Consider the following 144,179-nt stretch of genomic DNA (forward strand, 5'->3'; position numbering starts at 1 on the left):
CATACACACAAATCAAACATACATGCATATACACAGCACACACATATATACATATACACACAAACCAAACATACATGCATACACACAGCACACACATATATACATACACACAAATCAAACATACATGCATACACACAGCACACACATATATACATATACACACAAACCAAACATACATGCATACACACAGCACACACATATATACATACACACAAATCAAACATACATGCATATACACAGCACACACATATATACATAAACACACAAACCAAACATACATGCATACACACAGAACACACATATATACATATACACACAAACCAAACATACATGCACACACACAAACACACCCCTATATCCATATAAATACCACATCACACACACATACACATGCACACACACGACTACACACATACAAATACCAAATCACACACGACTACACACATACATACACTTGCACACATGACTACACACATACAAATACCAAATCACACACACATACACATGCACACACACGACTACACACATACAAATACCAAATCACACACACATACACACGCACACACACGACTACACACATACAAATACCAAATCACACACACATACACACACATGACTACACACATAAAAATACCAAATCACACACACATACACATGCACACACATGACTACACACATACAAATACCAAATCACACACACATACACATGCACACATGACTACACACATACAAATACCAAATCACACACACATGCACACACACAACTTCACACATACCAATACCAAATCACACACATACACATGCACACATTACCACACACATACAAATGCCAAATCACACACAGATACACATGCATTCATGATTCCCCACATACAAATACCAAATCACACACACACAAACACATGCATACATGACTACACACATACAAATTCCAAATCACACACACATACACCTGCACACACATGACTACACACATACAAATACCAAATCACACACACATATACATGTATACATGACTACACACATACAAATACCAAATCACACACACATACACATGCACACACACAACTACACACATACAAATACCAAATCACACACACACATACACATGCACACACACATGACTACACACATACAAATACCAAATCACACACACATACACATGCACACACACAACTACACACATACCAATACCAAATCACACACACATACACATGCACACATGACTACACACATACAAATACCAAATCACACACACATACACATGCACACACACGACTACACACATACAAATACCAAATCACATACACATATACATGCAAACATGACTACACAAATACAAATTCCAAATCACATACACATACACACGCACACACACGACTACACACATACAAATACCAAATCACACACACATACACATGCACACACACAACTACACACATACAAATACCAAATAACACACACATACACATGCACACACACAACTACACACATACCAATACCAAATCACATACACATGCACACATGACCACACACATACAAATACCAAATCACACACAGATACACATACATCCACGACTACACACATACAAATACCAAATCACACACACATACACATGCACACACATGACCACACACATACAAATACCAAATCACACACACATACACATGCATACATGACTACACATATACAAATACCAAATCACACACACATGCACACACACAACTTCACACATACCAATACCAAATCACACACACATACACATGCACACATTACCACACACATACAAATGCCAAATCACACACAGATACACATGCATTCATGATTCCACACATACAAATACCAAATCACACACACATACACATGCATACATGACTACACACATACAAATACCAAATCACACACATATGAGCTACCAGTACACCTGAAAAAGCTTCAATTATAAGTTATGATATATAATTTGGAACATAAAACCCATTTTTCCTTTCATGATCCAGGGAAAACATACAATTTTAAATGATGTTCTAATTTACTTCTATTGTCTAATTTGTTTTGTACTTTTAGTATCCGTTACTGAAAAGCATACCTAGGTAGGCTCATTGGTGGCTGCACATATATGCCTCATTTTATTGGCTCACGGATGTGCATTGCTGTTTTTTCAACAAAGAATACCAAGAAACTGAAGCAAATTAGAAAGTCGTTTAAAATTGTATTCTCTATCTAAATCATGAAAGAAAAAAATTGTGTTTCACGTCCCTTTAATTCACAAGTATGACATCATTCACTAGAAACCAAATCTCATATAAATGAAATAGGGGTTGAAAACCTTTATATTTGTCATCATATTTAAAACAAAATACATTTTTAGTAAGTACCTTATAGCTTGTCTCCTTTTTCTGGAAAACATTCTTTGATTTTATTTAGCTTTTTTATTTGTGTATAGGTTTTTGCTTGATTTTGCCTGTTAAATACTTTTAAAATACTAAACATATTCTGAAAATCAGAGAAGTAAAGATTAAAATATAATTCCCACGGGCTATGGAAGAAGCTTTACTTGTAAACAAACTTCTTTTACGTATTAAATTAAATCAAATGACTTTTTGTGGCTAAGTCATTGTCACTATGTAATATTTATGTTACATTTCTTCATTACTTTTATAGTGTGGGAAACCTTCATGCACAGCACAAGTATAAGAACAATAACAAATGCATTTATAGAGACTTTTCAGCCAAAATTGGAATCCACATGTATGTATCTCACTTTTGAATAGAAATATATATATGTATTAGCAAAAACGCTTTTAATTAAAGCTATAGCTGTTTCAAAAGTGTATTTAAAGGGACACTGAACCCACATTTTTTCTTTCCTGATTCAGATAGAGCATGCAAATTTAAGCAACTTTCTAATTTGCTCCTATTTTCAATTCTTCTTCGTTCTCTTGCTAACTTTATTCGAAAAGAAGGCATCTAAGCTTTTTTTTTTTGGTTACAGAACTCTGGAAAGCACTTTTTATTGGTGGATGAATTTATCCACCAATCAGCAAGGACAACCCAGGTTGTTCACCAAAAATGGGCCGGCATCTAAACTTACATTCTTGCATTTTAAATAAAGATACCAAGAGAAAAAAAAGAAAATTTGATAATAGGAGTAAATAAGAAAGTTGCTTAAAATTTCATGCTCTATCTGAATCATGACAGAAAAAAATTGGGTTCAGTGTCCCTTTAAGTATGCTCCGTGCACCAGCATTTTAAACACAGCACTTGCTTAGAGAACCTAAGGTGCTTGTACCCTTTGGTAATAACATCATACAAGTCCTACTGGCGCTCTGAGCACTGAGAGAATATCTAGCTATGCATCACATGCACGTGCAGAGAAAAATGTTAACCCTAAAACAGTGATAACTTTTACTAGGAACATTTTTGACAACACATGTCTATTGCAAATATGTTTCTATTTAAAGATGTAATTCTTCTATGTCCATTTAAATTTTGACCGGAATGTCCCTTTAAATAGCAATCTACTAAAAGAGCTTATTGTGATTCTTTTAATAAAAAAAAAAATGTGAACATGAGCTCAGGTATTGAAAGATTTTATGTTTTCAATACAGTTTAACATGTTATTTAATTACTCCATGAGTTATTTGTGTTACTATTTTCTAAATGTAGGTGCTTGAAAAAATAGTATTTACTATACTAATACGTGAACAAGAAGTAAGTGATAGGAGGTAAACTGCAGAGAAGGAAAAACTCTGGAGTACTTCTGTTACATTGCAGTATTGTTGGATATCTGTGGCATCGCTTTGAACATTATTTCTAATCTATTAAAGGTATATGAAACCCAAAACATTTATTTTGAGATTCAGACAGAATAAAATTAAAAAAAAAGTTTTCAGTTTAATTCTGTGTATAAATATGCTTTGTTCGAATCGTATTCTTTGTTTAGGAGATACCTACAGAGGTGCCTGGAGCACTACGTGGCAGGATATAGTGTTGTGATCTAGTACTCTTGCAAATGGGTAACATTCTTGAAAAACTGCTGCCATATAGTGCTCCAGACATGTGTATGCTTACGTCCCTGCTTTTCAACAAAAGATACAAAAAGAACGAAGATAAAGTGATAATAGAAGTGCATTCGAAAGTTGTTTCCAATTGCCTGCTCCATCTGAGTTATAAAAGAAAAAAAATGTGGGTCCTTAGAATGCACAGTCATACAAATGACCACCCTGGAATACTAATCCATTTCCCCCCAAAATATCACAACCTAAATCTCACATAAATAATTATGAAGCTGAAATGTAGGGGTCTATTTATCAAGCTCCAAATGGAGTTTGATGCCCAGTGTTTCTGGGGAGCCTTGAGGCTCACCAGAAACACAAGTTATGAAGCAGCGGTCTAAAGACCGCTGCTCCATTACCTGTCCGCCTGCTCTGAGGAGGCGGACAGACATCGTCGCCGGAAATCAACCCGATCCAATACGATTGGGTTGATTGACACACCCTGCTGGCGGCCGATTGGCTGTGAATCTGCAGGGGGCGGCATTGCACCAGCAGTTCCCAAGAAAATGCAATGATAAATGCCGACAGCGTATGCTGTCAGCATTTATCGATGTGCGGCGGACATGGTTCACTATAGCGGATCATGTCCATCCGCACAATGATAAATGGACCCCCATGTGTCAGCTTTATTATTGAGTGTAAATGTTACTAAAGCAATATGAATGTGTAGTGAAAACGCTGTAAAGCACTGCGTATCTGGCACCCAAAATTTGTACCTTACTTTCAGCACTAGCATGGATAATTAATAAATCCTAACCATTCTTAAAGGGACATTAAACTCTAAGGGACAGATTACAAGTGGAGAGGTATTTAACGCTCCCGCTTGAGCATTAACTGCGCTAGAAGTAAGCTTTTTGAGTGCTTAGATTTTATTACAAGGACAGAGACTTCATATTTGCTTATAACTTTTCCTTTACTGCTCAAAAGCATTTAAAAGTATAACATATTAACTGCCATAAATTAAACAAAAAACAGAAAAATAACATCCAATGAAACATGTGAAAAAAAAGTGAAACATGCTGGAAAGATTTTGATGGAGTCACATTTGTGACGGGACATAGTGCTCAGTATCCTTTAATATGTCAAATTGTACGTAAACATTTTTCAATATTAACTGCTGATGACAAGCTAGTTGATACTTTAATAAAAGGCTTGAGGTGTTATTACAGGAAGAGTCCTACTTTTGGCACATACTCTCTTAAGATCTCAATCAAATCCCAGTGGTTCATGGCTTAAATATTTGGGGCATCTACAGAATGCGGACACCAAAAATGCAAACTATGTGAAAGTAATGAAAAACTTTACGAGTACAGTCTCAAAAAAGTGTTATAACATTGGTGCCTGCATGAACTGTACATCTAAATATGTAATCTACTTGATTGTATGTACCCAGTGTAGAATCCAATATGTCGGTTCTCACTTCAAGGGACATTAATACCAGAATTAGAGATCACCTCTCCCTCATTTAATACCAAAAGATCTGCCACACCAATAGTCCAACATTTTGGGCGTTTATCATGAAGGAAACTTAAATAGTTTCACGTGGTGTGCGATAGAAAAGATATTGAGACCTAAAAGAGTAGGTGATATGGATAAATTACTGCCCAAACAAGAGGTTATTTCGGATTTTTACACTGGGTACAAGATTGCCCTCAGCTCTAAATTCCAGGTATGATGTTATGAACCACTGGGAATTATTTTGTAAACAATTTTATACATGATTGACAAATAAGTATCTTGAGTAATATCCATATATCTGTATATGCACTTAATATTTTATATATGTATATGTAGATTTGAAACATGTTATAAGTTTTAGGATATTCATTAACAGTTTGGGACCTAAAATTTAGCCTAATATAGGAAATACTATGGGTATGGGACTAATCTGTAATACAGGGATTTTCAGATTGTTTGATTATATTTATCAATTGTATTTATGCAGTTTATACGCTAGGATGGTTTTTGATATATTATGGAAAATTTACTGATCTCATATTCTGTACTATACTGTATGATCACTGAGCCTATGACTAGACAGCACATATTTGGGACAATATATATCACAAGGATATTGCAGATGGTCAGATTATGTATCAGTTTATCTATGCAGTTTTCACACTAGGATATATCTTTGATATATTTAGGAACCTAGATTGTTCTCATAATCTGAACAGTATCTCTGGTATATATATATATATATATATATATATATATATATATATATATATATATATATATATTCTTAGTTTGATATATCTTAAACAATATACATTTGGTATCATATTAAATTTATTTATTGTGTATATTTACTATTATTTTTCTGTTCCCATATGCACAAGATTTACCTAAATGGCTGTTTAAACTGATGCATAATACTATTAAGGTGTTATATATGGAAGAACACCCTATAATGTGAATTTATTGTGATGCAATTGTAATAGTCTGTATATGCAGTAATGAAATCTGTCTTAATTTAACATGCTGCCGCAATTTTGCGGTAACTTTTGCATTGTATTAAATATATACATATATGTGTTTGCTCCTTTGAGTACTTTCAGATATATCGATAATATTGTTTGGATATTTTTCCCATATGTATCAGAACTATATTGATACTTAATTTCATGTTATTAGATTTTACGTGTCAGAAATAACTTTAGAATAAGTTACATTTGTCTTCTTGTACTCTTGTAGAAAATGTTCAGTTTAGATAGACTGATAATTTATGGAGTACATACAATAAATTTAGTATATTTTTCATACTGATAAGAGGATCCGTTACAAGGAAAAAACAAACAGCCGCAAACATTGCAAATAAAGGCCGACTTTATTGAAAGTCAAGGTGAAGCACAGGTACATACAAGCTCGGGAGGGAGCACAAAGAATGAAACGTCCGACGCGTTTCCTGCCCGGAGGCACTTCGTCAGGGACTTACACACAGTAAAACACTTGGTTCTTTTAAACATGTATTACTTGTTACGTATGCTTACCTGTGTTGCAGCACACCTGTTGTCTTAGGTTAATTACGTCCGGCAGTCTGCACTCCTGGTCTGGTCGTATCCAGCTATTGCGCGCATGCGCCATCGGTAGCTTACAGTCAAATGTACACTCTTAGTATATGGATCTTGTATCCACAAGTGCCGCTGTCAGTCCGTTAGCTGTCTACGACAAGACCACAAAGCATCCGCTAATGGTTGCACATTACAGCAAATACAACAGATAAGACAAATACGTAACAGTTTATTACCAATAGATGTATACATTTTTAATATAGAACATCACTAAATGTAAAAAAATTATATATTTAAATAAAATTTGAACCAAAGAGCTATTCCTTGCCTGACATCTAAGTCTGTTCTCATGTTACTTGATAGTATTTCACAAACCTATTAAATCATGCACTGAGAGGGAAAAGGAGTTCCCGGGATCTAAAACTGAACCATATAATAATTGTATATATATATGTATGGATATTTAGATATCCAAAAATTCCCCTTTTATGAAACCTAACTACGAATTATATATAATTCTACCTAATTATAAGTATATTATTTTATTTTACTTAGTTTCATTTTTATTTTGTTTAACATTTCATCTCATGACCTTCTACTTTGTATTGTAAGTATTTCATCAAAAAAAAGTGGAGTTATTTAGTGTCCTTATTGACTGGTTTAACTCAGTATACCTGTATATGTATATAGTTTATACTGTATTGTATATATTGTTATTCCAATCTTCGCAACCCAAATAATATAAACATAGATATAGATATATGGCCTTTAATTTTAATTTTATCATATCTCTTAAAATTAAGTGAACTACGTGTCTGTGTATGCTGTTGCTTAATATAGTGACTGACTCTGTTTAGAATCTGTTTCATTCTATACCCTTGTTCTTGTGACTAAGTTTGAAATAAAATTAATGAAAATTAATAAAAATTAATAAAGAAATAATGATAACATTTAGTGATCTTGGTGCCTAAAGTGCTGTTAATAATGTAATAATTTAATAATATCTTATTATCATTGTATTCATTATTATTGTGTGTAGTGAACTTCCGTGATTCATAAACACTTACTGTACTAACTATTGCAATTGGTATGTGATTAGTGTGTGATTTAAAACTATAAACTAACAAATACATGTGAATAAATATTGACTTTAACGTGACTAATCCACTCACTAATAAAAATTAAAATCAAGATTAAAGTTGATTGAGATTTCTTTATTAGAATTAATATTATAGTTGGTGACTATCTTGTCTTACTAATGAGGAAATCGTTTGTATGTATTGTATACCTCCTATACATCAATATCCTCTTTAAATAGAAAAAAATCCTCTCCTTATAAGGCTATATATTACTCATTATAAATGTTCTTGGGTTGTATAAATATGCTAACTTCCCTTTCTACAAAGTATGGTTATGGATGTCGTACTCTTAGGAGATTTAAAATTTTGGAGATCCGGAACCAACAGATTGCTATACCAACTTCTGCTGCAATCCCTATCTTAGATGTTGTGTGTGGTGGGTTGTTGGATCACATTTACTATTTCTAAACTACGTTTGTCTGATTACCTTAGTCTACAAAGTATCTGAGATCTGTAATTTTATTTATTCCAAGTGGGACTCCTGTGGATAGATTGAAGATCCAAAAGGCCTTCTTTCCTGTTTAATGCAGCTACCCTGTCACCTCCTTTAACACTTTTGATAGCTGTATCGATACCTTGAAACCCTAACACTGTGCCTATATTAGTATCATTAATCTGTATTCCCATAGTATTAAAGTGTGCCACAAAATGTTTTGCTATCGGAGTTTTCGGAGGGTCTTGTTTAATGGATAACAGGTGTTCTCGGATTCGATCTTTGAGCAGTCTTGTGGTTCTACCCACATATTGTTTGTGGCACAGATTGCATGTAATTAGATAAACCACAAAATTAGAATGACAAGTCATTCTATGTCTAATTTCAAAGGTTTTACCAGTGACAGTAGATTTAAAAGAATCACCTGTGATGACAAAATCACAACTTTTACATGGTATTCTTTTGCACTTAAAGAACCGTAGGAAAGGGAACGCACAAAATCTTAATAGGTCAGAAGGCCCTATTACATTCACCACCAATTATAGCAAGCAGTTTGAGCGAATAAATCGTATTATAAGGAAGTATATACCAGTTTTGGAGAAAGACACTCTCCTCCAAGAGGTGGTAAGGAAACAGGGAATCAGATGTGTCAGTAAAAGAGCTAAGACAATTGGTAACCAATTAACGAGGGATTTCTCAAAGAAACAGGTAACAACATGGCTACCAAGTCAGACTGGGTTCTTTAAGTGCAAAAGAATACCATGTAAAAGTTGTGATTTTGTCATCACAGGTGATTCTTTTAAATCTACTGTCACTGGTAAAACCTTTGAAATTAGACATAGAATGACTTGTCATTCTAATTTTGTGGTTTATCTAATTACATGCAATCTGTGCCACAAACAATATGTGGGTAGAACCACAAGACTGGCTCAAAGATCGAATCCGAGAACACCTGTTATCCATTAAACAAGACCCCTCCGAAAACTCCGATAGCAAAACATTTTGTGGCACACTTTAATACTATGGTAATACAGATTAATGATACTAATATAGGCACAGTGTTAGGGTTTCAAGGTATCGATACAGCTATCAAAAGTGTTAAAGGAGGGTGACAGGGTAGCTGCATTAAACAGGAAAGAGGCCTTTTGGATCTTCAATCTATCCACAGGAGTCCCACTTGGAATAAATAAAATTACAGATCTCAGATACTTTGTAGACTAAGGTAATCAGACAAACGTAGTTTAGAAATAGTAAATGTGATCCAACAACCCACCACACACAACATCTAAGATAGGGATTGCAGCGAATGTTGGTATAGCAATCTGTTGGTTCCGGATCTCCAAAATTTTAAATCCCCTAAGAGTACGACCATCCATAACCATACTTTGTAGAAAGGAAGTTAGCATATTTATACAACCCAAGAACATTTATAATGAGTAATATATAGCCTTATAAGGAGAGGATTTTTTCTATTTAAAGAGGATATGATGTATAGGAGGTATACAATACATACAACGATTTCCTCATTAGTAAGACAAGATAGTCACCAACTATAATATTAATTCTAATAAAGAAATCTCAATCAACTTTAATCTTGATTTTAATTTTTATTAGTGAGTGGATTAGTCACGTTAAAGTCAATATTTATTCACATTTATTTGTTAGTTTATAGTTTTAAATCACACACTAATCACATACCAATTGCAATAGTTAGTTACAGTAAGTGTTTATGAATCACGGAAGTTCACTACACACAATAATAATGAATACAATGATAATAAGATATTATTAAATTATTACATTATTAACAGCACTTTAGGCACTAAGATCACTAAATGTTATCATTATTTCTTTATTAAATTTTATTAATTTTCATTAATTTTATTTCAAACTTAGTCACAAGAACAAGGGTATAGAATGAAGCAGATTCTAAACAGAGTCAGTCACTATATTAAGCAACAGCATACACAGACACGTAGTTCACTTAATTTTAAGAGATATGATAAAATTAAAATTAAAGGCCATATATCTATATCTATGTTTATATTATTTGGGTTGCGAAGATTGGAATAACAATATATACAATACAGTATAAACTAATACATATACAGGTATACTGAGTTAAACCAGTCGAATAAGGACACTAAATAACTCCACTTTTTTTTGATGAAATACTTACAATACAAAGTAGAAGGTCATGAGATGAAATGTTAAACAAAATAAAAATGAAACCTAAGTAAAATAAAATAATATACTTATAATTAGGTAGAATTATATATAATTCGTAGTTAGGTTTCATAAAGGGGAATTTTTGGATATCTAAATATCCATACATATATATACAATTATTATATGGTTCAGTTTTAGATCCCGGGAACTCCTTTTCCCTCTCAGTGCATGATTTAATAGGTTTGTGAAATACTATCAAGTAACATGAGAACAGACTTAGTTGTCAGGCAAGGAATAGCTCTTTGGTTCAAATTTTATTTAAATATATAATTTTTTTACATTTAGTGATGTTCTATATTAAAAATGTATACATCTATTGGTAATAAACTGTTACGTATTTGTCTTATCTGTTGTATTTGCGGTAATATGCAACCATTAGCGGATGCTTTGTGGTCTTGTCGTAGACAGCTAACGGACTGACAGCGGCACTTGTGGATACAAGATCCATATACTAAGAGTGTACATTTGACTGTAAGCTACTGATGGCGCATGTGCGCAATAGCTGGATACGACCAGACCAGGAGTGCAGACTGCCGGACGTAATTAACCTAAGACAACAGGTGTGCTGCAACACAGGTAAGCATACGTAACAGGAAGTAATACATGTTTAAAAGAACCAAGTGTTTTACTGTGTGTAAGTCCCTGACGAAGTGCCTCCGGGCAGGAAACGCGTCGGACGTTTCATTCTTTGTGCTCCCTCCCGAGCTTGTATGTACCTGGGCTTCACCTTGACTTTCAATAAAGTCGGCCTTTATTTGCAATGTTTGCGGCTGTTTGTTTTTTCCTTGTAACGGATCCTCTTATCAGTATTCAAGCTTTTCTCACAAGAGACTGAGGAGTGTCTCTATTTCCGATCACAAGGAGCCTCACCATCCACGGAGAGACATACAACGGACATAAGGTAATTTTCTCACTACCCACGAAGAGATATACAACGGACACCAGGTAATCTTTATATATTTAGATACCGGTTTTTTCACTGTCCATACTATTTATACCTTAAGTCAGGAGTTCAATGTTCTCTATTTAACAGTGGATCATATACGAGCAGATTTACACTTATACTGTTACATTGTTTGGAGTATCACCTGTATCTGAACTATAAATTACCGTACATCCGAGTGCAATGCAATTACAGAGTGTCTGAGTGCGACCAATAAAGTATTAGTATATTTTTCATATGTTAGGCTAAGATACAGATTTAGTCTTAAATCGTAATATATGTATAATCCTTCATAATGGAACATGATTTGTTGCTCTTAAGCTATCTGCGATGGCTATTACTCTCTGTAATGCAAATGTAAATATATATGTATGTCGAATATGACTATGAACTACCTTCACATTGTTAATTATACATACATGAATTGAATGAGAGGTCTCTGACGTAATAGGGGAGTTTAATTTTGATAGGTTACTTACCTTGTGGGGCTGGGTAGGTTTTTTAATCTTAACATATAATGTGCTTTTCAAAGGATTGGGAATGTATAAACTATAGGCTATGATTACGGATTTGTATCCCATATGTGTAAGACCGATAGTGCAATGCTCCAGATGTATGTGTAATGGAGGGTTGCTGCACCTCTATTTTTATCCTAATGAAATAAAGCATTGAAGTTTTATATTATCGTTCAAACATCACCCCTTTCTTTTTATCACTTGGGTATATACCAGCTTATGTCCGGATCTGTTGGGCTGTTGCAATAGGGGATGAGCAGGTGGGTCTGTCATTGTATTGGCTGGAGGGTAGGTCACGTGTAATGTGACACAGAGGAAGATGGAAGGACGCCGACAAACCCTGTTTGGAGATGCTGGAAAATGGGGGCGTTTCTCATGGACTGTGAATTTGGCGGTAAAGCCTGATTTTAACCCAATTTGTATCATTATTCCCCCTCAAAAAATAGCCTACACACAGACAACTTAAAGGGGCACTAAACCCTAAATTTTTCTTTCATGATTCAGATTCAGATAGGAGAATACAATTTTAAACAACATTCCAATTTACTTCCATTATATATTTTGCTTAATTTTTTTAGATATCGTTTGTTGAAGGAATAGCAATGCACATGGTTGAGCCAATCACACGAGGCAATCTATGTGCAGCAACCAATCAGCAGCTACTGAGCCTATCTAGATATGCTTTTCAGCAAAGCATATCAACAAAATAAAACAAATTAGATAATAGAAGTAAATTAGAAAGTTGTTTAAAATTGCCTGCTCTTTCTAAACCACAAAAGAAAAAACGTGGGTTTCATGTCCCTTTAACAGAGACATTACTAATGCATACATTACAGTGTCTAGTGCACCTTTGGATTACTGGGTACTTTTGCATTTTGAACCATATTCTGCTTAGCCAGTCACCAACTTACAAGGTGTCCCAATATTGACTGGTCGTAACACTACAGTACTTTGCCTTTATAGGCTGAATCATTCCTGCTTTTTATCTTCATAATAGAATGAGACTCCCTGGCTTTATATACACAACTCCATTACACTGTCATGAGTACACCTGAGCTTGGGTGGGGTGCTTTAACCAATAGAAGCTGGTCAGTCTCCCTTTTATTGTTAAATACAAAGTTTGGATGTGCACTAATACCCGCTATTTTGTGTAACTACTTGGTCACATAGGCAGCACTCCCAAAGATGTGTATATAAACTTTTTGTAAGGTGTGCTAAACCAAATTTTGTATTTGCATTTAAAAATAAAAGGGAGACTGACCATTAGTTAAAGCACCCTACCCAAGCTGAGGTGTACTCATGACAGCGCAATGGAGTTGTATATATAAAGCCAGGGTGTCTCATTCTATGATGAAAAGAAAAAACAGGAATGATTCAGCCCATAAAGGCAAATGACTATAGTGTTAGGACCAATCAATATTGGGGACACCTTGTAAGTTGGTGAATGGCTAAGCAGAATATGGCCATATTGTGTGACTAAGATTCCAATTTTATTTAAAAGAATAGATGTTTTTGCAGGGCAATTTTTTGCAGCATTTAAAAATGTGTTGTTTATTTGTAAATGTATGTGCGCCATAGTAACCCCCTGTTTTGTGTAACTACTTGGTCACATTGGCAGCACTCCCAAAGATGTGTATATAACTTTTTGTAAGGTGTACTAAAACCAAACTTTGTATTTGTAATTTATATATAAATTTATATATAAATATATATATGTATATATATATATAATATATATACATACATATATTTATATATAAATTTATATATATCACCAAATCAAAGAAGGCACTCTCCGTTTAACAAGCCGTTTAATAGTAAACGTTTTCGGGGTCTCCCCCGTCCTCAGACCACTTCAAGTGGTCTGAGGACGGGGGAGACCCCGAAAACATTTACTATTAAACGCTTGTTAAACGGAGAGTGCCTTCTTTGATTTGGTGATATTTGAGTGTTTGGAAGCGCACCCCGGCAGCTGAATGAGTAAAGTGTGCTGGTTCCCTGCTTATGCTTAAATTTATATATAAATACAAATACTGTATATATATATATATATATATATATATATATATATATATATAAAGCATAGAGACAAAGCGCACTCCTAGGATCCTTATTCAAATACTTTTAATGGTGAACGTTTTCGGACGTGTAACGTCCGTCCTCAGACCAAAAAGATATTACATAGTACTCACCCCAACACCTCTTAAATGTGACAAACAATCAGTGAAAACCGGCCGGACTTGTACGCTCTCCCGAGTAGCTCCGCCCCCAGCGGGTGACGTCATCAGCCCAGGCATCGTGAGTCCGGTCAGTACAAAATATACATAAGTGCACCCTACAAAATAATAAAAAAATAAAACAGAAAATGGGCATTATGTAAACAAACAGAAACACAGTCCTTACACAAAATGCTGTATGTGTAGGAGAAATATGATTGGTTGTGTGAAGTGTCCAATGCGCCACGATCCGGTTTGTCATAGCAACCGTCAATAACAAAACTTGCTAGGCACATGGACAATATGGACAACCATTGTTTGAACCCCAAATACCACGTCAAATACTATATCAAAACCAGAGCAGTTTAATTAGACATAAAGGAAGAAATACAGAAACGAAAAAATGGTAGACGTTACATGTTGTTATAACATATCATCAGCTCTACGTTACAATCAAAGAAAAAGAACAAGAACGCTTTACGATCATGTGACCCAGCAATGGGCCAATCAAAGATAGAACCCAGAGGCTGAGAAATATACACAATTAAGTGTAGTCATAGCAACCATGAATGGTGTCATAACCTTACCACACATATACTATGCTCATACGATATACTAAAAAGAACAGTATAAAGGGATACCATCTGATAGAGGACTCTGAAACAGAACACAGCAGATATATATACTCACGCTAAAACTCAGCGCAGAAAAATAAAGAGCAAATTACAAAAAATTGTACATCTGATGGGCCGTCTCTACTACACAAAAATAGAAGACAAAATCATTAAAAAGGCAGTACCATTTAGAAGAAACAAAAAACAAAAAAACAAAAGAAAACAATTAGTAACTATAATAACAAATGTAGGAGAATATGTATGGATGTCTTACAGCATGCGCATATCATACACACAAAAAGCAAACTGTCAAAATTGACATAAATAAAAAATTATTATAATTATGCAAACACTATAAGACATCTCATCCATGTTGCAACTGCAAAACATTTAATAGCATAACACCAGGACCAGATACACCTAAAGTGGAGATTATACATGGATTATGGCTTCATTATTTGTTTATTTATTTAATTATTTATGGATCGGTGAACTCTCCAAGTTACCAATTAGTGTGTTCCCCTCATAAGGTTATTACGACCTGGACGTAATGAATATAGACAAAAGGAGAGAAAGACTGTTATAGGAAGGCCTGCAATCCAAATGGGTGTTTAAACCTTTGGTTGTCAATGTTTGGTAGATTGTACGTCCATCTTGCTTCCTTTTGCAATAATATTGTGTCGCGGTCGCCTCCCCTGGACAATGGTGGCACATGATCGATTATAGCATAATTCAAATCGGATACCATGTGCTGTAACTGCTTGAAAATGTCTTGGCAACAGGTTGCTCCGAATTGCCTGCTTGTAGTGCAGATCTAATTGCAGATCTGTGGTTTGCCATGCCGGTACATAGGTCATCAACCGTCTTTCCAACGTAATATAGGCCACACCGGGGCCAATGGAGGTAGATAGACTATGTGTGTAGTCGTACACATAAGGCCTATATTTGTGTTTAAATATTTTCTCTTGTAGGGATGTGTGAACGAGGAACCATTAATTAGCCCTCCACAGGTTGTGCAACCCAGGACATCTGTAGACTCCAGGTTTGTTAGTATCCAACCATGTGCACTTTTTATATGCTTGTTGTGGATTAGTCTGGACTAGGTGTCTCTACAAAGATCTTGCCCTTTTGTAGCCTTATTCTTGGTGGAGGTGAATTTCAGAAGGGGCAGCGTATTATCACTGCTAATAATATCCCCAATTTTCTTAATTGCTGATGCCATACCATTCTTTTCACCCGTCTTATGTGGGTGACAAACGTCATCCTATTCTCTTCTTTTCTGGTGTTCTTTGGATGTCATTCAACACCATTTCACATTGTTTCTTGAGTAGTTTGGTCGATATTGTCGGGCTTCAAAACGGGTTTTCATTTCTGATAATTGACCCAGTTTGTTGGTCCTCTTCTGAATTGATCCTGGTCACTCTCTGTAATTGTGACTTGGGGAGGGCCCTTTTCAAGGCTGGTGGGTGACAGCTTGTGAAATGTAACAAAGCGTTACGGGTCCGTCTCTTTGCGGAACAGGGTAGTTTCTAGCTGGTTGTCTCCCTTGTATAACCTTACGTCCAGAAAGTCAATCTGATGTAGATCGAATGACATTTTGAATTGTAAAGCCTCATTAGCTGAATTCAGTTGGATAAGCCAGTCTTCCAGTTGGGCAACACTCCCACTCCAAATCAGAAAGAGGTCATCTATATATCGTTTGAAGACCCTTATGTGTTCATCTCTGAACAGATTCCGTCCCAAGTTCTTCAAAAATGGCCCTAAAGAGGGACCCCATCGCCGTTCCCATTAGTTGAAGATAAAACTTGCTTTTGAACCTGAAGTAGTTCTTACTTAGACAGAAGTCTAACAGATGTAGTAAAAGTTCAGCTGGTGGACCCACATAAGGGTATCTAGCCAACTGTTTGGAAATAGCCTGCATCCCCTGCTGGTGTGGAATCACAGTATATAGCGATTTTACATCCAAAGTAACTAATAGGATCTGTTGGCTGGATATTATCCATGTTCTTCAATAATGATAGTAGAGAGGCTGAGTCTTTTAAATATGATGGGCATATTCGTAACCATGGGTTGTAAGAAGTGGTCCACAAACGTGGCCAAGGGTTGTAAGAGTGAGCCTATTGCTGACTACAAATAGGCCTCCCGGGTTGGTTTTTCTAACCGTTTATGTATCTTTGGGAGGGTATAGATCACAGAAATTCTTGGATGTTTTAACAGTAAGATATACCACTGTTGTTTTGTCCAGTAAGTTCTTTGTATGGACCATATGTAAATATTCATCAATTTGCTTTTTTAAAGAGCATAGTGGGATCCTGTGATAACTGTTTTGTAGGTCTTAACATCCTCCAATTGTGATAAAATTTCTTCTTTATACTTCTCCATAGTTTTTGTATAACTATTGCTCCACCTTTATCTGCTTCACGAATATTAGGTTCTTATCAGTAGTGAGGGGACCTTAGAGCAGGCCCATTCGGGACCTGGAGAGAGGTTGTTAAACGTGTCATTTTGGTGATCATTGACCGACTGTTCCAGTTTCCTTCATACTCAATCTCATATATGTATTGATGGCTTGAGTTTGTGGATTGAGGGAGTATATTTGGACTTCTTCCTAAAGAGGGTAAGGTTCTTCGCAATTCGTATGGAACTTTTCTTTTAACAATAATTTGTCTCTGAAAACATTTGGAGGTCAATGTATAGGTCAAAGAGAATCTGTTTTAGTTGGTGGGAATGAAGGTGAGGCCCTTGTTTAGAACTTGAGTCTCCACAGTAGTTAAATTGTGATCACTAAGGTTGACCACAATATTCTCTTCCATTATCTTGTTGGCATCAGGGGTGGTCTTTTCTTTATATCCGCCTCTCCGATTTTTTGTTCTCTTCCCTGCCAAGTTTTTTGACCTAGTAGTCACACCACTAGGTTGTTCCAATGTCTACTGGTGCTAGGCTATTGCCTCACCTTCCGAACCTGAACCAGAGCCTAACTCTCCACAGTTGTCAGATCTTTGTTGTTTCCGATACCTCTGGCGTCTTGTTCTAGTATTGATGTTGTCTCTGTCGTTCCTGTGCTGGTAACAACCACAAATATACACTTTTGTCATGATAATCATTTGTGACTGCAACCAGTTTTTTGTTTTTAAACTCAATTTAGAATCCCCCTCATATTTCTTTATCTGATTCTCCAATTTTTGTAGCCAATCTTCCGTATTATCAATAGATAATTTTTTGTAGATGTAATTCCTCATATTAGAAATCTCTATCTTAATTGCTGTTAATAATCTACCCACTTCTTGTATGACTAGAAAAATTAAATCCAGGGAACACTTATTTTCAATTTTTGCACCACTTGTTCGCAAAAGATGGGGTTGTTTCTACCAGATCGTAGGTATATTTTTTATTCTTAAACCTCTTGGTATAGTAGACCCCTGCGATGGTATTCTGATAAATACGTGTCATGTAGGTTTAATGTCCTTTTTTGTTTTTGTTTAAATTTGAGTAGATGTGAGTAGATATGTGAGGGCTTTTCAAGTTGTTTGGCTTTCTAGAAAAAGAAGTTGAATCTGATTAAGTTCAGCATCCCTTTCAGAAACTGAAAAGTGCTAGCTCCAGGCATAATGTCCCCTTCAATAACTGCAGGCTGTATCTGGAGGTTTCATCAGTGTCCAACATACTTAATCCAATAGCAGAAAAAACTAAATGTGTGATGTGCAGGAATTTAAAAACAAAAAGACTGAAAAGTCTCTTAGATGGAGTGAGGTTGAATTTCTGCAAAGGCTGGGGTGCAAAGATAATAATGATATAAATTCGAAACAGATTTGCACTCCAACTAACTAGTATTCCAATGCCCTGGGTGCTGCAAAAGAGGCATACAAAGCATAGAGACAAAGCCCACTCCTAGGGATCCTTATTCAAATACTTTTTAATGGTGAAAGTTTTTCGACGTGTAACGTCTGTCCTCAGACCAAAAAGATATGTACAGTAGTACTTACCCCAACACCTCTTAAATGTGACACAACAATCAGTGAAAACCGGCCGGACTTGCACGCTCTCGCCGAGTACTCCCAAAGATACATAAACGGTTAGAAAAACCACCTGGGAGGCCTATTGTGTCAGCAATAGGCTCACTCTTACAACCCTTGAGGCCACGTTGTTTGACCACTTCTTACAGACCCATGGTTACGAATATGCCATCATATTTAAGAAGACTCAGCCTCTCTACCTATACATTATTGAAGAACATGGATAATATCCAGCCAACAGATCTATTAGTTACTTTGGATGTAACATCGCTATATACTGGTGATTCCCACACCAGCAGGGGGGGGGGGGGATGCAGGGCTATTTCCAAACAGATGGCTAGAATACCCTTATGTGGGTCCAGCCAGGCCGAACTTTACTACATCTGTTAGACTTCTGTCTAAGTAAGAACTACTTCAGGGTTCGAAAGCAAGTTTTTAATCTTCAACTAATGGGAACGGCGATGGGGTCCAATGTGGCCCCCCTCATAATCGAACTCCTTTATGGCCATTTTTTGAAGGAACTTGGGACAGATCTGTTTCAGAGATGAACACATAAGGGTCTTCAAACGATATATAGATGACCTCTTTCTAATGTTGGGAGTGGGAGTGTTGCCAACTGGAAGACTGGCTTAATCCAACTGAATTCAGCTAGATGAGGCTTTACAATTCAAAAAGTCATTCGATCTAACATCAGATTGACTTTCTGGACGTAAGGTTATACAAGGGAGACAAGCAAGCTAGAAACTACCCTGGTTCCGCAAAGAGACGGACCGTAACGCTTTGGTTACATTCCACAAGCTGTCACCCACCAGCCTTGAAAAGGGGCCCTCCCCAAGTTCACAATTACAGAGAGTGACCAGGATCAATTCAGAAGAGGACAACAAACTGGGTCAATTAACAGAAATGAAAAACCCGTTTTGAAGCCCGACAATATCCGAGCCAAACTACTCAAGAAACAATGTGAAATGGTGTTGAATGACATCCAAAGAACACCAAGAAAAAGAAGAGAATAGGAATGACGTTTGTTCACCACATATATACGGGTGACAAGAATGGTATGGCATCAGCAATTAAGAAAAATTGGGGATATTATTAGCAGTGATAATACCGTGGCCCCTTCTGAATTCACCTCCACCAAGGAAATAGTCCTTTGAGAGGACCACCTAGTCCAGACTGATCCACAACAAGCATATAAAAAGTGCACATGGTTGGATACTAACAAACCTTGAGATCTACAGATGTCTGGGTTGCACCAACCTGTGGGAGGGCTAAATACTGGGTTCCTCGTTCACACATCCCTACAAGAGGAAAATATTTAAACACAAATATAGGCTTATGTGTACGACTACACACATAGTCTATCTACTCCATTGCCCGTGTGGGCCTATATTACGTTGGAAAGACGGTTGATGACCTACGTACCGGCATGGCAGAACCACAGATCTGCAATTAGATCTGCACTCAAGCAGGGCAATTCGGAGCAACCTTGTTGCCAGACAGTTCCAGCAGTTACAGCACAGGGATTCCGATTTGAAATATACTATAATTGTGATTCATGTGCCACCATTGTCCAGGGGAGGCGACCGCGAACACAGATATTATTGCAGAAGGAAGCAAGATGGACGTACAATCTAGCAAACAATGACACCCAAAGGTTTAAAACACTTATTTGGATTGGGCATGGGCCGTCCTATAGACAGTCTTTCTTCCTTTGTCTATATTCATTACGTCCAGAAGGTAATAACCTTATGAGTGGGGGATACACACATAATTGGTACTTGGGAGAGTTCACCGATCCATAAATAATTAAATAAATAAACAAATAATTGAGAGCCATAATCCATGTATAATCTCCACTTTAGGTGTATCTGGGTCCTGGTGTTATGCTATGAAATGGTTTTGCAGTTGCACATGGACGAGATGTCTTATAGGTGATTGCATAATATATAATAATTTTTATATTTATGTCAATTTTGGACAGTTTGCTTTTTGTGTGTATGATATGCGCAATGCTGTAATGACATCCATACATGTTCTCCTACATTTTGTTATTATAGTTTACTAATTGTTTTTCTTTGTTTTTTTCTTTTTTCTTTTTCTAAATGGGTACTAGCATTTTATGATTTTGTCTTCTATTTTGTGGTAGTAGAGACGGCCCATCAGGATGTACAATTTTTTTGTAATTTGCTCTTTATTTTTCCTGCGCTGAGGTTTTAGGCATGAGTATATATATCTGCTGTGTCTGTTTCAGGAGTCCTCTATCAGATGGTATACCTTATACTGTTTCTTTTTTAGTATATCGTATGAGTATAGTATATGTGTTTAAGGTTATGACACATTCAGTGTTGCTAATGACTAGGCGTTGTGTATATTCTCACTCTGGGTTCTATCCTTGATTGGGCCCTTGCTGGGGTCACATGATCGTTAAGCGTTCTTGCTTCTTTTTCTTGATTGTAACGTAGAGCTGATGATAATGTTATAACACATGTAAGTTCTTACATTTTTCGATTTCTGCATTTCTTCCTTTATGTCTAATTAAACTGCCCTGGTAGATATAGTATTTGTCGTGGTATTTGGGGTTCTATCATTGGTTGTCCTAGTTGTCATGTGCCTAGCAAGTTTTTGTTATTGACGGTGGCTATGACAACCGGGGTCGTGGCGCATTGGACACTCTTCACACAACCAATCAATATTTCTCCTACACATACAGCCTTTTGTAAGGACTGTTTTCTGTTTGTTTTACATAATGCCAATTTTCTGTTTTATTATTTTATTATTTTGTAGGGTGCACTTATGTATATTTTGTACTGACCGGACTCACGTTGCCCGGGCTGATGACCGTCACCCGCTGGGGGCGGAGCTACGTCGGGAGAGAGCGTGCAAGTCCGGCCGGTTTTCACTGATTGTGTTGTCACATTTAAGAGGTGTTGGGGTAAGTACTATGTAATGATCTTTTTGGTCTGATGACAGACGTTACACGTCCCGAAAACATTCACCATTAGAAAGGTATATTTGAATAAGGGATTCCTAAGGAGTGCGCTTTGGTCTCTATGGCTTTGTATGCCTCTTCTGCAGCACCCAGGGCATTGGAATACTAGTTAGCTTGGAGTGCAATCTGTTTCGAATTTATATATAGATATATATATAGAATATATATATATTATATATATATATATATTATATTACAAGTTTATTAATCAAAAAAAATATGTGTAGAAATATGTATTTTATGAATAAATAGAACATATATTCTTTGAGAAGAACATTGGAATATGAAAGAATAATATTTCATGTCGGGGTTAGTGCACTTGGGTTTAAATGTGAATCGGTTTATGAGTGAGTATAGTGTTTTTTTTCCACTTTTTCTTTCCATTGAAAGTCAATGGGAGAATACGTTAATGGGGATCATCATATTGTAACAGTCTTTTTGTATGTGATAGGGTTAGTGCGCAATTGAAAACGTTTTACTTTCAACATGTAATATGCGCGTACCTAGTGTGCCGCAAAAACTTCTACCGCAGTTAACAATCAAGCAGCAAAGTTCAATAACGTTTCACTCGTAATCTGGCACTAACTGCTGTCTGCGGTTTCTGTCTACCCAAGCGAAACCTGTATGTGCATAATATGCGGTCATCATCAATTAAATGGACATGCACCATTGTAAATGGTGGATCACAATGCAGTTCTTTACTTCTTGCTAGCAGTGCGTTTGTTTAATGTGAATGTGACTCAAAGCCCCTTGTGTGCCCTAAGAAAAAAAGCAGTAAAAAATGTTAAGAAAGTGTGTAAATATATTACTGTATTTATGTGGTCATGTAATAAGTAAAATTAGTAATATATTTAATTTGAAATAATTTGTATTGTATTTTGCAGTTATTAACAAACATGACATCACGGTGAAACTGCACAGACAATTCGGAAAGCAAGAACATCTCATATTCATTAGAGCCTATACATAACGTTTACATTCATCTTCATCACTAACTAGTATGTAAGAACCTTAGGCACTGTGAAATCGTGATTATCCACATTCAAAAGATGTAGTCCTTTGCAGGCATGAAAAGTCGTTAACCATTGTGTTATTTCCAGAGATTATATTTAAATCAACAATCTTAACCTTCCGAACCGTCCCACCAATCTTACCCAAACAAAAGAAAAACTTGATACCCTAGATACCCCCTAACCTAACTCCCTTGTAACCCCCCCCCCCACCAGGTATTTCCAATAACTCCCCAAAGAAGTGGGTAATATCTACTCTTGTGTTTCTAAAGTTGCTACTGATGGCTCCTTTATTTAGTCTTTCAAAACATGAGTAATACAATGCTTTAGCTGTCCGATCCTACCCTACTCCCAGTCATCCCCGAAAGTTGTCTAAGCTCCTAAAAGTCCCAACTAGATTCTTTTCAAGTGTCCTTTCCCCATTAATCCAGTATAGCCACACTTTATGAAATTGGTCAGACGACCCATGTGTCCACGCAGCTATTTCCTGACATTAAGTAGGTATCTTTGATTTTGGTCCAGCAACCTCTGTCCAACTAGGCGCCCCGTCTTCCAATACCTGGAAATACAAATTCTCAGACATGTGCAGAGTATTTTAATAAATATGTTGATTGCCGAGTTGAATGGTCTCACCCTGTCATTCAGCAACGCCTGAGAAATTGTTAGTGTGAAATTCTCATTCAATAGACTACCTAGCAATTACTGAAAGTTTTCCTCCAAAGTGGCTGCACGTTTGAGCAGTCCCACCACATATGTCTATATGTCCCCCTCTCCTGACATCCCCTATAGCAATTCCCTTGATGTGGCGGGTTATAATGTGGTGTCCTCAAAGGTGTAAGGTACCATCTGAAGGACACTTTAATGCAGTTTTCCCTCATGTCTGCACTCAGCAATCCCTTACTAGAATTTAGAAAAATTTTCATTCCACACCCTTCTCTCTAGCATCCCTCCAAATCTCTTTCCCATCTCTCCACTAAAAGAGATTTGCACTCACATTTTGCCTCTTGTATCATTAGATATATTTGGGAAATTACATGTTTACCCCTAGATGAGGTCCCACAGAGTCCTTTCTAGTGTTGTAAGTGAGTGGGCATGTCTGTTTCTTGTTTATTTAATGATTGCTGATTAAATCTGCAGATATGAAAAACCAGTGAATTTTATATGGTTGAATTTTTATCCTGACCTGAATGAAAGGTGAGCATTTGTGTTGAATTAAAAAAGTCTGCTTACCCTATATAATCCCTTATTTCCCATTTTCCCAACTGTCTTTCTGAGATCCTGGGGCAAAAAAGTTTAACAGGAAAAAGTAAAGATTGAGGTGATTATAACAAGAAATTTTTTTTGCGCTCTAATGCCAACCACAAATAAATATAGATATTAAACAACTAATAAAAATATATATATATATATAGTAATATTATATATATATATATATAAATATATATATATATATATATATATATATATAAATATACACACACAATCCCAGTGGAATCAGTCTATTGTCAAAAATTGTCCATATGGTCTCAAAAATAGGGATAAAAGGACTTGACCACAGTACCTTGTGTTGGAGGTAGATTAGTTTTTAAAGGTCAAACTTTGCAGCTGGTATTCTGCAATTTTTTCCTTGGAATGCTGTTCCAGACAATTCCTCTGTGAAAAGGATTGAAATTCCAATTGTTGTGCCTTTATAGTGCAGCCTTGTTCAGCCAGCAATTCACCGTCTTGACTCAGAAGTGATAACATAAAAACGAAAAAGAAAAAAACAGGCGCACAAGGCACGATTCAAGTGTAAAAGTTTTAATAACAAAGTAACACACGCACAGTAATAATTGCACTTACTAGATTAAAAATAAAAGTTATGCATATAAACACCACTCCTTGGGTCTGCAGCTCCTGTAACAGTGGCACAGATGGTCTTTCTCCTTACAGCTTTTGTCCAACAGCCTCAGGTAAAGTAATCCGGATCCTTAACCTGAGCGTGTGACCAGCTTCTGTTACACAGGTTGTTCCGCTTACCAAAAAAGAGTGACAGTCTGCAGTGACTGGCCTGACGCGTTTCCCCCGACTTCGGCCGGGCTTTTTCAAAGGCTTAATGTTGTTAAAAATGCGCCCTTTTGTTTTAAAGGCACGGTGACCAATCATAGAAGAGGTGTGAGTTTTGATTAGCCAATGCTAAAAAGGGGTGTGTAAACACCATAAAACTGACATCGCTGTTCGTTGGAAATGCTCAGTTGGATTAACAGCTTGTTGCTAATTGCCTAAAAAAAGTTGCCACAATAAGTATACATGTAACGCTGACAAATTCCATATTACAAAAACTCTGAAGCATTAAAACAATAAAGGTAATTACGTGCTTCCTAATATGATGTTTTTTGGGTGGTGTATATTACATTGTAAATCCTACTTACATTGTCAAACATACAAACATACAGGATATCAATTGATTATTCGTGATTTGATACAGCGAACCTTTAGGAACAGTTCATATTAATTCTCCATATAACAAAAGTTGAAAAAAATAATTCATATTGTGTTCACAAAAAGTATCTACTGCAAATAAAAACCTTTTACAAAGACCAGAAAACATATATATTTTTAAAAAAGTAATGGTTCATGGAAAAAGGTTTTTATGCAATTTTTATTAAAGGTAATTTGATGGAGTTTAGCTAAATGCCCTTTAATATTATAATAAACTATTAATTTATTATGCGTTTCTCATTGTGAGATTTTGATGGTAAACCCTAGTTAAGTGATTGTATTTTTGTTAACTGATAAAAACGTCTGTAGTCACTGGGTTTTGCTGAATGTGTTGAAAACATAAAATGCATGTTCCCTGCAAGAACAGTTTAACTACCGTATTATGCGGGATAGGATAAATATATGAATATTAATTTTGAGTGCTAACTTATTCTACTGAAGACACTAAAAATTTAAAAATATATAGGATTAAAATAAAAATATTAAGATAAAAATTCCAAAGTTAAAAAGATTAACGATACCTGAAAGAACAAAATTCCATCTGTTTGTTAATATTTTGTACAATTATTTTCTTTTTCTTTTTTTTTTTTTTTTTTTGTTTATATTTTAAACAAGCTTTATTTATAAAATTAAATCAGTATACAATGTTACACATCATAATCATCAATAACACAGTCACCAATACAGTACAGTCATCAAAGTATATACAGCTCATGGATCTTCTTTGAAAAGAGAAAAATAACGTCAATAATCTAGGTTAGCGTCATATTAAGATCCGCATATCATATGACTCCTCTAGTTTCCAACTTATTGCAGGATAACATTGTGGTCTTATAAATGTCGGTGTATGACCTATTTTCCATTACTCTACACTTTTTACAAAGCAATAATTTGAATAATACAGTATATCATATATCTACCTGTGAGGTGTTGTTGAAGTTTGCTAAGTATTTCTACATGGTATCTGGGTTGTGAAGTGAGGGTATAGGTTGAATAGTGTCGGCTGTCAGAGAATGTAAATATTCCTCCCAAATAAAGGAGATGTCATGAAATTCCCCTAGTTTGCCCATTTTGATGTAATGATATTGTTCTAGCTTTAAGGGCCACTGTCACTCTGCCTCTCCAAAACTGTAGTGTTGGTAGTGTGTTTTTCTTCCAATTGTAAGGGATATATCTCTTGGCCGTATTTATCATTATCGTCAAAAGTTGAAGTCTGTACATACAACGTATCTTGGGGCGAACATTGAACAGGAGTGTCCATGGTGTATGGGGGGATGGGGGAGCCCCAGGGCTTTTTCCTATTTCTCTTCCTATATCTAGGCCAATATTGCCTTACAATGGGGCATGTCCACCATATATGTGTAAATGTACCTCTGTCCCTACACCCCCTCCAGCATTTTGCATCATAAGTGGGAATCATTTTCTCTAGTTTGTCTGGGGTGTAATGCCATCTGCAAAGTAGTTTTGGTATTCATTTTCAGCGACCTGTAGGGATGAGGTTGAGGAGCTCATTTGCCTGTAAATCATGTCCCATGTTTTAGGTGAAGGGCTTCGTTTAGTTCGGCTTCCCATCTTGTAACATATGTTGGTGGCTGTGTAGTCTGATGCGCTATAAGTAGTTTGTAAGAGATGGATAAGTTACCGCTACTCGGTAATATGGCGTGGGCATATAGACTCAAAGGGTGTCAGGGGCCTAGATATGTTGGCCTTGTGCGGGTGCGTCTGATGGCTGTGTGAAATTTGATGGTATGCCATCCATTGTTTATGATCAAGTCCTAGTATATCTAAGACCTCTTGCTTAGTTTTTAAGCTTACCGTTTTGTAAAACCTTATACCAATGTGTAGTCTGATTTAGCGTTAGCGTGTTTTTGATCGTGGGTGTAAGGTAGGCTAAGGGGCTGGGTATCGTAGGCTAGTGAGTTCAGTGGAGACTGTAGGGATGAAATTGTGATTTATGTGACCTCAAAATCTTATTCCATACCTTGAAAGTTTCCTGAACTGTAATTGGGCATTCTGGCTGGGTAGTACCAGTATTCCTTTGAGTTGCCCGGTGTCCAGCATTGTCCTCCTAAGTGGGGAGTCCCACAAAGTTCAGTTTCTAAAGTTACCCATTCTTTGTGGGCAGCATGTTTTGCACCAGTCCACAATACCTGGACATGTGGACTGCGCACTTTATACAATTGTAGATTAGGTACCCCCAATCCTCCTTGTAATTTATTACGATACAAAGTCTGTGTGGCGACTCTTGGTCGTTTATTGCTCCATATGAAGGAGTTAATAATTTTCTGTAGCTGAAATAGTGATTTGTCTGGGATGGGGACAGGAAGTACTTGAAGGAGGTAAAGGATTTTTGGGAGAATAATCATTTTTATAGAGTTAATTCTGCCTATCCCAAGATAAGGGCTTTTGTTTCCAGGAAGCCAAAATAGATATAACGTGTGTTACAAGAGGGTCAAAATTCAGTGGGATTATTTTATTCAGGTAGGGGGTAATGTATACACCTAAGTATTTGAGTGCTACAGGTTGGTGTCTAAATTGGTGTACCATCAAATGATTTAACTCGTGTTGTGGAGTCCCTACATTAATAAACTCCGATTTGGAGTAATTAATCCTAAAGTAACGACATCTCTCCGAATTCGTGTAAAGTTGCCATGAGTGCGGGTACTGAAGTTTCTAAGTGCGTTAAAGTTAGAATGATATCGTCCGCATATAAGGAGGTTTTGTGTTCTGTGTGATTTACAGTTATGCCTTTGATATCTAGGTTACCTCTGATGTATGTGGCTAACACTTCCATTGCCAATATGAACAGTGTGGGGGACAAGGGGCATCCCTGTCGGGTTCCGTTTTTGATTGCAAATGGTTCAGATATAAAATCATTTAATTTAATTTTGGCCGTAGGGTTATTATATAGTGCAAAAATTTTAGTGAGGAACTCAGTGTTAAAGCCGAATTTTAGGAGTGTATTTTTTAAGAAAGGACCAATTTAGGCGGTCAAATGCTTTTTCGGCATCCATAGATAGGACTACAGCAGGGATATTTTGTTTACTTGCATGTTCTATAAGATTAATGATTTTAGTGGAGTTGTCCCTAGCTTCTCTATTTGGGGTAAATCCTACTTGATTAAGGTGTATTAAGTTTGGAAGTACTTTGTTTAGACGGGTGGCGAGGATTTTGGCATAGAGCTTAACATCCACATTTAGTAAAGAAATGGGGCGAAAATTTGAGGGGGTCGTGGCTGGCTTGACCGGTTTGGGCAAAACCACAACATGTGCTTCTAACATCGAGAGCGGGAATTTAGCCCCTTGACTTATTTCATTAAAGATTGTAACCAAGTGTGGAGCCAAATCTTCCTGAAAAATTTTATAATATTTAGTGGAGAACCCATCTGGGCCCGGGCTCTTTCCATTTTTTAGTGTTTGTATGGCCTTCTTGATCTCTGGTATAGAGAAGGGCAAATTAAGTTGTTCTAGTTGGGCCTCTGTTAGTTTGGGTAAAGGACAGTTTTTAAGGTATCTATCTAATGTATTATTGAAATGGGGTAGATCGTTAGCAGGAGATAAGTTATACAAGTCCGAATAGTAAGAGTGGAACGCCTGAAGAATTTCGGGGGTGGTTGTTAATGTTGATTTGTTTGGGGGTTTTAGTTCATATATGTGCGTTTTAAGTTTCTTTCTTTTTAGGGCCCTTGCTAGATATTTACCGGCTCTATTATTCTCATAATGAAAAAAACTATTTGTTTTATGCACAAGATTGTGGTGTTCTAATTGCAAAAAGTCATCTAGAGCTTGCCTGACTTTCGTTATTTCAGTTAGGATACTAGTGTCCAACGGAGAGTGCTTAGGTAAGTGTTCCAGATCTGAGAGTTTAACAGTAAGGTTATCGTATTCCACCCGTTGGGCATGTCTTAATTGGGCTCTTAATTTAATAAATTCCCCCCTGAGCGAGCATTTATGTGCCTCCCAAACCGCAAATTGGTTAGAAGTTGAAGGAACGTTTATCTGGAAATATTCCTCTATGACTTTGTGTAATTTATCAATGTGGTCTACCTTGTTAAGTAATGTATCATCCAATTTCCATAGAAATGGTACATCTGTATGTTCAGGCCATGTGATATGTAGTGAGACAGCCGAATGGTCTGACCAGGCCGTGGGGGAGATTACACATTTTTTAACCTGTGTGAGACCTTTTTGATTAGTGAGAAAATAATCAATCCTACTGTGTGATTTGTTGGGATGGGAGTAGAACGTATAGTCCCTAGTGTTGGGGTGCTGGAGCCTCCAGATGTCATATAGCTTATGGAGTTTAAGTTGCTTCCAAAAATATGTATGAAATTTCGTCCTACGTGCTAGGCAGGGATTGTTGCTATCTAAATGTGGTTGAAAGTGTAGATTAAAGTCTCCGCCTATATAAAGTGGTCCTGTTGAGATGTCTAGAATACGATTAAACAATTGTACAAAAAAAGGGTTTTGGCTTGCTATTGGGTGCATAAAGATTGACAAATGTAACCGGGCGTCCGTATAGGAGGCCCTTCAGTCCCAGAAATCGACCTTCGTTATCTGATTCTTGTTTGATTAATGTGAAGTGTACACTTCTTTTCATTAAAATGCTCACGCCACATTTTTTGGCAGGGCCTGTGCTGTGAAAATGTTGTGTATAGGTTTGTCCTAGATATTTTGGTATGTTTCCCTTTCTAAAGTGGGTCTCCTGGAGGAAGAGTATATCGGCCTGCCTTTTGGAAATGTCTGAGAGGGCTTTTGATCGTTTGCTTGGGGAGTTGAGACCTTTAGCATTTTGGGAAAAGAGAACTAGGGAGTGTGGCTTGTTAGAGTTGTTACAAGACATTATCTTGCTGTAAGTGCCAGCTAAACTTGTAAGTATTTAAATTTATTAAGCCTATAGTGACTGTACATATGGTGAGAATTTTTTGTCCCAGAGTAACATAGTTTGAATATGTATTAGCTTCATACAAACAATAAAAACAAACAACATATTTGTGCAAAGAAACAGTGTCAACATATTGCATAATAAAGAACTGTAGAATTGTAAAAACAAACAAATCTCTAAGTCTGAAACCAGACATAAAAAGAGATATAACTCTAATGGGACGAAAAACAAACATAAGGTCCTTTATTTTGCAAACATAAAGTTCTTACCCATCCCAAAAATAGGGAAAAGGTTTAAATATTAATGTCCTGGGGCCTATATGAACTTTAGGAAAGAGCCTCGCATTACTTCATGCGATATTAAACAGTTTTTGTTATGAGTAAGTATGCTGGATACGATACCTTTCTCGTCGCAGCTCACCAGTAATCAAAGTCCAGCAAACGTCCATCAGTGAGAGAGCCCGATGAGCGGGCCACACATAAAAGTATCCAGAAACACATATGTTATAGCTCTAGTCCTCCTCTGATTCAGAGGAACGAGTGTCTCTAGATGAGGGTTGCTGTTTTCCGGGTTTTTCTGTCGTTGATGGAGTTTTGTCCGGTCGGGGGACCTTGGTTTGCCATCTTGTAGGGTCAGTGGTTGATCTTTTGTTGACTCTTCTGTGGTCCGTCGTCAGAGGTGTTAAATCCATTGAATGGTCAATGCCTAAATCTTTGCTGAAGTTATGCATGTCCTCAGGTTTGTTACATATCCATCTTTTATTGTCCTGTATGACCATGAGGTGGGTGGGGAAGCCCCATCTATACGGGATTTTCTTGTTGCGAAGTAATGTTGTTAAAGGAGTAAATTCTTTTCGTCTCTGCAACGTTCTCGTTGAGAGATCCTGGTAGAATTGTATAACATTACCCCTGAACCTTACAGGTTGTTGTCGTCGGGATTGATTGAGAAGCATTTCTTTTTCAAGAAAGTTTTTATATCTGATAATAATATCTCTAGGTGGGGCCCTGTCTGGAGGCTTAGGCCGGAGAGCCCTGTGGGCCCGTACCCACAGAATATCCTCTGTGTATGATTTATCCTTGATAGCGGAGAAGAGGGCCTGTAGATATTCTGGGAAGTCTCTAGGTAGAACGGATTCAGGGACTCCTCTTAAGCGCAAATTCTTCCTCCTGCTCCTGTTCTCTAAGTCGTCTATCTTATCCATTAGTGCTTCAATATTTTCCTGTTGTGAAGTAGAGCTATTATCAATACGAATAATGTCTTCCCTGATTTCATCAGTTTCTGCTTCTAGCATTTCAACTCTAGAGCTCATAGTTTGAATTTCTTGCTTGAGTTCTGTGAGTTCTTCTCTAAGGCATGTTCTGAAAATTTCTGAAATTTCCTGCTTGGATGCAAAATGAGATAGGAGTGAAGCAGGGATTGAAGTGGTCTCCTCAGATGTAGGCCCGGGTGTAGGGCTTGGGGGCTGTGTGCTAGGAGGGAGTTTATTTTTACCAGCCAAAGTATTTGTGGGAGAGTGTTCTGTAGCAAAGTATGATGGCATTGTGTGGGTTTTAGTTGCTGGCACTTTGGTGATTTTATCTGACTTGTTTAGTCTCCTGGATGCCATTTAAAAAGATTGCACACTATCCCCTTAAATGTGGTCACTTCTTGTGAGGGATATCCCTGTCTGACAACAGTCGCCCCCCGGTTATTATAAAGTCACTTTTCCTTGTATGTTTAAGGGTGCTTCTACCCACATGTACCTCTTTATCTGTTTAATTAGCAGTTGGATGAGGCAGTATAAGTGCAGCGCTAACAGCGTTATTTTAAAGCCCTGTGGTAATGGCGTTTTACAGGTGCTGTCCTCGTGGGCTAGGCTTGTGTATAAACTCACCCCTGTTCCGGCTTAAAAAACTGTGGCAGCGCTCCTCTATACGCCGGACTCCCCGCTCAGTCAGCTTAAGTTAGCCGCAGCTTTCGTTAGTATTGCGCAGTAATGTGGGCTGCCCGGGGAGCAGTGTGAGTGAACCGGACCTGGTTGCAGCGTCGGTAAGATGGCGCCTGTTGCGTGCGTAGTTTGGGTCTGTGCTGACCACTTTGTCGTTTCTCTTCGTGGCTTTTGAGTCTGGATGATATCCCCAAGCTCAGGGAATACTCCTCTTTCCTGCTGTGGTATATGTGACCAATTTTGGCTATTGTAAGCCGCCCCAGTTAGTGCTTACAGGACCCTATGTACGGAGCTCTGGATTTATGCGGCCATCATGGTTGCTACCAAGCTCCGCCCCCCCTTGTACAATTATTTTCTAATAAAAATCCATATATTTAATAATGGATGAGTACCTAAAAGAGTAATTGATCTCCCAATGCTCAAGTTTGAATGCAAGCATGTAATCTATGAGATTAAAAAAATTCTAATAACAGCAAATCTTTCTTAAAGGAACATAATTTTTCTTAAAGGAACATAATTCCACTTATTATTACTGTGGATAAATGAGTGTAAAATCTAGACCAAAAAAATATTAAAACACTTAAGTGCTGAAATTCATTCAGATACATAAAATTATATTGATGTTTGTAAAAAATGTTTAAAAATTAGTGTTAAGCGATTATTTCTAGATGATTTAAATAAAAGCTGCCACATCTATGTCAATGTTTAATCCTAGAGGCTGTAATGTCTTTAGTTTATAAATCCACCTGGTTTCTAATTTTCTTAGTGTCAAGAGTCTATTGGGTTTTGTAGGAAGCACTTGATCTATTACTTGTACTTTCAGAGCGCTTGGATTGCTCCCATGACATTCTAAAAAGTGTCTCGGAACACTGTGATTCTCCATTTTTTCTTTAATATTGTATAAGTGTTCGTTGGTCCTACGCCTTATTTTCCTTTTTGTACGGCCCACATATAAGAGGCCACACCCACATTCTAGTAGATAGACAACATACATTGAATCACAATTGCTTTTGAAATTAATGGTGTATGTTTCTGTGGACTGACTATTATGGAATGTTGGTGCTCTGTTTATATGTTTGCACATGTTACATCTTGATTTTCCACATTTCATGGTCCCCTTCCAGTTATTTAGCCAGTTATCAACTTTTGGATTGGCATCATTTACTGTGGAAGGTTTGATCTTACTGGGGGCTAGGATGTTTTTTAAACTCTTGCCTTTCTTATATGTGAATGTTGGCTTATCTTCCAGATGTGGACCTAAAACAGGGTCTGATTTAAGAAGTGGCCAGTGTTTCTTGATGATATTTTCAAGTGTTTTTGAGCCTTGGTTGTATGTGGTAACCAATCTTGTAGGATTACTATTACTTGATTGTGCTCCAATCAAAGTATCATGTATCGCGGGTCCCTATTGGTAATGAATTATCAGTAGGTTTATTGTTATGAAAGAAGGAACTTCTATCTCTATCTGCTACTTTCAATTTTGCTTGTTTTAAAACCTCTGGATTATAACCTTTATCTAAAAACTTTTTCTCTAAAATATTGGCTTCTACATCATAATCTGAGGAGTGGGTGCAATTTCTCTTGATTCTTAAATATTGACTTTGTGGAACATTATTGATCCAACTTTTCTTATGAGCACTTCTTGCTTGAATAAAACTATTGCAATCAGTAGTCTTCCTGTAATTTTTGACCGCTATTTTTCCTTGATGATCTTTAAAAAAGGTCAAATCTAAAAACTCTATTTTTTCTTTGGAGCTATTACCTGTAAATGTGAGATTAAAATCGTTTTATTTATATGACTCATAAAATCACTAATTAGCTCTTGCTCTCCCTTCCATAAAATAATAACATCATCTATGTATCTTGCATAAATTAAAATATTACTGTAAAAAGGATTGTTACTCCATATATAATTATTTTCAAAGGCATTAACATATAAGTTTGCATATGAGGGAGCAAATGTAGTGCCCATTGCAGTCCCTCTTTTTTGTACATAAAATTTGTTTAAAAAGTTAAAATAGTTGTTGTGTAGAATAAATGTTATACTTTCTATTAAAAACTCAATGTGGTCGGATGGAAATGACCAATTTTTTAATTCTAACTCCACTTGTCGAATTCCATTAGAATGTGGAATACATGTATAAAGTGACGCAACGTCACATGTTAACCAAATCATGTCTTCCTCCCAAGTTATCCCTTCAAATTTGGTAATTGCTTCTTTGGTATCTTTAATATAAGCTTTAGTGGATTTTACCAAAGGTTGGAGGAAAAAATCCACATATTTTGACAATTTGTCTGTAATTGACCCAATCCCGGAAATGATTGGTCTTCCCGGGGGGTTTAAAAGGTCTTTGTGGACCTTGGGGAGGTGGTATATAATTGGTATATTGGGTTGTGGAGTAAAAATAAATTTGTATTCATCATCATTTAATATTCCTTTTTGTTTTGCCTTATGTAATATTTCATTGAGTTCTTTATTGAAAACTTCTGTTGGATCTTTTGATAAAATTTGATATGTATTTTCATCACCCAAGAGTTTCATAGCCTCTTTGAGGTAATCCTCCCTTCTTTGGATTACTATGCCCCCGCCCTTATCAGCCGGGCGAATGATTATTTCTTTATTGTCTCCTAATTTCTTGAGGGACTTCCTTTCTAAAATACTAAGATTATCATTGTTTTTATTAAGGAATATGTTTTCATTTTTGAAGGATTCTTCAATATCTTTTAGTATTAACTTATTAAATGCCGATAATTGTTCCCCCTGGGCACCTATAGGGTTGAAGCTGGATTTAGCTTTAACATTGAAAGATTTTGGTAATAATCCACATAGAGCAAATAGGAATAGAGCTATTGATTTGTTAGAAACAACTGAGGAAGACAGTATAACTTTAGACAAAGACCCAGAGGAACTGTTTCAAACTTTAGAAAAATTATTATGCCAGGACACAAAAGATTGGCAAGATTTAATACTTCTAGAGAATTACATCAAACATAAGGTAATACCTAGAGGTTTACGTATTTTTAAACAGCCTGCTTTTGATTTAGACGAAGTTGAATTTATAACAGAGTGGGAGACAGCAAGTTTTGAGTGTTCAAATAAATACATAAACATTTTAATTAAATATAGAGAATTAAGACTAAATAAGCTTAAAACAGAAATTGATGAAGTGGTGAATCAGATTCAGCCTTTAAAAATATTGAGAAATGGATAACACGCAATAAAAGCATCCAATACAGAGTGAGTCAATTGGATAGAGAACTACAAATCACTAAACAAAAAAAGCTCAAAAGAGATATTGAAGATTTTAAGAACAATAAAGTATATACATACAAAAAGGACCATAATGTACAAAATTCTGCTAATAAAGTTCCATCTATGGGGTCTGGTAACTTTAACCCAAATCCCAAACCTTTCATATCTTTAGCTTCCTCTAGAGGAGAGCATAAACCTGCAAACACCTAACTTTAGAGAATCCAATACCATTAACAATAAAATGAGAAACCAATATAACCCTAATCAAAATAGGTTTTATAACCAACAACATAAAAGGTCGTTTGACCAACCACCAGTAAGAACATATAATGGTAATAAAGAAAATTATTATCAGAATATGAATTATGATAAAGCCCATGATAACCAGGGTTCAAATTATAATTATCAAAAAAATGAGAATTATTCAAGTCAGCCACCACAATGGAGACGTAGAAATAGTTTTAGGGATAATCACTATACAGGGAATGGCAATAGCAGGCAAGGTTCATTTCACAATAGATTTGATCCTCTCACTGACAATAGTAATTATACAACAACACCCAATTGGGACAGAAATGGTGCAAGACCAAAAGATACACATGGGAAACAACATTTTTTTGGGACAGACCAGGTAAAAAATCACAACCCCCCGCAACAGGAGAGGACAAGACAAAGAAAAAGATCCCTAGAAAAAGAAGAAGGGGAAATAGAGCAGGAAAACTCGTACAGACAAATAGGAAAAATAAGGAAAGAATAACTGAAGCCAAAAAAGATATTTTTAACTTAGCTGAAATTGATTTAGATCAGAACGATATTTCACTACTCCAAAAGGGTCTCAATTTTGCCCCTAAGTCTAAACCCAATAAATTTGAGATGTTTGTAGACATTCATAAGTATGTGAGGAAACTCACTTTAAAAAGATATTTTTTTAAAAATCCAGAGTATAGAGAAAAACCAAACAAAGAATACTTAGAAGCAGGAGATTTAGGGACCCTGAATATCCTAAAAAACCTGGAAAATTTTGAATATATTCCACCTGATTTAGAATCCAATAATAGTCAGTTAGATCTTTTAAACTTTTCTACCCATGAAAATGAACCCATAATTCAACACTCCAACCTCAAAGCTAAATCCAGCTTCAACCCTATAGGTGCCCAGGGGGAACAATTATCGGCATTTAATAAGTTAATACTAAAAGATATTGAAGAATCCTTCAAAAATGAAAACAAATTCCTTAATAAAAACAATGATAATCTTAGTATTTTAGAAAGGAAGTCCCTCAAGAAATTAGGAGACAATAAAGAAATAATCATTCGCCCGGCTGATAAGGGCGGGGGCATAGTAATCCAAAGAAGGGAGGATTACCTCAAAGAGGCTATGAAACTCTTGGGTGATGAAAATACATATCAAATTTTATCAAAAGATCCAACAGAAGTTTTCAATAAAGAACTCAATGAAATATTACATAAGGCAAAACAAAAAGGAATATTAAATGATGATGAATACAAATTTATTTTTACTCCACAACCCAATATACCAATTATATACCACCTCCCCAAGGTCCACAAAGACCTTTTAAACCCCCCGGGAAGACCAATCATTTCCGGGATTGGGTCAATTACAGACAAATTGTCAAAATATGTGGATTTTTTCCTCCAACCTTTGGTAAAATCCACTAAAGCTTATATTAAAGATACCAAAGAAGCAATTACCAAATTTGAAGGGATAACTTGGGAGGAAGACATGATTTGGTTAACATGTGACATTGCGTCACTTTATACATGTATTCCACATTCTAATGGAATTCGACAAGTGGAGTTAGAATTAAAAAATTGGTCATTTCCATCCGACCACATTGAGTTTTTAATAGAAAGTATAACATTTATTCTACACAACAACTATTTTAACTTTTTAAACAAATTTTATGTACAAAAAAGAGGGACTGCAATGGGCACTACATTTGCTCCCTCATATGCAAACTTATATGTTAATGCCTTTGAAAATAATTATATATGGAGTAACAATCCTTTTTACAGTAATATTTTAATTTATGCAAGATACATAGATGATGTTATTATTTTATGGAAGGGAGAGCAAGAGCTAATTAGTGATTTTATGAGTCATATAAATAAAAACGATTTTAATCTCACATTTACAGGTAATAGCTCCAAAGAAAAAATAGAGTTTTTAGATTTGACCTTTTTTAAAGATCATCAAGGAAAAATAGCGGTCAAAAATTACAGGAAGACTACTGATTGCAATAGTTTTATTCAAGCAAGAAGTGCTCATAAGAAAAGTTGGATCAATAATGTTCCACAAAGTCAATATTTAAGAATCAAGAGAAATTGCACCCACTCCTCAGATTATGATGTAGAAGCCAATATTTTAGAGAAAAAGTTTTTAGATAAAGGTTATAATCCAGAGGTTTTAAAACAAGCAAAATTGAAAGTAGCAGATAGAGATAGAAGTTCCTTCTTTCATAATAATAAACCTACTGATAATTCATTACCAATAGGGACCACGATACATGATACTTTGATTGGAGCACAATCAAGTAATAGTAATCCTACAAGATTGGTTACCACATACAACCAAGGCTCAAAAACACTTGAAAATATCATCAAGAAACACTGGCCACTTCTTAAATCAGACCCTGTTTTAGGTCCACATCTGGAAGATAAGCCAACATTCACATATAAGAAAGGCAAGAGTTTAAAAAACATCCTAGCCCCCAGTAAGATCAAACCTTCCACAGTAAATGATGCCAATCCAAAAGTTGATAACTGGCTAAATAACTGGAAGGGGACCATGAAATGTGGAAAATCAAGATGTAACATGTGCAAACATATAAACAGAGCACCAACATTCCATAATAGTCAGTCCACAGAAACATACACCATTAATTTCAAAAGCAATTGTGATTCAATGTATGTTGTCTATCTACTAGAATGTGGGTGTGGCCTCTTATATGTGGGCCGTACAAAAAGGAAAATAAGGCGTAGGACCAACGAACACTTATACAATATTAAAGAAAAAATGGAGAATCACAGTGTTCCGAGACACTTTTTAGAATGTCATGGGAGCAATCCAAGCTCTCTGAAAGTACAAGTAATAGATCAAGTGCTTCCTACAAAACCCAATAGACTCTTGACACTAAGAAAATTAGAAACCAGGTGGATTTATAAACTAAAGACATTACAGCCTCTAGGATTAAACATTGACATAGATGTGGCAGCTTTTATTTAAATCATCTAGAAATAATCGCTTAACACTAATTTTTAAACATTTTTTACAAACATCAATATAATTTTATGTATCTGAATGAATTTCAGCACTTTAGTGTTTAAATATTTTTTTGGTCTAGATTTTCCACTCATTTATCCACAGTAATAATAAGTGGAATTATGTTCCTTTAAGAAAAATTATGTTCCTTTAAGAAAGATTTGCTGTTATTAGAATTTTTTTAATCTCATAGATTACATGCTTGCATTCAAACTTGAGAATTGGGAGATCAATTACTCTTTTAGGTACTCATCCGTTATTAAATATATGGATTTTTATTAGAAAATAATTGTACAAAATATTAACAAACAGATGGAATTTTGTTCTTTCAGGTATCGTTAATCTTTTTAACTTTGGAATTTTTATCTTAATATTTTTATTTTAATCCTATATATTTTTTAAATTTTTAGTGTCTTCAGTAGAATAAGTTAGCACTCAAAATTAATATTCATATATTTATCCTATCCCGCATAATAGGTAGTTAACTGTTCTTGCAGGGAACATGCATTTTATGTTTTCAACACATTCAGCAAAACCCAGTGACTACAGACGTTTTTATCAGTTAACAAAAATACAATCACTTAACTAGGGTTTACCATCAAAATCTCACAATGAGAAACGCATAATAAATTAATAGTTTATTATAATATTAAAGGCATTTAGCTAAACTCCATCAAATTACCTTTAATAAAATTGCATAAAAACCTTTTTCCATGAACCATTACTTTTTTAAAAATATATATGTTTTCTGGTCTTTGTAAAAGGTTTTTATTTGCAGTAGATACTTTTTGTGAACACAATATGAATTATTTTTTCAACTTTTGTTATATGGAGAATTAATATGAACTGTTCCTAAAGGTTCGCTGTATCAAATCACGAATAATCAATTGATATCTGTATGTTTGTATGTTTGACAATGTAAGTAGGAATTACAATGTAATATACACCACACAAAAAACATCATATTAGGAAGCACGTAATTACCTTTATTGTTTTAATGCTTCAGAGTTTTTGTACATATGGAATTTGTCAGCGTTACATGTATACTTATTGTGGCAACTTTTTTAGGCAATTAGCAACAAGCTGTTAATCCAACTGAGCATTTCCAACGAACAGCGATGTCAGTTTTATGGTGTTTACACACCCCTTTTTAGCATTGGCTAATCAAACTCACACCTCTTCTATGATTGGTCACCGTGCCTTTAAAACAAAAGGGCGCATTTTTAACAACATTAAGCCTTTGAAAAAGCCCGGCCGAAGTCGGGGGAAACGCGTCAGGCCAGTCACTGCAGACTGTCACTCTTTTTTGTTAAGCGGAACAACCTGTGTACAGAAGCTGGTCACACGCTCAGGTTAAGGATCCGGATTACCTTTACCTGAGGCTGTTGGACAAAAGCTGTAAGGAGAAAGACCATCTGTGCCACTGTTACAGGAGCTGCAGACCCAAGGAGTGGTGTTTATATGCATACTTTTATTTTTAATCTAGTAAGTGCAATTATTACTGTGCGTGTGTTACTTTGTTATTAAAACTTTTACACTTGAATCGTGCCTTGTGCGCCTGTTTTTTCTTTTTCGTTTTAAAGATTGAGGTGAGCACAACTTCAGTTTTTGGGTTATCCTGTTCCACAGATGAACCGTCTCCAACGTAACTGGAGATCTATATTGTGATTACTTTGTTAGTGCTTTCTGCTCCCAGAATAGATCAGCAGGACTGTCATATCCCACTAATTCTGCCTCTATCTTTGGCCAAGTGATATCTCTTAAGTTTTTTCCCCAAAATGGTAGCCTGGGCTTACCTGGAAGCCTGGTAATACTCCATCAAGTTTGGGACACCCACTCCCCCTACTTTCCTTTGTTGCTTCAATATCTCTGAGGCTATTTTCGCCCTTCTGCCCCCTCTCAAAAAGTGAAGCAGATCCACTTGCATAGCATTTAGATCCATCTTGGGAATCCCTATTGGCAGTGCCTGAAAGAGGTACATCAGTCTAGGTAGAACATTTATTTTTATAGTCGTTAGTCTCCCATACCATGTAAATTTGTTCTTTCTCCATTTGGCTAAGTCCTTCCTAATATTCTAATAAATAGGGATATAATTTAACTTATATAGGTCTAAAAATGTGTTATTTAATTTGATCCCTAGGTATGTTGAATGGCTTTTCACACACGAAAATTCAAAGTTTGTTTCTATAATCTTCCTGGTATGGGGCGGTAGGCATATCCGCAGAGCCTCACATTTGTCCAAGTTAATTTTGTACCCCAATATCTCTGAAAACTCCCTAAGGATGTTATATAGATTAGGTAGAGAAATCAGGGGTTTTGTTTGTGTTAGCAAGAAGTCGTCTACAAACAGCGTTAATTTATTTTCAGACTGTGTTAATTGAATGCCCAATATGTCCCTTGACTGTTTAATAAAAGATGCCCTATACAAATTGCAAACAGCAGCAGCGAGAGCGGACATCCCTGACGGGTACCATTTAAAACATCTATGTGTCTCGACAGGTATTGTGCCGCTCCCACCACTGCCTTTGGCCGGGAAAATATCATTCTGAGCACTTGAATAAAAGCACCCTTAAATCCCATGGCATCCAGCACACGAAACATGTAATTCCAGTCCACCCTGTCAAACGCTTTTTCTTGTCAAGTGACAGGAGTAGAGCTGGTCTTTCAGTCTTTTCTAAATAATCCACTAAAGTCAAAATTTTCCTGACATTATCAGGGGCTTCCCAATCTCTCATGAAGCCTACCTGATCTTGGTGGATCAGGGAGGGCAGAATTATTTTCGTAAAAATTTTAATATCCAGGTTTATTAAGGATATTGGCCTATAATTTTGACATAATTTAGTGTTCTTCCCCCCTTTTGGTATTGTGACTATCTTTGCCTGTAACATCTCTTTAGGTAACTTCCACCCTTCAAGAATACCATTGCAAAAGGTTAACAAATGAGATAATAGCTCTTTTTTTATACAATTTGTAATAGTCCCTTACAGGCCACCCGGCCCCACTGCCTTACCTCCCTTAAGGTCTTTAATTACTGTAAGAATCTCCATAGCCGTAATCGTCAAGTTAAGTTTGGTGAAATCTGTATCCTTTATTTTATTCAAGTTTGCCTTCTCTAGAAATGTATTCGTCCACGGAACAAGACCCCCAAGGTCACCTTTTTCCAATCATACAATTGGTCATAATATTGAGCGAAGCTTTCTGTGATTTCCTGTGGATTAGAGGTAAGTACTCCAGTCTGTTTGTATAATACAGGTATAGAGAAAAACGTATTTCTCTCCCTCAATTTAAAAGCAAGGTATTTATCTGGCTTATTTTCATACACGAGTAATGGGCCTTCAATCTCAGAGCCGCTCTAATAGATGACTTGTTTAGAATTCTAGCTAGTTCCTGTCTTTTGGATGTCTGAGTCTTATATACCCCAGGTAATAAAGTGCGTTGATGGTCCCTTTCAAGCCTTTCCACCTCTCTCTGCAGAGTATTTACTAATTGTGTCAATTGCTTATTGAGTAGAGCTTTCTCTTTGATAAGAAGACCTCTCAGGTAAGGTTTATGCGCAGCCCAAGTTACTAGAGGGTTTCTAATTGAACCTACATTTATTTTCCAGTATTCCTGGATGGCTTTCGTTATTCTCCCATAAATCTCGGGGTCTCTAAGTAATGTAGGTTTATATGTCCATGTTCTATGTCTGGAGAAATGCAAAATCCCTGATAGTTCTAAAATCAACAATGAATGGTCCGACCACACACATGTCTGCATGCTAGCCGCTACTGAGTTGGGAGCCAAGAATTGACTCACAAATATGTAACCTAGAGTGGAGTATGATCTATCTGCTGGCGAATAGTATGTGTAGTTGTGTTGAGAATTACCTACCGCCTCCCAAGAGTCTATGAGATTGTGTGCCCCCAATGAATCTCTAATTGATTTAATTATAACATTATGTCTGTGTTGTTTGGTGGACATTTTGTAGTTCCCTCTGCTATGAAAGAAGTCATTGTGACATTGAAATCTCCTGCGAGAATTACCCTGCTCTGAGACCACTGTGTAAGAAGCTGCAAGATCCTCTGGAAGAAGGCATTTTGTGTCTTGTTAGGGACGTATATGTTACATAGTGTAATTTTCGTATCCTGAATCGTGCCCTGAACTATCACATATCTCCCTTCCTTATCCATAATCCCTTTGTCAGTAACAAAGTCTAAGGACTTATGTAATAAAATTGTCACCCCCCTTTTTTTAGAATCCGTTATAGAATGATAATGTTGGGTAAAATATTGTGACCAATACTTTGGGATTGTCTGAGTCACAAAGTGTGTCTCCTGTAGAAATATAGCATTAGCTTCAGGTATTGTGACATGGCTGTTCTTCTTTTATTATCTGTATTGAGACCCCTGACATTGTGTGGAAATCAATTTCAAGTTATTATCCATTATCCCTTATTTGCCCATCTCTCCCCTTCTCCCCTGCACTATTCTGACCAGGGCCATAACCCCTATAGATAAGAAAATAGTGTTCCTCTGTGTTCCATCACACCTTAATTACACACTTTCCTCCCCCTCTCTCCTGTACCACCAACTCCTTTCTGGAAAAGAATACCTGGTTTAGTAAAAAAAAAACCTTACATAACAGCAATAAACAAAAACAATAACATCTGCTGTCCTATCCGGACCACATAACATGTTTTACATAAGTGCAGTAAAATTAACATAATCTAGAAATTGTACTTTTTATGACATTTGTGTATATTGCTTGCTTCTCATTAACAGGCCCTGATTACAATCCCTATTGGGCCAGTCCCATAGTACCTTATATTAATAGCATAATTTCTGCTGAAATGTCATATATGTTACGGGACACAAGCTTCCTTTTTTGATAACAATTAAGAAACATCTTAACAGTAAGTATCCCTAATATCTTGACTTGTCATCAATGTTCAAGACAGCCTATAGAATAAAAAGAAAAAAATGTCCAACCTATCAACTCAACCTGTAATGAAGAAAAAACATAAACATTGCAATATTATACTCATCTGCTCTCTGGACTAATGGTGAAAAAGTCCATGAATACTCGGCTTGAGTACCCTGTCTCCAGTCGGTCATCCTCAGACCAATTCGAGAATTCACCTCAGTCAATCTGCCTGAAAACTTCCCCTGTCAGTTCAGGTATTTCTCTTCTTCTCTGGTATCCTGGACCACCTCCTCTGAAAAGGTTTTCCCCCTTGGGAGCTATTTTCTGTGAGTGACCCATTTTGAGAAAGTATAGGAGGTTCTAGCTTCATTCTGCGGCACGCTTCTGGAATTTCCTGGGGTTCTTTAATGGAGAAGGGCCTGTTTTACCACATTATATGTAGTGCAAAAGGAAAACCCCAGCTATATGGAACTTTATTTTTCCTCAGGAGCATTGTAAATGGTCAGAGAGTACTTCTCCTCTGCAATGTCCTCAAGCACAAGTCCTGAAAAAATTGGATAACATTACCCTGATGCTTAAATGTGGGCAACCGCCAGGATTTCTTCTTTCTCCTGGAATCTTAATGATGGTTCTTCCCCTTTAGGTTTAGGCCTGAGGGCCCTATGTGCTCTTTCCATCTGAAACTTCTCTTCTCCCACTGCTTCCGTAATACTACGGAAGAGGTGGTGCAGGTATGTGTTCAGCTCCTTGGGGTTTACTGCTTCAGGGACTCCTTTAAGATGCAAGTTGCAGCGACGGGTGTGGTTCTCTAGGTCTTCCAGCTTGTCATATATATCTGCAATATCCTGTTGCTGTGAAGAAACTTGAGTTGTGATGTCACTTAAACCTTCAGCAATAGCATCTCCCCCTTCTTCTAGAGTTTACCCTCGACCCCAGCTCTCCTACTTCATGTTTCAGTTCTGCTAAACTGCTTGTCACAGTATTCTGTAAGGTCTCCATTTTTTTCTAGAAGCTTCTCAAATGTTGCATTGATGTCTTTCTTTGATACCAACTGCTCTAGGTCTGCTTTAGTGATTGGCGTTAAGTCTCCTGTCATAAATTGAGATCCAACAATAGGGTCCTTTTCCTCATCTGATTGATGTGTTTGCTGATCTGGAAGTTTCTCCCCGTTTGCTGATTTGAAAAAAAAGTTAGCAGCAGACTGTTTGTTTACTGGTGCTCCTTTTACATTCTTTTTGGCCGCCATTATTATGTCTCACTGTGTAGGGTTGTGATATTAATGAAAGCAATTGGTTTCTATTTTCTAGGGATGTGGAGAAATAACTAAATGCAAGTCCCCGCCAGATAATGCCCCCTTTCTCTCTTCTTTCCCCAGAAAGCAGTCTGATCAACCACCAATATATAGGCATTTTATCAGTTATATATTTTATGACCCCAGTGCTAGAACATCCTTTAAAGTGTTACCTTGAAATTTTTCATAGACAGGTTATATCATTTTTTTGCAAACTTCTCGTAAAAGTTCAGGACAAATCCTTAAGTCACTCCTACATATCATATCCAGGAATGCATCCTGTACAACAGTTCATCTGGTTACTTTTTTTTTTTTTCAAAAAGTTTTATTAAGTTTTATCCTTATACATACAGTTTTGATTCATGGATGCACGTGTTATACTCAAAATAAAACAAAAATAAAAAGAACATACTAACTTACAATTTTTTAACTTTACAGAAGTCAGCTTTTCAAATTGAAATTAAATAAAAAGAGAAAGATTTTTCACAAATACTCATAACAGTCATCAACCCAGACCATATTACATATCTCTTAATCCCTGCAGCTGTATCTAAACCCAGTGTCCTATACCAGGGCCGGGGAGGGCTGAGCAGGCCGAACTTGTGAGAACCAGGATTTTGTCAGATCCCAGTATAGTTTTATATCCAAAAAGACCTTTCTCTGGGCTTTAAAATAACCATATTCCTCCAGTTGGAGGGTGTTTTCTACGTGTTTCAGCCATTCACTAATTGTAGGTGACACTGGGTTTTTCCATTTGCTGGCCGAATTCAGGGCGAACTGTAACACTCTTTGTCTGAGTTGACACATGTTTTTGGGGAGAGCGTTCAAGAGGACTATCCCAGGGGTCAACTCAAATGCATCGCCTAATAAGTGTTGTAAGAAGGTTTCAATTCCCTGCCATAGGGGTTTTATTATAGGGCAGCTCCACCACATGTGTGACATTGAACCTCTCTGTTTACACCCTCTCCAACAAATGTCGGACGAGAGTGGATATATGCTTTTTAGACGTGAAGGGGTCAAATACCACATAGATAATACCAGCGACGGGTGTGGTTCTCTAGGTCTTCCAGCTTGTCATATATATCTGCAATATCCTGTTGCTGTGAAGAAACTTGAGTTGTGATTTCACTTAAACCTTCAGCAATAGCATCTCCCCCTTCTTCTAGAGTTTACCCTCGACCCCAGCTCTCCTACTTCATGTTTCAGTTCTGCTAAACTGCTTGTCACAGTATTCTGTAAGGTCTCCATTTTTTTCTAGAAGCTTCTCAAATGTTGCATTGATGTCTTTCTTTGATACCAACTGCTCTAGGTCTGCTTTAGTGATTGGCGTTAAGTCTCCTGTCATAAATTGAGATCCAACAATAGGGTCCTTTTCCTCATCTGATTGATGTGTTTGCTGATCTGGAAGTTTCTCCCCGTTTGCTGATTTGAAAAAAAAGTTAGCAGCAGACTGTTTGTTTACTGGTGCTCCTTTTACATTCTTTTTGGCCGCCATTATTATGTCTCACTGTGTAGGGTTGTGATATTAATGAAAGCAATTGGTTTCTATTTTCTAGGGATGTGGAGAAATAACTAAATGCAAGTCCCCGCCAGATAATGCCCCCTTTCTCTCTTCTTTCCCCAGAAAGCAGTCTGATCAACCACCAATATATAGGCATTTTATCAGTTATATATTTTATGACCCCAGTGCTAGAACATCCTTTAAAGTGTTACCTTGAAATTTTTCATAGACAGGTTATATCATTTTTTTGCAAACTTCTCGTAAAAGTTCAGGACAAATCCTTAAGTCACTCCTACATATCATATCCAGGAATGCATCCTGTACAACAGTTCATCTGGTTACTTTTTTTTTTTTTCAAAAAGTTTTATTAAGTTTTATCCTTATACATACAGTTTTGATTCATGGATGCACGTGTTATACTCAAAATAAAACAAAAATAAAAAGAACATACTAACTTACAATTTTTTAACTTTACAGAAGTCAGCTTTTCAAATTGAAATTAAATAAAAAGAGAAAGATTTTTCACAAATACTCATAACAGTCATCAACCCAGACCATATTACATATCTCTTAATCCCTGCAGCTGTATCTAAACCCAGTGTCCTATACCAGGGCCGGGGAGGGCTGAGCAGGCCGAACTTGTGAGAACCAGGATTTTGTCAGATCCCAGTATAGTTTTATATCCAAAAAGACCTTTCTCTGGGCTTTAAAATAACCATATTCCTCCAGTTGGAGGGTGTTTTCTACGTGTTTCAGCCATTCACTAATTGTAGGTGACACTGGGTTTTTCCATTTGCTGGCCGAATTCAGGGCGAACTGTAACACTCTTTGTCTGAGTTGACACATGTTTTTGGGGAGAGCGTTCAAGAGGACTATCCCAGGGGTCAACTCAAATGCATCGCCTAATAAGTGTTGTAAGAAGGTTTCAATTCCCTGCCATAGGGGTTTTATTATAGGGCAGCTCCACCACATGTGTGACATTGAACCTCTCTGTTTACACCCTCTCCAACAAATGTCGGACGAGAGTGGATATATGCTTTTTAGACGTGAAGGGGTCAAATACCACATAGATAATACCTTATAATTGAGCTCTAATATCTTCGTTGATGATGAGGATTTTTTAACCAGAGAGTAAATACGGTTCCATTCCTTATCACTAACTTCAATGTTTAGGTCCTGTTGCCATTTGTATGTATATGTCGGTCGTGTTAAGCTGCTATCTGCCTTTCATCTGTTTACTTTTTCCTCAGCATTATCATCTCTATAATTACTGACATCCACCCTTATTTTAGTAAAGTTGTATGTATTCCATAACAATTAAAACCTGGGACCTCTCCCTCTCTTTCTGAGCCGTGGCTTAAGAGCTGCAAGAGATTGCTATTTTTTGTTTAAATTTTTATTGATCTCCTACTTCTGTTGGTCAGCTTGCTTTATACCGCCTTCTCACCTTATATAAGTATTGCCACTCACCTCCGCCGTTTGCTGTGTGCTGATTTTGCCCTTAGTAGCTCCACGTGGGCTGAAGGTATGGTGGCTAGCTCTCTTCTCTGCAGGCCTCTGCTAATGTCTCCTCCGCAACGGCTCCTGCTTCTCCCCAGAGTACACCGTATATTGCTCAAGTGCTTAGGTAGTTAGATGGTCCGTTTTAGCCTTGGTTCTTGGCTTCACTCATGCCATTATCGCCTATAGTGCTTTCTGACTCCACGGAGCTCTGCTCTTAGGCGTCCATTACTCAGTTCCTCCAGGTTCCGCCCCCTAAAATTGTAATATTTAAAGGGTAACATTGCTATTAATATGTCTATGAATACCCTCTGAAATGTAGAACAAAATTGCTCATTAATCACAAGGGAAAAACGTATTATTCTCACTTCTTAGTGTTACACACTGCCACAAACAATTAAACAATGAATTGCTATGCTGTAAACATCATGATCCACAGTTCACGCTGAGCTCATGAATGACCTTTAGAGGCAGGGAAAGGGGAGGGTGGCAGCCTTCTCATAAGCTGACTGCTTGCTGCAGAAGAAGACATGTAAAGGCAGCTTTTTACAGTAAAGTCAAAATAAAACTTTCATGTTTCAAAGAGAACTTGCAATTTTTAACAACTTTCCAATGTACTTTTATTACTTGATTTGCTTTGTTCATTTGGTATCATTTGTTGAATAGCATACCTAGGTAGGCTCAGGAGTGGTGGCTGCACATATATGCCTCTTTTTTTCCCGGTCACCTGATGTATTCAGTTTGTGCCTAAAAGTGCTTTGCTGCTTCTTCAACAAAGGATACCAAAAGAATGAAGCATAATAATAAAAGTAAGTTGAACTATTGTTTAAAACTGTATGCTCTGTCTGAAAGAGGAAAGAAACATTTCTGAGTTTCTAAAACAGAGTTAAAAAGGCAAAAAGTTGCTTTATAAAATGTTTATTTAAATATGTTTTAATATATATAACTTACTGCTATTTTAAATACTTATATTTACTCATGTGCTGTGCAATATTTTCCTAGTTGCATTTTTAAAAGTTCTTATTTTGGAGATACAATCATGTTGTATTAAGGACTTAATACATACAATCTCTCACATGAAATCAGGCCCTATTGCTAAACAAACAACTTTGTAAACACATTTGAAACACACTTAATGTAAATGATTGTAATTGTAACATAGTCACATGACTGATTCATTAAACAACAAAAAATGGTCTCTTTGTTTATAATGGGTAGTGCCTCAGAGAACTTGCAGACAATTTGACCTACCAGAACACCAGGAGATTTCCCAGTGAGCCGGCTGGGGCTAGACATCTACAAATTAATGTGATGCTTTTGGTGAGGCAATGCAAATGTATCTTGTAAGTTCTATTTCCTATAGCATGTACCATTTTAATAGCCTTCCTTTGAATGGTTTCTAGTGTCTAGTCAAGTTACACTGTGAGACAGAGTGACACATTGTTTTTCTTCTCCGGATCACACTATGCGCTAGATTTAATAACCTCAGGATGGACACAGGAGGACAATGCTGCTCCTATCCGCCCGGTATCACGGCTAGCCGCAGCAATATGCTACCCATATTTATCATTGCAAATCTTGTGAGTGGCCATTCGTGACCGAGCAGGGGCTGTAAATCATCCTGGTCTGAGAAGTCCGGGTGGAATAAGAAATGGCACTTTATAGCTGCCATAGGGCTAGATTATGAGTGGCATGCAATATCGCATCCCTGTTAACGTATTCCACCACAGAAGTCAATGGAGGAAGAAAAGCGGGCTAGATTATGAGTGGCGTGCAATATCGCAGCCCTGTTAACATATTCCACCACAGAAGTCAATGGAGCAAGACACCCTACTCAAGCTCAAACCCGATCACATTTTAAGTGTGCAACAGGAAGTGGCAAAGAGCACCACAGCAGAGCTTTTATATAGCTCCTCCCCTAACTCCTCCCCCCAGTCATTTGACCGAAGGTATAGGAAGAGAAAGGAAAAGCTAAAAGGTGCAGAGGTGACTGAAGTTTTGAAAAAATAAAATAAATCCTGTCTTAAAATGACAGGGAGGGCCGTGGACTCGGCATATCATAAAAGAAATCAATTTATCAGGTAAGCATAAATTTCATTTTTTTTTTTACAAGATATGTCGAGTCCACGGGTTTCATCCTTACTTGTGGGATACCAATACCAAAGCTTTAGGACACGGATGAAAGGGAGGGACAAGACAGGAACCTAAACGGAAGGCACCACTGCTTGAAGAACCTTTCTCCCAAAAATAGCCTCAGAAGAAGCAAAAGTATCAAATTTGTAAAATTTGGAAAAAGTATGAAGGGAGGACCAAGTCGCAGCCTTACAAATCTGTTCAACAGAAGCATCGTTTTTGAAAGCCCATGTGTTTTAGGAGGCTGCTGTCCAGCAGTCTCATATGCCAGGCGGATGATGCTTTTCAGCCAAAAAGAGAGAGAGGTAGCCATAGCTTTTTGACCCCTACGCTTTCCAGAATAAACAACAAAAAAAGAGGATGTTTGTCTGAAATCCTTGGCCGCTTGTAAGTAAAACTTCAAAGCACGGCCAACATCCAAGTTATGTAATAGACGTTCCTTCTTAGAAGAAGGATTAGGACACAAGGAAGGAACAACAATTTCCTAATTAATATTCTTATTTGAAACAACCTTAGGAAGGAATCCAGGTTTAGTACGCAAAACCACTTTATCAGAAAGGAATATAAGATAAGGGGAATCACATTGTAAAGCAGAAAGCTCAGAAACTCTTCGAGCAGAAGAGATAGCAACTAAAAATAAAACCTTCCAAGATAACAGCTTAATATCTATGTAATGGATGGGTTCAAACGGAACCCCTTGAAGAACTTTAAGAACTAAATTCAGACTCCATGGTGGAGCAACAGGTTTAAACATAGGCTTGATTCTGATTAAAGCCTGACAAAAAGACTGAACGTCTGGGACATCCGCCAGACGTTTATGTAATAAAATTGACAAATCAGAAATTTGTCTTTTTAAAGAAAAAGCAGATAATCCCTTCTCCAATCCTTCTTGGAGAAAGGACAAGATCCTAGGAATCCTAATCTTACTCGATGAGTAATCCTTGGATTCACACCAATAAAGATATTTACGCCAGAGTATCAATGACAGAGTATCAATGACCAACTTGGAGAATCCCCGCTTAGATAAGATCAAGCGTTCAATCTCCAGGCAGTCAGATGCAGAGAATTTAGATTTGGATGTTGGAACGGACCTTGAATGAGAAGGTCCTGTCTCAATAGCAGTTTCCACTGTGGCAGAGACGTCATGTCCACTAGATCCGCATACCAAGTCCAGCGTGGCCACGCAATCGCTATTAGAATAACTGAAGCTCTCTCCTGTTTGATTCTTGCAATCACACGAGGCAGGAGAGGAAATAGTGGAAACACATAAGCCAGGTTGAACGACCAAGGTACTGCTAGCGCATCTATCAGTACAGCCTGGGAATCCCTTGACCTGGACCTGTAGCGTGGAAGTTTGGCATTTTGTCAAGATGCCATCAGATCCAATCCCGGTATGCCCCATTGATGAATCAACAATGCAAATACCTCCGGATAGAGTTCCCACTCCCCTGGATGAAAAGTCTGACGACTTAGAAAATCTGCCTCCCAGTTCTCTACTCCCGGGATATAGATTGCTGATAGATGGCAAGAGTGAATCTCTGCCCATCGGATTATCTTTGATACCTCTATCATCGCAAGAGAACTTCTTATTCCCCCCTGATGATTGATATATGCTATAGTCGTGACATTGTCCAACTGGAATCTTATGAACTTGGTCAGTGCCAACTGAGGCCACGCCTGAAGCGAATTGAATATTGCTCTCAGAATATTGATTGGCAACTGAGACTCCGTCAGAGTCCAAGTTCCCTGAGCCTTCAGAGAATTCCAGACTGCACCCCAGCCCAAGAAGCTGGCGTCCGTTGTCACTATTATCCATGATGGTCTGTGAAAGCACATTCCCTGGGACAGGTGATCCTGTGACAACCAACAAAGAAGAGAGTCTCTGGTCTCTTGATCCAGATTTATCTGAGGAGATAAATTCGCATAATCCCCATTCCACTGTCTGAGCATGCACAGTTGCAGTGGCCTGAGATGAAAGCAAGCAAACGGGACGATGTCCATCGCTGCTACCATTAATCTAATGACCTCTATACACTGCACCACTGATGGAGGAGGAATGGACTGAAGAGCTTGGCAAGTATTTAGAATCTTTGATTTTCTGACCTCCGTCAGAAATATTTTCATGTCTACCGAGACTATCAGAGTTCCCAAGAATGGAACTTTTGTTTGTGGAACAAGTGAACTCTTTTCTATATTCACTTTCTAACCGTGAGTTCTTAGAAATGACAACACGATGTCCGTGTTAGATTTGGTCAGATGATAAGTTGACGCCTGAACCAAAATATCGTCCAGATAGGGCGCCACTGCTATGCCCCACAGCCTGAGAACCAATAGAAGGGACCCTTTGTGAAGATTCTTGGAGCTGTGGCCAACCCGAAGGGAAGGGCCACAAACTGATAATGCTTGTCCAGAAAAGGCAAACCTTAGAAAATGATGATGATCCTTTTGGATAGGAATGTGAAGGTACGCATCCTTTAGGTCCAGAGTGGTCATGTATTGACCCTCCTGGATCATTGGTAAGATTGTTCGTATAGTCTCCATCTTGAACGATGGGACCCTGAGAAATTTGTTTAGACACTTCAAATCCAAAATAGGTCTGAAAATTCCCTCTTTTCTGGGAACCACGGAAAGTTTTGAGTAAAACCCCTGTCCCTGTTCCAGTTTTGGAACTGGACAAATTTCTCCCATGGAATAGAGGTCTTTTACACAGTGTAATAATGCCTCTCTTTTTGTCTGGTCTACAGACAAACGTGAAAAATGAAATCTCCCTCTTGGGGGAAAATTTTTGAATTCCAATTGATACCCCTGGGTCACAATTTCTAATGCCCAGGGATCCTGCACATCCCTTGCCCAAGATTGAGCAAAGAGAGAAAGTCTTTCCCCTACTAGATCCGGTCCCGGATCGGGGTCTGCCCCTTCATGCTGTCTTGGTAGCAGCAGCAGGCTTTTTGGCTTGTTGACCCTAATTCCAGGTCTGATTAGGTCTCCAGACAGACTTGGATTGAGCAAAATTTCCTCCCTGCTTATTGGTGGAAGGGGAAGCAGAGGGTACTCCTCGGAAATTTCGAATGGAACGAAAATTATTTTGTATACCCCTCATCCTAAGAGGTTTGTCTTGAGGTAGGGCGTGGCCTTTACCTCCAGTAATGTCAGCAATGATTTCCTTCAATTCAGGGCTGAACAGGGTCTTACCCTTGAAAGGAATAGTTAACAGTTTAGACTTTGATGATACATCAGCAGACCATGATTTTAACCATATCGCTCTGCGCGCCAATATGGCAAAGCCTGCATTTTTTTTTTGCTGCTAATTTAGTAATCTGAAAAACAGCATCTGTGAAAAAAAGAATTAGCTAGTTTGAGAGCTTTAATTCTGTCCAAAATGTCATATAGGGGCGTCTCTACTTTCAGAGACTCCTCAAGGGCGTCAAACCAGAAAGCCGCCGCGGTAGTCACTGGAACAATGCAGGCAGCAGGCTGTACCAAGAAACCCTGGTGAATAAATAATTTCTTTAGAAGACCCTCTTACTTTTTATCCATAGGGTCTTTGAAAGCACAACTGTCCTCAATAGGTATAGTTGTACGCTTAGCTAGAGTAGATATTGCTCCCTCCACCTTAGGGACCGTTTGCCAAGAGTCCTTGATGGTGTCTGATATAGGGAACATTTTCTTAAAATTAGGAGGGGGAGAGAACGGTATGCCTGGTCTATCCCATTCCTTTTTAACAATTTCCGAAATTCTTTTAGGAACCGGAAAAACATCAGTGTAAGTAGGTACTTCTAGATATTTCTCCATCTTACATAATTTTTCTGGGGGAATTGTAATAGGACCTCCCTGAGCAACAGGCAAAGGTGTTCAAGATTAAATTTAAAGGACGTTAAGTCAGTATCTGTCTGAGGTAATACATTCCCTGAATCTGAAAGTTCTCCCTCAGACAATAATTCCCTGACCCCCAATTCAGAGCATTGTGAGGGTACATCGGAAATGGCTACTAAAGCATAAGAGGGTTCAGTATTTACATTAATGCCTGGCCTACTGCGTTTACCTTGCAAAACTGGCAGTTTAGATAATACCTCAGTGAGAGTAGTAGACATAACTGCAGCCATATCTTGCAGAGTAAAAGAACTAGACGCATTAGAAGTACTTGGCGTCACTTGTGTGGGTGTTAAAGGTTGTGACACTTGGGGAGAATTGGATGGCATATCCTGATTCTCTACAGACTGAGAATCATCCTTAGACATACTATAATTTCCTAAAATATGATCTTTACAGTGTAAGGCTCTATCAGTACAAGTGGTACACAATGTAAGTGGGGGTTCCACAATGGCTTCCAAACACATAGAGCAATGAGTTTCCTCAATGTCAGACATGTTAAACAAAGTAGTAATAACTACAACAGTTGAAAACACTTTATTTATTGCAAAGAATTACATTTATAAAAAACAGTTACTGCGCCTTTAAGAAATAAACGCGCACATTTTCTTTCAAAACACACTTAAAAACGTCTATAATCGTTCAAAAGTAAGAATAAATAAGCAGAGTTTCCAAAAAATATTGCATACTGTATGCAAGAAGTAATTTACTCTTTACAGGAACATTCAAGCAAAAATATTATAAATTGCTGAAAAACTACCCCTGCACCTTGCCACAGCTCTGCTGTGGCGTCTACCTGCTCCCAGAAACCTGCCAAACTAATCGACACCAATCCGGATAGTATAGAACACAGATAGGGCCCAACCGGAGTTAATGTCTGCTGTCTCCTTGAAAGTAAACTGCGCAACTGAGGCGCGAAAATAGGCCCCGCCCACAATGGACGTCGCACTAAAAAACTCAACTACCACATGAGAAGCGGTTGATAACAGCCATGTGGTCCCCAAACTAAATATTTACCAAATAAAGTCTCTTTCATGAGCCCTTATCAAAGGTTATATATAAACAAAATCCCAGTGTCAATAAAATGCTGCGTATATAAAGTGCTGCAAAAATGTCTGTTGAAAACACCCAGTAGGACAGTAACTCCCTTTATTCTTACAGGACTACTGCTTACCTTGTTCCCATTATAAGGAACTAATACAGCCAATTCTGACATACAAAGTTTCCTCAGAAAATATAAGGCTGAAACATACCTCAAATGCTGCTTGCTGCATGAGACAGTCCTCCACACTGACGATCTTTCCCATATTACCTTCAGATCTGTGGGAACCATAATGGACCTTAGTAACTGCTGCTAAGATCATCAAATCCAGGGGGAATTCTTCTTCCATATCCTCCCTGAACTAAATAGTACTCACCGGTACCATTTAAAAATAAAAAACTCTAGATTGAAGAAAATAAAACTATCATTTTATCACCACTAACACTTTACCCTTCCTATTACTAGCAGAGGCAAAGAGAATGACTGGGGGGAGGAGTTAGGGTGGGAGCTATATAACAGCTCTGCTGTCATGCTATTTGCCACTTCCTGTTAGCAGGAGGATAATATCCCACAAGTAAGTATGAAACCCGTGGACTCGGCATATCTTGTAAAAGAAATATGGATATTTTACATTCCAATGTTCTTCAAATTGAAGAATATGTTCTATTTATTAATAAATACATATGTCACTATTATCCATGATGGTCTGCGAAAGCACATTCCCTGGGACAGGTGATCCTGTGACAACCACCAAAGAAGAGAGTCTCTGGTCTCTTGATCCAGATTTATCTGAGGAGATAAATTCGCATAATCCCCATTCCACTGTCTGAGCATGCACAGTTGCAGTGGCCTGAGATGAAAGCGAGCAAACGGGACGATGTCCATCGCTGCTACCATTAATCTAATGACCTCTATACACTGCACCACTGATGGAGGAGGAATGGACTGAAGAGCTTGGCAAGTATTTAGAATCTTTGATTTTCTGACCTCCATCAGAAATATTTTCATGTCTACCGAGACTATCAGAGTTCCCAAGAATGGAACTTTTGTTTGTGGAACAAGTGAACTCTTTTCTATATTCACTTTCCAACCGTGAGTTCTTAGAAATGACAACACAATGTCCGTGTGAGATTTGGTCAGATGATAAGTTGACGCCTGAACCAAAATATCGTCCAGATAGGGCGCCACTGCTATGCCCCACAGCCTGAGAACCGATAGAAGGGACCCTTTGTGAAGATTCTTGGAGCTGTGGCCAACCCGAAGGGAAGGGCCACGAACTGATAATGCTTGTCCAGAAAAGGCAAACCTTAGAAAATGATGATGATCCTTTTGGATAGGAATGTGAAGGTACGCATCCTTTAGGTCCAGAGTGGTCATGTATTGACCCTCCTGGATCATTGGTAAGATTGTTCGTATAGTCTCCATCTTGAACGATGGGACCCTGAGAAATTTGTTTAGACACTTCAAATCCAAAATAGGTCTGAAAATTCCCTCTTTTTTGGGAACCACGGAAAGTTTTGAGTAAAACCCCTGTCCCTGTTCCAGTTTTGGAACTGGACAAATTTCTCCCATGGAATAGAGGTCTTTTACACAGTGTAATAATGCCTCTCTTTTTGTCTGGTCTACAGACAAACGTGAAAGATGAAATCTCCCTCTTGGGGGAAAATTTTTGAATTCCAATTGATACCCCTGGGTCACAATTTCTAATGCCCAGGGATCCTGCACATCCCTTGCCCAAGATTGAGCAAAGAGAGAAAGTCTTTCCCCTACTAGATCCGGTCCTGGATCGGGGTCTGCCCCTTCATGCTGTCTTGGTAGCAGCAGCAGGCTTTTTGGCTTGTTGACCCTAATTCCAGGTCTGATTAGGTCTCCAGACAGACTTGGATTGAGCAAAATTTCCTTCCTGCTTATTGGTGGAAGGGGAAGCAGAGGGTACTCCTCAGAAATTTCGAATGGAACGAAAATTATTTTGTTTACCCCTCATCCTAAGAGGTTTGTCTTGAGGTAGGGCGTGGCCTTTACCTCCAGTAATGTCAGCAATGATTTCCTTCAATTCAGGGCCGAACAGGGTCTTACCCTTGAAAGGAATAGTTAACAGTTTAGACTTTGATGATACATCAGCAGACCATGATTTTAACCATAGCGCTCTGCGCGCCAATATGGCAAAGCCTGCATTTTTTTTTTTGCTGCTAATTTAGTAATCTGAAAAACAGCATATGTGAAAAAAGAATTAGCTAGTTTGAGAGCTTTAATTCTGTCCAAAATGTCATATAGGGGCGTCTCTACTTTCAGAGACTCCTCAAGGGCGTCAAACCAGAAAGCCGCTGCAGTAGTCACTGGAACAATGCAGGCAGCAGGCTGTAACAAGAAACCCTGGTGAATAAATAATTTCTTTAGAAGACCCTCTAACTTTTTATCCATAGGGTCTTTGAAAGCACAACTGTCCTCAATAGGTATAGTTGTACGCTTAACTAGAGTAGATATTGCTCCCTCCACCTTAGGGACCGTTTGCCAAGAGTCCTTGATGGTGTCTGATATAGGGAACATTTTCTTAAAATTAGGAGGGGGAGAGAACGGTATGCCTGGTCTATCCCATTCCTTTTTAACAATTTCCGAAATTCTTTTAGGAACCGGAAAAACATCAGTGTATGTAGGTACTTCTAGATATTTCTCCATCTTACATAATTTTTCTGGGGGAATTGTAATAGGACCTCCCTGAGCAACAGGCAAAGGTGTTCAAGATTAAATTTAAAGGACGTTAAGTCAGTATCTGTCTGAGGTAATACATTCCCTGAATCTGAAAGTTCTCCCTCAGACAATAATTCCCTGACCCCCAATTCAGAGCATTGTGAGGGTACATCGGAAATGGCTACTAAAGCATAAGAGGGTTCAGTATTTACATTAATGCCTGGCCTACTGCGTTTACCTTGCAAAACTGGCAGTTTAGATAATACCTCAGTGAGAGTAGTAGACATAACTGCAGCCATATCTTGCAGAGTAAAAGAACTAGACGCATTAGAAGTACTTGGCGTCACTTGTGTGGGTGTTAAAGGTTGTGACACTTGGGGAGAATTGGATGGCATATCCTGATTCTCTAAAGACTGATAATCATCCTTAGACATACTATAATTTCCTAAAATATGATCTTTACAGTGTAAGGCTCTATCAGTACAAGTGGTACACAATGTAAGTGGGGGTTCCACAATGGCTTCCAAACACATAGAGCAATGAGTTTCCTCAATGTCAGACATGTTAAACAAAGTAGTAATAACTACAACAGTTGAAAACACTTTATTTATTGCAAAGAATCACATTTATAAAAAACAGTTACTGCGCCTTTAAGAAATAAACGCGCACATTTTCTTTCAAAACACACTTAAAAATGTCTATAATCGTTCAAAAGTAAGAATAAATAAGCAGAGTTTCCAAAAAATATTGCATACTGTATGCAAGAAGTAATTTACTCTTTACAGGAACATTCAAGCAAAAATATAATAAATTGCTGAAAAACGACCCCTGCACCTTGCCACAGCTCTGCTGTGGCGTCTACCTGCTCCCAGAAACCTCCCAAACTAATCAACACCAATCCGGATAGTATAAAACACAGATAGGGCCCAACCGGAGTTAATGTCTGCTGTCTCCTTGAAAGTAAACTGCGCAACTGAGGCGCGAAAATAGGCCCCGTCCACAATGGACGTCGAACTTAAAAACTCAACTACCACATGAGAAGCGGTTGATAAAAGCCATGTGGTCCCCAAACTAAATATTTACCAAATAAAGTCTCTTTCATGAGCCCTTATCAAAGGTTATATGTAAAACAAAATCCCAGTGTCAATAAAATGCTGCGTATATAAAGTGCTGCAAAAATGTCTGTCGAAAACACCCAGTAGGACAGTAACTCCCTTTACTCTTACAGGACTACTGCTTACCTTGTTCCCATTATAAAGAACTAATACAGCCAATTCTGACATACAAAGTTTCCTCAGAAAATATAAGGCTGAAACATACCTCAAATGCTGCTTGCGGCATGAGACAGTCCTCCACACTGACGATCTTTCCCATATTACCTTCAGATCTGTGGGAACCATAATGGACCTTAGTAACTGCTGCTAAGATCATCAAATCCAGGGGGAATTCTTCTTCCATATCCTCCCTGAACTAAATAGTACTCACCGGTACCATTTAAAAATAAAAAACTCTAGATTGAAGAAAATAAAACTATCATTTTATCACCACTAACACTTTACCCTTCCTATTACTAGCATAGGCAAAGAGAATGACTGGGGGGAGGAGTTAGGGTGGGAGCTATCTAACAGCTCTGCTGTCGTGCTATTTGCCACTTCCTGTTAGCAGGAGGATAATATCCCACAAGTAAGTATGAAACCCGTGGACTCGGCATATCTTGTAAAAGAAATATGGATATTTTACATTCCAATGTTCTTCAAATTGAAGAATATGTTCTATTTATTAATAAATACATATATATATATATATATATATATATATATACAGTGGGGCAAAAAAGTATTTAGTCAGCCACCAATTGTGCAAGTTCTCCCACTTAAGAAGATGAGAGAGGCCTGTAATTTTCTTTATAGGTATACCTCAGCTATGAGAGACAAAATGTGGAAACAAATTCAGACAATCACATTGTCTGATTTGGAAAGAATTTATTTGCATATTATGGTGGAAAAAAAGTGTTTGGTCAACTACAAACAAGTAAGATTTCTGGCTCTCCCAGACCTGTATCTTCTTCTTTAAGAGGCTCCTCTGTCCTCCACTCATTACCTGTATTAATGGCACCTGTTTGAACTTGTTATCACTATAAAAGACACCTGTCCACAACCTCAGTCAGTCACACTCCAAACTCCACTATGGTGAAGACCAAAGAGCTGTCGAAGGACACCAGAAACAAAATTGTAGACCTGCACCAGGCTGGCAAGACTGAATCTGCAATAGGCAAGCAGCTTGGTGTGAAGAAATCAACTGTGGGAGCAATAATTAGAAAATGGAAGACATACAAGACCACTGATAATCTCCCTCGATCTGGGGCTCCACGCAAGATCTCACCCAGTGGTGTCAAAATGATCACAAGAACGGTGAGCAAACATCCCAGAACCCCACGGGGGGACCTAGTGAATGACCTGCAGAGAGCTGGGACCAACGTAACAAAGGCTACCATCAGTAACACACTACGCTGCCAGGGACTCAGATCCTGCAGTGCCAGACGTGTCCTCCTGCTTAAGCCAGTACATGTCCGGGCCTGTCTGAAGTATGCTAGAGAGCATTTGGATGATCCAGAAGCGGATTGGGAGAATGTCATATGGTCAGATGAAACCAAAGAAGAACTGTTTGGTAGAAACACAACTCGTCGTGTTTGGAGGAGAGAGAATGCTGAGTTGCAACCAAAGAACACTATACCTACTGTGAAGCATGGGGGTGGCAACATCATGCTTTGGGGCTGTTTCTCTGCAAAGGGAACAGGACGACTGATCCGTGTACATGAAAGAATGAATGGGGCCATGTATTGTGAGATTTTGAGTGCAAACCTCCTTCCATCAGCAAAGGCATTGAAGATGAAATGTGGCTGGGTCTTTGAGCATGACAATGATCACAAACACACCACCCGGGCAACGAAGAAGTGCATTTCAAGGTCCTGGAGTGGCCTAGCCAGTCTCCAGATCTCAACCCCATAGAAAACCTTTAGAGGGAGTTGAAAGTCCGTGTTGCCCAGCGACAGCCCCAAAACATCACTGCTCTAGAGGAGATCTGCATGCAGGAATGGGCCAACATACCAGCAACAGTGTGTGACAACCTTGTGAAGACTTACAGAAAATGTTTGACCTCTGTCATTGCCAACAAAGGATATATAACAAAGTATTGAGATTAACTTTTTATATTGACCAAATACTTATTTTCCACCATAATATGCAAATAAATTCTTTCCAAATCAGACAATGTGATTGTCTGGATTTGTTTCCACATTTTGTCTCTCATAGTTGAGGTATACCTATGATGAAAATTACAGGCCTCTCTCATCTTCTTAAGTGGGAGAATTTGCACAATTGGTGGCTGACTAAATACTTTTTTGCCCCACTGTATATATATAGAATGCTTTTTGGTAAAATATATATCTATTACTATATATATATATATATATATATATATATATATATATATATATATATATATATATATATATATACAGGGGTTGAAAAACCAAGTCGCCCAGTGGTCCCGGACGAGCTTGAAATTTCTTGGGACGCCTTAGAAAAATGGTCTGCTATTTTCAACTTATATCTCTCATATAAACTTTCATTTTTATAAAGATGTCTGTTTTCTTAAATGTAAAAATGCTTAACATGTTAAAGCAATCCACATCATGTAGAAAGTGCCTTAAAAACAGATGATTCCCCCTATAACTTTTTGCAGGCTAAGTCATGTTGTTTTTTTATATATAGACTGGCAATAAAAATTATGTGCCAGCAAAACATATATAATTTAAGTTTTTTTAATTATTTAAAATAAATAATTCCCTGTAATATTTCAAATAAACTTTAAATTATTGTACAGCTACTCCACTCTGGCTGAATGATAAGCAAGTTAGTCAGGATGAGTGGTATGAGGGTAAAGCAAACTCTCAGCATTTGTGCACACTTTCTAAGAAGTTAAATGGACAACAGAAAATATTTGGTATATTAACCTTTTAACGCTGTTACGATGTTGTATTCCATCCAAATTTTTCTGGGCTTTAACGCCGATGGACGGAATTCAACGTCCTAACCAGGTGGCTTTCCTAAAGTCACTGGTGCTTCCCTGATGGGATCGTGGTCTGGAGGGTGTGCCTAGCATCATAGGGATGCCCTCTGACGCGATCCCATCATTGAAATCTCGTGATGATCATGTGCACAATAGCGAGGTTTTAAATTGTTTACATTGGAACAGTTGTTCTGATGTAGATACTTTACCCCGGCAGAAAAGGGTTAAGGGAATAGTACGCATATCTATTTTTATACAATATAAGCTTCAATTTATTAAAACCTGTTTAAATTTATATGCTGCTGGAACAATTTTAAATTATGATTTTCTTATATTATGTTTCTACTACTTTTTCTAATACTGCCCCAAACAACAATTTTCAAATAACAAATAAAGTCATTGTAGAAGCTGATGCAGTTTACTCCCAGTAGCACTGCACTTCTCAGGTCAATATTCCCAAATGATAGGGTGATAAATAACTGAAAACAAAGTGTCTATAATGTTACATGCAGAATGAACCCCCTAATCTGGTCAGTATAAGACATGCCTTGCCTGAAAAAGATGATGTTTACAAGTTTATCTATAGTAGAGGTGGGTTCTTTAATGTCTTAGTTTTTTTTTTAGCAACCCTAGCTTGTACCCTATCAATGGCTGCAAAGTGGAGATAGCAGAGGGTATCATATTTATTTATTCCTACTTTTCTTATTTATCATTCTCCTTGTCCTGCTGTAGGTTATGTAAAATTCTACCTTACAAAGGTATAGCAGTTAGTGCCTTTAAGAAGTAGGAGTGCTACAGCAATATATGTGTCACCTCCATAGTAACTGCAAAACAATTGTGTGTAAGAGAGTTTGTGTGTGTTAGATAGTGAGAATATGAGAGAGTGGGCAAAAGGATGTGTGTGTGTGAGAAAGTGAGAATATACGTGAGAGAAACTGTGTGACAGAGGGGGGTAGTTATCAAGCCGTCAACCTCAAATACGCTGGAATTCCGCAGCGTATTTGTGGCGAGGCTGATTCGCCTTAGTTATCAAAGGCTAGAGACCGGCAAAAGTAGAATTTTGTGACGTAAGCTTCGATCCGCCGGACTCAGTCCGACACAGATCGATTCTTACGTCACTCCAGATGTTCGGCACTTTTCCGGCCCAGCGTACCTGGTTTTCAATCCGCCGCCCTGGAGGCGGGCGGATCCCATAGGAATCAATGGGAGTCTGACCATAGCGAAAGTTCATGTTCGCTGCAGCCCGACATCCCATTGATTCCTATGGGAGCTGTCTACACCTAACACCCTAACATGTACCCCGAGTCTAAACACCCCTAATCTGTCCCCCCTACACTGCCGCAACTAAATAAAGTTATTACCCCCTAAACCGCCGCTCCCGGAGCCCACCGCAAGCTACTCTATACATAGTAACCCCTAAACCGCCGCTCCCTGACCCCGCCGCAACTATAATATATGTATTAATCCCTAAACAGCCGCTCCCAGACCCCGCCACCACCTACATAATACCTATTAACCCCTATCCTGCCCTCCTATACCGCCGCCCTCTATAATAAAGTTATTAACCCCTATCCTGCTGATCCCGCACCTCGCCGCAACTAAATAAATAGTTTAATCCCTAAACCGCCGCTTCGGGACCCCGCCGCAACCTATATTAAACTTATTAACCCCTAATCTGCCCCCCACTACACCGCCACCACTGTAATAAATGTATTAACCCCTAAACCTAAGTCTAACACTAACCCTAAAACCCCCCCTAACTTAAATATTAATAAAATAAATATAAATAATATTTCTATTATTAACAAAATTAATCCTATTTAAAACTAAATACTTAGCTTTAAAATAAACCCTAAGATAGCTACAATATAAATAATAATTATATAGTAGCTATCTTAGGATTTATTTTTATTTTACAGGCAACTTTCAATTTATTTTAACTAGGTACAATAGCTATTAAATAGTTATTAACTATTTAATAGCTACCTAGCTAAAATAAAGAGACATTTACCTGTAAAATAAAAACTAACCTAAGTTACAATTACACCTAACACTACACTATACTTTAATAAATTATTCTTATTTAAAACTAAATACTTACCTGTAAAATAAACCCTAAGATAGCTACAATGTAATTAATAATTACATTGTAGCTATTTTAGGATTTATATTTATTTTACAGGTAACTTTGTATTTATTTTAGCTAGTTAGAATAGTTATTAAATAGTTATTAACTATTTAATAACTACCTAGCTAAAAGAAATACAAAATTACCTGTAAAATAAATCATAATCTAAGTTACAATTAAACCTAACACTACACTATCATTACATTAATTAAATAAATTAACTACAAATAACTACAATTAAATACAATTACATAAACTAACTAAAGTACAAAAAAATAAAAAAAGCTGTTACAAAAAAAAAAAAAGTTACAAACATTTAAAAAAATATTACAACAATTTTAAGCTAATTACACCTAATCTAAGCCCCCTAATAAAATAACAAAGCCCCCCAAAATAAAAAAAATCCCTACCCTATTCTAAATTAAAAAAGTTCAAAGCTCTTTTACCTTACCAGCCCTTAAAAGGGCCTTTTGCGGGGCATGCCCCAAAGAAAACTGCTCTTTTGCCTGTAAAAGAAAAATACAACCCACCCAACATTAAAACCCACCACCCACATACCCCTAATCTAAACCAAACCCCCCTTAAATAAACCTAACACTACCCCCCTGAAGATCATCCTACCTTGAGTTGTCTTCAGCCAGCCGACCCACCGATGGAGCCGAAGAGGAGATCCGGAGCGGCAGAAGTTATCCTCCAAGGGGCGCTGAAGAAGTCCTCCATCCGATGAAATAATATATATTATACAAATGTATATTAGAAGCGTATAATGGTGTAATACAAGTTTACGTATGACAATGCTGTCAGCATAAGCATTTATTGATGTGCAGCGGACATGATCCGCAATATGCAGCGTATCATGTCCGCTTGCACTATGATAAATATACCCCCTAGTTTTAATTACAGGTTGTATAGCACAATCTGTATCTATGAAATAAAAAGTGAGTTTGGTATTTACTGGGACAATCCTTTAAAACACAATAAAAAGTTGGTTATACTGACAGTAATTGGTTAGACTAGCATATTGCTTGGTCTATTGAAATTATATTGCACAATATCCTCTGTTTAAGTAAACACTACACATATTGCAATTTTTAAGAAAATAATAATAATTTTATTGTACCTTTAAGGGAGGTTTGTTTATAGACAAAAAAGGGTATTTCTATTTTGATATATTTTACTTCTTAGGTGCTTCTTGCATCTGAGCACATAACCCCTTTGTAAAAAAACATGGAAATAAACATATCTTATATGTGTATTGCTGATAACAAAGGAAGTTAATTGCTCAGATTTGATAAAAAAAACGTTACAAAGAGAAAGTTATAGCCATGCTGAGATTGTGACATAGCAGAGAGCACTTACTTAACACTAGCACTAACCTGAAAAATGTGTATATTCCCATGATAAATAAAAATCAGATTAAGCACTATCCCTCAGGTGAAGATGCATTTTACCTCCCTTTCAGTAAATCACACTCCATACCCTGCTGCTTCTCAACCTAAGGTGATAAATGTGACAGCAGTCTGTAGAGAATATATTGCATTGCCATACAAAAAACATGTCATTTTTTCCGAGAGAATCAGAATTACTTGTTAATGTTAAACTCCATTGAGTGCTGAAATGCATTGCAGGGGCATACAAGTCCATAATCAAGACCAGAGACTTAAAGGGACCTGGGAGCTTGTACCCTGAGAGAGCAGTCCCACCTTGCTACACAGCGCAACCCCTTTTCAAGTTGCCCTATCCACAGTAATTAATGTCTGTAGTGAAAGCTCTTTCCCTCCCATACAAATACCAGACAAGGCTCATTTATGTATGTGAAGCAGAGACAAGCCCAGTGCAATATAGCACTGCTTGATATGATAGTTTTGTTACACATTTCAGTATTATTGCATTTAACTTTGCACTTTCTCATTTGTATTTTAATACATTTAGGCCTAGATTATTAGTGGAGAGCAAAATGTATCTTTTGCGCTATTTGCGGTCCACTCAGTAATACCAGTGCATGTAAATGTGTGCTGGTATTACAAGTTAGGCACAATGCGAATGTGACCTTGTATTCGCATTGTCTGGAAGCCTTGTGCTCAGGAGAGCGTGCTTCCATAGGCTCCAATGACCTCTGGTTAATTGCGCTAAGCACAAAGTTTTCAGGAGCATTAACCAGCCACTTGTATTGGCTATTATTTAATGTACTCCCGTAAATGGGCAAATTTTCCCTTTTAAGGGCGCACATTAAAATCACGCTCCTTTTGTAATCTAGCCCTTAACATTTTATCTAGCAGCAATTTTACACGTTCTGATTATGCTTTGAAAGTTTCTGTGTTAATTTAATAATTTAGGATTATACTTTATATATTTTTGAGTATCTTTTACAAATTACATTGCACTTTGTATTTTCTCTATTGTAAACTGACAGTTTCAGAAAGTGGGAGGGACAGGGCAGTTCCCTGGGCTGAAACACCGACGACGTACAGGGTACGTCCTTGGTCATTAAGGACCTTTTTTTGTAGGACGTACCTTGCACGTCGTTGGTCCTTAAGGGGTTAAATAGCAACTGCCTAAGAATGCAAAAGCTATTTTTGCATTCTAAGCACATATTTTATTTTAACACAGCAAACTGCTCTGGTCAATAACGATCTAGGCATTATGCCAGCAGACTAAAAAGATACTATATAGATACTTTTGACTTGTAAAACAGGCACGGTGGAGAACATGCTGCAATATTTTGCTACAATTGTTTCCAATTCATTCTGTGAGCACAACTAAAATAATTAATTGCTAAGCACAAAAGGCTGACATTTTATTTATAACAGGTGGTTTTTGAACATATATCAAACCAATAAGTAAGTATAAGGCTCTCCTGTATTTATTATATACAGTATTTCTCTCCAGTAGTCAAGGTAAATATTAGAGGTGGTTTTGGTTGATATAGGAGTATATAGCAGCTGTTAGTATACAGGTATACCTCACTTTACAGCGCTTCACTTTACAGCGATTCGCTAATACAGCGCTTTGTGGAGCTGAAGTTCAACCTCCAAGAATTTTGAAACAGTGCTATAATCATCATGAGATTTTTAGAAAAGTGAATGGCACCATTTTGTTATGCTTAGTTCACTCTGTTTATAGAATTGCAGTGTAATCTGTGTCTCAGTGCTATAGTCTGGCAAATTTTACTACAGTAATTGTCACAATTTTACAGGTACAGTATTTATTGAATACTTATTGAATACTTGCTGTGCTAGTGTTAAACTAAACATAGCACTATTGCACCCCTAATATATGTTAGTTCAAACATGTTTTCGGGATTTTAAACACTGAAAAGAAAGCTAAAACTGCCTTGTTTCACTTTAAGGCGGTTTTCACTTTACAGTGGGGCTCCGGTCCCTAACCCGCTGTATGAGCGGGGTACACCTGTATTTTAACAGTGGTATGTGTGTTTAACAAATGGTATTAACAAATGGTATTTTAATAAGAGTTATGTATTATATTCTGGTATTTCCAGCCTGCTTGTTAAAATTGTGATTTGTAATGGAAGAAAGGTGTGCTAAAAACTGCACCTTAAAGTGAAGGTAAATTTTGATGAATGAAAGCCTGTTTTTTAAAAATACTATTAAAAACAGGGGCACTTTCATTCATCAAAGTTTAGAAAGCAGCCGTTTTGATTAAAAACTTACCTTTGTTTTTTTCACAGCCGGAGCAGCTTCCCCCACCTGGAGATCCTCTCTTCACACGTCAGCAATGATTGGAGGAAGCTGCTTAGTCATTGATGACGTGTGAAGAGAGGATCTCCAGGTGGGGGAAGCTGCTCTGGCTGTGAAAAAAACAAAGGTAAGTTTTTAATCAAAACGACTGCTTTCTAAACTTTGATGAATGAAAGTACCCCCTTTTTTAATAGTATTTTTTAAAAAACAGGCTTTCATTCATCAAAGTTTACCTTCACTTTATACTTTCCTGACTACCTGTAAATAATGTTCCTTAAGCTGAGCACTCTAGCCCTATAGAAATATTGTTGAATCCAAGCCAGAAATATTTGTAGATAATAGGGCACTATTCTGTCTCTGTAGGTCTGAATTTGTCTGCCTATCTATCTATCTATCTATCTATCATCTATCTATCATCTATCTATCTCTATCTATCTATCTATCTATCTATCTATCATCTGAATATCATATATCTAGAGATATATCTATCTCTGTATGCCAAATATATTCCCCTACCTACCTGCTGCTGATTAGCCCAGTGTTTGCAGAACATAATAGTCACCTGCCTAACCCTAATTGCTGCTGATTAGCCCTGTGTTTGCAGAACATGATAGTCATCTGCTTAACCCTAACTGCTGCTGATTAGCCATGTCTATGCAAAAAATTGGAAGTTATCTACATACCTACTGCACTATGTATACATAGGGCGCCATGTACTAAGCTTCGAAGTTACCGTCCGTCTGTATTTCTGCGTCAAAATTCGCTCACGATCTGCTTCTCGTATGTACCAATCTGCGATCGTGTTGAAAAACCACTATTTTCATCAGCGATCGTAATTTTATGCAACTGATCATTCCGAAGCCTTTTTCCACTTACTACATGTTCGATCGCACGTAAATTCGCTGTAATCGGAAATTATGAATGTTACAACTAATCCGTCCGCTCCAACTTTCACTGTAACTTCGCATGATTTGCTTCATGACCATTTAGGTAGCGAATGCAATAGAAAACTATAGGGGGTATTACGCGGACGCCAGGTAGAAGTACTTAAGTGAAAGGACTAGACTACTATTGTAGCATTATTGGTTTTTGGATCACTGAATGAAGATGGAGACACTTTTACACATGTTTCTTTTCCGATTAAATTAATTACGAGGAAGAAGGGCTATACAGGCACCGGTTGACAACAATGGATTGCAAAGAAGGAGAGGTAGAAGAATCAGGGTCCCTAGAGTTTTCCTTCCACGTATGGGTTTGGAAAGCATTTCTGATCGAGAGATTATCCAGAGATTCCGTTTGGACAGAGAAGCTATTATGGAACTTTACAATGAAATAGCAGAATACCTGGAACCTATTACAACGCGTTCACAAGCCATACCCAGACTATTAAAACTGTTGGCAGCCTTACACTTTTTTGCCACCGGTTCATTCCAAGCTGTGTCTAGCATTATAATTGGCATCAGCCAGTCTGCTTTTTCGAGGCACCTAACCAAAGTTATTGATGCATTGATGGTCGTCTTTCCAAGGTACATGTGCCTTCCATCGACTCCAGAAGAGTGGCAATCGGTGAAGTCTAATTTTTATAGAATGGCCGGAATGCGCAATGTACTTGGAGCCATTGATTGCACCCATGTTGCAGTCAAACCATCCCGAGAATGTGAGGAAGTTTCCGAACAGAAAACAGTACCATTCCCTCAATGTTCAGATGGTGTGTGACCATAACATGAAAATAATCAGTGTCCGTTCCAACTTCCCTGGATCCTGCCATGATTCGTATATCTTGCGTCAGTCTGGGTTATATCGGAAGTTTGAGGAGGGAGAGATGCCTGAAGGATGGCTGTTAGGTAATTATATTTTTGGGATGTTATGTTACAGTATTATTATAATTGTCAAATGTAGTTTATGTCATGGAATGTGATGATATATTTAACTAAAAAACATATGGCTAGATTTAGAGTTTGGCGGCCAAAGGGGTGCGTTAGCTACGCATGCTTTTTTTCCCCCGCACCTTTTAAATACCGCTGGTATTTAGAGTTCACAGAATGGCTGGGTTTTCAGTGCGTTAGGCTCCAAAAAGGGAGCGTAGAGCATAATTTAATGCCACTGCAACTCTCGATACCAGCGGTGCTTACGGACGCGACCAGCTTCAAAAACGTGCTCATGCACGATTCCCCCATAGAAAACAATGGGGCTGTTTGAGCTGAAAAAAAAAACCTAACACCTGCAAAAAAGCCGCGTTCAGCTCCTAACGCAGCCCCATTGTTTACTATGTGGAAACACTTCCTACGTCTGCACCTAACACTCTAACATGTACCCCGAGTCTAAACACCCCTAACCTTACACTTATTAACCCCTAATCTGCCGCCCCCGCTATCGCTGACCCCTGCATATTATTTTTAACTCCTAATCTGCCGCTCCGTACACCCCTGCCACCTACATTATCCCTATGTACCCCTAATCTGCTGCCCTAACATCGCCGACCCCTATATTATATTTATTAACCCCTAATCTGCCGCCCCCAACGTCGCCTCCACCTAACTACACTTATTAACCCCTAATCTGCCGACCGGACCTGAGCGCTACTATAATAAATGTATTAACCCCTAATCCGCCTCACTCCCGCCTCAATAACCCTATAATAAATAGTATTAACCCCTAATCTGCCCTCCCTAACTTTGCCGACACCTAACTTCAAGTATTAACCCCTAATCTGCCGACAGGAGCTCACCGCTACTATAATAAATTTATTAACCCCTAAAGCTAAGTCTAACTTTAACCCTAACACCCCCCTAACACCCCCCTAAATTAAATATAATTTAAATCTAACAAAATAAATTAACTCTTATTAAATAAATTATTCCTATTTAAAGCTAAATACTTACCTGTAAAATAAACCCTAATATAGCTACAATATAAATTATAATTATATTGTAGCTATTTTAGGATTAATATTTATTTTACTGGCAACTTTGTAATTATTTTAACCAGGTACAATAGCTATTAAATAGTTAATAACTATTTAATAGTTACCTAGTTAAAATAATTACAAAATTACCTGTAAAATAAATCCTAACCTAAGTTACAATTAAACCTAACACTACACTATCAATAAATTAATTAAATAAAATACCTACAATTATCTACAATTAAACCTAACACTACACTATCAATAAATAAATTAAATACAATTCCTACAAATAAATACAATGAAATAAACTAACTAAAGTACAAAAAATAAAAAAGAACTAAGTTACAAAAAATAAAAAAATATTTACAAACATTAGAAAAAAAAACAATTTTAAACTAATTAGAAGTAGTAAATGGATCATACTTAGAATGGACTAAGGTAATCAGTGGAGTCCCCCAAGTATCAGTACTTGGCCCTGTTCTTTTTAATGATACAAAGTTATGTAAGGTCATTAGGTCAGAGCAGGATAAGCTTTCATTACAAGGGGATCTGCAAAAATTAGAAGAATGGGCAGGTAATTAGAAAATTAAATGTAATAGGGCAAAATGCAAGGTTCTACATTTTTGAGTTAAAAATAAGCAGGCGACGTTTTATTTAAATACATGGATATGATTGCTTGTGTTAAATGGGTCACCTTTTAATGTGATTAATTTAAGCTCAACTGGAGCATTTTTGTAAGTATATTAGATTTGTATAGGTTGAACTCGATAGACTTCATTCTTATTTTCAACCTCATCTACTATGTTACTATGTAACTATATTAAATAAAGGGACTTGTGGCTAAGAACCATATTTTTAACCCCTGGATGGCTGGGCTGTAGAAGAAGTAACAAGCTTTGTGTCACAAAGTAGTTAAAAAAACTTTTGTAATGTAGAACCAATTTCTACAGTACCTATTAAACAAGTTTATTCAAAATAATTTAGTTTATTTACTAAACAAACTAATGAGATAATGTGTTAATTAATTCATTTAGTTGTCCCTATCTGTTAAATGGACTGTAAACACCTTGTAAGTACAATACATTTCTGTTCTCTTGCAAAATAATAGCTTATCAGTCAAGTTTAAACCATTTTAAAAACAAATTAACCCCTTGTTTGCTGCAATTGTTTTTAATAGACAAACTTAATTGACTCCTTGACTTATTTGGAGGATCCAATCTGGATTTAAGTCTACAGTCAACAAGGCTAGTCACAATTACTATGTTGGTATAAAGTGAATTGGTTTGTGATTGTTATCAGTTAAACTAATTAGGGAAAGATATGTAGCTGGGTTAGCCTTGATAAGTCAGCATGGTGCATTTAGAAAAGTCACTGTTCAGAGCTAAATTACATAAAAAGGGGCAAAATAAATAATGAACGTTTATTGCAAAGTTTATTTCTTAAAGGTCAATTATAATGTATGTAATTTTAACACTAGCGACCCTGCAATATATCATACCATGTGATCCTACTAATAACATTCATGATGCTGACTGGCAGGTGCTTGGGAGATTAATGAATGTTACATCATGATACAGGAGCTAGAATGAAGGATACGTTATAACTGCCTTTACCACCCCAAAGTGTGAAAAGTAAATGTCTAGGGCCCCAAAGGTAAAAGGATCCATCGGTGTGTCCAGCAATATTTTATAAAAAAGTGGGATGACCCTCTCTGTATCAATGAGTGGTGATGTGCTTTCCATAGGAAACAATAGGGATAGCTGCTAGCAAAAATCCGCCCACATCGCAACATCGGCAGTAGGGATGGGGAATGTATTCAATGCATCTTTACACAACATAGAACATGCATTCAGTATATCTAAAAATGGTTTCAGTTCAAATAATACGTATGTAAACTAGGTGTTACTGTACATTCAATAGATTTCTTACAGTTAAAAATCTTGCCACTGAAAGGTTGACAAGACTGGTATGGGTTAAAGGTGCACCTAAGATGGAGTATATTCCTTTTAAAATTCCCAGCAATATTTTCCCATTAAAATACAGGTCACTCCCATGGAACTTCCATGGAACACCTATATATTGTCTATGTATGCAATCACTACTGTTAATAAAGAAAAAACAAAAACAAAAAAACACCATCATAATAAACCTATAGGAGATGTGGGTATATCATGCGCATATAGTTTATTATATGTTTTTAATATACTGTAAAATTATATAATATGTATTTAAAGTATTTTCTTTATTTAAATTAACATGTTTTAACATTTGGGATGTGCTTTTCTTTAGGAAGAAGATTTTTTTGGATTGGATATTAATATTGCCTTTTTTTAAAGGGCCAGTAAACCTAAAAAATAATGTTATATAATTCTGCACATAGTGTAGAATTATATAACATTATATTAGTGCTAGCTTTATAGAACCTAATATTGCCTGTGAATTTTTATAAAAAAAGACTGTTTTCCAGACCCGCTCTCTGTGCTCTTCTGAGCGAGTCTGTTTTTATCACAGAGCGCATCTGGCCAGCTGTCTAGTCACAGCCCAGCCCGACCGCGCCATTTACTCTCAGTTCAGCTCGCTCCTGCTCTGTCTGACAGCGGGAGCAAGCTGCACTGAGTGTAATGGTGCGGTCAGGCCGGGCTGTGACTAGACAGCTGTCCAGATGGCTGCGCTCTGTGATAAAAACAGACCCGCTCAGAAGAGCACAGAGAGCGGGTCTGGAAAACAGTATTTTTTTTATAAAAATTCACAGGGAATATTAGGTTTTATAAAGCTGCTGCTAATATAATGTTATATAATTTTGCACTATGTGCAGAATTATATAACATTATTTTTAGGTTTACTGGCCCTTTAAGCAAAATGTGTTTTTTTTTCCAGCTTTGCACAATGTAAAATGTGTTTTTAGGAATTGATAGATTGTTGATATTATATTTGCATAACTGCTATAGGTTAATACTGTACATAATGCATTTAACTTCTAATATTACTGACTTATTATCCTCAGGCATGGTACCCCAGGATTGGCGTAAAGCTGATGTGGTGCCACTCTTCAAAAAGGGAAGCAGGGATGATCCAGGAAGCTATAGACCAGTTAGTCTGACATCAATAGTGGGGAAGATATTTGAAGGGAATATAAGGGTTTATATTGATGAGCATATTCGTGTAAACAAGATTATGAGTTCTAATCAGCATGGTTTTAGGAGAAATAGATCATGTCAAACTAATCTAATTAGATTCTACGAGGAAGTAAGTAAGAATATAGATAAAGGGGAATCAGATGATGTGATATACTTAGATTTTGCAAAGGCATTTGATACAGTGCCACATGAGAGATTAATGCACAAAATTAAGGGATTTTCACTTAAACCAGTTTCTTTACATTACACTTTACTGTAATCAGACTCAATTTTACAACCTACAGTTACTCTTAGTTTGATACAACCATAGTATCTCTTCTAAACATTTGACATAATACATCTTAAAGAATTTCACAAAATAATTATTAAGCTATCACAACAATGTTACTGGTCAGTACTCTCTAATGTCTATAACAGTAGTATTTTAACTTTTCATTCTCTAGATATCACTTTAATAAGAGATTTGTAAGTCCATTGTATTCCATGGTCTCCAGAAGCTTGAACTACAATGTGTTATGTGAATGTCCTTCACCGGTACTTTTCTTTGCATCACAGATTATGAGTTCTAATCAGCATGGTTTTAGGAGAAATAGATCATGTCAAACTAATCTAATTAGATTCTACGAGGAAGTAAGTAAGAATATAGATAAAGGGGAATCAGATGATGTGATATACTTAGATTTTGCAAAGGCATTTGATACAGTGCCACATGAGAGATTAATGCACAAAATTAAGGGATTTTCACTTAAACCAGTTTCTTTACATTACACTTTACTGTAATCAGACTCAATTTTACAACCTACAGTTACTCTTAGTTTGATACAACCATAGTATCTCTTCTAAACATTTGACATAATACATCTTAAAGAATTTCACAAAATAATTATTAAGCTATCACAACAATGTTACTGGTCAGTACTCTCTAATGTCTATAACAGTAGTATTTTAACTTTTCATTCTCTAGATATCACTTTAATAAGAGATTTGTAAGTCCATTGTATTCCATGGTCTCCAGAAGCTTGAACTACAATGTGTTATGTGAATGTCCTTCACCGGTACTTTTCTTTGCATCACAGAAGGTTGCCCTAAAGTTTCATAAGTCAACATTCTTGGTTGGCGTCTCTCTCTCTGTGGATGTGATCTAGGTGATTGTACAGGGTTTTCTTGTTCTTCATCAGAAGACGGTTTTGCTTCAAGTGCTAGCTGAGAAACTTGATCTTCAAATTCACTGTGTCGATCATTTTGTAAATCTTCATCAAACGGTATCAATACTTCAACATCATCTGGTGGTAAGTATTCATTTGACTGTTGGGTGACTTGGGGTTGGGGTTTAGGATTGAGTCTCTATTTCTAGAATTCTTTTCTACGAGAGGCTTGAATCTATATACTAGTTGGTAATCTTCCTCTGAGTCACTATCCAGGTTACATTGAGGCTGTGTCTTTTGTTTAATTTTTCTTTTCTTCTTCAGAGAATAATTTTTCTTTGGTTTTGGCTGTGTCTTTACTTGGCATCCCCAGGTCATCCCCAAGGAGGTCAGGAGGTCTTTTAAGTACTAGCAAACCTCATCTTCCTCTTTACTGCCTTCAATCTCCTCCAAAACTCTCTCTACCTTCCTGATAAGGGTTCGTCTGGACTTGGTGAAGAAATCTGCCCCGCTTTTGTCCAGGCACCTTAGAAATTGGCAAACTTCAACAAGACGAGCTTTCTCTAACTGCAGTAGTGTTGTGCTCACTTCGTCTTACAATTGCTCCATTTTCTAACGTTATTCTCAAAGGATTTTCTAGTGACTTCTAATGACTTCTAGATTAGTCTCTGGTAAAAGGAGTAGCCTTTTCTTGCTTTAATTTACTCCTCTTTGCCCTGGCTCGCCAAAATATGGTGCAATGAGTTGAATCCCCTTTTAATACATAGAGTGCCATACTCTCCCCCACAAAATTAAATGTCAACAGACATTTCCTCTTTTTGAAGACTAACACATTAGATCTGTTTATTATAAGAACTGGCTGTTTAGAAGTTGTGTTCTTTAACACAACACCAATATATATATATATATATATATATATATATATATATTCACAGGAATAAATCCTAAAAATGGTAGCTACACATCTTACTGTCTACTAAGGGTCATAGATAAAGCTCATGGTGCACTATGAAACTGGACCATAATACTTTTACTATTGCAATGTTCAGTTCCCAGTAAAGAATTGAAGAACAATTGTTCACTTAAACCAGTTTCTTTACATTACACTTTACTGTAATCAGACTCAATTTTACAACCTACAGTTACTCTTAGTTTGATACAACCATAGTATCTCTTCTAAACATTTGACATAATACATCTTAAAGAATTTCACAAAATAATTATTAAGCTATCACAACAATGTTACTGGTCAGTACTCTCTAATGTCTATAACAGTAGTATTTTAACTTTTCATTCTCTAGATATCACTTTAATAAGAGATTTGTAAGTCCATTGTATTCCATGGTCTCCAGAAGCTTGAACTACAATGTGTTATGTGAATGTCCTTCACCGGTACTTTTCTTTGCATCACAGAAGGTTGCCCTAAAGTTTCATAAGTCAACATTCTTGGTTGGCGTCTCTCTCTCTGTGGATGTGATCTAGGTGATTGTACAGGGTTTTCTTGTTCTTCATCAGAAGACGGTTTTGCTTCAAGTGCTAGCTGAGAAACTTGATCTTCAAATTCACTGTGTCGATCATTTTGTAAATCTTCATCAAACGGTATCAATACTTCAACATCATCTGGTGGTAAGTATTCATTTGACTGTTGGGTGACTTGGGGTTGGGGTTTAGGATTGAGTCTCTATTTCTAGAATTCATTTCTACGAGAGACTTGAATCTATATACTAGTTGGTAATCTTCCTCTGAGTCACTATCCAGGTTACATTGAGGCTGTGTCTTTTGTTTAATTTTTCTTTTCTTCTTCAGAGAATAATTTTTCTTTGGTTTTGGCTGTGTCTTTACTTGGCATCCCCAGGTCATCCCCAAGGAGGTCAGGAGGTCTTTTAAGTACTAGCAAACCTCATCTTCCTCTTTACTGCCTTCAATCTCCTCCAAAACTCTCTCTACCTTCCTGATAAGGGTTCGTCTGGACTTGGTGAAGAAATCTGCCCCGCTTTTGTCCAGGCACCTTAGAAATTGGCAAACTTCAACAAGACGAGCTTTCTCTAACTGCAGTAGTGTTGTGCTCACTTCGTCTTACAATTGCTCCATTTTCTAACGTTATTCTCAAAGGATTTTCTAGTGACTTCTAATGACTTCTAGATTAGTCTCTGGTAAAAGGAGTAGTCTTTTCTTGCTTTAATTTACTCCTCTTGGCCCTGGCTCGCCAAAATATGTTGCAAGGCGGAGCTTGTTCTGGTGCAACACATTTATTTTGTGATTTTCATCTGAAACAGATAAATAACTGCTTTACTCTGGTGCTATGTTTCTTAACTGTATTCAGTGCTTCCTTCAGGATTACTGAACCACAGACTATATATAAAATTAGAATATAAATTATTGTTATACATTCTCTTTTCTATAAATAATTGGTGCAAACATATCTGAAATTAAACAATTCTATACAGCATAATACACTATTGGGGTATACAACATAATATACTATTGGAGTATATTATTATTATTATTATCATTTATTTGTATAGCGCCACCAAATTCCGTAGCGCTGGGTACAGTGATGGGGTATACAATGATAAAGATTTGTGATAAAATACAAAACATAACAAAACTAAACAAATCTAGTACAGGAGGAAGAGGGCCCTCCTCCGGAGAGCTCACAGTCTATAGGTTTAGGGTGCAGAGACATAAGGTTGGGGTAGCTTGTTAAATCGGTTGTATTTGCAGCAGTGAGTCAGGCAGTTCATGTACATGCATTAGTTTGTTTCGGATGTGGGATGGAGGAGAGATGGTAAGCCTCTCTAAATAGGTGAGTTTTCAAGGAGTGTCTGAAGCTATACAAGGTTGGAGACAGTCTAATGGAGCGCGGTAGAAATTTCCAGAGGACAGGAGCAGCACGTGCAAAGTCTTGGAGGTGGGAGTGGGTCGTGGAGATAACAGGAGTATAGAGATGTAGGTCAGAGGTTGATCGACGAGGACGGGATGGGGAATATTTTGCGATGAGAGAGGAAATATAGTTGGGAGTTAGACTGTTGAGTGCTTTGTAGGTTAGGGTTAATACTTTAAATTGTATTCTGGAGAGTATGGGGAGCCAGTGTAGAGACTGGCAGAGCGGAGCAGCTGATGTAGATCGTCGACTTAGGTGGATGAGTCTAGCAGAAGCATTCATAATATATTGGAGGGAGGAGAGGCAGTGTTTTGGAAGGCCATTTAGGAGTAGATTGCAATAATCAATGCGTGACAAAATGAGGGAATGAATAAGTATTTTTGTAGTTTTATGAGTAAGGAAGGGAAGAATTCTGGAAATGTTGCGTAGGTGTGAACGGCAAGATTTGGTAAGCGCTTGTATATGTGGGTTGAATGTGAGTTCTGAGTCTAGTGTGACCCCAAGACAGTGACCTGGGGTGAGGTGTTGAGAATAAAGTCTCCAACCATCAGAGAAATGTCAGGTGTTGGATGTCTCAAAGAGGGGGGGATAAGAAGCAGCTCAGTTTTGGACAGATTGAGTTGGAGGTAGTGTAAAGACATCCAAGAGAAAATTGCAGAGAGGCAGTCAGAAATATGGTTGAGTAAAGACGGAGAGATATCAGGAGAGGAAAGATAGATTTGGGTATCATCAGCATATAAGTGGTACTGGAATCCAAAGGCTATAAGTTTTCCAAGGCAGGATGTATAAAGAGAGAAAAGCAAGGGGCCCAAGACAGAGCATTGCGGTACTCCAACTTAGAGAGGCATAGGATCACAAGATATGTTGTTAAAGAAAACTGAAAATAAGCGGTTTGACAGATATGATGCAAACCAGGAGAGGGCTGTGTCTTGGATGCCAAATGAATGTAGTATTTTTAGGAGGAGAGGACAGTCAACTGTGGCCTTTTGCTTTAGCTGACAACAGGTCATTTGTTACTTTAGCAAGAGTGGTTTCTGTTGAGTGTTTAGGGCGGAAACCAGATTGTAGTGGATCGAGTAAGGAGTTAGTTGTGAGAAATTGAGTTAGCCGATTATAGACTAGTCGTTCCAATAATTTTGAAGCAAAGGGAAGTAAGGAGACCAGTCGATAGTTAGAAGGCGCGGAGGGGTCCAGCGAGGGCTTTTTTAGGATTGGTATGATTGACGCATGCTTCAATGTGTCAGGAAATGTGCCAGTGGTGAGAGATTGGTTAAAGAGATGAGTTAGGGTAGGGGTTAGTGAAACAGAGAGAGAGGGAATAAGTCGTGAAGGAATAGGGTCAAGTGGGCAGGTTGTGAGATGAGCCAAGGATAGGAGTGCAGAGACTTCTTCCTCTGTTACAGGAGGGAAGTAGCATATATTTTTGTTAATAGAAGGGGCGGGTAGGATTGCTGGGTTTGAGGGGTGTGAGGTGCAGATCTCTTTTCTAATGGTGTCAATTGTATTTTTGAAGTGGTCAGCAATAATTTGAGCAGTGAGGTTGGTAGTGGGCGGGGGGCAGGCGGACGTGGAAGGGAGTTAAAGGTTGAGAACATTTTTCTGGGGTTGGATGCGTGAGATCACACAAGGGATGAGAAATAGACTTGTTTGGCCAGGCTGAGTGCAGAGTTGTAGGACTTAAGGGTGAATTTATAATGTTGGAAATCAGCACAGGTGCGTACAGCATAATACACCATTGGAGTATACAGCACAATATACTATTGGAGTATACAGCATAAAATACCATTGGAGTATACAGCACAATATACTATTGGAGTGTACAGCACAATAAACCACTGGAGTATACAGCATAATACACTATTGGAGTGTATAGCATAATATACTACTGGAGTATACAGCACAACATACCATTGGAGTATACAGCACAATATACTATTGGAGTGTACAGCACAATACACCACTGGAGTATACAGCATAATACACTATTGGAGTATACAGCACAACATACCATTGGAGTATACAGCACAATATACTATTGGAGTATGCAGCATAATATAGTATTGGAGTATACAGCATAATATACTATTGGAGTATAAAGCATAATAATAATGTTTTGCATAACTGCCTCACAAATAAAACATATTTTGAACTCTGCCTTTATTTTGTTAACCTGTCGCCATTCATGCTAATGGAGCAAATAAACTATTCAGACGTTAATACAGTTACTACAGTTTACAATACACATTATACAAGGCCTGTCATAGCAACTGATTCGCAGAGGTCTGTCCTAATAAACTCCATTCCATAAAATATTATTTCATATTTAAATAACTCTAATAACATTTCCTATTAACTGTTATATTTGGATGCTATTCTACCTACATGAAACAGATAAATAACTCTGCTTTACTCGGGTGCTATGTTTCTTAACTGTATTCAGTGCTTTCTTCAGGATTACTGAATCACTGAGGTGTTTCCATGGTAACAATAAGTTACTGTGGCTGAGAACATAGCAATTGCCACCTGCTGGTAGGAGGTTAAAATAGCAGCACAAGAACTATGAACAATGCAGTAATTTGTCAATAATAACAAACAAATAAAAAGTTTAACAATTCTGCATACTCTATTCTTTTGGGGTGCAATGAGTTTAATACCCTTTTAATACACAGAGTGCCACATCTCCGCTCCAGGCTCTACTAAGCGGGTCTTGTTTTTAAAAAGCGCTGCGCGGGCGCACTGTCTAGTCACAGCATGCCAGATCACGCCATTGAACTGAATGCAGCTACACAAATTTGTCTTGCCCCGGGCCCTGCACATGTAGTAGCTATACACATGTGACAAATTATATCACCACCGTTCTTTTATTATCTATGGAAAGAACTGCTAGTATTATTTATTGGAAATGTATTTTACTTATTTATGCCTTCTATTAGTTTGACAATATTATTGTTATTGATATTTTGTTTTAATATCTCTTTTGTTGTTATAGAATGTTAATGCAAGAAGACATTATTCTTTTCTTATGATTATTTTTCCTTTTTTTTAATTTTGTATTAGTTTTAAAAATCTTAAAATATAAAATATAATTAATTAATTAAAAAAATGCAATACACTTCAATTATTCATTTTAAAATTGTGTGTCTGTGTGTGTGTTACATACTACACATCAATTGTTTGATTACTCTAGTAGCTGGTCACTAATTGGCCCCAGCAAATGTGATAATAGGCTTTTAAAGGGATATTGTATTGCTTCCATTCCACCTCCAGTGTGAGCTTCAGCTAAACCGCTGCCAATAGATAAGAAATTGTGGTGGACTTCTTTAGAGGGCAGCGAAAGGCTTTGTAGGTAGTGGTAACTTCTACACTTTCCCAATATAATTAATGGGGCTTATTGTCATTTAAATGTAACTTACAGTATCTGTTGGAATAAGGAGTGCAGTGTGATAAGCATGGACACTAGCATATTATTCACTTTGCTGCTTATTGTGCAAATAAAAGAGATCTATTTCTAATAGCTTAAGGAGCACACTTGGCACAAATAAACTATTGAGGAGCGGTCAGCTACTCTGAGTTTGTGCATCTTGGCCTTTCTTGTTGGCTTCTAACAATGCTAGAAATTTGCATCACTAAGATTTGTAAGTTTTTTTAGGTAAATTAAGTCTCTCTAAAAAATGCATAAAAAACAGACGCCTAGATTATGTGTCTTGCGTTAGGGTTAAAAAGCAGCGTTGAGAGGTCCCAACGCTGCTTTTTAATGCCCGCTGGTATTACGAGTCTGGCAGGTACAGGTGTACCGCTCAATTTTTCCGCGACTCGAGCATACCGCAAATCCACTTACGTCAATTGTGTATCCTATCTTTTCAATGGGATTTTCCTAATGCCGGTATTACGAGTCTTGGAAAAAGTGAGCGGTAGACCCTCTCCATTCAAGACTCGTACCGCATTTAAAAGTCAGTAGTTAAGAGTTTTATTGGCTGACGCCGTAACATAAAACTCTTAACTAAAGTTCTAAAAAGTACACTAACACCCATAAACTACATTTATTAACCCCTAACCTGCCGCCCCCAACGTCGCCGCCACTATATTAAATGTATTAACCCCTAAATCTAAGTCTAACCCTAACCCTAACACCCCCCTAACTTAAATATAATTTAAATAAATCTAAATAAAATTACTACAATTAACTAAATTATTCCTATTTAACACTAAACACTTACCTATAAAATAATCCCTAAGCTAGCTACAATATAACTAATAATTACATTGTAGCTATCTCAGGGTTTATTTTTATTTTACAAGCAAGTTTGTATTTATTTTAACTAGGTGCAATAGTTATTAAATAGTTATTAACTATTTAATAACTACCTAGCTAAAATAAATACAAATTGACCTGTAAAATAAAACCTAACCTAAGTTACAATTACACCTAACTCTACACTATAATTAAATGAATTCCCTAAACTAACTACAATTAAATATAGCGCTGCAGAATCTGTTGGCGCTCTACAAATAACCAATAATAATAATAATAATAATAATTATGTAAATTACGGAAAAAACAAACACTAAGGCCTAGATTTGGAGTTCGGCGTTAGCCGTGAAAACCAGCGTTAGAGGCTCCTAACGCGGGTTTCTTACGTACTCCGGTATTTAGAGTTCAGTTACCGACACTCAAAAAACACCTAACGCTCAAATTTCTACCGCCACCTCAGACCCAGTAGTAAGCATATACCGACAAAAAAAACATCCACGAATCACAAAACAAATATTACACAAAGTACACTTACACTCATACAAACACTACACTATATTTATTTTTAATATTGAATAATTTTTCATCAAAATACAAAGGATTAAAGTTGCGAGATCTCGGGTGTTAGAAAAAAAAACAAAACAAATCCATTTTCCCATTGACTTACATTGACACACGGGAAAAGACCCTCATATACCTACATCTAACTAATAACATTATCACAAACATACACTCATTGATGCATACAAACAATATACACCACATGACATACAAAAAATATTTATTTATCACAAAAAGAACACGATTTAGTTACTTTTTCACAAAAGCTCATGACGTCATTCACTTTACGAGGAAAACCAGTCTTAGAAAAAAAACAAGCACAAATTTTAGAGCCTCCATTGACTTCTATTGGGAAGATGTGCTCGTGCACGCGAAACCCTCATTTCCCTAACGTACGCAAATAGCGTAGACCGAAAAACTCCAAATACCAGCGCTAGAAAAGACATGATTTCATGCGTTAGACCCAGCTATGATAAATAGATTAAGAAATGACTATTTCCCTATGGTGGATTTATGGATTTTACTGTTTGAATATTCACAACACCATGAAATTGTTTCATACTTTTATATTACATCAACTACAAATCAACATCACTAGTAACAAACTTTTTTTACAAAAATATTACATTTAAACGGACACAAAAATAATTTAAACTTTTCAGGATTCACAAACAGTACACAATGGGAAACACCTCTCATTTACCTTTATTATTGCATTTCATTTATTCAACTCATATGCTTGCAGCAACAGCATATCTACATAGGCTTAACACATGATCACTCATGGATGCACATACATTACTTTTAACATTCACTCATACATGTGCATTCAAATGATGGGGGAAAAACACATTACATTCTCTATAGGAATCACAAAACAGAACATATGGATTTTACTGTACTTTTAACATCATGATTCCATCACCAGAAACCATTAGGAATTACGTACAACAAGAACATCATTACACCAGATTACAGATGTCACTTTATGGGAAAGAACAACAATGCCACACCGCTATATAGAAGTCAGCATATGTGGGACACAATCACAATATATACGTAGATGTACATAACACGCATCACCCATCACGCAACCACAAAGCACACATTTAGATTTTATTCAGCACACAATAACAATGTAGCACAATACAACAACACAATGAGGATTTCAGAACTACATAGGCAGGTTAATAATATCATGACGTCATTAGAAGATTCAACCATACACATCACAGATTCACGACTGTACCGCCCCTTTCAGAACTTTAACACTCAATACTACAATACAACATATACGTAAACAACAGTTTGGAACAGCATTATTAGGGAGATTTCAATGGGACAATTAAGAAATATTGACAGCTCGGCAATCACTTATATATACAATACTACAGATGACAGCCGGAAGTTATTCATTATTAGTGCCATTTGAATGGGACGCATACAATATTGATAGTTCGGCAATCACTTATATATACAATACTACAGATGACAGCCGGAAGTTATTCAGTATTAGTGCCATTTGAATGGGACGCATACAATATTGACAGCTCGGCAATCACTTATATATACAATACTACAGATGACAGCTGGAAGTTATTCAGCATTAGTGCGATTTTAATGGGACGCATACAATATTGACAGCTCGGCAATCACTTATATACACAATACTACAGATGACAGCCGGAAGTTATTCAGCATTAGTGCAATTTGAAAGGGACGCATACAATATTGACATCTCGGCAATCACTTATATATACAATACTACAGATGACAGCCGGAAGTTCTTCAGTATTAGTGCGATTTGAAAGGGACGCATACAATATTGACAGCTCGGCAATCACTTATATATACAATACTACAGATGGCAGACGGTAAGTTCGGAATTATTATTGCGATTTTAAAGGGACGCATACAATATTGACAGCTCGGCAATCACTTATATATACAATACTACAGATGGCAGACGGGAAGTTCGGAATTATTATTGCGATTTTAAAGGGACGCATACAATATTGACAGCTCGGCAATCACTTATATATACAATACTACAGATGGCAGACGGGAAGTTCGGAATTATTATTGCGATTTGAAAGGGACGCATACAATATTGACATCTCGGCAATCACTTATATATACAATACTACAGATGGCAGACGGGAAGTTCGGAATTATTATTGCGATTTTAAAGGGACGCATACAATATTGACAGCTCGGAAATCACTTATATATACAATACTACAGATGGCAGATGTTACTTTATCGTTTACAAACAATATTGCAGCAACATTGATCGATCACATTCGATGCACATTATACACAACTATGCACTTTCATTCATGTTAGCCTGGACGTGTGCTTGTTACTATAAGATCGCGTTTAAGAAATATTGATTACGCATATGATCAAACATTACAAACATGCACTGTATGTGTGATATTTTACACTTTCACATTGAGATTCATTGTTTGAAAATAACATTTCAGCAAACAACAAATAAACGCACACTGTGAAAGCATTCGCGCCGCTCACATACAAACAGGTGAATACAATCAGCAATCATTACAAACTCACTACCATTGGACTAATTGTACTATAAATCCCCCAAACAACATGGGCAATGCATCACTTGTGATCCAGATCAGATCAAGTGCTTACCTTGTTACGCTGTTTTGAAAGATGGATGACGATGACATGGTAGACGCTGCTGGTGCTGCTATTGGCGAACTAGCTGTTGGTCGAATCAGGCAGCCTCGGCGTCGGCGGCTCAGACCGAGACGTCGAGGTCCTCGTGTCTACAGGGTGAGACCCACCTTGGAAAACATGAGCGACTTTGAGGTTTATGATAAGTATCGGCTCGATCGCGAACAGCTCATTGGCCTTTACGATCTTCTTAAACCTCATTTGGAGCCACGTATAAGAATAAGGACTGCTGTTCCCGCCATGAGTAAGATGCTAAGCTGTCTATACGTCCTGGCCTCCGGGAGTTTTCAATCCGGAGAACTGTACATGCATGGCCTGGCTCAAGGTACATTCTCTGTGGTGTTTGATAACTTTCTGGACGCCATGGTACGTATCAGTAAGCAATACATAGAATTCCCACAGAATGATGGTGATTGGAGGCGCCTGAAGCGGGAATTCTTTGATATTGCTCAAATGCCCAATGTCTTGGGAGCCATTGATTGTACCCACATTGCGCTGCGTGCTCCAATTGATGACTTGCCCTTCCGAAATCGCAAACATTTTCATAGCCTCAACGTGCAGTATGTTTGTGACGCACGGATGAGGATTATGCATGTGTGTGCGAATTTTGGAGGGGCTAGTCATGATGCCCGCATCCTCTCTCTGTCGTCCCTGTGGAGACAGTTTGAGGAAAGACAAATGCCCCCTGGTTATCTCGTTGGTGAGTATTTGTGCACAACATGGTTAATTAGTTTGACAATTGCCACTGTAGTTTTAAAATATTAGCGTAATGTGCAGCTATAGGATGCAATTTAACCATATATTTTCCCCCCGCTAATGTCTACTTTTAGTTCAATGCAGATATGTAGCATGTCTTACCTTAAATGCTCAGATAGAGAATGTAATGTAACCATGTAGTTAGCATTTTACACAAGGCTTGATTTAGGAGAAATACGCATATGTAGCATGTCTTAGCTGAAATGGGAACATATTAGCTAATGCAATTTAACCATGTCATTGTCTCTTTCCGCAAATGTCTTTTAGTTCAATGCAGATATGTAGCATGTCTTACCTTAAATGCTCAGATAGAGAATGTAATGTAACCATGTAGTTAGCATTTTACACAAGCCTTGATTTAGGAGAAATACGCATATGTCGCATGTCTTAGCTGAAATGGGAACATATTAGCTAATGCAATTTAACCATTTCATTGTCTCTTTCCGCAAATGTCTTTTAGTTCAATGCAGATATGTAGCATGTCTTACCTTAAATGCTCAGATAGAGAATGTAATGTAACCATGTAGTTAGCATTTTACACAAGCCTTGATTTAGGAGAAATACGCATATGTAGCATGTCTTAGCTGAAATGGGAAGATAGAGAATTATATTGAACTAGATATTTTAAACTTAAAATAAACATTTATTAATGGATTATCGTGTAAAAAACTTTTTATTGTACTACAAATACTATTTTGAGGATTCTGTTAGAATTATGTTCTGTTCATAATTTATAGGTGATTCTGGGTACATGAGCCGGACTTGGCTCATTACCCCCTTGCGTAGCCCGACTGATGTGTCTGAGGAGCGCTACAATAGGGCTCATAAGAGAACCAGGGCGGTGGTTGAACGGATGTTCGGGCTCCTGAAGATGAGGTTCAGGTGCCTGGACAGGTCGGGAGGAGCCCTCCAGTACAACCCAAAGAAGGTGGCTAAGATCGTTGTAGCCTGTAGCGTCCTGCATAATATTGCACAGCGGGCTGGGATGCTGCAGGCCGTCCGGCCGGACAGAAACCTCCTCAGAGATGAGGAGGATGATCCTGTTCTAGAGGGGCCATTCCGGGACGAGGGGCTCAATATCAGAGCAGACATCATCAACCGCAACTTTAGACGGTAAAGAATAGAAGTTAGACTGGAGTATTATCAATAGATGTGAACTCTAGGGAAATGACAAGTAGAGAATTGTGCAAACATGTTAGGATTGTTCATCCAATGCTAAAAATGTGTTTCATTTATTAATATAGGTGATGCTCTGGGCATTGGGTCCTGTATCGAGTCTTTGCCACCTGGTTTTTAAAGAGGATATCAGCTGGTAAGTATAAATGTCTTGACTGTTGCTGGCATGAATTGTACACAAATACATCATATGGCATACATTTTATAAACTAGTATTTAGTTTACACATTACTTAAAATGTAAATATTCAGAAAGGGATCCTCTAGCATGACTATGGTTCAATGTCACACATTAGAGGTTTGTTCTGCTCAATATGACTCATCTTCACACTTGATAGAACATAACACAAGATGCTACACACGCTTAGTAAGCTAGTGACAGAAATTTCTTATGAAATGGGGGGTGGGAGAGGGCTACAGAAATGATTCACACACTTGTAGTAATTTTGAATAAACTCTTTATGCCATTAGGGAGCTGACTTAATCTAAAGACTGAAAGGGAAGAATTAGAAGCCTGACAGTGAAGATTGCCCAGACTGACAGTGGAAAAAGCCAAGATTGAAATTTAAGTATACCAATGGGATCATGTCTGGCATTATCTTTCAAATCTGCTGACCTTGAAAACCATACAAAGACATGTTCACATGGTAAGTGCCAACTATTTGATAGAATAAGGCTGTGGAGGCATCCTATTGGAGACACTTAGATGATTTTCTAATTTTTAGATGGTATTTCCCAGTCCTCTATTTAATGAACTGATGAATAAGACACCTAGTGAAGATCAACTGTTTACCCCTGAATTGACTTTTAAAGACCATGCATTATCCAGGTTGGTGTGCCAATGCATGCTAGTGAAGACTGTTGAATATTAGTAGCTTACATACATTAGTCATATTTAGTTCTTAATTAGATATTTAGGGATCACAATCAGACACTTAGATGGTTTTACTTTTTTAGATGGTATTTCCCAGTCCTCTATTTAATGAACTGATGAATAAGACACCTATTGAAGATCAACTGTTTACCCCTGAATTGACTTTCAAAGACCATGCATTATCCAGGTTGGTGCATGCTAGTTAAGAATCACAGGAAGAATGTTGATTATTGTTAGCTTACATACATTAGTCATACTTATTTCATCATTAGATATTTAGGGATCACAATCAGAAAAAAAGGAATACATAATATAGTTGATATAGAGGTATTTGAATGGACATGAAATATTACATTTATGTTCAGCATACATATATTGTTGAAATGTGATATACATTATTATGTATAATTAGAAATTTGGATATTTAAATTTAATTTTTAGTCCACAATATAATGGTGTATGTTTTAATTTTATTTTAAAATCAATTTAATAAATATCTTTAAAAAATGTTGAACAAAGTTAGAGCATAGACACAAGATGATTGTAAATGTATTTTATGAATATTTGACAACGTGTGTATTAACTTTGTTAATTTTTTTTTTTTGATTTCAGATTGGCATCTGATGACTTCCAGGAATTTTTTATTTTTTCATAAACTTTTTTTTTATTAAATGTTAATAATAAACATTTTATTATTAAATACATTCTTTTGAACAGATTATAATAAATATCCATATAATCTGTCAATAAAAAAAGTTTGACTCCCATGACTGGTAGTTGGCTATTTGACAAGCACATGCATAAGATCAAATAATGCATTAATTTTAGAAAATCTACTGATTCCGAGAATATTACATAAAACTATCTTTTTTAACATTAATTGGGGAGTGAGATCCATTGATGCTTTTCTTTTGAAATTCTTAGATGTTAAATTAATTTCGGATATGTAGTCAAAATTTCTCAAAAATTATTTATTTTCACTTTTAAGAAGGGGAAGTGGTTCAATTACATTAAAGTGACAGTGTTGTTGAATGTAAAATTAATTTTATAAGATCTTGTATCTTCCTTAGGTATCTCAAAACATTATTTTCGAAATTATTTAAATTTTTACTTTTATAAATGGTAGGTCATTTAACTTGATATTTTTCACAAGCTAGTTATTGGATGCCAGGTTAATCAATGTAATTTTCTAGTGGAGTCATTTAACTATAGTTATTAATATTATGTAGTTTTTAAAATCTTACCTCTTGGGTTAGACATCAAATATCTATATATAATTTTAAATTCCCCTTTAGTTTATTTTGTCAATGTTAAATCAACATTCCAAATGTTTTGGTCCTTAAAGTGACATTCACAAAGTATATTGTGTATAGATTTTTAAAAAAATCATAAAATAATTTAAACATATTTAGAAAGTAATATAGAATTACATTCAGTCTTTAAATATACTTTGAAAAAAATACTTCAATGCACATATCTTAGTCAATTAGGCATCTATGTGCAACCAACAATCAGCATCAAAATAGCCTATGTAGATATGTATTTAATCCAAGAATATATATAATTACAATCTAATGATTGAATAACAAAACATATTAAGTTGTTCAAATATTATAATCTTATACAAAATGCATACATAACATATAGCTTAATGTCCCTCTAAGCTGAAGGCTCCAAAATACCTCCTTTACAAAATATATTTCAGTCAGTGTGTAAAACAATCCAGAAGTTAATCTAAATTTGCTTTACTCATATGTTATACTAATTTATCAAAAGGAATGTGCCTAGGTTTCTGATATTTTAAGCATTATTGTGAAATGTTTCTTTAAAGGGACATGAAATCAAAATATACTTAAAGGGAGACAGTTTAAAAATTAATGATTTATACATTATGAATGAGTATTCTATTTTAAGCAACTTTAAAAATTGTCTCGTATTATGAATGCTCCTTGTGATGTTGCTATCATTACTTAAAAAAAAAGGCATTAAATAGATAATTTATTTGCTTCAGTACTCTGGACAGAACTTGGTTTTTTTGGTTGGATTAATTTATCCAACAATCATCAAGGACAACCCCGTTTTTTTGGAAACAATTGTCCGTAATCTAAAATATCATTATTGATTTGCAAAGAAAGATAACAAGATAACTGTTAACATTTGCGAATCGGATTAAATTATAAAGTTGCTTAACATTTCATGCTCAATCTGAATCACCAACGCTAAATTTGTTTGGACAGTGTCCCTTTAAGAAATTTAAATAGTGTATTTACTTCTCTTTCTATCTTGACATACTTTGCTTGAAAAGCATATCGAGATAGGCTCAGTAGATGAAGATTGGTGGATGCACAGAGCTGCCTTATGTGATTGGCTCAACCATGTGCATTTAAATGTCTTCTGTTGAGGATATATAAATACTAAGATAAATTGATTTACATTTTAAAGTCTAAACAATCTTCTATCTCTACAGATCATTTGATACAATTGTTTGCTTGTAATGTCTTTTTAAAAATAAAGACGCCATTGCAAAATAACATATATGAGCACTTCCGACAAATACAAGCTCGAGGTTTATTTGCTAATAACAAACAAACCTGTAGTTTAACATTTATAAACAGATTATCCAAGTTACTGACCTTATAACCTGAATTTGATCATTAAGAAATATTGCGTGGGAAACGCATCTTGAAACACCAGATTAGCATCTTTAAACATTAGTCTAATGTCACACAATAGCACACAATCAATGTGCATTATGAAATACATTTAATAGAGCAATGTCAATACTTCACAATAAGTCAACAAATTTATTTTATGAACAATAAAGACATACAATATTAAATGTGTATTTGTATTAAAGAAAAAGACCGTTATTAAACCGAGAAATGTCTCCAACATTTAATAATGTGACAGTATTAGATTTTAAAGAGAATTTAATCATTAATATTTAACGGATCACGGATATTAAATCTGCGTCACACATATCCGCATGACAGGCCCATGAGTTACTAATAATTCTACATGAAAAATGAAGTAACAGCACCACCATGAGGTATGTGTAAGGAAGTTAATAAGATATGAAACATTAATGAACGGCCAATCCGAGTTCATCACACAAACACAACTTGAGTCAGGATGGTCTCACAGACATTCTAACAATATTTCAAACTTTTATCCAATCAGATGTACCGATAACTTGTCCCATGGTGCATCTCATGTTTACTTCACCATATAAAAGTCCATTACACGTTGCCATCTTTGTCAGTTCTCTAATGCCTGCAGGCGTACTCGATATATTTTGATATATATATATTTTAGAAGACAACCCAGCAGGCATGTCAGCTCCCAGGTTCACCAAGGAGGAGAGCGCTGCACTGGTCCACGCCGTCAAGGACTTTTATCCCCAGCTGTTTGGGAACAAGAGGAGGTTGACAGATGCGCACGTTAAGAAGGCCCTCTGGGAGTCTATCACCAATGCGGTTAGATTGGTGTGTGACGTCCAGAGGACCCAGGATCAGATCATGAGGAGATTCGGAGATATGAGGTTGCAGTTAACAAAAAAAGTCAACCTCATAAGGGACTGGGTACAAGCCCGTAAAAGAGGTGGCAAAAGAGAGGCCCCGCGGAAACTGTACCTACTCCCTTATGAGGTGACTTTATGCGAGCTCCTCAATCTCCGGGTCCCCAAAAGATTTCGATCCTCGCCATCCTCGGCCTCCTCTTCTTCCCTCCCAGCTGCGGGATCTGAAAGTCCTGACGCGGGGGCCAGGGCAGCTGCTTCTCCGTCCGGTGGCCTGGGAGGAGATGGAGAATCTGAACAAGGTAATTATCCAACTTCATATAATAACTTAATATTTGTTATTTTTATCAAAAAATGTGTATATAGTCAGATACTAAACCTATACAGATCTCACAACATACACTACATATGATGTTTAGATATCTGATTTTAGATTAGTGATACATGAAATAGGAATGATGTGTCTTGCGCTCTACAGAATATGCGTCACAGAGTGAAAATAGAATTTCGCATCCACGTTAACATGGCTTTGCTGTAAGTAGCATTGCTTTCTACATGTTGGTCAAATGACGGATGCGTAATTCCGCTTGGAATCATTGCGCAATGATCGCGAAAATGGAATTGCGCATCCACGTTAACATGGCTTTGCTGTAAGTGGCATTGCTTTCTACATGTTGGTCAAATGACGGATGCGTAATACCGCTTGAAATCATTGCGCAATGATCGCGAAAATGGAATTGCGCATCCACGTTAACATGGCTTTGCTGTAAGTGGCATTGCTTTACACATGTTGGTCAAATGACGGATGCGTAATTCCGCTTGGAATCATTGCGCAATGATCGCGAAAATGGAATTGCGCATCCACGTTAACATGGCTTTGCTGTAAGTGGCATTGCTTTACACATGTTGGTCAAAATGAAATGTGAATTATTATATATGTGAAGAATACAGTATTCTTATTTTCAATATTATACATAATAAAAAAAGAAGAATACAAATAAATTATAACATATGCCCATCAATTGATGAGAATGAAATAACAACAAAAAATAATTAAAGCTACAGTAAACAACAGAACTGATTGACAATAAGAGTACAGGATATATTTATCATGAATTTAATTGAGGAAACAATTAACTCATGGGACTACCAAAGGATTAATAGTTTTAAATTGATTTGCTAATAATGTAAAGATTTTAAACATGGCATGATTTGTATTAATGATATGCAATCCTCATTTAATATATTACAGATATGGATGTTGCTGCTGGATCCTTAAGGCAGGGCTTGTCACAGTATGGTATGTCTCATTTTAATTGACATTTGTCTTAGAAACATGGACAGAACATTACATACTAAATCCACATTGTTCAATATTTATATGTAATGTCCCTTTAATAGATGAAAATTAAATAATTCTTCGGATATCCTTAAATAACATATTAGATTTGAATTGCATGCTCAATCCCATTCATTACATCAACATATGGAGTAGAGAATTCATTAACACCAACATTGTCAAATCAATAAAATTTTATATTAAAGGGATACTGAGCTAAAATTATTAATGTTGTCATTCAGATAGAGTATGCAATATTAATAAACATTTAAATATAATACTATAATCATATGTGAAATATTCTATTGCTAAATGTATTTTAAAATCAAGAATGTACGTTTATCTGCAGCTCAATTTTGGTCGACCAACCTTGGTTTTTATTGATGATTGGTGGATACCTTCAACAAACAATATTTATGGAATCCAATATTGCTTATCTGCCTTTAATATTAAAATGTAGCAACATTAAAATTATAATAGGAGTCAATGTTCAATCATTTTGAACAGTTTGAACAGTGAAATCAATGATTGAAATAAATCATGTCAGTGTCCCTTTAATAAACAATAGATTCATTCATCTTTACATTCTTTGGATTAAACAATATTGATATATAATTCACATATTCACTGTTGGAGTTACTTTATAGATATCAGCATACTCTCACAGCACCATGATTACATATTTGTACTAATCAATTTTGTTTTGTATTGTGATCAATATGTGTTGTGTCCTAAACAAGATTACTGTACATTGCACAAATGCCTCGATGTGCCACATGTCTTTGTTTATATTTGTCAACAGCTGTTCTTCAAAATGTGGTTTGTGTGTATTGTTTGAAGAACATTGATCAATGGGTATATTTAGATATGCAATCGCATCGTATGAGATGAGTTTGATGTCTAATATAGTCAGAAATTAAACATATGTTCAATACATCATTTTTAACAGAATCCCCTTGATTCAATCAAGCATTTTTTTGTTTAATGACTGCTCTATTCTTCACATTTTAAAGTTGATTAATCATAAAATTCGATACAGATGTGATTTAGTCATATCCCAAATGTGTTTCCTAATATATATCTATATCATTCATAGAGAGAGTTGGTGTGGGGAGCCCACAGGAATCCAGCAGTGACACAGAGCCGCCTTTGCTGTCCCCTGGTAAGTCCATTGACTCATTTATATGTCATTGAAGGTGTATTGGTAATCAATATTATGAGCATGATTCTGATGAAGCATAACATTTGAAACAAACATATAATTTTCTCTTCTGATTATATATTAATTTTCTTTGAATATTGAAAGATTAATAATTACAACTCTATTAGTCTACACCTTTGTTATTCAGAAGATGTATAGCATATGTTTGTTTCCATGTTCATTTTTGACAACAGTCATCAAGTGATACACACATGAGAAATCTTAAATGTTCTATGTACTATGCTTTTCTGATTTCGAAATTAATACAAACAATACATTGAAAATCGGAATCATTGAGAATAACAAATCTAATGTAATTTGTATGCTCCATCAAAATGATCTAAATCATAACTTTGGGTGTGTATATCTTTAATGCAACATTGATGTGTGTCTTTGAACAACAGTAACATATGTTATAATATCTGATCTTAACGTGTATACAACATGTTATGTTTTACAGAGCTTGATGTAACATGTGTGACGGAGGAGGAAGAGGCTGCCTTGGAGTCTGATGGTATGTGAAATATATCTATCATCTTTCCAACATGTTGCTTTATTTGAAATCATTTTATTGAAGACATTCAAAGTCTACAGCTTTTGCACTTTAAAAAGGAATATTATTTGTCTGTTCAAATACACTACTGCCCCCTTTCTATATCAGGCAGCATGAAAATATTTTTCTTTTTAAAAATGTATAATTCATGCCATCATTATGTCACATGCATATTCCAGGCCAAAACACAATAATAATGTTATAATTGTACAGACAGTAATTGATATTCATCTGAGTGCCTATATGCATACCATATCCTCATTTCATAATTGTTTACAAATGCAAACACACTTCGAAGTATATTGAAAACATAATCAATTTGAAATGCGTTGATTTGATTTCATGATGTATGAGATGTTAATATATATTTTTTTTTTTCAGATGGATCCGCCACTTCTGGTCATCTGGTTTCCGCCCCTGCCCAGTCCCCTGACCATGCCAGACCCCTGCCCAGGCCCAGACTCCTGACCATGCCCAGACCCCTGCCCAGACTCCTGACCATGCCCAGACCCCTGCCGGCCCTTCCCATTCGTCATTTCCTGTCCCTCCCAAAACACGCCCCTACACCCCCCTTCGCCGCTCTCCCCGTATTATGGGCCGTACAGCTGCCCAGACCCAAACTCACCACTCCCCAGCTGTACGGCCTACCCCGGAGCAGCAGCTCATCCCTCCCCAAGCCAATCCCATCCCTCCCCAAGCCAATACCATCCCTCCCCAACCCAATCCCATCCCTCCCCCCTGTCTCAACCTTCATTGTCCTGGGTGTCGGATTGTCCTTCCCAGGCACAGCTGTAAGTATCATTCAAAATCAACATTATAAGATACTTAAAGGTACACTGAAGGTAAATATTTTATATTGTGATTCAAATAGAGCATGCAATGTTAATCAAATTTATAATTTACTACTCTTATGAATTATTCTTCATTCTCTTGCTATCTTCATTGAAACAAAGAAATGCCTAGAATTATTTTTAAATAGAAAATAATTGTGGACATAATTTCTTTATTGTTGGATGAATGTATCCATCAACCAGCAGGGACAAACAAAGTTGATAAACAAATATGGCCTGCCCTAAAAACCGACATTCTTGCATTCAAAATCTAGCTAGAGAATGCTAACATTTAAAGAATATGTGTAATTCATTCATATTTGTAATGTCATGCTCTATCTGAATCAGTCAATTAAATATTTAGGTTCAGTGTCCCTTTAATTTGATATCACTACATATACCAATCACCACTACTTGGATCCAACAATTTATGTACAAATGTTGATACATTATCTCTTGTCTAACCAAGTGGGAATGTAATTTCTTCAGGTTGCTATGTTTACACAGCTTGTCCTCAACGCCAAAATGTTTAAGGATAGGTGTGCCTACCACAGTATAATTAAAATATTTAAATTGCTAATGTAAGTACAATGTAAATCCTTTAACAAGATTTTATACACTCAAGCTGTATAAGCGGATCATCGAAAACCAATTAAAGGGGACAACATGTTTGAGTAAACTGTCCCTTTAATGATTTCGGTCTGTCTGAATAACATATTTCATGTGTAAAGAATCAATGAAAACTAATTGATGTAAAGAATGATTTGTCTTTATGATGACAATGTATCTTTGCTTATTTTTTCGTCTGTTGTGTAATTATCCTTAATATTTAATTTATTCTTTATTTTAGGCTGTGACTCAGCATGGCTCATGCTAGAAGGTCTAGCACGAGTAGAGCAGGCCGTGCTGAGGAACGCAGCTGGCCAGAGAGGGATGAACGACACCATGCAGGCCCTGCTCCGGATTCAGGAATTGACTCTGCGTGAAATAATGCGATTAAGTTCAAGGCCTGAATCTGGAGCTAGACATGCACAGGACAATGAAGAGGATGACCAGTAAGTGGAGGATCTGGAGATGCTCCAAGGTCGCAGATAAGAATCCTCTGTCCACATGTTGATGTTTTGTTTTATTGTTGCCATTTGGCCTTTTTCAAAGTTTATTGTTGTGCCTGTTGCACTCTTTTACCTTGTCATATGTCTCCAATGGGGCTATGGTGGCCCTTGGCAACTCTCTTCATGGACTGCGATGCACTCTTTTACCTTGTCATATGTCTCCAATGGGGCTATGGTGGCCCTTGGCAACTCTCTTCATGGACTGTGATGCACTCTGTTACCTTGGCATATGTCTCCAATGGGGCTATGGTGGCCCTTGGCAACTCTCTTCATGGACTGTGATGCACTCTGTTACCTTGGCATATGTCTCCAATGGGGCTATGGTGGCCCTTGGCAACTCTCTTCATGGACTGTGATGCACTCTGTTACTTTGGCATATGTCTCCAATGGGGCTATGGTGGCCCTTGGCAACTCTCTTCATGGACTGTGATGCACTGTGTTACCTTGTCATATGTCTCCAATGGGGCTATGGTGGCCCTTGGCAACTCTCTTCATGGACTGTGATGCACTCTTTTACCTTGGCATATGTCTCCAATGGGGCTATGGTGGCCCTTGGCAACTCTCTTCATGGACTGTGATGCACTGTGTTACCTTGTCATATGTCTCCAATGGGGCTATGGTGGCCCTTGGCAACTCTCTTTATGGACTGTGATGCACTCTGTTACCTTGGCATATGTCTCCAATAGGGCTATGGTGGCCCTTGGCAACTCTCTTCATGGACTGTGATGCACTCTGTTTCCTTGGCATATGTCTCCAATGGGGCTATGGTGGCCCTTGGCAACTCTCTTCATGGACTGTGATGCACTGTGTTACCTTGTCATATGTCTCCAATTGGGCTATGGTGGCCCTTGGCAACTCTCTTCATGGACTGTGATGCACTCTTTTACCTTGTCATATGTCTCCAATGGGGCTATGGTGGCCCTTGGCAACTCTCTTCATGGACTGTGATGCACTCTTTTACCTTGGCATATGTCTCCAATGGGGCTATGGTGGCCCTTGGCAACTCTCTTCATGGACTGTGATGCACTGTGTTACCTTGTCATATGTCTCCAATGGGGCTATGGTGGCCCTTGGCAACTCTCTTCATGGACTGTGATGCACTCTTTTACCTTGTCATATGTCTCCAATGGGGCTATGGTGGCCCTTGGCAACTCTCTTCATGGACTGTGATGCACTCTGTTACCTTGGCATATGTCTCCAATGGGGCTATGGTGGCCCTTGGCAACTCTCTTCATGGACTGTGATGCACTGTGTTACCTTGTCATATGGCTCAAATATTCCTTATTTTTACAAGATTATTTCTAAACGTTGTTGATGTTTTCTTACATACTAATAAAAGACATGTCATTGCACCAATCTTTGTCCTCATTCTTCATGTTATTTTTTGAAAGCTCTAGTTTATCTTGTTGATCCTTAAAGGGACCTACCAAAAATAATTTATTATAAAAAATCATTTATGTAAGACAATTGTAAATGACTTTAAGATTAACAGCTCCAATGTAATCTTATTATTTGTCTTTATATATTTTTCTCTTAGCTTTATCATTGCATGATTATGATTAGCATAGTAATTGTTTTATATATGTATATATAGATTGTTATTTGTGTATATATGTATATTTCAATTTTCAGATCCATTTGTGTATTTAGAAACTCTGCATGAATTGATGCACCTTTAACAAATGATCTGAGTATTGATACAATGATATAATCCCTGTAAAGTGTTCATTTCATTGAAATAGTATTGTCTATGTGTATCCTCTTTTTATCAAAAAAATCATGTCCCTTTAAGTGATGGTGAGCACAATTGTTAATGAATGTATTTCCATTTCTAAAGAGTTTTTGTCCTTTTTACATGAACAAGGACATATAATCTTATTAATAAACAATCTTATTGTAATGTTGACAGCACATGTATTTCATTTTCAATTCTATCTTATTGTAAAAGTGTAACCAAATAAATCTCTGTGTGTAATGCAAATATTTTAGATGATGAATATTTTTTAACAAATATGTTAACAAAATACTTCTCCTCCCATATATGGCTATAGGTAGGCTGACCATATTTAAACTTGAATAAATCACACGTTTAATCAATCCATGTATAACTATTGTTATTCCAAAACAATCAAAACATATCTTAAAACATCAATGGCATATGTATTTCTCATGTGTATCTTTTAAATGTTAAAGATATACACCATAGCTATAGTTCAAGGGACAGTCAAGTCCGAAAAGATGATTCATGATTTGGTGACATTCCTAGATAGCAATCTAGACACATACTAGTTCCTAAAATATAAATACGTTTCTTAGTGATATGCCAAGCTGTCAACTGAGCCCTTGTATTGTCTGCGTTTTTTCAGCGATCTCGGATGCGCCATGTTGCTTAAGACGACACCTGCCAGGCTGTCCAATGATTCCTTGTATTGACTGACGTTCTTACGTGATCAAGAATGTGCCTTTTATTGGATGGCGTTTTGACGAGATCAAGGATGCGCCTTTTTTTTTTGGGCGTTCTTACGTGATCAAGAATGTGCCTTTTATTGGATGGCGTTTTGACGCGATCAAGGATGCGCCTTTTTTTTGGGCGTTCTTACGTGATCAAGAATGTGCCTTTTATTGGATGGCGCTCTTACGTGATCAAGGAAGCGCCATGTTAAGACGTCACATGCAAAGGTAAAAAAACGTCTGATTGGATTACGTAGTCCCGCAATATTTGTTTGTGCACGTTAAAAACGTTTGTGACTGCAGCCAATTTTAAAAACATTGCGAATATGTATTATTTGCATCATGTTACATTGTTGACCCGTAGCTGATAAAGACCACCACATTCTCTTTTGCTGGATGTCTGGTTGAATAAACGAACGAAAGTAAAATGTTTTCATGCATATGATATTTCGAGGCAAGTGCAAATCTCTATAGTCCATGTTGTTTAATATGTTTGTCAACAATGTTCCTTTTTCATAAAAATGACTGTTGTGTTTAATGTTAAAGATATCTAATTAATAAATATGCGCTATTGTGTTAGAATAAAGTAATCAATATGCATTTATCTTTATCATATGCTAAATATATGATGCCGACTTCTAAATGTAATTTCGTTGTATATTTTATTAAAGGTTCATTAGACACTCACATTATAAATCAAAACCTTTTATTTTGTCTCTAGTTAGATAGTCCATTGTTTAACAAATACACGTTTCATTTTGCTTCTGTTCTAAGAAAATGTAAGTAATTTTCAGACTCCTCGCCAAGCCTCTGAGTTTCATGTGAGTACCATCTCCAGCTTTCTCCTGTTTGTGTAAAGGGTCTTTTCATATGTTAATGATGGGGTATTGTCTTGTTTTACGGTTGTAATGGGGGTTCATCTATATTTTCAATAGAGCTAACCCGATTTTCTTTGAAAGTGTTTGAAGCTTTGTAATATTGATATCAGTATATGTTAATCTTGTTGTTTGTAGTAGTGTCTATTACATACAGTTCTGTTAAAAATATAGTATACTGTACCTTTAATGCAAATGTTGATTTTTGTATCATGTATGAGTTCCACATTGTTTAATCTTCAAATATATTATTGTTAGCATATTTTCACCCCCCCACTCCTAAAAGGACTTTAAACCATATTCATTGTTCAAACAAATGTCTTTCCAATAAAAAATTAACACAATAATGTCTCTTTAAGAAAATAGACTTTATTTAACACGTCAATATAAATCTGATTTCAATATTTATTTTTTGAACAAGTACATGTAGATATACCAACAAGCTTCAAATATGTGTTAGCATATGTAATTTTGTTAAAGGGACAGTTTAGAAAACAAATAATGTTTTTCATTATTCTAAAAGTCAATTATGTAATATCAATGATATCAAATGTTTCTCACCAATTAATCATTTGTCTGTGTTTATTTAAATTTGCTAGCTAAACCTATGAGGTTCGTGTGCTCATTTCTTCGAGCTTGAAGAGTGCATGTAATCATTATACAATTTGACCACTAGAGGGCATTTGGATAGCATTTGTATATGTAAAAGCTTGTGCTCATACAGCATATTATTTACCATGTATTGATCATTGATATCTAAAATGTTGTTATGTCAGAACAACAAATAAGTGGTCATTTTTCCGAGTCATAGATACAAGGTTAAGCACATAAGTCACACGTATTTCTCCATGTTTTGTTGTTTCAAACTTGATAATGCGTAATACAGTGTTTTCTTTGTAATCAATAATTTTCTGACTGTCCCTTTAAGCTGTGTTATTGGCATTCAAACAGTAATATGCCATCATGGATAATTGTAATGGTAATTTTGTTTGCGATTAGGGAAACAGTTTGGACATCACATCACAGAAACCAATCAATATCATGAACAAGGATAGGTATGTGATGATGTGGTTTTCACACACTTATAACCCACACTCTGCAAACAATCTGCCTCCATGGACCCGGTCCCATAGAAGTAGATTATATACAGAGTGTGGTCCACAAGTGTATGAAAACCACATCATCACATACCTATCCATTACACATTAAATAAAAAAAACATTAAAGATGAAAATAAATACTTACTTCCTCTTCCTTCCCCTCTTCCCACGGGGCTGAGGCTCTGGGAGGGGCAACTGCCGACTCCAAAGAGTTCTCCTTGGAGATGTTGTGGGAAGAGTGGAAGGAAGAGTACTGGGACGACCAAGGTGAGGAGGAGAAGATGGCTGAGGAGGAGAAGATGGCTGAAGAGGAGGAGATGGCTGAAGAGGAGGAGATGGCTGAAGATGAGGAGATGGCTGAAGAGGAGGAGATGGGCCGGCAGGAGTAGATGGGCCGGCAGGAGTAGATGGGCCAGCAGGAGTAGATGGGCCGGCAGGAGGAGCTGGGCCGGCAGGAGGAGGCCCAGCAGCAAGAGGCCCAGAAGCAAGAGGCCCAGCAGCAAGAGGCCCAGCAGCAGGAGGCGGACCAGGAGGTAGACCAGCATGTGCCTCCCGGAAAAAATTGAACATCTCTTGGTGCAGATTAATGATTCGGTTTTGGCCTTGTTCGATTCTATTCAGTATGTTTATTGAATCAATTATTTGATTTTGTCCATCAAGAATTCGAGTTCGGCCTTCGATATTTTGTATCCGGGAGTTACGCATCTGGTCTATGTAGTCCAGTAGAACCTGCACCTCCGCTATTTCCTCTTGTTGTGCTTGGCGGGGTACCCGTGCACGGCGGGGTGCCCGTGCACGGCGGTGTGTGGGTCCTTGAGGGTCCTCTGGTTCCGCGGGCCTCTTCATCAGAGAGATGTTGTGGGAAGAGTGGAAGGAAGAGTACTGGGACGACCAAGGTGAGGAGGAGAAGATGGCTGAGGAGGAGAAGATGGCTGAAGAGGAGGAGATGGCTGAAGAGGAGGAGATGGCTGAAGAGGAGGAGATGGCTGAAGAGGAGGAGATGGGCCGGCAGGAGTAGATGGGCCGGCAGGAGTAGATGGGCCAGCAGGAGTAGATGGGCCGGCAGGAGGAGCTGGGCCGGCAGGAGGAGGCCCAGCAGCAAGAGGCCCAGAAGCAAGAGGCCCAGCAGCAAGAGGCCCAGCAGCAGGAGGCGGACCAGGAGGTAGACCAGCATGTGCCTCCCGGAAAAAATTGAACATCTCTTGGTGCAGATTAATGATTCGGTTTTGGCCTTGTTCGATTCTATTCAGTATGTTTATTGAATCAATTATTTGATTTTGTCCATCAAGAATTCGAGTTCGGCCTTCGATATTTTGTATCCGGGAGTTACGCATCTGGTCTATGTAGTCCAGTAGAACCTGCACCTCCGCTATTTCCTCTTGTTGTGCTTGGCGGGGTACCCGTGCACGGCGGGGTGCCCGTGCACGGCGGTGTGCGGGTCCTTGAGGGTCCTCTGGTTCCGCGGGCCTCTTCATCAGCTTCCGTGCGCTCTTCGCCACGGGGGGCCTCTTCCCTCCGAAGTGGAAATTCCTCCCCACCACTCTCATCCCGGGGAGATGGATGAGGCTGTGTTTCTTGTGCTGCCTCCTCCCCAGACTCTGTATATTTCAAAAAAATAAAAAAATGTATATATTAGCATATTTGCAAATCAAGCTTTAAATGACTTAGCTTACGATACAATTACAAATGCAGAATCATTAATCCACTTTGAAATCTAACAAACAATCAATACGATTTCCGCATTTTCAAAACCGTGTTTGTGATATCTGTGGTCAATCTGAATGTTTTTGCGTTTGTTTTCAGTCTGTTTAAATGCACACCTAACCTATAGCCTAGATACTGATGTAACCGCAAAGTAATTGAATGCGTGTGAACAACGTTATAGCATTAATCTGATCCTTAAAGGGACATGAAACCCAATGTTTTATCTTTCATGATTTAGAAGCATACATTTATAATCAACTTTCTAATGTACTTTTCTTATCTAATTAGCTTCATTCTCTGGATATTCTTTGCTGAAAAGCATATCTAAATATGCTGATTGATAGCTGAATATAGCTGCCTCCTGTGATTGTTTCACCGTGTGCATGGCTATTTCTTCATTAAAATATATCTCAAGAAGGATTCAAATTAGGTAATATAAGTACATTTGAATGTTTTGTCAAATTGTATTCGCTACCTCAATCATGAAAGTAAAGGTTTGCGTATAGTGTCCCTTGAAATACATTCGTATGTGAATTTATTGTTCAATGAGCTTACCGTCAGATGAGAGTGGCAGGTTCCCGGTATCAATTCCGCCGATACCGACTATTTCCACTTCGGAGATGCTGGGCCGCAACATTTCCTCCCATCGGCAGTACTCTATTTCCAGGGCAGGTCCGCCACCGGTTCCTGCGGCATGTCGGGCCTCCAGGCTTAACTTTTTCTTGAGATCCATCTTACAGTACCGGTAGCGATGTTTTATCGAATCCAGATCTCTGTTCCGGCCACCCACTGCATTGACTGCATTTCTTATCTCATTCCAGAGCCTCCTCTTGTCAGTCGGGGTTGTCTTCTGGTGCTGCAGCCTCCTATGCCTGGCCATATAGGCCTCTACGAGGGCCTCCTTCTCCTCCATCGAAAACCTCGCCTCCCTAGTCGCCTTGGCCTTCCCCTGTGACGATGCCCTCTGTTTCCCAGACTGTGAAGCCCTACTCTGACCGCCACTGGGCCCAGCCACTTGTTCATCTTGAACCAAGTGGCTGGGTCCACCCACCGCTTCCACCCCCGCTTCCTGCCCCCCTTCCTGCTCCCCTTCCTGCCCTGTTCCTCTCCCCCTCCCTCTCCTCCCCCCTCTACCTGTCCCCTGCCTGGCCTCCATCTGTTCCCTAAACTAAACCCCAAATAATCAAACAAAAAGTGAGTGTGATGAAATGAAAGGGGGTCAAAATAAAGAGCTAAAAAGACAAAAAAAATGCTGAAAGTGTGAGAGGGATGTAAAAAAACAAAGAGGGTAAGGAGTATTTAAATAAACCAAAAGAAGAAGAAGACTAAAAGGAGGATATGTAAACTAAATGTAACTAGGGGATGGGTATGGGGTATGGGATAAGAGTAAATGGGATGAAAGGGAATGGGACTACAGGGAATGGGGTATGGAGTGTAGTATGAGGGGGTAGGGGGTATGGAGTGTATGTAGTGTTATTGATAAGTGTATGTATGTATTGAATGTGTTTGCGTGTAAATGTGTTACGTGTACAGAAAAATCACTTGCTCGCTAACTCACACTACTACTAATTCTCACTAACACACTACTACTAATTCTCACTAACAAACACTCCCACTAACTCTTACTAACTGCCACTAACTGACGCTCCCACTAACGACTCTCACTAACAACTCCCACTCCCACTAACTCACTCACGCTCCCACTAACAGACTCTCTCCCACTCCCACTAACTCACGATAACACTAACAACTGACTCTCTCACGCTAACACTAACTCACTCACTCACAATAATGCACCAACTCTCTAATCTTAAACCTCCAATCTCCAAAGACCCACCAGCAACACAGTCAAAGAAGCCCTGCTTGTATGGTGCTTATATACCCTGTGTAAATGTTTAATGATGTACCGATTAGCGTTGTAAATTGTGTTCAGGTGTGCTTTATTAGCAATTAGTATTAGTGCAATGTGTATTAGGTGTGTGAATTTACGCATGCTCATTTTGAGTTATTATTTGTGGAATGTGTAGAATGCGATGATGTCATAGTGGTCGTTTTCTCTAACATTGTCCAATAGTATTCTTTTTAAATGTGAATTTGCGATGGTGTGGTATTATTGAAGTGTTGTATATGTATGTTTGTCCTAATATATAGTGATATTGAATGCGATTATTTTTCTAGTGTATGTATATATGTTTTTTTCCTTGTTGTTATTTTGCGAATTTCCGCATCTTAAAGTATATGCGTATTCCCCGTATTAAATTTTATTAAAAATCCCCCCGCTTGTGAATGTGTAATGCTTGTGTGCTTTGTTGATTGATTGTTGTTGTGACATTTGCGGCGTGTTATTGTTGTGCATGATGTGGTATGCGTCATATGACCGAGCCGTGCGTATTCTCGCGAGATCGAGTGTTAGGTGAAAAAAGCTATTTTTTTGCTTTCCCATTGATCTCTATGGGAGACTGTCTAACGCGGCCAGGATTACGCTGTGAGATACACGCGTTAGGAGCATCGTTAGATGGTCTTATTTGAACTCTAAATACCGGAGTCAAACAATGCCGTGCGTTAGACATAAAACACGCGTGGCGTTAGCAGGCCATCTACCGCCGAACTCCAAATCTAGCCGTAAATTTCAGAAAATAATAAAATAATTACAATTTTTTTAAACTAATTACACCTAATCTAATCCCCCTAATAAAATAAAAAAACCCTCCAAAATAATAAAAATCCCTACCCTATACTAAATTACAAATAGCCATTAAAAGGGCTTTTTGCAGGGCATTGCCCCAAAATAATCAGCTCTTTTACCTGTAAAAAAAATTACAATACCCCCCAACATTAAAACCCACCACCCACACACCCAACCCTACTCTAAAACCCACCCAATCCCCCCTTAATAAAACCTAACACTAACCTCTTGAAGATCACCCTACCTTGAGACGTCTTCACCCAACCGGGCAGAAGTGGTCCTCCAGACGGCCAGAAGTCTTCATCCTATCCGGGCAGAAGAGGTCCTCCAGACGGCCAGAAGTCTTCATCCAGACGGCATCTTCTATCTTCATCCATCCGGAGCGGAGCGGGTCCATCTTCAAAACATCCGACATGGAGCATCCTCTTCTTTCCGACGACTAACATTAAATGACGGTACCATCCAAGATGGTGTCCCTTCAATTCTGATTGGCTGATAGAATTCGGAATTAAGGTAGAAAAAATCCTATTGGCTGATTGTAACATCTAATAGAATGCAAGCTCAATCCTATTGGCTGATTGGATCAGTCAGTAGGATTGAACTTCAATCCTATTGGCTGATTGGATCAGCCAATAGGATTTTTTCTACCTTAATTCTGATTTGCTGATAGAATTCTATCAGCCAACCGGAATTGAAGGGACGCCATCTTGGATGACGTCACTTAAAGGTACCGTCATTTAGTGTTAGTCGTCGGAAAGAAGAGGATGCTCCGCATCGGATTTCTTGAAGATGGAACTGCTCTGCTCCGAATGGATGAAGATAGAAGATGCCGTCTGGATGAAGACTTCTGGCCGTCTGGAGGACCTCTTCTGACCGGATAGGATGAAGACTTCTGGCCGTCTGGAGGAGCACTTCTGCCCGGTTGGGTGAAGACGTCTCAAGGTAGGGTGATCTTCAAGGGGTTAGTGTTAGGTTTTATTAAGGGGGGATTGGGTGGGTTTTAGAGTAGGGTTGGGTGTGTGGGTGGTGGGTTTTAATGCTGGGAGGGTATTGTATTTTTTTTACAGGTAAAAGAGCTGATTACTTTGGGGCAATGCCCTGCAAAAAGCCCTTTTAAAGCTATTTGTAATTTAGTATAGGGTAGGGATTTTTATTATTTTAGGGGGCTTTTTTATTTTATTAGGGGGATTAGATTAGGTGTAATTAGTATAAAAAAATTGTAATTATTTTATTATTTTCTGTAATTTAGTGTTTTTTTTTCATAATTTACATAATTGTATTTAATTGTAGTTAGTTTAGGGAATTAATTTAATTATAGCGTAGTGTTAGGTGTAATTGTAACTTAGGTTAGGTTTTATTTTACAGGTCAATTTGTATTTATTTTAGCTAGGTAGTTATTAAATAGTTAATAACTATTTAATAACTATTGTACCTAGTTAAAATAAATACAAAGTTGCCTGTAAAATAAAAAAAAACCTGAGATAGCTACAATGTAATTATTAATTATATTGTAGCTAGCTTACGGTTTATTTTATAGGTATTTAGTTTTAAATAGGAATACTTTAGTTAATTGTAGTAATTTTATTTAGATTATTTTAAATTATATTTAAATTAGGGGGTGTTAGGGTTAGACCTAGGTTTAGGGGTTAATATATTTATTATAGTGGCGGCGACGTAGCGGTTAATAAATGTATTTAGGTTGCGGCGAGATTGGGGGTGGCAGATTAGGGGTTAATAACTATAATGTAGGTGTCAGCGATGTTGGAGGCAGCAGATTAGGGGTTCATAAGTATAATGTAGGTGGCGGCGGTGTCCGGAGCATCAGATTAGGAGTTAATAATATAAAGCAGGTGTCGGCGATGTTGGGGGGGGGAGGCAGATTAGGGGTTAATAAGTGAAGGTTAGGGGTGTTTAGACTCGGGGTTCATGTTAGGGTGTAGACATAAAAAGTATTTCCCCATAGGAATCAATGGGGCTGCGTTAGGAGCTGAATGCTGCTTTTTTGCAGGTGTTAGTTTTTTTTTTCAACTGAATCTACCCCATTGATTCCTATGGGGAAATCGTGCACGAGCACGTTTTGCCAGCTCACTGCTAACGTAAGCAGCGCTGGTATTGAGGTGAGATGTGGAGCTAAATTTTGCTCTCCGCTCACTTTTCTGCCGGGTTTAGAAAAACTTGTAATACCAGCGTTGTTTCTAGGTAAGCAGTGAGCATAAACTGCACGTTAGCACCGCAAGCCTTACCGACAAAAACTCGTAATCTAGCCAATAATTTTTACTTACCTGATAAATTTCTTTCATTCATGGTGATGAGATTCCAAGAGCCTTGACATTTAGGATTAAGCTCCAATCAACCATGAGGCTGGAAAAATTACTAAAAAATAAACAGCTTTAATTCCTCCCACATCCTGATTCCCCTCAGTCTTCAAAATAGCTAAGAAAAGCAGAAAAAACAGAAACAAAATAGAGAGGGTCTCAAGAACTCTCACAACCAGGAAAGAAAAAAATGTATAAGGTAAGTATAAATTCTGTTTTCTTTCATAAGGTGGTGAGAGTCCACCTTGGCATTTTGGATCTAATACCCAAGCTGTGGACTCCACTATACTATAAAAAAGGGTGGGAGAAAAAGATAAGGAGGCACATAATTGACCAGACACAGCGGCCTGCAGAACCTTTCTGCCAAAAGCAGCCTCTGAAGAGGCAAAAACATCAAAATTATAAAACTTTGTAAAAGTATGGAGAGAAGACCAAGCAGCAGCTTAGCAAATCTGGACACTTCATTTTTGAAAGCCCAAGAAGTGGAAACAGATCTAGTAGAATGAGCCGTGATATGAAGTGGGGGAGTTTTACCCACCTCATAAGTAAGCCCTATGGGGTCTATCTATCAAGCTCCGAAAGGAGCTTGACGGCCCGTGTTTCTGGCGAGTCTTCAGACTCGCCAGAAACAGCAGTTATGAAGCAGTGGTCACAAAGACCGCTGCTCCATAACTTGTCCGCCTGCTCTGAGCAGGCAGACAGACATCGTCGGAATTCAACCCGATCGAGTAAGATCGGGTTGATTGACACACCCCTGCTGGCGGCCCATTGGCCGCAAGTCTGCAGGGGGCGGCTTTGCACCAGCAGCTCTTGTGAGCTGCTGGTGCAATGCTGAATACGGAGAGCGTATTGCTCTCCGTATTCAGCGAGGTCTGGCGGACCTGATCCTCACTGTCGGATCAGGTCCACCAGACCTTGTTAAATAGAGGCCTATAAATCAGTTGTTTTAACCAAGAAGCCAAAGTAACTGCAGAAGTCTTTTGACCTCTATGCTGCCATGAAAAGTGAATAAACAAAGAAGAAGATTGTCTGAATTCTTTGGTAGCTTGAAGATAAAACTTCAAAGCTATGACCACAACCAAATTATGTAATAACTATTCTTTAACATTTTTTGGAGAAGGACACAGAGAAGGGACTAAGATCTCCTGATTAATATTTTAAGAGGAAACAACCTTCAGTAAGAAATTATAATATGTTCTCAACACCACCCTGATGAAACACTAGATAGGGAGCCTCACAAGAAAAAGCGGAAAGTTCTGAAACTCTTCTGGCGGACGAAATTGCCAAAAGAAATAAAGTTTTCCAAGATAGAAGTTGAATGTCCACTTTATGCATAGGCTCAAAGGGATGAATTTGCAAGGCTTTCAAAACTAAATTGAGATTCCAAGGAGAGGAGGCCTTTGTAATTACTAGTCAAGGCCCGTGGACACTCGCAGACTGTTGTGGGAGAGCATCCCTGCTCAGCAATCTTACAATAAATATCCTATGTCCTGTGAAGTAATCTCAGAATAAATAGGTGCACCTCCCTTAACGACCCATACAGGGCCAATTAATATATTAGGCACAGTGCCTAGGGCCCAAAATGTTTTAGGGGCCCACAAAAATCAGAAGAAAAAAATAGTTGGGGATTTAAGAAAATATTTTCTTTCTTTAATAACAAAAAAATAAACACATGGCTATTTTTGTGACTTGTGCAAATGGAATCTCTGACTTTTCATTTGATGTTTGGTACTGCATCCATGACACTACACTGCTTATATTGATTAGCGAGGTGACATCATCTAGTGCCAGATACAATTTAAAAATGTGGGGATAGGTGAACCATAGAGGCAGAAGTGCCTAGGGGCCACAAATGCCACGATACAGCTTTGACCCCAGATTAGGAATTTACTATCTACCAGGGATTAACCAAAACATAAAGAAAAACACTGCAAAATAAATGAGCTGATATTCACTCATAGGCAATATTTGGGTGTTTTGGTTTGCATTTTCTACAGAGAAAACATATAGATAGAGCACACTCACAGAGGCATTTTGCTGGCAGTGTTAATAACAGTAGGGAAGGCTGAGTTTAGGATCCAGTGGATGCAGCTTGATAAGACATTTGGGGTCATCATCTATTGGTAGTCTAGTGTGCTAATAATAGATATGTTAATAATAATAATAATAATAAGTTTTTTGTAAAAGCTAAGTCATTGTCATTCACTTGACTATAGGCGACAATGCCTCTTCATAATCAAGGAGTTAAAGGGATACTAAACGTATTTTTTTTCTTTCATGGTTCAGATAGAGCATACAGTTTTATACAACTTTCTAATTTACTCCTATTATCAATGTTTCTTCGTACCTAAGAGACGACCCATTTTTGGTACAGAACCTGGGTAACGCTTGCTGATTGGGGGCTAAATGTAGCCACCAATCAGAAAGCACTACCCAGGTGCTGAATCAAAAATTGACCAGCTCCTAACCTTACATTTGTGCTTTTTCAAATAAAGATAGCAAGAGAACGAAGAAAAATTGATAATAAGAGTACATTAGAAAGTTGCTTAAAATCATATGCTCTATCTGAATCATGAAAAAAAAAATGGGTTTAGTATCCCTTTAAAATTTTGGAAATAGCAGGGAGACGTGAAGGGGTTGAATTCCTTTGTGGCCACAAAGCACCCAAATAAACAATTGGAAGAGAATTTGTTAACCAGAACTACTGAACTATGTATTGCAGCAGGAGAACCTGGCACCTACTCAGTCTTTCCTAGCACCAGTCAATGGATGAGACAGGAACAGCTGGGGTTAAACCCAGAAAGAACACTTGCTTAAAAATAAAGTATTCAACAAAATAGAGCATTTTATATTTACCCTTGAATACACTCTAATATTATGTATGTGCAAATGCAATGATTTACATTGCAGCTATCTCATTTACCATAATCCTTTGAAGACTGTCATACGCATCCCAAGTGCTCTTTATCTGGCCGTCTACATCTTCAAATTGTAAAACGTCTGTACCAAAACCATTGAAGAATTTAGTTGCACTTTACTGGGATTGTGTGCTGCAATAAGCAGCTTATGTGTCGCTTATGTGTGAGTATTAGTATAATGGAACATCTGGCTTTGATCCAGCCATACTCCTTTAACAATCTCCATCTTCAACACACAGCACGCCCAATCCAGACTCGCTTGTTTTATATACTGAACAGTATGTATTTTTAGGTTAATTGAATCCACTGCATTGATTATATATATTTGTGAATAAAAAAAAAAAAAACAATGCCAGTCTCAATGATTAAAAAAAACAAATTCTCTCCCATTATCCAAATTACCTAAAGTAAATATTTGAACATGTTTATTATAAGCCCCTGTTTTAGGTATTGCTGATTTTGCAAAACAAAAGTGGAGCATGATAATCAATTGATTACGCACATACTATATCTAAATGAACAGTTTTGTTATTCCAATTTGGTACATCTTCCTCATGCTCTGGATACAACTAATATGATTTAAATAATTAACTTTTGTTCACAGAGAATGGAAAGAATTATATGGGTAACTAATTGACCGGTCTTATGATACAAGGAACAAGTATGTACTGTACTCTTTGAATTGTATGTAGATTGATGTCACACTATCTGTCAGATTAGATCTCTGTGAACAGAAGTTATTGTAACTCTAGCCAATGCTTCTGGGGTCACAAGAAATGTGTTTTTATAAAAAGTGAATACATTCAGAAATTTAATTTTTACACATTAGCATTTAAAAAAAAATTAAAAAATTAATAACAAAGAATAAAGTAGACGTCTATAAGAAATATTCTCCTAAAAAATGACTAGTTGATTTGTTTCTTTTTCTGTTGAAAAGGGTAATGAACATAAAAATGGCTTCCAGGTGAAAGGTCAACTTGAATGGCAGATAAAGGTTTTGCAAAAAATAGTTTTGGTTAAATAAATCCCACCTTTAATGGGACCTGGGTGGCTGCACATTTTATTTATGCAGCCACCAATCAGCAAATAGCACCTAGCTATGCTTTAATAAAAAATAAAAATAAAATGAAGCAAATTAGATAATAGAAATAATTTGTAAATTTGATTAAAATTGTATTGCCTAGATTCCAAGTCTTGCGTTAGCCTTAAAAAGCAGCGTTGAGAGGTCCCAATGCTGCTTTTTAACGCCCGCTGGTATTACGAGTCTTGAAATGACAGGCTCACCGCTCACTTTTTCGGCCAGACTTGAAAATACCGCAAATCCACTTACGTCAATTGCGTATCCTCTTTTTTTCAATGGGACTTGCATAGCGCCGGTATTACGAGTCTGACAAAAAGTGAGCATCAGCCAATAGGATTTTTTCTACCTTAATTCCAATTGACTGATAGAATTCTATCAGCCAATCAGAATTGAAGGGACGCCATCTTGGATGATGTCACTTAAAGGAACTGTCATTTGGTAAGAAGACGTTGAAAGAAGAGGATGTTCCGCGTCGGATGTCTTGAAGATGGACCCGCTCCGTGCCGGATGGATGAAGATAGAAGATGCCGTCTGGATGAAGACTTCTGCCCGTCTGGAGGACCTCTTCTTCCCGACTTGGATGAAGACTTCTGCCCATCTGGAGGAACACTTTGCCGTCTTCGTTGAGGACTTCGGCCCAGTTGGGTGAAGACTTCTCAAGGTAGGGTGATCTTCAAGGGGTTAGTGTTAGGTTTTATTAAGGGGGGATTGGGTGGGTTTTAGAGTAAGGTTGGGTGTGTGGGTGGTGGGTTTTAATGTTGGGGGGGTATTGTACTTTTTTTTACAGGTGAAAGAGCTGATTACTTTGGGGCAATGCCCCGCAAAAGGCCCTTTTAAGGGCTATTTGTAATTTAGTATAGGGTAGGGCTTTTTATTATTTTGGGGGGCTTTTTTATTTTATTAGGGGGATTAGATTAGGTGTAATTAGTTTAAAAAACTTTTTAATTATTTTATTATTTTCTGTAATTTAGTGTTTTGTTTTTTCGTACTTTAGATAATTGTATTTAATTGTATTTAATTGTACTTAATTTAGGGAATTTATTTAATTATAGTGTAGTGTTAGGTGTAATTGTAACTTAGGTTAGGTTTTATTTTACAGGTAAATTTGTCTTTATTTTAACTAGGTAGCTATTTAATAGTTAATAACTATTTAATAACTATCGTACCTAGTTAAAATAAATACAAAGTTGCCTGTAAAATAAAAATAAACCCTAAGATAGATATAATGGCCTCTAGTTATCAATCCGTCAACCGCAAATACTCTGGAATTCCACAGCGTATTTGTGGCAAGGCTGATTCGCCTTAATTATCAAACCCTACAGCCCGGCAAAAGTAGAATATAGTGACGTAACCTACGATCCGCCGGACTCAGTCCGACACAGAACGATGGTTATGTCACTACAGATGTTCCGAACGCAAGTTCTGCACAATCTGACTACTATTGGTAGTTATCAAACTACTACCAGGTACGCTCGCCACTATTCCAGGCCAGCGTACCTGGTTTTCAATCCGGAATCAATGGGAATCAATGGGAGTCTGACCATAGCGAAAGCTTATGTTCGCTGCTGCCCGATATCCCATTGATTCCTATGGGAACGTTTACACCTAACACTCTAACATGTACCCCGAGTCTAAACACCCCTAATATGCCCCCCCTATACCGCAGCAACTAAATAAACTTATTAACCCCTAAACCGCTGCTCCCGGACCCCGCCACAACTATAATAAACATGTTAACCTCTAAACCGCTGCTCCCGGACCCCGCCGCCACCTACATTATACATATTAACCCCTAATCTGCCGCCCCCTATACCGCCGCCACCTACATAAACTTATTAACCCCTATCCTGCGGATTCTGGACCCCGCCGTAACTAAACAAATTGTTTAACCCCTAAACCGCAGCTCCCGGACCGCGCCGCCACCTATATTAAAGTTATTAACCCTATCCTGCGGATTCCGGACCCCGCCGCAACTAAATAAATTGTTTAACCCCTAAACCGCTGCTCCCGGACCCCGCCGCCACCTATATTAAAGTTATTAACCCCTATCCTGCCGCCACCTATATTAAAATTATTAACCCCTATCCTGCCCCCCTATACCGCCGCCACCTATATAAAGATTATTAACCCCTAACTTAAATACTATTTTAATAAATCTAAATACATATTACTCGTATTAACTAAATTAATCCTATTTAAAACTAAATACTTACCTGTAAAATAAACCCTAAGATAGCTACAATATAACTATTAATTATATTGTAGCTATTTTAGGATTTATTTTTATTTTACAGGCAACTTTGTATTTATTTTAACCAGGTAGAATAGTTATTAAATAGTTATTAACTATTTAATTACTACCTAGCTAAAATACTTACAAAATTACCTGTAAAATAAATCCTAACCTAAGTTACAATTAAACCTAACACTACACTATCATTAAATTAATTAAATAAATTAACTACAATTACCTAACATTAAATTAAATTAAATAAACTAAACTATAGTACCAAACCCCCCCCCACTAAATTACAGAAAATAAAAAAGAATTACAAGAAGTTTAAACTAATTACACCTAATCTAACCCCCCTAATAAAATAATAAAGCCCCCCAAAATAAAAAATGCCCTACCCTATTCTAAATTACAAAGTAACCAGCTCTTTTACCAGCCCTTAAAAGGGCTTTTTGCGGGGCATTGCCCCAAAGTAGTGATGTCGCAAACCTAAAAATTTGGGTTCGCGAACAGTGAACGCAAACTTCCCCTGAAAGTTTGCGAACCAGCGAACCGGGCGAACCCCCATTGACTTCAATGGGCAGGCAAATTTTTAAACCCACAGGGACTCTTTCTGGCCACAATAGTGATGGAAAAGTTGTTTCAAGGGGACTAATACCTGGACTGTGGCATGCCGAAGGGGGATCCATGGCAAAACTCCCATGGAAAATTACATAGTTGATGCAGAGTCTGGTTTTAAGCCATAAAGGGCATAAATCACCTAACATTCCTAAATTGTTTGGAATAACGTGCTTTAAAACATCAGACATGATGTTGTATCGATCAGGTAGTGTCACCCCAGTGTCACTGGGGTGACACTGTGCCCTGGCAGGCAGGCCCTGAAACGCACACGTGTGAAGGAAACTGACTGCTATTATTTAACGCAGTCAAAAAAGTGTTGGTTTTTTTTAAATCTACACTACTGTTACACAAGATATGAGTTGCACTGGGGTGACACTGTGCCCTGGCAGGCAGGCCCTGAAACGCACACGTGTGAAGGAAACTGACTGCTATTATTTAACACAGTCAAAAAAGTGTTGTTTTTTTTAAATCTACACTACTGTTACACCAGATATGAGTTGCACTGGGGTGACACTGTGCCCTGGCAGGCAGGCCCTGAAACCCACACGTGTGAAGGAAACTGACTGCTATTATTTAACACAGTCAAAAAAGTGTTTGTTTGTTTTTAAATCTACACTACTGTTACACCTAATATGAGTTGCACTGGGGTGACACTGTGCCCTGGCAGGCAGGCCCTGAAACGCACACGTGTGAAGGAAAATGACTGCTATTATTTAACACAGTCAAAAAAGTGTTTTTTTTTAAATCTACACTACTGTTACACCAGATATGAGTTGCACTGGGGTGACACTATGCCCTGGCAGGCAGGCTCTGAAACGCACACGTGTGAAGGAAACTGACTGCTATTATTTAACACAGTCAAAAAAGTGTTTTTTTTTTTAAATCTACACTACTGTTACACCAGATATGAGTGGTGGCACTGGGCAAGTGGGCACAGTATACGCTGTGAGCCTGACACACACGCTGGCAGGCAGGCAACTGCAATTAGATTACACAGGAAAAAAAAAAAAGCAGACTGATGTTCTAGCCCTAAAAAGGGCTTTTTGGGGTGCCGTCCTTACAGCAGAGATCAGATGAGTCCTTAAGGACTGTAGTGGACACTGAATACACTAGCCTAGCTATCAATTTCCCTATTAAATCAGCAGCAGCTACACTGTCCCTCCTCTCACTAAGAATGCAGCTTCCAAATGAATCTAAAATGGATGCTGTCCAGGAGGTAGGAGGGTCTGGGAGGGAGTGTCTGCTGCTGATTGGCTGGAATGTGTCTTCTGACTGTGAGGTACAGGGTCAAAGTATTACTCAATGATGATGAATAGGGGGCGGATCGAACATTGCATATGTTCGCCCGCCGCGGCGAACGCGAACATGCTATGTTTGCCGGGAACTATTCGCCGGTGAACTATTCACGACATCACTACCCCAAAGTAATCAGTTCTTTTACCTGTAAAAAAAAATACAACCCCCCCAACATTAAAACCCACCACCCACATACCCCTACTCTAACCCACCCAAACCCCCCTTAAAAAAAACTAACACTAACCCCCTGAAGATCACCCTACCTTGAGCCGTCTTCACCCAGCCGGGCCGGATTCTTCATCCATGGCAGTGGCGCAGAAGAGGTCCTCCATCCATCAGAAGTCTTCATCCAGTTAATATAAGTTAATATATTTATTATAGTTGCGGCGGTGTCCAGGAGCGGCAGTTTAGGGGGTAATAACTTTATTTAGGTGCGGGGGGCTCCGGGAGCGGTGGTTTAGGGGGTAAAACAGTATAGTTAGTGAGAGTGCTTAGTGACAGGCTAGCAAGAAAGCTGCGAAGAAGACGATGAGCAGTGAGATCGATGACTGTCAGTTAACAACAGTCCGCTGCTCATCGCTCCGTACTTGGTGCGTGGCTTCTTGACAGCTTTCTTGATAACTTTGGCGAACGTATTCAGGTCCGCGGCAGCGATGGTAGGCGAGTTCAGGCGATCGTATTGGGCCGGCGAATGCAGGTAAGTAGACGGCTTCATAACTAGAGGCCAATGTAACTATTTGTTATATTGTAGCTAGTTTAGGGTTTATTTTATAGGTAAGTATTTAGTTTTAAATATGAATAATTTAGTTAATTGTAGTTATTTTATTTAGATTTATTTAAATTATATTTAAGTGGGGGGGTTAGGGTTAGACTTAGGTTTAGAGGTTAAGAACTTTAGTATAGTGGCGGCGACGTTGGGGGCGGCAGATTAGGGGTTAATAAATGTAGTTAGGTTGCGGCGACATTGGGGGCGGCAGATTAGGGGTTAATAAATATAATGTAGGTGTCAGCGATGTTGGGGGCAGCAGATTAGGGGTTTCTTAAGTATAATGTAGGTTAATAGGGGTTAATAAGTGTAAGATTAGGGGTGTTTAGACTCGAGGTTCATGTTAGGGTGTTAGGTGTAAACATAAATGTATTTCCCCATAGGAGTCAATGGGGCTGCGTTAAGAGCTTTACGCTGCTTTTTTGCAGGTGTTATTTTTTTTTCTCAGCCGGCTCTCCCCCATTGATTCCTATGGGGAAATCGTGCACGAGCAGGTTTAGCCAGCTCACCGCTACCGTAAGCAGCGCTGGTATTGAGGTGAGATGTGGAGCAACATTTTGCTCTCCTCTCACCTTTCTGCGGCTAACGCCGGGTTTGTAAAAACCCGTAATACCAGCGTTGTTTGTAGGTGAGCGGTGAGCATAAACTGCTCGTTAGCACCGCACACCATTACCAACAAAACTCGCAATCTAGCCGTATGTTTTGTCTAAATCATGAAAGAAAAAATGTGGGTTTCCTTTCCCATAAATGTACCTACTAGTTGTGGCGAAAGCTCCACCTCCCGAATGTAATAGGCAGAGTGACTGTCTTGACTGAAATGATGTAGATTACCTGAAGATGAAATTCCAAACTATTTCTCTGCATGCTTTCCTTGGAGAATATGTTAAAGGGACATTAACCTTGTAACATATATCAACAATCAAAAAGACATTAAAGCGATAGAAAGATAAAAAATGAAATGTCCATAGGTGCATTTCAATTTGAAATAGAACCATTTTTACTTCCATAAGCAAAACTGCTTTTAATAAAAGTTATTGCTGTTTTTTAGTGGCATACGCACATATCCTATGAGGGTTCATGCACCAGTATTTATGCATGCTTGTGTGTATTTCTCCTGAAGACATCACATACAAGCTACTGCGCCCTCGCAGGATATGTGAGTATGCTGCAGAATAACAGTAATAACTTTTACTAGAAACATTTTTGCTAAACAAAGTATATTTCAAAGTGCTTCTATTTAAATGCACATTGTTGACCTTTCTATCCTTTAAACAACTCTAGAGTTTATGTAAAAATGATGCATGCCTTAGTCATCTAAGATTAAGCTACACGTAGCCTCCTGCATCTTTTCTATACGTTGCAGCAGGAATGGTAAAAGGTTATTTTTAAATGAATATTGTTTCTGGCCACTTTGAAATGGCTGCCAAGCTCCTCCAAGTGATGACATCACAATCTGGGCTAAGATGACTAAGGTGTAGACTGTCTCTTTAAAGGGACATGAAACCCAACATTTTTCTTCCATGAGTCAGACTAAACATACAATTTTAAACAACTTTCCAATTTACTTTTATCTAATTTGCTTCACATTTTGTGGTATCTTTTGCAGAAGTAGTATTAATGCACTACTGGGAGCTAGCTACAAGCCAATGACAAGAGGCGCTTGCATAACTATGGGACCAAGTGTGTCCAACGGACCCAGGCGACACTTTACAAGGGGCAGTATCAGGGCAGTACTTTTAGATAACAAATAACCTGTGAGCACATGCTGAGAGGATGTTACAGGGCAGCGGATATTGTTGTGCCGGGGTCGGATGTGACCGTGTTGTGTCCCTACTGCCCAGCGGTACAGCAGCTCTTCAGCAAACCACAGACACAGGTATCCACACAGGGACACGCACACTTGCATTTACTAAGGCCAGGCAGATGATAGGGGATATGTGTGCCCAGTAGCCCCTGACCTCCTGCCAGTGCCCTCCATTATTAGTTAGTTGCAGAGATTAACCAGGCAAACAAGCACTTAGTCCCGTCTCTTTTTGTAACCTTGTTGGCAGGGGAGGCCGAGGTCTACCCTTGGCTCACCTGTTTTTGCTCTCCACAGAAAGATGAGAGGGGCAGCGCTGAACAATCTTGTGATGCCGATTTTTCAGCCTATAGAGCAATAACTGTTGTCTATTGAGAAACTCTTACTCCAGTTGTCCACAAGGCTTACAACTCACTGTCACCAAGTGTGCCAGTCCTGCCATTGGCAAAGGGAGAGCCATTCACTCAGATGAATAATGTCTCTGGGATAATCTGCTGCCAACTTTCAGTTGGCCCCTCTGAAATAAGTTTATTCAGGGACCAATACCTCAAGGGTACCTCACATATGCAGGTGAGTTCAAGGCTAGTAGCAGTCAAGTTGGAAGCACATAGCAAGATACCCTTATCACTTTCTTGCATTTAAACCATGCTGAAGTCAAGGAAATTGTATATGTTTAAACAGGCCCTGTTTCTATAAAAATACTGGTCTTTGGGTATCAAAATCAACAAGTAAATGTTGTAGTTTTTCTCAATACTTAGTCACATAAAAAGCCACATCACACGATGTCCCAGCATCTCTAACAGTAATTTAACATGTAATATATCACAATACACCAGCACAGCCAATCTTTAAATTAATGAATATTTTATTATAGACCCATTAAAATAAGCGACGTTTCGGGGTGGACCCCTTAGTCATGCTCTATGTTACACATTGGGCTATGTGTAACATAGAGCATGACTAAGGGGTCCACCCTGAAACGTCGCTTATTTTAATGGGTCTATAATAAAATATTCATTAATTTAAAGATTGGATGTGCTGGTGTATTGTGATATATAGGATATTGAAGGGGTATTGCAGTTAACCCCTACACCGTGCACAAGTTAAGTAGTGCTGTCTTCCCAACGTTGTGTGCAGTAATTTAACATAGAGGGGCCGATTTATTATAGTGCGAGTGGACATGATACGATGTAGCTTATCATGTCCACCGCACATCGATAAAGGCCAACAGCATACGCTGTCGGCATTTATCATTGCAAAAGCAGTTCTTGTGAATTGCTTGTGCAATGCGCCCCCTGCAGATTCACGGCCAATCTGCAGATTCACGGCCACTAGCAGGGGGTTTCAATCAACCCGATCGTATACGATTGGGCGGATTGATGTCCGCAGCCTCAGAGCAGGTGGACCAGTTATGGACCGCTGCTTCATAACTGCTGTTTCCAGCGACCCTGAAGGCTCGCACGGAAACAGGGGCATCAAGCTCCTTTTGGATCTTGATAATTTGGCCCGTAATGTCTACATGCACTATGCACAAAAGGGTATTCATTTATTTTGAACATTTACAAGGAAAGCATTTGCAGAGGCATAATTCCATATTTCTCTGTTGACAATAAAAGTACAACCTGTGTTTGTGCGTTTGTATGAGTAACAGGATTCTTTCAGAAGTGCCAGACAATCAATTCTACAGATTCCATTAACTGCTTCTCCCACAGTCCCCTACTCTTTAGGCTAAATCTGCATGTTATTGTCACTTTCACTGGTAGTTTGTGACAATAAATTATATTACTAAAGCATAATGCTTTTAAAAAATATGAACACTCCACTATAGTATTTATGTTGTTATTATAATACATAATTTGTTTGGGTTCCAAATATCCAGGTGTCTCCTTTTCCTCCTTTAGTATTTTGTAACCTAATCTAGCTTGAAAAATAATGCATGACACAAAGAATATCCTCACACTCGGACAATCAATACAAGCAAATCCGGGGATGATGTATAAAAGCAAAACACTTTATTCCATGAATAAAAACAGGAGTCATAGAGGAAGTTACGTTATTAATCCCAAAATGCGTTTAACTTGTTGCTATTGCACCTGTTTTTATTCATGGAATAAAGTGTTTTTCTTTTATACATCATCCCCGGATTTGCGAGGTTATTCTCTGTATTGTGGACATTTCGTTTGGAAGCATTAGAAGGCTACCATTTCCTAGGCACCCGTAGCAGGGGTTGTCAATCAGCCCGATTGTATAGGATTAGGCGGATTGATGTCCACAGCCTCAGAGCAGTCGGACAAGTTATGGAGCAGCGGTCTTAAGACCACCACTTCATAAGGGCTGTTGAAGGCTCGCGCGGAAACATGGTCATCATGCTCCATTCAGAGCTTGATAATTTGGCCCCTAACACTTAACTCTATGAAGGAGTGCTCTGTTTCAACCACAGACGCTCTATTGCCATCTTAGCTGTTGTAAGCAGTATATAAAGTAGTATATAAACAGACAAATGTTTGGCCTCCTTGGAGGGGCTCCTAATACCCAAATGAAGAAGTGCTGTCAAACTGCTAAACAAACCTAACTCTTTCAAAACCTGTGCCACTTAAAGGGACATTAAACACTAAATACATGCTAGATAGAGTGATGCATTCAAAGAAAAGATTAGTCCATGACTAACATGTAGATGTGTTTTTTAACCCCTTAATGACCACAGCACTTTTCCATTTTCTGTCCGTTTGGGACCAAGGCTATTTTTACATTTCTGCGGTGTTTGTGTTTAGCTGTAATTTTCCTCTTACTCATTTACTGTACCCACACATATTATATACCGTTTTTCTCGCCATTAAATGGACTTTCTAAAGATACCATTATTTTCATCATATCTTATAATTTACTATAAAAAAAATTATAAAATATGAGGAAAAAAATGAAAAAAACACACTTTTTCTAACTTTGACCCCCAAAATCTATTACACATCTACAACCACCAAAAAACACCCATGCTAAATAGTTTCTAAATTTTGTCCTGAGTTTAGAAATACCCAATGTTTACATGTTCTTTGCTTTTTTTGTAAGTTATAGGGCCATAAATACAAGTAGCACTTTGCTATTTCCAAACCATTATTTTTCAAAATTAGCGCTAGTTACATTAGAACACTGATATCTTTCAGGAATCTCTGAATATCCATTGACATGTATATATTTTTTTTTAGTAGACATCCCAAAGTATTCATCTAGGCCCATTTTGGTATATTTCATGCCACCGTTTTACCGCCAAATGCGATTAAATACAAAAAATCGTTCACTTTTTTACTAATTTTTTCACAAACTTTTGGTTTCTCACTGAAATTATTTACAAACAGCTTGTGCAATTATGGCTTAAATGGTTGTAAATTCTTCTCTGGGATCCCCTTTGTTCAGAAATAGCAGACATATATGGCTTTGGCGTTGCTTTTTAGTAATTAGAAGGCTGCTAAATGCCACTGCGCCCTACACGTGTATTATGCCCAGCAGTGAAGGGGTTAATTATGGAGCATGTAGGGAGCTTTTAGGTATAATTTTAGCTTTAGTGTAGTGTAGTAGACAACCCCAAGTATTGATCTAGGCCAATTTTGGTATATTTCATGCCACCATTTCACCGCCAAATGCGATCAAATGAAAAAAAACGTTAAATTTTTCACAATTTTAGATTTCTCACTGAAATCATTTACAAACAGTTTGTACAATTATGGCACAAATGGTTGTAAATGCTTCTCTGGGATCCCCTTTGTTCAGAAATAGCAGACATATATGGCTTTGGCGTTTCTTTTTGGTAATTAGAAGGCCGCCAAATGCTGCTGCATTTCACACGTGTATTATGGCTAGCAGTGAAGGGGTTAATTATGTAGCTTGTAGGGAGCTTGCAAGGTTAATTTTAGCTTTAGTGTAGAGCTCAGCCTCCCACCTGAAACATGAGACCCCCTGATCCCTCCCAAACAGCTCACTTCCCTCCCCCACCCCACAATTGTCCCCGCCATCTTAAGTACTGGCAGAAACTCTGCCAGTACTAAAATAAAAGCTATATTTGGGCTTTATTTGTGTGTTTTTTTTAGCATATTTACATATGCTGCTGTGTAGGATCCCCCCTTAGCCCCCAACCTCACTGATCCCCCACTAAACAGCTCTCTAACCCTCCCCCTCTGCCTTAATGGGCGCCATCTTGGGTACTGGCAGCTGTCTGCCAGTACCCAGTTTAGTAAAAAATTTGCCTTTTTTTTTTTAAAAAATCCCTTTTCTGTAGTGTAGCTCCCCCCCCCCCCCAAGACCAACTCCCCACCCCTTCCAGATCCCTTAGCTGTTTATTTAGAAGTTTTAAAACTTTTTGTTTGGTGCTTTTTACAGCTTTATTTTTCTGCAGTGTAGCGGTTCCCTCCCGCTCCCGCCCCGTGCACGCGCCCGCCCGCCGCCCCCCGTGCACGTGCGCGCTCCCGTGCGCGCTCCCGACTGTCCCGCCCCCGATCCCGCCCCCCTTCCCTCTACTCGGCACATCGATGGCCGCCCACCCGCCTCCCAGGCTTGCTCCCACCCACCAACGATACCGGCCACCGATGTCCGGTGCAGAGAGGGCCACAGAGTGGCTCTCTCTGCATCGGATGGCCATGGGGGGTTATTGCAGGATGCCTCGATATCGAGGCATCACTGCAATAACCGGAAAGCAGCTGGAAGCGAGCAGGATCGCTTCCAGCTGCTTTCCAGACCAAGGACGTACGCCACACGTCCTCGGTCATTAACTGTCTTTTTTTTGAGGACGTGTGGCGTACGTCCTTGGTCATTAAGGGGTTAAAGTTTCATTAGTTGTTTAAAAAGTGACAAAATAAGTGTAAAGTTTTAGTGTCTATAAAACACTGGGAGCTGCCATGTTGTAACTTGTATTACCTTCTCTGCTGTGGCCAATTAGGGACAGTTATACATAGGTCACTAGAGTGTTCAGCCAATGGTTGTGCTGGATTTAACAGTGTTCTGCACTTCCATTTCTAACAGGAACTGAAAAGCTCACAATTTCAGAATGGAATTACAGGCAAAGAGGACAAAATAAATAATGAAAGTATATTGCAGAGTTATTTTATTATATACAATTTATCATTTTATATTACCATCTCAAAGTGTTTAATGTCCCTTTAATTCCAATAAATCTGTAATTTAGGGCAGCCCCACCAGATATGGAAGTGTGAGCCTAGTTCACCACAGTTTCTCCAACACAAATTAGTACGAGTAAGAAAAATGTTGAGTTTGATAGTAACCATAAAAGTGGAAAAAAAAACATTAATAATGAATACAGTAAAAACATACTAAAGATTAGTTAAAAGAAAATCTCTCAAAGTTACTCTGAAGAGCTGGGCTAAGACAAACTGGATGGTAAATGAGACCCCAATTTTTCTTAAAGAGACAGTCTACACCAGATTTTTTATTGTTTAAAAAGATAGATAATCTCTTTATTAACCATTCCCCAGTTTTGCATAACCAACACTGTTATATTAATACACTTTTTACCTCTGTGATTACCTTGTATCTAAGCCTCTGCAGACTGCCCCCTTATGTCAGTTCTTTTGACAGACTTGCATTTCAGCTAATTAGTTCTGACTTCTAGGTAATTCCATGGGAGTGAGCACAATGCTATCTATATGACACATATGAACTAACCCCCTCTAGTTGTAAAAAAATGTCAAAATGCATTCAGATAAGAGGCGGCCTTTAAGGACAAAGAAATTAGCATATGAACCTACCTAGGTTTAGCTTTCAACTAAGAATACCGAGAGAACAAAGCAAAATTGATAATAAAAGTAAATTGGAAAGTTGTTTAAAATTACATGCCCTATCTGAATCGTGAAAGTTTATTCTTGACTAGTCTCTTTAAATCTCTATAATGTATAACTTGAATGTCATAAAAGTCATGGAAAGTAGAAAAGGGATAGACATTAGGATGAGTATTTCTACCTTTCAAGAAATACCAACAGTACGGTACGGTCTTGGAACAGCCAATAAGATGAGAGCTGCTCAAATCCTATTGGCTGATTGGAATAGCCAATAAGATTTTAGTGGCTCTAATCCTATTGGCTTATTGGAACCTTTCAGCCAATAGGAATGCAAGGGACGCCATCTTGGATGATGTCACTTGCATTCAGGATCCAGTTTACGGTGGAGACCGTATTGAAGAGGAGCTCCTCGTCTGATGTCTTCAGGATGGACCCGCTCCACGCCGGATGTCTTCAGGATGGACCCGTTCCTCACCGGATGGATGAAGATAGAAGAGGCCGCATGGATGAAGACTTCGCCGGATGGATGAAGATGGAAGAGGCTGCCCGGATGAAGACTTCTTGTTGGCTGGACGGATCCTTCAAGCGAAACTTCAAAAACTGTAAGTGGATCATTGGGGGTTAGTGTTTATTAAAGGATTTTTTGGGTGGGTTTTATTTTTAGAGTAGGGTCTGGGCAGTAAAAGAGCTAAATACCCTTTTAAGGGCAATGCCCATACAAATGCCCTTTTTAGGGCAATGGGGAGCTTAGGTTTTTTAGATAGGGTTTTTATTTAGGGGGTTGGTTGTGTGGGTGGTGGGTTTTACTGTTGGGGGGGTGTTTGTGTTTTTTTTACAGGTAAAAGAGCTTATTTCTTTGGGGCAATGCCCAGCAAAAGGCCCTTTTAAGGGCCATTGGTAGTTTATTGTAGGCTAGGGTTTTTTTTATTTGGGGGGGCTTTTTTATTTTGATAGGGCTATTAGATTAGGTGTAATTCTTTTTTATTTTTGATACTATGGTTTTTTATTTTTTTGTAAATTAGTGTTTATTTTTTTTGTAATTTAGACATTTTTTTTTTTTTTTGAAAACTTTTATTGAAAGACCGAAGCATTACAGCATGTTAATCTATGTAAGACTCAGAGACTACAATGGATTATTACAGTCCAAAAGATGCATAATAGTTCAAGAGGGTGGCCACATTCACAATAGTTCACGCATGTGTGAGGGTCAATTTTGTGAAAAGGGGGTTGTGCTGGTGGCCCATGGAGAGATACATCGTGGAAAGGTCTCCTCTGCCTTGTTTCTGTTCATGTGTGCAAAGTCCCGAGAAAATGCTGATATCAATAAATGCTGTAAAACTGAAGTCCTTTTTCTCCAGTGCAAATATACATAACATACTGCATTTAACTGTCTATACCATGCATGCAAATATCTACATCTACATCCCCTAAAGAGTCATAACCAGTTGTGCAAAGATGGGAAGTAGGGGAAGGAAAGGGCGGGGGGGGAGGGAATGCCCGGCCGGGGCGCTCTATTAAGTTACGGCGTGTCCGAAAAAACGGGGACCTCCGGTGAAGTTAAGTTGCCGGTCCGATAATAGGAGTAATCCTCCGCAGCTAAAAGTTCTGAAGTGAGGGAGATCCATTCCTGCATCTCAGGGATGCGTGCAGATCTCCAGTGTCGAGCAACCAGGGCCCTGGCGCTATTTAAACTGATTTGTATTAATTTCCATTTATATTTGCATATTTTTTCCAGTTTTAGATTTAAAAGGGCAAGGGAAGGTGATAAATTAAATGATGCCCCCAGTAGTTCCCTAAGGGCCATCTCTACTTTTCTCCAAAATGGGGATATAGAGGCACATTGCCACCAGATATGGGACATCGATCCAGCGGATCCACATCCTCTCCAGCAGGTCACCCCCGCGCCCGGGTAGATTTGCCTTATTCTCTTTGGTGTGAGGTACCAGCGGAAAAGGACTTTGTGGTTAAGCTCCAGGGACCTGGGCAATGATGAAGACTTAGCTGTGTGGAGTAGGATATCCTGCCATTGTTCCTCGGAAAATTCTGTGCCTAGTTCTCTCTGCCAGTGTAATCTACATGAAGGGAGTTTCGGTGTAAGTGCCGCGTCGAGCATCTTTTTGGACAATGACAGGGAGCTGCGGAGCGTAACACCGGTCAGGCAAAGCCTTTCATATTGTGTTAGGTTTCTAAGTAAACTGTCCCTATGGGGTGATATATTTAGTAGGTGTGTGAGCTGTGCATATTTGAGCCAACCCGAGAAAGCTCCGCCCGCCGTTTCTGCGAGTTGTGTGCGGGTCTTTAATTTGTTGTTAGATACCAGGTTAACAAAAGGTGTTGTGTGTTCTCCTCCCGCCAGGTTAGGTTTCTCTGCCAATAAGCCCCCCACAAACTCTGCACTATATGATATTGGTGACATTGGAGAGATGGGGGACGAAATGCCTTTAATTTTAGAGCGGATCCTATCCCAAGTTCTAAATAAGTGGCCATAGAGCAGGGATTGCCCCACCACGGGGGGTCTAGCCATGTTTTTAATCCAGCTAAGTGGGCCAATACTTGGTGTCTTTAAGAGGAAAGAGTCAATGGATGCCCAAGCCTTAGTGTTTGTTGTATTGTGCCATTCAATTACCCTCTGCATAACTACAGCCTGGTTTTATGCCAGTATTGACGGGACCCCAAGTCCTCCCTCTCCCAGTGGGGCTGTGATGAGTTTCCTACTAATACGCGGTTTAATGTTTCCCCAAATGAAGGAGTTTAGCATTGTCTGTATTTGGCTTATGTAAGTATGGGGTAAGTGTATTGGTACAGTTTGTAATATATAGAGAATCTGCGGGAGGGCAGTCATCTTGACAGCCTGTATCCGGCCCCACCACGAGATTGGTTTATGTTGCCAATTGTCAAGTTCCTTTTTGATCTTGTGCATGAGAGGAATGTAGTTGTGCTTAAATAGTTTGTTGCATGTTGGCGTGAGCTGTATCCCTAAGTACTTAAGTTTGTCATGGTTAAGCTTATATGGGCAACAGAGGCGTAGGGCTTCATAAGATTGTTTTTTTAAGTTAATGTTTAGGACTTCTGACTTCTGCGCATTAATAAGGAAATTTGTGTGTGCACTAAAACGATCAAATTCTTCTAGTAAGTAAGTAAGTGATGTGCTTGGGGATGTCAAGAGTACGAGGACATCATCCGCGTAAAGGGTTATAGGTGTTAGGGCCCAATGTTATGCCTGTTATTCTAGGGTTGCGTCGGATATGAGAGGCCAGCACCTCCATGGATATGGCAAAGAGGAGCGGGGACAGGGGACAACCCTGCCTCGTGCCATTACCGATTCCAAAGCTATCAGATAGGACACCATTCGCCTTTATTTTCGCTGAAGGTTGGGTGTATAAACTAAGGATTCTACTGGTCATTAGGTCGCCCAAGCCAAAGGCGGACAGGCACGAGCGCAGAAACTGCCAGTCCAGCCGATCGAAAGCTTTCTCCGCGTCAGTGGATATTAATATAGAAGGGGTTTCCGACCGGCTGGCGTGCTCTATTAATTGGATTACCCTAATGGTGTTATCCCGCGCCTCCCTCCCTGGGATAAACCCCGTCTGGTCTACATGGATTATTTGAGGGAGAATTGAATTCAGGCGGGTTGCTAGAATTTTTGCATAAATCTTAATATCAGAATTGAGCAAAGATATAGGCCTATAATTCTCTACTTTTTGGGGGTCCCTATCCGCCTTTGGCAGGACTATAACATGAGCTTCTAAGTTACACTTGGGCCACGATTGTTTTGTGTCTATTGCTGTAAACATGGATGTTAGGTGCGGGGCCAAGAGCTGTCTATAATTTTTGTAGTATAAGTTTGTAAACCCGTAAGGGCCAGGGCTTTTGCGTGGGGGAAGGGATTTTATTGCTAAGAGTACTTCTGAGGACGTGATGGGAGCTTCTAATTTCTGCGATTGTTCTGCTGAGAGGGCCGGGAGGTCAGCCTCCGCTATGTATTGTTCTCGCGCCATGGGATTCGCTGCTAGTGGCGGTTGCGGCAGGTTATATAGTTTGCTATAATACGCTCTGAATTGTTCTACAATTTGGTGGCTGCCTAAGGCTTGGTGGCCGGCCGAGTCAGTTATGCTGTGTACATACGAGCTAAGCTTCTGCTCCCTAAGGGATCTCGCCAGGGAAGGCCCTATCTTATTGGAGTTGGCTAGATACATTTTCTTACGGTATAGTGCTTTAGATTGGGCTTCTTTATATATTAGGCTATTTAGTTCGTTTCTGGCCCTTCTGAGCTCGTCTGTTATGGACCCATCCATCGGGGATACCCTGTGGCGTTGTTCTATCTCTCTGATCTTTTGTATCATACAGTTATAGGTTTCCCGGTACCGCTTAGTTAGACCTGCCTTATGTTTGATCATTTCCCCCCTAATGACACATTTGTGGGCTTCCCATAGTGTGTGCGGGGAAATATCTGGGGTGCTATTGAGAGCGAAATATTCTTTTATCCTTTCTGCTATATGCTTAGAAAAAACTGGGTTTTTTTAACAGGGATTCGTCTAATCTCCATGTATATGGGGTTAGGGGTTTATCGGACCAATTTAAGGTTGCCGACACTGCAGCGTGATCCGACCAACTAGTGGGCTCAATATCAGCGTCTTTCACTAAACTATAGGTGCTTTGATCTGTGAAAATGTAATCAATGCGCGAATAGCGCTTGTGAGGGTTAGAGAAGAAAGTATAGTTTCGCTGGCTCGGGTGCTTAACCCTCCATATATCTATCAGGGCAAGTTTGTGAGTGAATGATCTGATGTCTTGGAGGGTTTTAATGGGGATGCTGCCTCGACCCTGGGAACAATCTACTTCCGGCTCCAGTGCCACATTACAGTCGCCAGCTATAATTAATGATCCTTTCTGAACCTGCAGCATTGACCAAAGTAATTGGTCGGTTATATAGGAGGCCAATGAGGATAAGCCATCTACCACCAGTGTCCGCCTCCAGAGTGGACAGCTGGAATGGCAGCGACCTATGGATCAGGATTCCCACTCCCCCCCGTTTATCTGTTTGCGAAGCTAAATATGTAGTAGGGTAATCCTTATTTGTGAACCTGGGGGAGTTGTCCCTCGAAAAGTGTGTCTCCTGCACAAAAACCAAATCCGCTCTAGCCTTTTTAAAGCAAGAGAGCGCGACAGACCGCTTTGTGGGGGAGTTCAGTCCCTTTGTGTTTTGAGAGACCAGTTTAATGCGGTGTTGTCCCGCGTGGAGGGTTCTCTGGTTTCCTAATGAAGCCATACTATTCTGCTATATGAGTGGAGCCTTAGGCATGATTGTGGTCTGATGGGTGTGGTGGCTGTGTTCCAGTGAAATGTGGTGATTGAATGGGTTACCTGACAGTGAACCGTTGTGTGGGGTCTGTGGCTCCGGCCGGGCCAGAGATGAGGGATATGGGGCGGAGGGTCCAAAGGGGAAGGGTTGAAAAGAGTATATCTGCAATGGTAAGATGCACAATTAACAAAAACCATATAAACATAAACATATTTCAACTGTAAAATTTGAGCACTAACTAGAAGCATCCTATGCTTCTGATGACTAACTAGAGGATGAGGGGAATAAGTAACTGCTACACCTTATGGTAGCAGGTCGGCCAGAGAGTCTTAGTTTCTTGGGACTAATGTTCCAGTTACATTGTCTTAGATGTAGTAACATAGCCGTATGGCGTCATTTACATTCAACTGTCAGTTCCCCTATTGCGTAAAACTAAGCCAAATATTTATTTCACTTTCTGGCATACTACACCCCCCCCAATGGCTACAAAACACAGAACAACCTAGCATTGTTTGAGCATACATTTTGTATAACAACCAAGCTTAAAGTATATAAGTAAAAACTATACTTTACATATTCCAGTAGTGTAAAGGGTAAGGTAAACGGTGAAAGTTTTTTCATGTCCTCCCTTCATAAGTCCAGTGAGGGACACGATAAAGAGGGAGAAAGAGGGAGAAAGCCTCGCCAAACTGCGGGCCTGATGCAGCAAAAAGCTACTGGCAGAAAAATTCCATGAGTCAAGTGGTCATCTCCTGGTTATCAGGGTTCTTTGCTGATGGTCTGTTTTTCCTCCTGTAGGGGACCTGAGTCCACTCCTGTCTACATGAGTTTGATGTGCGCTGTTCTTTTGGGTTCTCCTGAAGGGCTGGAAGGCTGGGTTTCGGAATTTTAAGGAGCGAGCAAAAGTCCTCCAGGTCCTCCGCTGTCCTGTAAACCGCAGTGGTATTGTCCTTCAACACTCTTAAGCTAAAGGGGAAACCCCATCTATAGGGGATCCCGAGATCTCTTAGGTGTAGTGTAAGATACCTGGCCTCCCTTCTTTTACCCAGGGTCAGCTGGCTGAGGTCTGCATAAACTTGTAAGGTGCACCCATTATGTGAAATGGGGGATTTTTTCCTGGCAGCTGAAAGGATATTCTCTTTGTCCCTAAAGCTTGTGAATTTAATTACCATGTCCCTAGGGGGGGCTGAATCTTTTTGGGGGGGTCTCAGAGCTCTGTGGTAGCGGTCTAGAGGGTATTCCACTGCCTCGTCATTGTCCATCAGGGTATTGAATAGAACTTGTAGATATGGGAGGAGTTCTGAGGTCTTGATGTGCTCAGGGACCCCCCTAATTCTAATGTTCTGACGCCGCACCCTGTTATCCAGGTCTTCCACCTGGTCCTGCAGTTGACTTATGATAGTGGAGTGTTGTGTCACATGGCGGATCTGGTCGTCTAAAATTCTGTCTGTGTGTTCCGCATCTTCCTCTATTTGAGCTATTCTGGAGCCAATTTCACTAATCTCCCTCCTGACCACAGATAGACTGGTTTTTATCATAGAGCTGACTTGTCCTATGAATTTATTAAAGTCCTCTTTTGAAGGGAGGGTCTGTAGGTCTGCTTTGGTTATCATTGTCTCTGGGGTCCCTTCATGTGCAAGGTCTGGGGGTGGAGATGGCACTTTCATGTTATCATCAGCTTGCTCAGTTGTAGCCAACTCCACCGCTTTAAAAAAGTTGTGTACTGTGGGGGTTACAGAGGAGCTGCTCTTACTTGTCTTGTCAGCCCTGGGGGCCCTTTTTGTTGTCATATTGAGAGAAAATTCTGCCCCTATGTGAGAGCGCTGATGCGTGAGGGAGCAGCTGTAACTATACGCAATTTTGTCCCTGGTGAAAAAGGGTAAGTCTGTGTCTGAGGCTTCCTCTGCGAGTAATATGCTTTTCCTGTGGGGGTAATTGCTTGATGTAAGTAAAGGCTCTTTAATGGGACACAGTCTAAGCAGGGATAGCTGATCTCATAGAAGGTGGTATATAGGCTGTACTTAGGCCATGTGGGTATTTATGCTGTAGCCAAGTGGGGTGCTTCCCAAGTGGGTCTGATAACTCTTTATGCGGGCATAGTTTATGGTCTGTGAGGGGTTAGCCCATAATGTCTGCCACGCTGCGATGCATTTGTTTTACTGCAGGCCGCCCCTTCTCACTTACCCTGCGAGTCCCGTGCGGTGCGATAACCCACTTCCACCTGGTCATCGGCTGATAGATGCATTCCTCTGTTGCATGATGAGGGGAGGAATTGAGCTCTTGTACTCCTCTGGCGGCCCTTAAAGCATGTGCATGGGCTTACTGCGTAGGTACAATTAGGCCCCAAAGAAGCCGCGGGAGGCCGCGCTGGGCTGTGGCTGAGTCCTCTGTTCTCCCGGGTCTTAACGGCAGTTACCGGGAGTGCTAGGAGGTGTCAGAGATCGATTGCCAGTATTCTTTGCCCCACACTCACATTTTCTTAGGGCTTATTCTGCGATAGAGCCGACCTTACTTCGGAGCTCTAAACACCTGCGACCATTTTGGGCGCTGGCTAGCTCCGCCCCCCGTAATTTAGACATTTTTAATTGTAGATTTAAATAATTTGAGTAGGGTTAGGTTTTTAAATATGTATTATAGTTAATTTAATTGGTAGTTTAATGTATTTTTAGTATAATAGTTAGGGTAGGTTAATTAATAGTTTAATATAGTTTAATGTAATTGTAGGATAATAGTTAGGGTAGGTTAATTAATAGTTTAATATAGTTTATTTTAATTATAAAGGTAAGTTTAAATGTATTATAAGATATGGATGTTGTAATTTTAATGTAAAGTTAGCGGGTTGTTAGGTTAAGGGGTTAATATCTTAATTTAGTTTATGGCGATGTGGGGGGCTGGCGGTTTAGGGGTTAATAGGTTTAATAGGTTTAATAGGTAGTGATGTGGGAGGCCAGGGGTTTAGGGATTAATACTTTTATTTAGTTGCAGTGGGGTCTGGGAGTTGCGAGATAGGGGTTAATACTTTTATTTAGTTGCGGTGGGGTCCGGGAGCAGCGGGATAGGGGGTTAATACTTTTATTTAGTTGTGGCAGGGTCCGGGAGCAGCGGGATAGGGGTTATTACTTTTATTTATTTGCGGCTGGGTCCAGGAGCAGCGGGATAGGGGTTATTACTTTTATTTTGTTGCGGCAGGGTACGGGAGCAGCGGTATAGGGGTTAAACATTTTAGAGTCCGCTGCTCATCGCCCCGTACTTGGTGCACGGCTTTTTTAATAAATATGGAGATGGTATTGAGGTCAGCGGCCGCGATGTTAGGCGATGTTAGGCGAGCGTATTGGTGCCGTCGAATGCAAGAAAGTTGACAGCTTGATAGATAGGCCTCTAAGGGTTTATGTTAGGGTGTTAGGTTTAAACGTAATTTTCTTTTCCCCATAGACATCAAACACTCTCTCCCCATTCATGTCTATGGGGGAAAGTGTGCACGTAAACTCAGCCCTTTGCTTTTGCGCGGTATGGAGCTTAACGCACCAAAATGCACAGCACAAGAAGGTTTGTCAGTAATTCGTAATGGCAGCGCTATGGAAAGTGTGATAACGCTAATTTTTTTGCATTCTTTACGCACCCGGTTTAGTGCACAATTTGTAATCTAGGTGATTGTTTTTAATCGAATAAGCAAATTTCAGTTGAATTTCTTATGGGTGTTTTATTATACATACGTTTACATTTACATCTAAATTTATGGCTGTGTGGTTTTAATTATGTTTTTAATCTAATATTTGACATTTTTAAATATAAATTAAAATGTAAAAATAAATACACAGATGTTTTATGCTAAATTTTATCTAAATATAATTTTACAAATATTGAGTTTGATGGCTGAATAATATAGACACATTAAATGAAAATTCCTGAGCAAGATGTATTTGTTTAAATGTTTAAAACTGTGGTCTGGACTAATTAATTTGTGTTCATGAGTGCCTGCACTAAATTATTTTGTAGCCAAAACGATAGATTTTTAAAAACAGCTTGATTTTTGCTTGCACAGTGTAAAATTTCCATATTTCCTCGTGTAAGTACATTTTTATAGTATTATTTTACTGATTTTAATGGAGTTTTTGATTTAGAAATAGACCTGCACAATAGATCTTTTGTTGTGTCACTGTTATGTTGATATTAAAGTTTGGTATTTTAATTGTACTCTGTTCAACTTCTTTTTATAATCTGTTTTATTGATCACATATATTAATAAAAAATAAAGGGACATTATACTGAAAAAATTACATGCTCCAATTAATTAGAGCATGTACAGTAATTGTAGTTTTTGCTACCCTGCAATGCTATATATTTAAGGGGACGGTCTACTCCAGAATTTTCATTGTTTAAAAAGATAGATAATCCCTTTATTACCCATTCCCCAGTTTTGCATAACCAACACAGTTATATTAATAAACATTTTACGTCTGTGATTACCATGTATCTAAGCCTCTGCAGACTGCAGTCTTATTTAAGTTATTTTGACAGACTACCATGTTAGCCAATCTGTGCTGATTTATAAATAACTCTAGTGAGCAGAGTGTTATTTATATGGCACACATGAACTAGCGCTGTGTAGTTGTGAAAAACTGTCAAAATGAGATAAGAGTCAGCCTTCAAGGCCTTTGAAATTAGCATATGAGCCTACCTATTTTAGCTTTCAACAAAGAATACCAAGAGAACAAAGCAAATTTGATGATAAAAGTAAATTGGAAAGTTGTTTAAAATTGCATACGCTTTCTGAAACATGAAAGTTTAATTTTGACTAGACTGTCCCTTTAACCTTCACAAAGGGATTATAAGCACAGTTTAAATATGTCTTGGGAACTGCAGAGCACTGTTTTTCCTGTGCAGATACTGACCAGAAGCAGCAGTCACATGACCCTGCTTTACCAGACTTCATAAACATCAAGTTTGTTGCCTTGTTAACCTGTTAACTGGGAATGAAATGATAATTTGTCATTTAAATTTGCCTCTTAACTGGAATAGAGAAGTTAGCCAGGGGTGTGACTACCGGTGATGCAATGGTCGCAATTGCGAACGGGCCGGGCAGGTCCCTCCCACAGGTGGGCCCCACTTCAGACAGGTTGTGTTTTGTTTGCCCCCAGCCCCCCTGCAAAAAAATAGACACTCAGCATTTTTTTAAATTGACCTGACAAGTAATGAAGTAGACTACAGTTTTGTCAAAAAAGTAGACTTACAAGACAAAATATGGCGTTCTGATTTTCGCACACACCCTCACAGAGACACCTACAGAAAATGCACAAAGACATACACACACAACCTCACAGAGACATCCACAGAAAATGCAAAAACAAACACACACACACACCTACACAGAGGCATCCACAGAAAATGCACATAGACATACACACACACCCTCACAGAGACATCCACAGAAAATGCACAAAGACAGACACTCACACCCTCACAGAGAGACCCACAGAAAAAAATACATATACACACAAAACGCAAAGACATAAACACAGACACCCACAGAAACACTCACAGGAGGTAACATTTCTACAAATTGCCATCCCCTGAATCAACAGTGTGTGTGACATGTATAATAAAAAAAATAGCATAAATTAAGAGATCACTTTTTAAAGAATCATATTTGTAAATGTGCAAACAAAAATACTTCTGTGAATTAAAAATTGTACATTCATGATCTGTCAGAATGGGCAGATGAAGAAAAGTACTTTTGAAAGGTTGACATGTGTTTGAAGTTTATTTTTTCCCCATTTTCCCCAACCAAGAGCACCACTTAAAATCTGGTGTACAAATGTTCCCATCTGTCAGCTGTACTTATATATTTGGAAAATGCTTTAATCTATATGGTCTTGGTGGAACCATAAGCTGTGTTAAATGCAGGATTTAGGCTTGTTTGTGTGTATTTCAAAATTAAGTCAGCTGTAGTGTAAACTGAACAGTGTCAAGTTAACATGTCTCATTTCAAACACCGAGCAATCTTAGACTGACAGTATAACATTTTATGCAGATGTAAAAATCTTACATAAAATGCCTCCTGGCATCTGGAAAGTCCTTGCTTAAAGGGTCAGTAAACTGGAATGTTATATATATATATATATATATATATATATATATATATATATATATAAATAAAAAAAATCATATCTGCCAAAAGGGCACCTACCATTTGTGTATTGAGGAGGAAATATTTCTGCATGTGTTTAGATATATAATTTCTACAGCATTATGTGTTTTTATGGACACCTGGCCCCACCATACAACTACCACACTGAAGTTACAATCTGAAAATGCACAAAGGAATTAAAAATATTTACTAAGTAAGTCCTACCTCCTCTGAAAATGAAAGCGATCTACCGTCTGATTCAGGCACACACTGTATGAACTGAAGGGCCAAGTCTGTCTCACACTGTGCATAGTGGTTTAGTGCATACTCAGAAATATTCTCAAATTCTAATGCTTTACTTCATTTTAATGACATTTCCCACACTCAATAGCACTCTGCTGTAGCACCCTCTGGTGGCTAACAAAATTTATAAAAAAAATATATATATATATATATATATATATATATATACAATATATATCTTTTTTTAATAATAATTGTGCTTGCCTCGTCGGGCCCCCTGGCCAGTGGGCCCCTGAAAGGAGTCATCCCCTGCGTAAATGCACCCTTTTGTGATTGGCTGATGGCTGTCCCATAATAGAAGTAGAGTTGAAATAGACATAACTTTAAAACTTGTCAGAAATAAATCTATTACTCAGTTGGCATTTAGACTAAGTGCTATTGCATTGTGTTGTTGTCTATATCTCATGATTCATATATTAAAGCTATGCATACTTATCATAAAAAGTGCACACAAAAGAAAGAAAAAATAAGAAAAAAAGAAAATAACACCTAGATTACAAGTTTTGCGCTATAGAGGGTGCGAAACGAACGCAACGAAAGTTGCGTTATTTCACCCTTCATAGCGATGCCATTACAAGTTTCTGAAAAGTCGCCTTCTGCATGCGATATGGTGGCGGTGAGCTCCATACAGCACAAAATCCAAGGGCTGAGAATACGTGCTTGTGCATGGCTTTCCACATAGACATCAATGGGGAGAAGGTGTTTGAAAAAAAACTAACACCTGGGGGTTGATCCGATAAAAATCGTCGCCCACAAAAGCCGGCGACGCCAATATTTGCGCGGGTTTGGTATCACATATACGGCGTAACCTAGAAGTTACGCGCGTATATTTCTGCCGTCGCCCGTAGTTTTTTGGGCTATAGGCAGGTATACCAAACCCGCGCAGTTTGGTATCCAATATGCAGCGTAAGGACTTACGTGGCGAAAATGGAGAAAACAGCCAATCAGATTGAGCTCGCATTCTATTGGCTGATCGGAACAGCCAATAGAATGCGAGCTCAATCTGATTGGCTGATTGGATCAGCCAATCAGATTGAACTTGAATCTGATTGGCTGATTCAATCAGCCAATCAGATTTTTCTAACTTAATTCCGATTGGCTGATAGAATCCTATCAGCCAATCGGAATTCGGCGGACGCCATCTTGGATGACGTCATTTAAAGGTACCTCATTCGTAGTACAGCAGTCAGCCGGGATGGATGCTCCGCGGCGGCGGAGCGAAGAAAGAAGATTGAAGATGCCGCCGGAAGAATGAAGACTTTGCTGCCGCTTGGAGGAAGACGTCGCCGGAGGAAGAATTCTTCTTTGCCGCTTGGAGGAAGACATCGCCGGAGGAAGAATTCTTCTTTGCCGCTTGGAGGAAGACATCGCTGTGGTGGGTTGTAATGGGGGGGGGATTGTATTTGTATGCAAAAGAGCTGAATTCTTTGGGGCATGCCCCACAAAAGGCCCTTTTAAGGGCTGGTAAGGTAAAGAGCTTTGAAATTTGTTTAATTTAGAATAGGGCAGGGAATTTTTTTTATTTTGGGGGTTTATTATTTTATTAGGGGGCTTAGAATAGGTGTAATTAGCTTAAAAATCTTGTAATCTTTTTTTTATTTTTTGTAATTTAGTGTTTGTTTTTTTTTGTAATTTAGCTTAGTTAATTTAATTGTATTTTTAGATAGATGTTTGTAGTTTATTAAATTTATTGATAGTGTAGGTGTATTTGTAACTTAGGTTAGGATTTATTTTACAGGTAATTGGGTAATTATTTTAACTAGGTAGATATTAAATAGTTAATAACTATTTAATATCTATTATACCTAGTTAAAATAATTAACAATTTACCTGTAAAATAAATATTAACCCTAACATAGCTACAATGTAATTATTAATTATATTGTAGCTATCTTAGGGTTTATTTTATAGGTAAGTATTTAGATTTAAATAGGAATATTTTAGTTTATAAATGAATTAGATTAATTTAATATAAATTTAGTTAGGGGTGTTAGGGTTAGATAGAGTTAATATAGTTAATATAAATACTATAGTAACTATATTAACTATATTAACCCTAATATAATTAGGGTTAATATAGTTAATATATATAATGTAATACCTATATTAACTATAATATACTTAGGGTTAATATTGATAATATAGGTGGCGGCGGGGTAGGTAGATTAAATTAGGGGTTAATCATTTTAATAGAGATAGCGGCGGTGTAAGGGGCTTACATTAGGGGTTAATAATTTTAATATAGATGGCGGCGGTGTTAGGGGCTCACTTTAGGGGGTTATAGATATAATATAGCTGGCGGCGGGGTACGGGAGCGGCGGTTTAGGGGTTAATAACTTTATTAGGTTGCGGCGGGGTACGGGAGCGGCGGTTTAGGGGTTAATAGCTTTTTTATTGTTAGGATAGTGAGGGGGGATAGCGGATAGAGGGTTAGACGTGTCGGGCTATGTTAGGGAGGCGTGTTAGACTTGTCGGGCTATGTTAGGGAGGCGTGTTAGACTTGTCGGGCTATGTTAGGGAGGCGTGTTAGACTTGTCGGGCTATGTTAGGGAGGCGTGTTAGACAGTGCGGGTGTTTTAGACTTTAGTCAGGTTTTATAGGCGCCGGCAGTTTCTAACGTGGCGCAAGTCACTGGCGACGCCAGAAATTTGTACTTGCGCAGATTTCTGGACATCGCTGGTTTGTCAGACTTACGGCACGTTAGCATCTGACGGCGACTTATATGGGATAGCTCGAGTTGCGAGCTGAAACTGCGGGCGACGCCGGTTCCCTCGCTTGCGCCGCAAACTGCGATCTATATCGGATCGCGCCCCTGAAGTGTGCAATGGCGATCGCCGTACCACAACCCCATTGATGTCTATGGGAAACCTAACACCCTAACATAAACCCCAAGTCTAAACACCCCTAATACGTCGTCCCCCGACATCGCCGCCACTATATAAAGTTATTAACCACTAATCTACCGCTCTCGACATCGCTGCCACTAATAAAAGTTATTAACCCCTATTCCATAGTTTCCCGACATCTCCTCCACTATAATAAAGTTATTAACCCCTATTCTGCTGCTCCCCGACACCACCGCCACTAAATAAAGTTATTAACCCCTAAACCGCCACCCCCTTACGTTATATTAAAATGACAATATCCCTATGTTAAAATAAATTAAAACTTACCTGTGAAATTAAAAAAAGATTAAACTAACAATTAACCTAACATAACTATTATACTAATATTAAAAAAACTACCAATTAAATAAACTAAATTATATGTTAAAACAAAACTAACACTACTAAAAAAATTAAATCTAAAAATAAAAAAAATAAAAATACTAAATTACAAAAAATAACAAACACTAAAGTACAAAAAATAACAAACAAAATTATCCAAAATAAAACAATTACACCTAATCTAATAGCCCTATAAAAATAAAAAAGCCCCCCCCCAAAAATAACCCTAGCATACAATAAACTGACAATAACCTAACACTAACCCCCAATGATCCACTTACAGTTCCTGAAGTCCGGACAGGCGGTGAGAAGTCTTCATCCAGGTGGCGAGGTCTTCATCCATCCAGGCGGCGTCTTCTATCTTCATCCAAGCTGCATCTTCTATCTTCATCCCGGCGGCGTCTTCTAACTTCATCCCGGCAGCGCAGAGGGGTCCATCCTTCAAGACATCCGGCGTGGAGCGTCCTTTTCATAGGGTCGACGCCGTACACTGAATCTTCAATGCAAGGGAGCCTTTTCAAAATGGCGTCCCTTGCATTCCTATTGGCTGATTTGATTTTTGAAATTCAAATCAGCCAATAGCATGAGAGCTACTGAAATCCTATTGGCTGTTCAAATCAGCCAATAGGATGAGAGCTACTGAAATTCTTTTGGCTGATTTGAATAGCCAATTTCAGCTAATTTCAGCTGATTTCAGCGTTAAAACCGTAACACAAAATTTGTAATCTAGGTGTAAGGAAATTAAAAAAAACAGTGACATACTGCCAGTTTAAATACGTCTTGGGATCCACAGAGCACTGCTGTTCCTGAGCAGATACTGACCAGAAGCAGCATTTATATGACCAAGCTTTAAAGACTTAATCAACATCATGCTTGTTGCCTTGTTAACCTGTTAACTGGGAATTAATTGACAATGTGTTATTTAAATATGCCTCTTAACTGGACTGGAGAAGTTATCTATTTATGGTCTGATAATCTAAACTTCATCAGATTAGACATGGTTTTTCATCCAGCCCTCGGAGGGGCTACACTGGTGGAATTATCATAAAAAGGGCCAGTCCCTGCGAGGGGCGAGAAGTGTCCTTTTGAAAGTAATAGATATCCCTGGAAAGTTAAAATTTACTCTGTAGAGAAAAGTTTGCAGTGAGCAAGGGGCTTAAATTTGGCAGCCAATATAAATCACTTATGCTGCTTTCTGTGTACAGCATCTTTTTATTGCCTATATTTTCAGATGCATGAGTTTTTCTGCTAGGGTTATAAGTATTTTAAGTGTTTTAAGAAAAGATTGCCACCTTTAAGTTTGTGAGAAGATCTGTAGTGCAAAACTCTTTATAGAATAAATATGGGATTAGAGACAATTTCATATTTGCCGATGAAACTCCCATAGTAAGCCCATTTTTACAAAAAAGAAAATTGTTGTGAGTTTTTTGTGCATCCAGTGCACTTTTTTATTTTTATATTTTTATTTATTGAAAATTTTGAAAAATTCATATATATAAAGAACATGGTTATAGTTATAAAGAATTTGTCATACAACATGCTAGCAATTCTAGCAGCATTTTGAGGGATGATACCATGTGACAATCCAATTATCCCTCCTTCAAGGGACAGTTCACCCAAACATTTTCTCCCCTTTAAATTGTTCCCAATGATTCATTTTACCTGCTGGAGTGTTTTAAATTGTTTACAAGTAGCTTGTTTACCCCTATTTTGGCATTTAAAATAGCTGATTTAGCCTGTGGTATCCCCACCTATACTGAAAGTTTCTAGTATGTTCTATTGAATAGCATAAGTAAACACAGCCAGCTGAAGATATTACACTCTCAGTGGGGTGCAGGATAGTTAAGTAATAAAATGATAATTTTCCATTGTTCTCTCTAAGTATTAAGCTTTGGTTTTCTAGACAAATATAAGATAAGGAAGCAAGTCTGTGTACATAAAAGTGATAACATAATGAGATCTGATATTACCTGAAGCTCAACCCATTTCAATAGGCTGTGGTTTAAAAGCACACCAGCTACTTCATATACACAAATAAACCTGAAAATGCAATTTCTCATACATTTTATACTCTGCTGCTGGTATAACAAGTCATTGAAAATACATTCATTTAAAAACAATTTTGCAGTGTACTGTCCCTTTAATATAGTTAAGCAAATCTTGACCAAAAATATTATATTTCTGGATAGGTTCTAACGTGTTCAGAAAGGCTTTCCATTTACCCTTTAAAGACAGTTTATTTCCTTTGTGTTTTGGTATATATCATATCTTTCTAGAATCAGCTGATGTATCAAATCATATTTTAGCTCTTTTATAGAATGTGCTTTTTTTACAATCCATAATTTAAAGATGTTTTTTCTAGCCAATATTATCGATGTGATAATTAAATTGTTTAAATTCCTTCCATGCTCTAACTCATCAAAAAATATTATTTTTAGATTATTTAAAGGGACACTGAACCAAAATTTCTTTTGTAATTCAGAAAGAGCAGGCAATTTTAAGCAACTTTCTAATTTACTCCTATTATCAATTTTTCTTCGTTCTCTTGCTATCATTATTTGAAAAAGAAGGCATCTAAGGTTTTTTTTGGTTTCAGTACTCTGGACAGCACTTTTTTATTAGGGGATGAATTTATCCACCAATCAGCAAGGACAACCCAGGTTGTTCACCAAAAATGGGCCGGCATCTAAACTTACATTCTTGCATTTCAAATAAAGATACCAAGAGAATGAAGAAAATTTGATAATAGGAGTAAATTAGAAAGTTGCCTAAAATGTCATGCTCAATCTGAATCACGAAAGAAAAATTTTGGGTACAGTGTCCCTTTAAGGCAATCTTAATATTAAGAGTTTTTTTTATAGAAAATATGACATTTGCCCCAAAACTGATAAAACTTGGGGCATGCCCATATAAAATGTACAACGTCTAGATTAATAAGGGAACATTTGGGGCAGCAGTTCTATCTTAAACTCCTGTCTCCATTTGGAAAACTTCTTAGGTAATAAATAGTCTTGGTTAATGATTCTGGTTTGAGATTCTCTTTGGTCAGCTGTTATAATATTTCTTTCCATTAACTTCAAACTAGTACAAATGATTTCCTTTGATATTTCTTACAAATCTTTCTCTATTTAGCATTAAAATTCCCCACCTCCCTGTCGACTGTTTTGTTCATAATAGCTTTATAAATATTGGATATCTTAATTTTCCTTTTGTCTGCAAGTTTACATAGATCATGGAGAGGAGAGGTCACCCACAATTCAGGATATACTCTACTTATAGAGTCAATATAGTGTTTTACCTGGGAATAGTAAAACTCTTGAGAGGGGATATCATACATTAAGGCTATCCCAGTAAATTACTTAATCTTTCTATGTTTAATCTCAAGGTATTGGTGGACAAACTTTAAACCCTTAATATACCAAAGGATAAAGGGAAATTGGTATCCTGCCGGAAAATTAGGGTTTCCCGAAAATGGTAAATACCCTAAATACAGTTGATTGTTTACCATATCTTTATTTCCTCTATAACAAGCATTGCATATATCTTGGAAAAGGGAATTTGATCTTATTTTGTGAGATAATTCTATGGGTTTTATATGCAATAAATAAACTAGGCTCCTATTCCCTACCTTCTCTTAATCTAAATTGTGGGTATTATTTTTTTGTTTTCTATATATAAAAGACAATTCAGTCTATATTTCATAAGGATAGCTGTATTGTAATAGTCCAAATTGGGAAGAACCATTACCCCATTTCTATACGGCAGATATAGCTTTTTTAAACGGACTCTTGCTTTCTTATTATTCCATATAAATGATCTTATAGCTTTTCAATTTGAAATATATCAAGTTTGGAGATCTTTAATGGGAGCATCTGCAAAGTATACATTATGCTTTTTAAGTATTATCATTTTTATTAGATGGATCTTTTCATGAAGAGATATTGGCAAGTTCTCCCATACTTTTAGTTGTTTTTTTTTTTTTTAAATAATGGCTGGTTTAACATTTACCTTATTGAGATTTTGAAATTTTCAATCAATTTTAATACCTAGATATTCTAAAGTTAAATCTAGATCTTGGAAGGGGAGCTCTAAATCAGTGGAGGTTTTTAGTAGACATAGTAGTTGTGATTTTGCTAGGTTGGTCGTATACCCAGATAGTTGACTATATTGTTCTATAGTTTTTAAAATATTATCTAAATGTACTTTAGGATACAAAATAAATAACAGTAAATCATTAGTGATGTCGCGAATAGTTCGCCGGCGAATAGTTCCCGGCGAACATAGCTTGTTCGCATTCGCTGCAGACGGCGAACATATGCAATGTTCGGTCCGCCCCTATTCATCATCATTGAGTAAACTTTGACCTGGTACCTCACAGTCAGCAGACACATTCCAGCCAATCAGCAGCATACCTTCCCTCCCAGACCCTCCCACCTCCTGGACAGCATCCATTTTAGATTCATTCGGAAGCTGTATTCTTAGTGAGAGGAGGGACAGTGTAGCTGCTGCTGATTTAATAGGGAAATCGATAGCTAGGCTAGTGTATTCAGTGTCCACTACAGTCCTGAAGGACTAATCTGATCTCTGCTAGAACATCAGTCTGCTTTTTTTTTTTTTTTCCTGTGTAATCTAATTGCAGTTGCCTGCCTGCCAGCGTGTGTGTCAGGCTCACAGCGTATACTGTGCCCACTTGCCCAGTGCCACCACTCATATCTGGTGTAACAGTAGTGTACATTTAAAAAAAAACCCACATTTTTGACTGTGAAATAATAGCAGACAGCTGCCAGTACCCAAGATGGCCACCAATAAGGCAGATGGGGA

The sequence above is a fragment of the Bombina bombina genome, chromosome 4 (assembly GCF_027579735.1).
Source record: "Bombina bombina isolate aBomBom1 chromosome 4, aBomBom1.pri, whole genome shotgun sequence".
NCBI classification, from domain to species: domain Eukaryota; kingdom Metazoa; phylum Chordata; class Amphibia; order Anura; family Bombinatoridae; genus Bombina; species Bombina bombina.